The 102,402-nt window shown below is 28.6% G+C and overlaps 6 protein-coding genes across 6 annotated transcripts; 2 read left to right on the top strand and 4 right to left on the bottom strand.

The window, feature by feature from the left end:
• Positions 1-7,506: 7,506 nt before the first annotated feature.
• LOC100204769 (glutaryl-CoA dehydrogenase, mitochondrial) lies at positions 7,507-67,293 on the bottom strand. Its single transcript, XM_065818383.1, has 16 exons — positions 67,044-67,293; positions 49,575-49,613; positions 48,878-48,944; positions 48,730-48,797; positions 46,832-46,894; positions 43,517-43,577; positions 37,780-37,889; positions 29,197-29,326; positions 23,402-23,486; positions 21,830-21,961; positions 21,653-21,756; positions 21,021-21,090; positions 13,240-13,295; positions 13,062-13,150; positions 12,835-12,906; positions 7,507-7,813 (listed from the first exon to the last, which is right to left on the bottom strand). Exons 1-16 carry the CDS (start codon positions 67,126-67,128, stop codon positions 7,749-7,751), a joined length of 1,296 nt encoding a protein of 431 aa, XP_065674455.1. The 5' UTR covers positions 67,129-67,293; the 3' UTR covers positions 7,507-7,748.
• Positions 67,294-74,772: 7,479 nt separating this feature from the next.
• Positions 74,773-79,064, top strand: LOC136090630 (chitin deacetylase 8-like). The gene is made up of 9 exons (XM_065817434.1): positions 74,773-74,896; positions 75,509-75,862; positions 76,023-76,292; positions 76,403-76,669; positions 76,930-76,988; positions 77,201-77,323; positions 77,420-77,540; positions 77,636-77,869; positions 78,071-79,064. Exons 1-9 carry the CDS (start codon positions 74,824-74,826, stop codon positions 78,211-78,213), a joined length of 1,644 nt encoding a protein of 547 aa, XP_065673506.1. The 5' UTR covers positions 74,773-74,823; the 3' UTR covers positions 78,214-79,064.
• A 439-nt stretch (positions 79,065-79,503) lies between these two features.
• Positions 79,504-80,100, top strand: LOC136090948 (uncharacterized). The gene has a single exon (XM_065817926.1). The coding sequence runs from the start codon at positions 79,504-79,506 to the stop codon at positions 80,098-80,100; it is 597 nt and encodes a 198-aa protein (XP_065673998.1).
• A 5,572-nt stretch (positions 80,101-85,672) lies between these two features.
• On the bottom strand, positions 85,673-86,074 carry LOC136090947 (uncharacterized). Its single transcript, XM_065817925.1, has one exon. It carries the CDS (start codon positions 86,072-86,074, stop codon positions 85,673-85,675), a length of 402 nt encoding a protein of 133 aa, XP_065673997.1.
• Positions 86,075-88,503: 2,429 nt separating this feature from the next.
• On the bottom strand, positions 88,504-89,100 carry LOC136090946 (uncharacterized). Its single transcript, XM_065817924.1, has one exon. It carries the CDS (start codon positions 89,098-89,100, stop codon positions 88,504-88,506), a length of 597 nt encoding a protein of 198 aa, XP_065673996.1.
• A 417-nt stretch (positions 89,101-89,517) lies between these two features.
• Positions 89,518-93,831, bottom strand: LOC124806003 (chitin deacetylase 8). The gene is made up of 9 exons (XM_065818175.1): positions 93,708-93,831; positions 92,742-93,095; positions 92,312-92,581; positions 91,935-92,201; positions 91,616-91,674; positions 91,281-91,403; positions 91,064-91,184; positions 90,735-90,968; positions 89,518-90,533 (listed from the first exon to the last, which is right to left on the bottom strand). Exons 1-9 carry the CDS (start codon positions 93,778-93,780, stop codon positions 90,391-90,393), a joined length of 1,644 nt encoding a protein of 547 aa, XP_065674247.1. The 5' UTR covers positions 93,781-93,831; the 3' UTR covers positions 89,518-90,390.
• Positions 93,832-102,402: the final 8,571 nt, after the last annotated feature.

The raw sequence follows: 102,402 nt of genomic DNA, 5'->3' as shown, positions 1-102,402 counted from the left end.
ATAAAACTTGAAGAACTTTGTCTCTACATTTACATAGTTATTTCTCTAAATTGAAAAAATGCAGCACTTTTATATAAAGAAACTAAATTAGGATTATTTGGTTGCACTCGTTTTGTTCGATACTGTATATACATATATATAGACACACACAGGGTGGGACAATTATTTAGACGATTATTTAGTTGAAGTACGGTTTTACATTTTTGAAATATAAAAAAATTAACTTAAATATAAGAATTAGGATCTTACCTTTTCAGGAAAATTTGTAAAGAAATGATATCCTTACTTTGTTATTAAAATAGTAATAGAGAATTTAGCTTAAACGCGCGAAGATTTTATTACGCAAAACGTTATTTTAACTACATCCGTTATTTTAATTGCATTCCGTTAGTCTTCCCGGGAACCATTAAATCCTTACTGAAACAGAATTTAGTTATTATATTATCAGTCTTGTCGCTACGAAATATGCCTTTACAAAATGATGGAAATTTTTCTGTGTAACCATGAAGCATTCTACTGTATGCTGGTGTTTTCAATGCCTCCTAGTATTTGTACACTTGAAACATCTGCATTTTTCAATATTTCACTCCTGTTCAACATTTTCTGTTTGTCTATGTTGTCTGTGTATAGAGTTGTATTATCACTAGCTAGTTCTTCTGCTTCTTTTTATCACAAGATAGTTCTTCTGCTTCTTTTTATCACTAGGTAGTTCTTCTGTTTCTAGGTCATATTTATATGCTCTTCATGTACTTATAACATGAATGTACAGTCTGTGACTGTAGTGACATATTTGTTAAATTTAAGGTCATGAAAGTTGATTATATCACATGTTACTTCAGCTATTCGGCTGTGACTGATTGGATCTGACAAACAGCTTAATCTATATTGCATTTTTATCTTTATTGTCCTTAAATTGGGTTTAATTTATTGTTAGCTGTCGTCTTCAGACCTCTTTTTCTGAGATTTGGTAATCAAATAAGAGGTAAAAAAAAATTTGAGTTTAATCTGAGTATTAAATAAACTGTTTGTATCATTACTTTTAGTATAACTAAGGTATGAACACGATTACTTCTTATATAAAAAAGGTATGAACACGATTACTTCTAGTATAACCATGGTATGCATACGGTTAAATGCAACAAACTAAAGTGTCTGTATGTAATAAACTGCTGGTCGAATCAAAATAAAATTCACAAATATGTCCCATGGGTTTTAAAGAGAAAATACTTAAAGTTTAATATATTTTATTATTTAGAAATTAACAACTTAGTGTTTAGAATTAATTTATATTACATATTTTAAATTATGTAAAAGTTTCATTAAATTTCAAATTTTAATAATAAATTTACAGAGTTTTACTTCTTAGTTGTCGCATTTATTCTTATACTCATCTTAAAATATAAATCACTAATTAATAATAACGTTATTATCTTTTTCTTGAAATACTTTGACAACAAGCACATGAGCAACATAGATTAGATATATAATACCTGTATTATATATGTAATATAGAGCATATATATAACATATATTAGATATACAATACAAGTAATATATACCTAGTCTATGATTCTTATGTGAAGTATATCGGTTATTCCTGATAGAACCTTTTTTCAAAATAATTAAAAAATAAAGGCATTAAAGTTATGGCCGTGTAAAATTTACAAACCCCTCATTTTTAAAATGGTGGAAACATGGGTAGTCATAAATTTCAAACACAAATAGATTATAAGATGAAATTATCAGAAACCGCATTATGTATTGTGATAATATTTAAAAATATTTTTACTTTTTTATAAAACTTAAAAGAAAAGTTTTGTTGCTCTTTTTATTACATTTTAAAGCATTTTGTTACAATATTTAAAATATAAATATATAATAACAAATGTATAATAAAAAATATATATTAACAAATGTAATAACGACGCATGAAGATTTAGGGTTTTAACATAATTTCATGGGCTTGATGGGCTGTTTAGCAAGAGATTAAATTTAATAGCGGGTTGATGCCATCATTTCGCAGATATTTTCTTTTTCACCTAATTGGTGGCATTAATCCACTTTTTTTGAAACTTCTTTTTATTTTATTTTTGTTACTCCACCTGCCTTGCGAAGAACTCCTTTAACTATTACCCAAAAATCTTCAATCTTGCGCTCTTCAGGACAATTTGGAGGATTGGAGGATTCGCATCTTTAGGAACAATTTTCACATTATTATCTTTGCACCACTGTAGAACTTTTTTAGAATAGTGAGAAGCAGCAAGATCTGGTCAATAGAGACACCGGTATTTGTGTTTTTTCATAAATGGAAAAAGTCTTTTTGGAGGCGTCCTTTGATGTAGAGACGGTAGTCAAGGTCTTATTAGAGACAAAACAAAAGGACTGCGTACCACATTTACAAATTACTTGCCGCACAAGGAACTTAAATGCAAATTTTTCTCGTTGAATATATTTAAATTGATTATTGGTAGACTTATCTTTGTTCTCATAGTAAAATTGTTCACCAGGAAGTTGTGAAAAGTCCGCCTTGCATTATGCTTCGTCGTCTACAATTATGCATATACTTTTATCCGCTATTTTTTTAACCAACTTCTTTGCGCGTCAAGTTCCTTTAATTTCACCATTTAAGCTTCTCTTAAGTGTATTTTTCTTATGAAATGCTTTAATTCCAACATTTTTAAGTACTTTTTTGATATAAAAAGTCTTGAATTTTCTTGCTAAACATCACTGTAACTGGTTCAGATTTATTGCTATTGAACTGACCATGAAAATATGAAAATGTTTCTTTCATCCACTACCAGGTTTTCCAGCTTTGAGTAGTTATAAACTTATTTATAATATCTATGACTGAAGATTTTGGGACAATTGTACGTTTTGCAATCAAGCGATATGAAGTAGATGGATTTTTGCAAAAAAAATAACGCAATTTTTTTACGCACCTCAATTGGTTTTGCAATTTTTTGAAACATTTTGCAAATCATTGATTTGTAAACAAAAGTTTATCAACACAATTAAAGGTAATGAAGTAACTTTTAACTAAAAAATAAAAGAAATAAAAAGCATTTGTGGTTTTAGAGAAATCTCAATTTAAAGTTGACCGGATTTTTTCGTGTCCACACAATAAATTCTTCTGAGAGTTTTTGCGATATTTGTGGTAAACTTGTAATGAAAAAACAACAAAGTAATATTACTGATTTTGTTGAAAAAGTGTATTTTGCGTATTTTGTGTGAAGATTGGGAACCAGGACAAACTTTGGGCCCCGCATGGAGTTTGCTTAGAGTGTGTTGAAGGACTTAAAATATGGTCAAAAAGTAAATCATTTTGCTTTGGTGTTTCCATAATCTGGAGAGATCCCCGAACATTTTGAAAATGTAATGAACAATGTTGAGAGGTAAGCAAAGAATTCTTTAAAAGATGTAGTTACGCAGTTTTTAAAATCTGGGATGCTCAATGAGTTTTAAACTCTATTTTTTTAACTCCCATTTGGATTACTTTCCGGAAAATCTTTATGCAGTTAATGAAGAATTTACTTTTAGAAGAGTACTCTTTGCTAACTTCTTTTTAACCATAGATTGTTTGTTTATAAAATTTCGAGAATTATTAACAGAAATCGATTGGAACCTTTTAACTGAGTGCAATGATACTAATGATGCATACAACTTATTTTAACGGTTGTTTTCTAGACAATACGAAAGATTCTTTTCAAAAATTAAAAAACTACTAATTCCAAAAACTTTAATTACCCGTAGATGACAAGTGGTCTTAGAAAATCATCCAAAAAAAAACAAAGGTTGCATAAAAAATTAAAAAAATAAAACTTATAACAATGAAATTAAATACAAAAAGTATAAAAACTGTTTTGAAAGAAAAAGCAAATAAAAAAAAGTTATTATTCTAACCTCTTAGAACATTAAAGAGGAAATAGTGAAAAGACTTAGGAAGTAATTAAAGAAGTTACAGGAAAAAAAACAATTACAAAAAAAACGCGGCTATTCCATCTAGATTAAAAATAAACTTGACCCAAGAAATCTTTGATAAGAAAGTGCTGGAAACTTCTGTTGAAAAACAAATTTTTTATAAACATAGGAAAGAATTAAGCAGCAGATATAACTCCTGGAAATAAAACATTTCAGTCCTATTTAAAAAAAACTCACTAAGTAATGGATGAATCAGAACTGTCTGTAAATGAACTTCAGACATCTTTTAATGCGTCTAAAATAAATAAAAGTGCAGACTTTGACGATATTAATGTTAATGTTTTAAAAGCTGTTTTTGATGTTATTAAATTACCACTTTTGTTCATCTTCAATCTTTCAATAACAACAGTTTGAATTCCAAAAAGGGCATTCAATTTATCATGCAGTAACTGATTTAGCAAGTCAAATTATGGATTTCAAAGTCAAATTAGCTAAAAAAATTATACTCTCGGCTTGTTCATCGACTTGTCAAAAGCTTTTGAAAGAGTTGATCGTGAAATCCTCTTGCACAAATTAGAAACATATGGAATAATAAATGCAACTTAAAATAGCTACAAAGCTACCTTAAAAATTGAAAACAAGGAGTATCTAATAATTCAACGTGTGCAAAGTTAGAAACAAAAAGCTGTGGGGTTCCTTAAGGCTCTATTCTTGGAGCCTTACTGTTTCTGATTTATGTAAATGATATCCACTTTCCTTCAAACATGCTTAATTTTGTTCTTTTTGCTAATGGCACTAATCTCTCTTATACTCATTACAATATAAAAACAATTTTCTCTACAGTAAATCGTGAGCTGGAAAACCTTGATGATGAACCTTGATGGTTCAAATCAATCAAACTCTCTTTGAATAACAGTAAAACTAAATATACTTTATTTCATCACCAATCTAAATCTAATGACTTGCCTCTGCAACTTCCTCAGCTAATAATAAATAACAATGACGTAAACAGAGTTGCATCACCTAATATCTTAGAAATAATAATTGATGAACATCTTAATTAGAAAAATCATATTACGCTAATTGAAAATTTCTAAAACTAAATACGCTAAATGAAAACAAAATTTCTAAAACTATAGACATGAATAAAACAAAACATCTACTAATTAAAAAAATTTTAACAGAATTGTATTACTTTTTTATCCATAGCTACATAAGCTATAGTAATATTGCTTGGGCAAGTACTTGTCCTTCAGCATTGAAAAATATATATATTAAACAAAAACAATCCAGTAGAATTATATGTAATGTGCATAAATATGCCAACTCCAAACCGTTACTCCGGGAAATTAAAGCTCTTAATGTCTATGAGTTAAACCTGTTCCAAAACTTGCTCCTGTCGTTATTAATTTTTTTATTTAAATTCTATTAATGAAACTTGTAAAACAAGAACATTGTAAAATGTTTTTAAATGACAAATTAAATATTAATAAAAAAATAGAAATAAAAAAAGGTGAGGGGTTTCACCAAGATATCAAGGAAATGGAGAGAAGGTATTAAGGTCGAAGGGATATAAATATGATGGGCAGCTACTGCTGGATGCTGCAAAGGGAAAATATAACGTCCCACAAAAGAAAGAGCACAAAACGAAGCTTCGAAACTAAAAAAAAAACAAGTTTTATAAACATTTATAATTGTATATATTGTAAATAAAATATTTTATAACTTAAAACTAAATTTGTATAAATTTATTACTTTTTTCCTTTTGAGCATTTCGTACAGAATTAGTGTAAGGCGGGTTTTGCCTATATTTTAATTCCTAGTTTGAGGAAAATTTGAATATGATGGGTCAAAATGGATGGCATTCTCGAATTCAGCTTACAGAAATACATACAATTTACCTAATAACATTTAAAAAAAAATTAAAAAATTAAATTTGCAGACCTGTAATATCAAAACTGCTTTTATGTAACACAAAAAAACAAGTAGTGCGTCGTGCGCAGTGGTGATGAACATTTTACTTTAATAAAGTATAAATGCCATAAAACGCATTTTCACTATCAGCTACTTGCCCATCAACATCATACTCTTCTTCCACCGTAAAAGCAACATCTTTGATATAATTTGATTTTAAATCATCGCTTTCGAATAAACTCAACTGTGATTGAAATGACCATTGCAAATATAAGTAAACTTAGGGCTGCCAAAGTACTAAAATAGACACGCTTTATTTTTAGTATCAACTTGTTTTTTCAATAGTTTAACTTAATTAAATAAAGAGCTTATAGATTGTAGTTTACAAAATAATATTACTTACCGATAGACACATTGAACAATATACATTAAAACTTATCGACTTTTAAAACTAAAAAATTACTGTCATTAAAAAAACAAAACTCAACCCTTTGCAAGTCTTTAGATATCAAATTATATAATTTTTTGTCAAAACAAAGCTCTAGTAGCAGAGTTGTTAACAAGACCAAAAGTAGAAAGGCCAAGGCCACATGTTACAAGGTCAAGGCCAAGGCTACATGTTACAAGGCCAAGGCCAAGAATAAGAGTTTCAAGGTCAACGTCGACGCAAACATTTTTAAGACTAAAGACTTGAATTTTTGCCTTACGTTAATAAAGTAATTACGTAAAATGAAGAATGAAAACTTTTAATTCTTTAATTTTATATATTTTTTTATGAAGACCAAGGCCAAAACAATCAACGTTAAAGCAAAAAATTTCAAGGCTTAAGCCAAAAGTTTCAAGGCCAAGGACTTAATTTTTGGCTTTATGGCAAGACCAAGGCCAAGGACTAAGAACTCTGTCTAGTAGTAACTGTTTCACCATATGAAAGTGGTTGTTACAACTCTTAAAATGCCACAACTTCAATGTTTCATGGTGTCCACTCTTCCCTACCCAGCAAACATAGTTTTAGTGGATTTGCAATGGACCTATTTAGGCATTTTTGAGCGGTTTATTGGAGTTTTGCGCATTAGTGGACTATTAGCTGCAGCCGCTATGAATGGCCGGCCAATAACTTTCCGACACGTTATTACGTGTTACAATGGCAAGTCATCGGCTAGCCACTTTTTGCGGCTTCGACTAATGGTCCACTAACTAACCGATGAATAACCGCTCAGAACGCTTATATAGGTCCACTGAAATTCAGCAATAGAATGTTCGGTAGGTAGTGGCTTGTTTTAATATGGTCGGAACACTTTACCGTTAGAAAGATTTCCAGTAGTAAAATTAAACGCTCAGTAGCACAAGATTTTTTTACCTCCTGACGCGTCAGGAGGTAAAAAAATCTTGTGCTACTGAGCGACACATGAACCGTCATGACGGTTCATGTGTCGGCAACTGATTGGTTAGCTAAGAGGAAAAGTTTATCTAATCTCTGATAATCATTTGTTTGTATTGTTGTGAAATTATTGTCCTCTAGTTATTCGCATAGATGGATAGCCGATTTGTGGGTTAATCCAATAAATATTTTCTATTAAGTTTGAAGTTTAAATTGCGACTTTCATTTAGTGAGTTAAGATGAAGGTGTGCTTCACTGGATAAGTGAAAGTATTGTTCAAAATTTAAGAGGAAATATTCGGACAGTATAAAATTTAATACATTTCGTATAAAACTTAATACAATCATTAAATTTTAAAACATATATCAAATATAATTTTTAACAAATTGTACAAATTTCATATTTTATATTATCTAAAGTTTTGACATTTAAAAAAAATTTTACTTGCTAAATAAATGCAATTTCGCAACAATATTTGAGTATGTAAAATGATAAATATTTTAGATATATCACTTAAGTGCAACCAAATTTTAAAAAATTAGTTGAATGCTTGCAATCCAGTTATCTGTCTGCCGAGTATTAAAGCATGAATATCGTGAGTTCCTACAAAAAATTAGCGTTAAAAAAATTTCAATATCATAACACACACCAAAACCAGTTAAGATACCGGAACGGGCAACCTAACAACCTAACAGGAACATAATGTTACACAACCATAGTTTAAGGGTATCCAGAATTTTTTTTTATGTTTTATGAATACAAATTTGAATAAAAATTTTAAATAAAAGAACCAAGTTTTTCTAATATAATTTCTTATAAGCATGTACGCAAACCTCTAAAATGCTTGTACGCAGAATAATAAGCTCTACTTGTGCCACAAGAGAGAATTGAATAAATTTATTATCTAAAAGATCCAAACAAAATATTGATTTTTTGGTTTACATAAATAAAATTATATTGCGAATGACATCCCGGTACCCGGTTGTACATGCAAGTGTTAGACAAAGTTACCCGTGAATTTGACAGTTTGAAATACAAATAGTGCAGCAGATTAGCATAACAATTGTACAAGAGTGGATAAAAGCATGAAACTTTTTTTAGATGTAGAAAATAAGTATCCAATGCATTTAAGATATGGTGGCACGTCCAGTTTTACCAAAAAGGTATGGTAAATGAGCTGGAGAAAGATAAAGAATAATTACGTCACTTTTCACGGAATATTTTTTTTAGTAACAAAATTTTTTAATAAATTACCGTATAATTACCGCCTAGTATAAAGTTATCCAATCACATTGCACTTTTAAAAAAACGATTAAAAAACAAATCACATCACAAATAAAATATAAACGTTTTGAAAAATAGATAAACAATATTTATCAATTAAAAGTAAGTTTATAGTTATTTTTTATGTGTTGATATATATATACATATATATATATATATATATATATATACATATATATATATATATATATATACATATATATATATACATATATATATACATATATATATATGAATATATATATATATATATATATATATATTTATATATATATTCATATATATATATATATACATATATACATATATACATATATATATATATACATATATATATATACATATATATATATATACATATATATATACATATATATATACATATATATATACATATACATATATATATATATATATATATATATATATATATATATATATATATATATATATATATATATATATATATATTTAAATTAGTAAAAAACACTTATCTAACTTTTATCTTCTACTTTAAGTTTCACCATTGCTGGATCATCAAGAAGAGTCCTGAACTCTTCCTGATGATCCAGCGATGGTGAAATTCAAAGTAGAAGATAAAAGTTAGATAAGTGTTTTTTACTAATTTATTATTGATCTGTTCTTTAAGAACATTGAGCACTATTTGTAAAATACACTAACATAATTTACATATATATACATATATATATATATATATATATAATATATATATATATATATATATATATATATATATATATACATATATATATATATAAATATATATATATATATATATATATATATATATATATATACATATATATAAATATATATATATATATATATATATATATATATATATATATATATATATATGTATATATATATGTATGTATGTATGTATGTATGTATGTATGTATGTATGTATGTATGTATGTATGTATGTATGTATGTATGTATGTATTATTCCTAGGCCTCTATACATATATATTATGGCCAAACGATATATTGTTGCACATCCTATTTCTACGGAGAATGAGGTTTTCGACAGCCCTAATCCGATTGACTGGGCAACAACAGCTTGTGAAGCATTCCATGGCACAGCTATTTCATTAGCTCAGCAACCTGATAATTACAGTACTGGAGTTCCACGCAATGTTATGTTGCTTCTTAACTTGTGTGGTAGTAAGAAAATAAAAGCTCTACCAGAATCATACTCAGATGTTAGGTTTTAAAATGATCAACTAGCTATACTTATCAGCAGTGGTCCATTTACAGGTAGTGGTGCTGTGTGGGAACAAGAACTCAATAAAGAACATTTGTGGCTTGAAACTGTTAGACAGGTTAATGATGCCGATGGATCAAATAACAATTTGCAATCAGTGGAATGGCTTTCATGGTCGACATACCATGCCGACAATCCAGATATAAATTTATCCATAGTTTCATTGTTGACACAATTTCAAGATTCTTCCAATAGTGTTGCCATGATCCGACACTCAATGGATGTAATAAAAAATTCTATCCAACATCTTCATTCTGAACAGATCCCTGTTATTACGTTTGATCAACCGCTGTATGCTATTGCATATGGAGATTTGTATGGAGAAGATAAATTTGTAGTTATGATGAGTGACCTGCACATAGAAATGGCTTGTCTTAAAGCGCTTGGTAGCTTATTAAAGGGAAGCGGCTGGGTCGAGTCTGTTACTGCAGCTGGAATTGTAACATCAGGCACCGCTGAAGCTCTTTTATCTGCATCCCATGTAAAATGTTGTTGATATGTACATGAAATTTCTGTTTCTGCAAATCATATACTACAGTATCAAGCATGCGAGTCTTATTGTAGTTTGCTTGACGATGGCGTTCAACTGTTGCCTTTCACTAGCTGGAGTGTAAAGCAAATGGTTCATCCACAGTTTGCTTATTGGAGTACAGTCAAAAAAATCCAGCTTATTTTATTTACGTTTATTAGGTTTCTGCATACTTCAAATTTTGATCTATACTTAGATAGCTTAACAAAACTGGGACCATTGTTTTTTTTCACATGATCGAACTCATTATGTTCGATGGTTATCTGTGCACATTCGAGACATGGTTTGTCTTTTGCAGAATAGTCTATCAACTTTAGCTGCACTAAGCTCAACTTTAACTTGGGAAAATTTACAGTTAAAAAAACTGTACGAAAAATTTCAGCAATGGCTATTGATCAAAGCCATGAACAATGCAATGCTGCAATTATGGTGATGGTAGTGCTATTGGTTTAACACAAGACAAACATGCATTAGGTTGTTGGATGATTGCAGGACCGGAAGTATCTCGGCTCGTTGAAGAATTTCATTATGGAATGCGTAAATATAGACACCATGATCAGCAAGAAAATATTCAGACAGCTTTCAAACATGATGTAAATGCTCTAGTTGATACACTAGTTGATATGGGCAATCCATTTCAAGTTGACAGTGAAGATATTGTGGTATTACATAGCAAGTGTGTCGTGAGCTGTACTGCAGCCAATATTATATCAATTCGTGATGTAGGCTAATCTCAGAACAAAAATTTTGTTCAAGATCACTTTGTTAATAGAACTGCTAGCGTGTATGCATCGCTAAAACGCAATAATTTGTCCCCATTTACAACTCGGCAATCAGCAATCCTGTCTAATATTAGTAAACGCTTGAAATCCACGCAAAGTGACTGTTACTTATTTTCTAGATTGTACATTGGCTGCCAAACTAGAGGCGGCAGTTTGGAAACATTTTTTGAGCATAAAAATCAGTCATACCCTCCCTCCAAATCGTAGAGTGCCAAATCGTAGAGTTTGGCACTCTACGATTTGGAGCCAAGTCTGATTTGGTTCCATGCTTAGAAAAAATCACCCAAATCATTGACATTGATCCTTCCACGCCTTCATTTGATATGATGGCTCTTGATGGGCTGTTATTGTTCAGTTATTTAAGCCTGGTTAGGTGTACGACGTGAGGAGCTGGAGCTAAAGTACGTGTGGGATCTCAAGTACATGTCCCACATAAATGGCAGGAAATCCAAAGAGATGATCACAACAAAACAGAATTTTTTGAATTTTTATTTGAAAAAGCAGTTTCAATTCAATTACCTGAGTCAAAAGTTAAAATAGCCACCGTCGGGCAACATGTTCTGTCTTCAAGCTCTTGTACCTTTGATAATCTTGAACCATGCTCTCATGAAGAGGCTGATACTCGCCTCATTTTACATGCATATCATGCAGCAAGGGCTGGTTACAAGAATACTGCAATACGCACAGTAGATACAGATGTTCTTATCATAGCAATATCCTTTTGGCACAAAATTTTATGCAATCAGCTGTGGATTGCATTTGGCACTGGAAAGCATTTCCATTACATTGCAGTATATGAAATAGCTAACAGTCTTGGACCATTAAAATCGAAATCTTTATCAACTTTCCATGCTTTTACTGGTAGCGATACAACCTCAGTTTTTTGTGGTAAAGGTAAAAAAACAGCATGGTCTACTTGGTCTTCTTTCAATGATGTAACTGATGCATTTTTGGCACTTTCTGCAGCTCATGATCCAATGACAGATGAAACTTTGTTGTTACTTGAAAGATTTGTCATTTTATTGTATGACCAAACTGCTGAGCAAAAAAGTGTAAATTCTGCAAAGCAGTATTTCTTTACTCAAAAGTACTGGCAGATTGGCAACATTCCACCCATGCATAACGCGTAATGCAGCATGTCAAGAAGAGTGTACCAGAGATTGAAATGTAACAATGTATAGATTAATATTAACTAATATGCTTATTAAAAGTTGTTTTGGTTTCTTAGCTGCTTTAAACTTTTTATTGAGTAACAAGTTTTTTAGAAATATTTAATTAAATTTTAAAATTTTAAAAGGTTTTTATAAACCTAAGATGGCGGTAACTGCCATCATGGATTCAAGACAGTTCTGGTCATGCTATGCTTTGCCACCATATTTTAAAATGATGAGCATAATTTTCTGAGTTGTTGGTGAAAATTTCATGCTATTATCCACTTGTGCCCAGTTTTAGTAATTTTTAATGCTAATCTGCTGCACTAAAACAACACGTCTGTATTTCGTATCGTATCATATATATTACATCAACATATAAACAACATATTTGTATTTCAATCTGTATAGATAAAAGTAAAAATTAAAAAAAAAATCACCAATGACCAATTTTATAGCTAAAAAGATATTTAAAATTACCTTTAGATCTATAGATCAGCAGTCACACTTGATTATAAAAGCGTATATAAAATCTGTTTTCTATTATCAGGTCAAAATAGAGATTTTTTTTTAAATATGTTTTAACTAACCTTCATAAGTATTAACTGCTTCCAAATTCATACAATGCCTGATAACATGATATTCATCTGACACACCGTTACCTAATATCAAAAAACAACAATTTAACTTTCAAAAGGTTACCATTAAATTTTCTCAATGTTATTCTCGTAATTTTTACAATGCCATCAACAACTTTTGTGAATATTTTGATGTCTAACCTAATACATTCAGGTTTTTTTTAAGACCAAAACAATACCTCCTAACATGTCACGAGCTAATCTTGCAGCATCTAATGCCTTGCCACATGAATTTCTTTTAATTAAAGAGACCATCTCTGGAGCAACTCTGGAAAAAAAAAACAACCCAGAAAAACATTTTAACTTTAAAAAATTTAAAGGAGTCTAGGCACTTAGTTAAAGTATTCATAATTTTACTTTTTTTTATCCATAAGCCTACCAACTTGTAAACATGATTGGAGCCCAATAGCTACCTAAAAAAAATGGATATCTAAAACACAATGGTTATCTAAAACCAGAAAATAAATTTTTTTATACAAATCAAATTTTGTCAAAATTAAAATTATAATTCCTATTAGAAAAGTCATACGTGTCTTGTATATGCACCTATAGTAACATGCATTTATAGAACCAAGAAAAATGAATTACAAATTCCAGCAAAGAATACAATATGAAGGTGTTAAATATGATTTATACATTTGTACTAGTCCTAGGCTACTAAGGCTACTAGATCTTTGGCTATTAATTATAAATTAAAATTTTTTTTTTTAAAGATTACTTAAAAATAAAAAAGTCCCGTGTCGGGATAGGCCCCGATTTTCTAAATTCAGACTTTTCTGATGCAGGAACAATTGCAGCAAATTACTTGTATACAATGAAATTAAAGGTTTGCTTGAAAAAATTTAAATTCAATGGGGGAGAGGAAGGAAATTAGGTAGATGCAAGGTCCTAAGAATGATTAACCCACAAACCTCAAAACTTGTTCGGTTCTGCAAACATGGTTTAAAAAAGACATAAAAATGACTTTTGAAAAACAAAAATGTTTTTGTAGAAATTAGAAAGAGGTTTGCACAAGATTTTTCAACTTATTTCCAATCTGTATTTTGGGGTGGATGAGATTTTAATCTTGTCCACCCCAAAATATTTTTATGTCTATTTTAAACCATGTTTGCAGAACCAAACAAGTTTTGAGGTTTGTGGGTTAAGGATTCTTAGGACCTTGCATCTACCTAATTCTCTTCCTCTCCCCCATAGAATTTAAATTTTTTCAAGCAAGCCTTTAATTTCATTGTTCTTCTATAAAATATCTTAAAGTAGAAAAAATATCATTTTTAAGTTATATCACACTTGTTCTTTTCTAAAAAAATGGCTTTTAAAATGTTTACTCTAATAAAATTGCTTAGTGTTTTTTTGGCTATCTAGTTGGTTTGCTAAATTATAAATATTTTTTTAAATCTGAAAACTATATAAAATTTAGACAAAATCTTGATTGTCTCTTATTTTTAAAACCAGTGTTTTTTATTTTTTGATATCATATCTTTAACAGCTTTTTTGATATTTTCACTGGCAAATGTCCTTATAATAATAGCTGGATGGGGATTTTTATCGCACTCTGTATCAAAAATATCAACTACTTCATTTAACTTGCTGTTTTCTTGAGGAACTGAAAATAGTCAAACACAATTTCCTGATTTTCATAATTGTTGAAATTATCTTGAACATGAACCTCTTCACTATTTTTAATAGTTTTTGATGAACTTTGATTATCATTTTCAAATATTGAATGTGAAATTTCAAATATACCTGTTAGGCTTAAAATGTTTTTGAGATCATTTTCACCTATTCCTGATTGAATACGAATGAGAAACTCTATTGGAATATTTGTACCGAATCTAAATTTTAGTTTGATTGCAAAAAGAGCTTTATATGGCTCCATTTTTATTATTTCATGAAATGTAGTGCTCATATTCCATTGAATAAATTTTATTCTCCATACAGATGACTTATTATTGCTTGTCCAAGAAGAATCTTTTAGGGTAGCATTACTTCTTTCAACAGAGCCTTGTGACTGAGAATGCCTAGGTTCCATTAACCAAGATTAAATTAGGTCACAGTTTTCTTAACACAGAGTTCTTATATAATTCTAGCAGTAAGTTCTCTCTCATTAACAAATTGCAAGACATGTGGAGCGCCATATTCAAGGAAAATGAAATTTTAACTCTACTTTTTCAGTTTTTGAGGTCAAAGACCTAAGTAAATGAAATTATGTTCTTGATAATGTAATATATATTTATAAATATTATCAGGTAAACTTTTTTAAGTCCATACAATTCACTTGCCCCCATTGATTCAAATCATTTACTGTTATAGGTTTAATAACTACTCCATATGCAGTTTCTTTTCGCTTTAATTTCTCGTGACATCTTTAGTATTGCCTACGGTGACTAATGTATGCATTTGATCAATTGAAATCCATTCTGTAGGTCTTATGTCTGGCTCTGATGTGCTAGCCCATAAGCGCAAGGAGTGAGTGTGTTTAGCTTTCTATTCACCCGATTTGAAAGTGAACAAAAACATAACGAGACCAGACGAGACGACCAAACGGTACATACTAATGCACTACACCATCACACCTGTAGACATCAACAGTCTCTAAAATCAGTATATCAAATATTTTTTCTTTGTTGCATATGTTCAACACTCAGAGTGACTAAAGCGTTAGTTGTTCCTCCCCATACCCCCTTATCGTCTATTATTCGTTTTTCTACTTCACGAAAGTTTTGCCACATATTTTATATTTTCTTATGATTTTTATTTTTTATTCAATGACACCACCTACAATCTGTTTTTATTTTCACATCTCCCAGATCTACGTGACTGGACGGCTCCGTTGGTCACTTTTTGCGACCATTGTGTCGCATAAACAAACAAATTTATTCTTTGTGGCTGGTGAGCCTTGACTTCTTCCAATGTACACCACAACGACAAAACAGACATTAGGCTATCCAGCTGGATGTGGTTACGGCGCTCAATAACCTAATGGCTACGCTAACACTCACACACACGTTCATTCGGAAGCTCCACAATGCACATCGGATCAGCGCTCGCTGACTATGTGCTCGGATCTAAAATCTCACTCCATAGCACATCATTCCACACCAGCACGAGGCAGTAGCTCTTTTGACTAAGAGCGATGGCTTGTGGCCTACTGTGACTAATGTGTGCATTCGATCAATTGAAATCCATTCTGTAGTTCTTAAGTCTGGCTCTGATGTGCTAGCCCATAAGCGCAAGGAGTGAGTGTGTTTAGCTTTCTATTCACCCGATTTGAAAGTGAACGAAAACATAATGAGACCAGACCAGACGACCAAAGGATACATACTAATGCACTACACCATCACACCTGTAGACATCAACAGTCTCTAAAATCAGTATATCAAATATTTTTTCTTTGTTGCATATGTTCAACACTCAGAGTGACTAGAGCGTAAGTTGTTCCTCCCCATACCCCCTTATCGTCTATTATTCGTTTTTCTACTTCACGAAAGTTTTGCCACATATTTTATATTTTCTTATGATTTTTATTTTTTATTCAATGACACCACCTACAATCTGTTTTTATTTTCACATCTCCCAGATCTACGTGACTGGACGGCTCCGTTGGTCACTTTTTGCGACCATTGTGTCGCATAAACAAACAAATTTATTCTTTGTGGCTGGTGAGCCTTGACTTCTTCCAATGTACACCACAACGACAAAACAGACATTAGGCTATCCAGCTGGATGTGGTTACGGCGCTCAATAACCTAATGGCTACGCTAACACTCACACACACGTTCATTCGGAAGCTCCACAATGCACATCGGATCAGCGCTCGCTGACTATGTGCTCGGATCTAAAATCTCACTCCATAGCACATCATTCCACACCAGCACGAGGCAGTAGCTCTTTTGACTAAGAGCGATGGCTTGTGGCCTACTGTGACTAATGTGTGCATTCGATCAATTGAAATCCATTCTGTAGTTCTTAAGTCTGGCTCTGATGTGCTAGCCCATAAGCGCAAGGAGTGAGTGTGTTTAGCTTTCTATTCACCCGATTTGAAAGTGAACGAAAACATAATGAGACCAGACCAGACGACCAAAGGATACATACTAATGCACTACACCATCACACCTGTAGACATCAATAGTCTCTAAAATCAGTATATCAAATATTTGTTCTTTGTTGCATATGTTCAACACTCAGAGTGACTAGAGCGTAAGTTGTTCCTCCCCATACCCCCTTATCGTCTATTCTTCGTTTTTCTACTTCACAAAAGTCTTGCCACACATTTTATATTTTCTTATGATTTTTATTTTTTATTCAATGACACCACCTACAATCTGTTTTTATTTTCACATCTCCCAGGTCTACGCAACTGGACGGCTCTGTTGGTCACTTTTTGGGACCATTGTGTCGCATAAACAAACATATTCAAGGAAATAAAATTTTAACTCTACTTTTTCAGTTTTTGAGGTCAAAGACCTAAGTAAATGAAATTAGGTTCTTGATAATGTAATATATATTTATAAATATTATCAGGTAAACTTTTTTAAGTCCATACAATTCACTTGCCCCCATTGATTCAAATCATTTACTGTTATAGGTTTAATAACTACTCCATATGCAGTTTCTTTTCGCTTTAATTTCTCGTGACATCTTTAGTATTGCCTAATAAAGTCATTAACAAGTCCCTTGAAATACTTGATTTTCGTTTCTATTATTTGTTTGAGTTTTTTTTTTTGTGTCCAGTAGACAAATGTATATTTCAAATTATTTCAATAACATTTTTTTTGTTGCTATATATCCTTTTTTGTTAATACTTTTTGTGTACCACCTAAACTTGAAATTTTATAAACACTTTTAAGGTGGTTTTTTCTAGATCTTTTTATGCCTTTTATTTCCTCGCTCAAAATTTTTAAAACATACTGCTTGAATTTTGAACCCCAGAATGTTTTACATTCTAAAATCATGTTGAACAGAGCCTCATATGTGTTCCCTTTACTCATTTTGTATGCTAAATTTTTTATTTCAAATGCTAAAAACAAAACATTTTAACTTAAAATATAAACTAACAAAATACATATATTAATAACATCATTAAAATGATAGTTGCTTGTTACTGCAATTTACAAAATTGGTTTAGTGAACAATAAAGAAGTTTTTAGAGCTTTTTAAAAAAAGTTTTTAAAAACATTTGGTAGATAAGGAAATATTCAAATTATATACCATGGGTGAACAGAACTATTGAAATTATATACTACAGGTGAACAGAACTATTGAAATTATATACTATAGGTGAACAGAACTATTGAAATTATATACCATAGGTGAACAGAACTATTGAAATCATATACCATAGGTGAACAGAACTATTGAAATTATATACCATATGTGAACAGAACTATTGAAATTATATACCATAGGTGAACAGAACTATTGAAACCGTATACCATAGGTGAACAAAACTATCTTTGCACGATAATTTTATTTTGATATAAACCCACATAAACTTTAACAACAAACATTGTAATGTTTTGAAATGGTCTGTCAGGTCTTCCAATGACCTGACAGAATTTGTACAGAAATTTAGTACAGAATTTGGATAGAAATTGCAGGATATGATTTGCTGTGGTTAACCACCAGGAGTGTGATACAGCACCTGGATGATGCCTAGCCAAGTATTGAGAATAAAATTCTGTTATCACCGCTACACTAATGTCAAGGAAGTGCTATTGATCAGTTCCTGAAATGTCCTTGGTTGTTCACAAGTCAATAGTAGTTTCAATCTGGTGTTGATAAAGAATAGTTAGCAAGCATTCAGAACATGCTTTTCTACCCAATAAAATTTATATTAAAAGAACACTCATTCAAAAAAAAAAAAAAAAAAAATTATAAATAGAACCTAAAATATTAAAAAAAAAAAGAAAACTTTTTTGTATATTTTTATAATATATTTTTATATAACAATAATTTATTATTTATATTAATGCTCAATTATTGTAAAAATTTACAGTAAAATTTAATTTCTTAGATTACATCATACTTGCAATCGAGGCCAAAATTATACCTATGACATGAAAACTTGTGAAAGCTGGAGTCAGCCAAAGCAGTTCACTCTACTCTACTCCACTCAGGCTCTTCCTTTTCATACTCTCATCCTAAACATTTTACTGCTGAACTTCACAAATTTAATGATGACATCCTCATCAGAATTGTTAGAGACTTAGCTCAATTGACCCAACCTCAACTTCAATTGATCCAACCTCAAGATATTAGTTATAAAGTTAATAGCTGTGACATCAAAAATAATTACAATTTTCTCTTAAGCATCTGAATACGGGCAATTCCATATTCATTAATTCCATGGCGGAAAATGAAGAAGTAGTCAAATTTTATTCTCTTTTTTGTCAACTTTTAGCAAATGAGTATTGATGTAGACACATGAAAGTTTATTTAAAATATACTTTTAGTACTAAAATTAATTTATTTAAGTCATTTTTACGCTTTGGAAAGTTACAGTTTTTCTCATTGTTGCATGATAATAAAAGTATCGTTGTAAAATGTTATTTTAACCATGAATTTATTTATTTATTTATTTTTTTTTTGTTATTTCACCTCCCCAAGGCCCAGAAGGCCACTACAGATGAGGAGGCTACTTAATTATGATTATAACCCTCTCTCAACTCTATAACTCCGAAACACGAACCTTGACGAACAAGGCCGCTGCGCGGAGAAACAAGTTGAGCGCGGTACTACCAGGGACGTGGTGGGGGTCGAACTCGGAACCTCTCGCTTATTTATTTGTATAATTGTAATTTATTTAGCATGAAAATGGAGCTAACATGTTCAAATTGTTATTGGTCAGAAATTATACTTTATAAAAAATATATATTTAAAGAAAATAACGAATAAACTTTTGCAATTACCATGTAACATAAGTTAACAAAAACTTGAAAAAAAAAGTTTTTTCTGAAATTTAGTTAAAAAACTAAAGTTTTTTAATAATATATGCGAAAGAAAAATGTTACGCTTTTACATTAAAAATTTTGAATAAGGATGTTAAAGCACATTTTTATTTTAAATTTGTGTAATGTAAGTTAAAACTACATGCATAAAGTTTTGGAGCTTTTTTGTTAACAAAACGAATTATGTCATTAAAAAATTCTTATTTCGTCGCGTTGGTTTGACAAGGTTTTAAATGAAACTTTTTATATTAGGAGAATTTAGAAAAAAAATCTTTTTTTTTTTAACGTTAATTAAAATTATTTATATTATTGTTTTTTTATTTGTTTATGTATTCTTATTTTGGTTGACATAGATAAATAAAAATAAGAGTTATATAAATATTATTATTATTATTATCATAAATATTATTATTTAGATATTAAAAAAAAAAAAAAACATTTATTTGCTATTCTCCTAATATAAAAAAATCAGTTTAGAACATTTTTTATTTTTGTTTTAATAAAACAAAAATAAAAAATGTTCGACTTAAATTTAGAAATAAACACCAGTCAACAATCGGGTATATTAATCCTAAATTCTCTTCCGCTTAATACCTAATTAATAGAATCGAAAAACTAGACTTTCACAAAGAAATACTAGAAATAATAGAATATAATCTACTGAAGCATTGGACTAAGCCAATTGATCCATAGCATGATCACTGATCAATTTGTCAAAATTAAGCATAAAATACAGGAAATTCAGTTAAGAATATTAAAATCTAGTTTATCAGTAAAGATATTACCCTTAAAAAATACAAAATCAAACATACATAAGTGTACATAAACATTGATGAAAAAATCTTAAAACAAATTCTACATGACCCAAGCTACTTGCTACACATAAAAACCAAACACAAATTTAAAGCCTACAAAAATAGTTTTATCTAAAAAATTCTTGAAAGAGATGGCCAACATAACTTACACATTTGCTGACTGTAACAACTCTTTAATTTCACATTTATATGTGCAGTAATAAAAAATCCTGTAATTTCTAAATTATTTAGCCATTGAATTTAATGAAGATTTATAAAATTAAAGTTATAAATTTATGATTAAAAAAAATTTAAATTTTATAATTAAAATATTAAATTAAATAAAAATTAAAAAGATTTTATCAGAATAATAAAACTTATAATAAAAACTTTTTACCTCTGTTAATATATCAGCCAGCTTCTTTTGAATAAGTTGATTTTGAGCAAGAGGGCGACCAAATTGATGTCTAAGTAAAAAAACAAAAAAAACTGGTTTTTTTTTGTTTATACATGGTGAACAATTGAAGATCGTTATAGAAATATATTAAATAGAGGAGGAGAAAGTTGTAAAAAATTTCACTTTTGTTTCACAAAAATGACTATAACAGCAAACAGTTGTTGACTACAACAGCAAGTAAGAAAAAATATGACCAAACTATTTTTTTTTTAATTAATTAATTTTTTTTAACAAAAACTGAAATTATTAAGTTTTGGAATAAAAAAACTTTGTTCCAAAAATAATTTCAGTTTTTAATTCTAGAATATTTTCAGTTTTATTTAGTAATAAATATAAAAAAATCAAAAATCCAGCAGAAAAAAGAGATAAAATAAAAAAAAAAGTCTGCTTTAAAACCCATTTGCATTAACTAAGGTCATTTATGTTTACATGCTGATGATTCTTAAATTTTTTCTTAATTTTTCTTATTTACGCAAATCTGGGCAAGATATAGATGAAACTTTTATGATAAGTTTTTTGAAAAAATTAAAATTCTTATAAAATGTTTGCCAAAAAAATAATAAAAAATCTACCTTTCTAAAGTGTAATTTCTTGCCATATGAAGACAGAACTCTGCAGCACCTAAGACACCCCAGGCAATTCCGTACCTTGCATTAGTCAAACACCCAAATGGTCCCTAAATATCAAATCAAATTACTTATAAAGAATTTTAAAATTTAAGTAAAAAAAAAAAACCTGTAGAAATTAACCTTCAAACCAGTGACAAATGGAAGCAAATTTTGTTCAGGCACAACGACGTCCTCCATAAATATTGAACCTGTTTTTGATGCTCTTAAAGAAAACTTTCCTTCAATGTTTGGAGCCGTTAGACCTTTCATACCCTATAAAAAAAAGACCAGTGTTGTTTGTATTGCAAAAAAAAAGAACAGTGTTGTTTGTATTGTAAAAAAAAGACCAGTGTTGTTTGTGTGCTTTGTCTGTATTTTAATTATTATTCTTATTAATCTCTTTTTAGTCTTTATATTACATAAATAAATTTGAAAAATAATTCTCTTTAATCCAAGTGTTATTCATTTTGCACCCAAACATTCAATTTCAAGAAGCTACAAGTAAAGCACAAAGAATCTTTATGTTTAATAAGAAAAAGCTTTACTTATCTTAACACTGAAATGGTAAGGCAATTATACACATCGCTGGTTAGACCACACCTGGAATTCGCAGTTCTAGTTGGAGTAATAAAAAGGATATCAATGACCTAGAGAAAATTCAAAGACGAGCAACAAAGCTAGCACCTGAACTAAAACATCAGTTTTACTGAAAGATTGACAAAGTCTCACAACTTTGGAAACAAGACGTACAAGTGATAATCTTATTGAGTTTTTCAAAATAACAACTGAGATTGATAAGATATTGTGGTATAAAGAGCTTCATAAAGCTTCTTCCCAAATTCTAAGAGGTCATTCAATGAAATTTGAAAGAGAGTTTGCAAAAACAACCCGAGGAAACAATTTTTTTACGAACAGAGTGATACCTCATTGGAATGCTTTACCTGAAAAAGTGGTTTCTGCAATGACAGTAAATTCTTTCAAAGCTAGACTAGATAAACATTTGTTAACAGCTGTTAAAGTATAAATTTTAAACTTTATGCTCCGTGACAATAGTCGTTACAGCAGCTTGTATTATTACTACTATTACTATTTGCTCATGTGTGATCATTCAGAAAATTTTTATGACATGTTTTAAAATTTTATTTATATTTATTATAAATATTATTATTATCATATTATTATTTTATTTTATTTATTATAAATATATTAAATAAAAGTTTGCATTTTGATTTAAAATTTAATAAATAAAATATAAGTTATAATAGTTAAAATAAAATAAAATATATATAATTATAATAATTATATATAATTATAATAATTATATATAATTATAATAATTATATTAATATAAGTTATAATAGTTTATAAACAAGAACAAAACAAATAAACAACAGAACAAACAAACAACAGAACATAAAAAGAGAACCAAAAAAAACTACAATTCAACTAAAGGTATTATAATAGCAAATATTAAAAAAATTTTAAATGGTATGAGGTAGAGAGGTATGAGGTAGAAAGGTATGAAGTAGAGAGTAATAAAAGTTATGAGGTACAGGGTAATAATAAGGAATTTTTCTATTTAAAACAGTAGCAAGAGTTTGAAAAAATAAAAAAATAAAATTTTTACAAAAGTATAAAATTCCTAAACTAAAGAAGAAGCTTGAGAAGGCTTGAAGAAAGTAAAACTTTTTTTTTTGATTAAAACAAACATACTTTCTCTAAAATAAATCCTCTAATTTCTTTATCTTCACAGTTTGCCCAAATAATAAAAACATCAGCAATTGGAGAATTTGTAATCCTAAAGATAAAGATTAATATTAATTATTAGAGCAAAAAACTATTTTTGTGTTTTTATTTTTGTTTAACTTGTTTTGAAATAGTACTTGACTTAATAACTTTAATTTAACAATTTAAATACGCTAATACTTCAATTTAACAACTCTAATTTCAAAAATTAAAATAATAATATATTATTATAGTGCCAACATTAATCCCCAATTTGCAGATTATATTTTTAATTTAATGATTATATGATAAATTAATACTAATTATTTCACAAAAAAAAAAAAAAAAAAACTGTTTAACATTTTAATAAATAATTTTTCCACAACAATGAATTTGATGATGAAACCAATACTTCTTTGAATAACTTTAGACAAAGGCTAAAACATACTTTACATCTTTACTATTAACCTCTGATGGAAACCCTATATCCGATCCATTTCAGAGTTAGTATCTGCTAAAGTTTTCTCTCTTTGTCTTATTAATCTTTCTTTTATTAACAAATACAACCATGGTCGCATCACCTCTGTTATTACTCTACAAAACAAAACAAAGTCTTCTTTGACTTGCAATTTAGATAAGTCACATACTTTTACTGTAACCGCTTCTTCATGCTCAAAAAAGTTTTGTTTATCTATTTTCTTTTCACAAACATCAGTGCATTGAAATTCACTCCCATTTTTATATTTCTTGAATAATTCTATTTCAAGGATTATTCAAAAAATGTATAATTTACTATTAAATTTCTATTTCTTATCTTTTTTATTGTTTCAAATTGGTGACATTTTAAATTTTAAACTTGTATCAAAGTTGTTTTTTTTCAGAGTATATCATTATAAGAATATAAATATACCAATAAAAAGTTTACTGTCAAATTTAGCAGACTTTTGTAAGGAGTTAATAAAATTTTGTAAGAAGTTAATAAATTATTTTATTGACTTCTTACAAAAAATGTATTAAGAAATTAATACATTTTTTGTAAGAAGTAAATAAATTTTTTTTAAGAAATCAATAATTATTTTGTAAGAAGTCGATAAATATTTTGTAAGAACTCGATAAGTATTTTGTAAGAAGTCAATAATATTTTGTAAATATTCAAGTCAATAAAATTTTTAAAATTTATATTCATATGTATTACTGATTTTTAATTGTTGAATACTTTCATCACCTTTAATCTTTAACAAACTTTAGTGATTTTTATTTATTTGATATTAAATTTGTTAATATTGTTAAAGTTGATTTATTGTTAAATTTGTTAATATTGTTAAAATTGATTTATTTCATCATATGTACTATTGATATCATTTTATTGATATCTTTTTATAACCAAATTTTTTTATTAATGTTATCATATATTAGTTAATAATAATACTTGATTAATAATTTATTAATTGTAATTCTTATAAAACTCTAATAATATGTTACATTAGATGTAAGATTCATATAACTAAAAATTAAATTTTTTTTTGAAGAAACAAAAAAACTATTAACTGTTGTAAAATGTTATGGTTTCTAAACAAAAAAGAAGTAAAATTTGAATTTCTAACAATGGTACAAAGTACATGTTACATTTCAACAAAGTGAATTTCTAACAATGGTACAATTCAACAGAGTGAATTTCTAACAATGGTACAAAGTACATGGTACAATTCAACAAAGTGAATTTCTAACAATGGTACTTCTTAAAAATCATTAATAAAACTCAGAAAATATTCAAAACTATTTAATTGACCTTTATATATAGTTCCATAATAATTTTGCCTTGAAAAAAGTTTTCAAAACAAAATTATTATGGAATAATAACAGAAAGTTTGCATTTATAGTTTAAAGATGTCCAGGCTACAAAAACTGAAACAAACTTCAACACCAATCACTAGTATGAGTAAATTTACCTTACTGCTCATGTGATGCAACATTTTTCAGTTAAAAAAACTAGTAGACAATAATAATAAACTAGATTTCTCATCTCATTACCAGGGTGTAGAGCAAATAGTCAAACTAGTTTTAGAAGAACTGCATTATTATGTTATCTTTAGAAACCAACACAGTTGACCAAATTACAGAAAACTGTGTAAAGCATTTATGTTAAAATGACATTATTTGAATTCATAAAAATTTAAAGATTTTGTTTGAAAATCACTAATCAAAATCTTTGAAATAACCAAAATATTTTTTTATATATTTCTTTTTAAATTTTTCATTTGTTTTTATATTTCTTTTTAAATATTTCATTTGTTTTTATATTTCTTTTTAAACATTTCTTTTGCTTTTATATTTCTTTTTAAATATTTTATTTGTTTTTATATTTCTTTTTAAATATTTCATTTATTTTTATATTCTTTTAAAACATTTCTATTGTTTTTATATTTCTTATTAAAAATTTCATTTTTTTTTTTATTTATTATTAAATATTACAATTATTTTTATATTCTTTTTAAAAATATTTTTTAAGACTTAAATTGCTAATTATAATATTATTTTCTAAATTATTATTTACAAGATTTTTAATGAAAAGAAAAAAAATGAATAAAAGAAACTTTATGAAACTACTAGTTTATAATTAAAAAAATTTTCAAAATTTTCATTTTCCGTTTTAAAAACTTTTCATTTTTCTTTTCAAGAAAAATGCTTTTTGATTACAACAAATGTCAGTCAGGCAAAAAATAATGTGAAAAATAAAAAAAATAAAAAATGTTTCCGAGTGACAGCAACTAACCTTTTTAATGTATTCTTAACAGTTTTAATATATATGATTTTAGTAATTATTTTATTAGTAACTTTATGTTAGATGAACTAATCAAACCAAAATATTACAAAAAAACAAAAATTAATGAGTAATTTACTTTTTTATACAATGTAATTTATGTATTTTGTCATATGATTTGTTTTAATGTTTTTAATTAAAATATTTTTTAAATTGATTTAAATATTTAAAGATTTAAAAATTGTAAAGTTGAAAATTAAACTGCATAAGCCGCAATTATTAATTGAAACATTAATTTTCAGTTATTTTAAGACGCCATATTTTTCTTGTAAATGGTAAAGAAATAAACTTTATTTATTTTACAATTTTAAAAGTTCTCCAAAATAACATGGTCTTTTAGTTAACTGATTTATAAATGATTTTTACAACTACTGTAAATTAAAAATTGACTTTACAACTACTGTCAATTTTCTAATTTGTTGGTGATAGTGTTTTCCTGGCTTGAATTGTGTTTTAATTCTAAATGATAAAAATGAATAGAAATTTTGTAAGGAAAAAAAACTAAGATTTTTAAAAGCTCTAACTAAACAATTTCAAACAATTTAAATTTGGCTTCTAGGAGGAAAAGATGAAAAAGGGAAGAAAAAAAAACTTATTGCAGTGTATTTGGATCAAGAAAAGATATTCTTCATATTCAACAAAATGTTGTGGTTTGGATCAAGAAAAGATATCCTACATATTCAACAAAATGTTGTGGTTTGGATCAAGAAAAGATATTCTTCATATTCAACAAAATGTTGTGGTTTGGATCAAGAAAAGATATCCTACATATTCAACAAAATGTTGTGGTTTGGATCAAGAAAAGATATTCTTCATATTCAACAAAATGTTGTGGTTTGGATCAAGAAAAGATATCCTACATATTCAACAAAATGTTGTGGTTTGGATCAAGAAAAGATATCCTACATATTCAACAAAATGTTGTGGTTTGGATCAAGAAAAGATATCCTACATATTCAACAAAATGTTGTGGTTTGGATCAAGAAAAGATATCCTACATATTCAACAAAATGTTGTGGTTTGGATCAAGAAAAGATATTCTTCATATTCAACAAAATGTTGTGGTTTGGATCAAGAAAAGATATCCTACATATTCAACAAAATGTTGTGGTTTGGATCAAGAAAAGATATCCTACATATTCAACAAAATGTTGTGGTTTGGATCAAGAAAAGATATCCTACATATTCAACAAAATGTTGTGGTTTGGATCAAGAAAAGATATCCTACATATTCAACAAAATGTTGTGGTTTGGATCAAGAAAAGATATCCTACATATTCAACAAAATGTTGTGGTTTGGATCAAGAAAAGATATTCTTCATATTCAACAAAATGTTGTGGTTTGGATCAAGAAAAGATATCCTACATATTCAACAATATGTTGACTCATGTTTATTCATATATTAGTTAACTTTAAATTTTAATAAATTTAAATTTATTATTTAAAAATATATATTGTATAAAAATCACTAATTGTTACTCATTACATTACTACATATATACATGAAAAATTGAATTAATCCAAAAAACAGAGGTTTTTGTCAAAAGAAAACAACTTTGCATCTTAGATTTTATTTAAGATCAAAAAGACAAAGCTAACATTTTTTTTACAAGCTTTTTTAAATTAATTTTTAAGTAATTTAAGTGTTTATTCAAGGCTTATTAACCACTATTTTTCACTTCTTAACAACATCAAATTCAAAATATTTAAAAACAATTTTTATGATGAATAAAAGCTAAAACTAAACTAATAAAAAAGATTTTTATTTTTATCACAGCATAAAACCTGTCTCTTTGCTTCACAGAGTGGCTGACAGTCTCTTTGCTTCACAGAGTGGCTGACAGTCTCTTTGCTTCACAAAGTGGCTGACAGTCTCTCTGCTTCACAGAGTGGCTGACAGTCTCTCTGCTTCACAGAGTGGCTGACAGTCTCTCTGCTTCACAGAGTGTCTGACAGTCTCTCTGCTTCACAGAGTGTCTGACAGTCTCTCTGCTTCACAGAGTGTCTGACAGTCTCTCTGCTTCACAGAGCGGCTGACAGTCTCTCTGCTTCACAGAGTGGCTGACAGTCTCTCTGCTTCACAGAGTGGCTGACAGTCTCTCTGCTTCACAGAGTGGCTGACAGTCTCTCTGCTTCACAGAGTGACTGTCTCTTGCTTGTTTCAAAAAAAATCATAAAGTAGATTAGGATCTACTGATTTATTTCACACAAGAATTTTTGAAAGTTTTTTTTAATTTATGTACTTTTTATAACAGTTATTTTTATAACACTCAATCTTGTTGCTAAGATAAAATCTTGTTACTAAAATAGATATTGATCCTCCATTTTCAAACTTTGTTAAATTCATACCAACTTCAACAACTTCTCCTGCACTGGTAACTTAGCTCATAACTGTTTAAAATTTTTTTAATTGCAGGGGTTTGCATTAAATATTTCTTAACCAATTGGCTGTAAACAATGCTACGCATATTCGAACCCTTTTAAAAGAAAACTAAAAACACTCTTGTTCTGCGGAAAATTAAAAACACTCTTGTTCAAAACAAAATTTTAATTGTGAACCAAGAAAACTAATTTACATCAAAGTTTTGAAAAAATAAAAAAAAGAAAGAAATGATTTCTGGTATTTAAAAGTTTGTTAGAAACTGACAAAATATAAATAAAAATTTACAAATTACCACTCAACTACTTCTCTATTATAATCTGCTTCAATTTTTAAAATGTTGACATTAATCCAGACATTTTATAGACAAAAAAATTCAAATGTCAAAAAAGAATAAGAATTTTTTGGCCTTAATAAATATCTTTATATAATTTATATATAACGAACATCTTTTATATCTAAACACTTCCCGAACCCTTAGTTGATGACTTAGTTGAAGTCTAAGCATATGGCTTTCATTATGATATCATAAGTGCCTTTTTTTATTCTCATGTTGATTGCTTAAAAAAATAATTCCATACCATTGCTTACTGCCATTTAGTATAAAACATTTTTTTTCAGGAACATATTTTGCATTTGTGGCCATCCCAGCAGGATCGCTTCCAAAATTCGGCTCCGTTAAACCAAAACAACCAACCAACTCACCTTTTGCTAAGAACAATTTAAATATCTAAATTTTTTTTTATTATCTGAACTAATAAATAATATAACTACTATTTGACAGTATGATATTAATTGTAAGTGGCTAAGGGGTAAGTATGTTTTATTAATTGTAAGCGGCTAAGTAGTAAGTATGTTTTATTAATTGTAAGTGGCTAAGTAGTTAGTATGTTTTATTAATTGTAAGTGGCTAAGTAGTTAGTATGTTTTATTAATTGTAAGTGGCTAAGTAGTAAGTATGTTTTATTAATTGTAAGTGGCTAAGTAGTAAGTATGTTTTATTAATTGTAAGTGGCTAAGTAGTAAGTATGTTTTATTAATTGTAAGTGGCTAAGTAGTAAGTATGTTTTATTAATTGTAAGTGGCTAAGTAGGAAGTATGTTTTATTAATTGTAAGTGGCTAAGTAGTAAGTATGTTTTATTAATTGTAAGTGGCTAAGTAGTAAGTATGTTTTATTAATTGTAAGTGGCTAAGTAGTAAGTATGTTTTATTAATTGTAAGTGGCTAAGTAGTAAGTATGTTTTATTAATTGTAAGTGGCTAAGTAGTAAGTATGTTTTATTAATTGTAAGTGGCTAAGTAGTAAGTATATTTTATGCAGTCAACAATTATAGCAATTAATATTTTCATTAAAACCATTAAAAAAAAAATTCTTAAAACTTAAATCTTATTTTAAATTAAAATATTTTTTGTTTTACTCACAAGTATGCACATAAAAAATAGTGAACTTAATTATAAAAAGTTTGAATTAAGCAAACCGCATTCAGGTGCCATAACTTTTCTTTGCAATTTTTTATCTTTTTCTAGTTTTTTTTTTTTTTTACAAGATTCATAAAAAAATGTATGATTTTGTCTGAGATTTTAATTACAAAACTTTTAATTATAATTATGAAACACTAATTTAACACATATACTTAATGTACTCAAAAGATATTTGCAAAGGTTGGTAGTCACAATAAAACACTACTTCTAACTTTTGTTGTGGTTAACAACAGTTTTCCAACCAAAAATCATTTTAGCAACAAATTTCAAATTAAATAGCCAATTGAAAAACACAACTCAATTTTTCATATTTTCATTAATATATATATAGCAATTTCATATTTTAATTAATATATATAGCAATGTCAGATAAAAAATCTTTTTTAAATAGCAATCTATTTAAAAATAAAAAAATTTTATTTAATTTGATTGACATTTCTTATTTTAAAAAAGAAAGTCTAAAAGTACAACTTTTATTTAATGAAACAGCAGATAATTTTAATGTAGTTGGATTGAAAAAATGTATTACACTTTTGCAAAAGTTGACATTGCCCATATTTATAAACATCTGTTAGATGTAAACCTTGATGAAGAAATCATGAACCTAGGAGCTTATGCCAGTTTAGGTACATTACTTAAGGAAAGTTTGATGTTTTAACTGAATTGTCTGCTTTAATCATCAACTTGAACTCACTTTAAAAGATACATTTATTGTTTATTCAACACAATGATTGCAAATAGTGACCAATGGAGCCGTCCAGTTACGTAGACTTAGGAGATGTGAATATAGAAGTAGATTGTAGATAATGTGATTGGGTAAGAATCATGAATGAATATAAAGACTATTTTATAGGAGGAATAAAACTTTAAGACTACAAGGAGAGGGTGAACAATAACTCACGCTCTAGCCATCCTAAGCAAATGATAAAACAATGGTCTATGAGTATTAGAGTAATGCAAAATTTTTAGGTTCAAAACTTTAGTTGTCCTCAAGCTTGCCCTTGTTCTATATGACAATAGTAATTATTTTCCAAAATTTGAATCAAATCAAATGATATTTTCACATTTTGGAATGAGGTTAAAAAAATTTTAAAAAATTTATTTTTTTAATTATTTATTATCAATTACTTATTATTATGTGGTGAATTGTGGATGTTTAATGTTAAACAAACAATAATATAGTACTGTACTACTATGTAATTACACTAGGCAATAATAGATCAATCATTTTCATCATTCAACAGTCATCTTCATCAGGGTAGACTTTGATGCAACAAGAAATTCCTTCCGGTGAAGATCAACCAAATGAAGAAGAAACTGCTTTTGGTTTTCATCTTTTGTAATGCTGTTGTTGAAGGATGTTATAAGTGCTATGCCTCTTTCCGCGTAATCGTTGATGACCTTCATTTGACGAACCTTGTGCTTCATTTCAAGATATGTTGAATCCATTTCCCACTCTGAAGATTCTTTCATTAAAAATGATTCAGCTTTTTCTTTGCCATTCTTCAAAATTAGATCGAAAAGTTCTGCAGTGAGTTATGTAACGAAGGAAGACAATGTACTGTGACAATTGAATGTGGCAGCATCAAGTCTTTTAAGAGATTTCTGTTTTGGCTGTTGTTTCAGGTTGTTTGTTATGTCTCTTGGTGTTGTTGTCAACACGGGAATCAAAGAAAGCCAATCCTATTAGATGTTCAGAAAAATACCACAGATGGCGATGAAAAGCTTTTGCTGCATTAATTGCAATTGTAAGATTTGGATATTCTTGAATTCGTTGAAAAAGCTTGGCATCATTGAATGGTGCTCGTTCAGCTAACGGAGCTTCATTCCAAAACTGTTCGTATATAAATGCCACAAAAAGACTTATGTCTGTTATTCCTTTTTTATCCTTTGCAGTAATAATAAATTTATCCTGAAACAAATATATCTTCATACAATATATAGCTTTTGCCATCCAATGTACATTATGTGTTGCACCTGGTGCCCGAAACATTACATTCAACTCCAATGTTGCAGCTGATCCTCCAAGAAAAATAAGGCACAAATTCAAGAGTTCTAAGTAATCATCCCTGGGTTGTTGACCTTTAATTGTTTCACCATAATATACTACCATTTCTTCACAGAGTTTGAAAAAAAAATCACAGTTATACAATTCTTCATTCCCAATAGTGAACACCTCCTTGTTGATTGCTGGCCATTGCTTCTGAAAATGGTTAAAAATTCCAACTTCAGGTCCTCCACTGCTTCCAAATGCAGTCATGAAAATGGTGGAAAGCATGACTTCAAAGACATGGTGCCTGCATGCTATCCATATAAGATTATGGTCAAGATTCTGCTCTATTATTGTGCAGGCACCAATGTTAAACCCAGTGTTGGATGAAGTAGTGTCAAAAATCAGTCCCTGAACAAGTTCTTCCAATTTCCAATCTTTAAGAGCCTTCATGCAAGCATCAGCCTGTTGCTCACTTGTACCTCGATCAATCTTTGGAACGCCCAGCAATTTTTCCACCCCACCACCAGTCACATGGATGGCAATTCTATCCACTTTTTTTTGACCACCAGTGATATAGGTAAGAGCTTTCCATCCCAATGCAGAAAAAGTGGATCATCAGGAGAGAAATTAAACTTGTCAGCTGTAGTCAGCGCTTCACGAACTGATCGCCTTTCTCTGCGGATTGTGCTGTACGACAATGATAAATCTTTTAGAGAGTGATCAAGAGCCTGAGCAACTGTTCCAACCACAAAGAGTGCATGGCGATCAGAAATATTAACACGATCAAGAGACGATACAACATTATTTGTTATAACTTTCATCTTCTTTTTCATTGAATCACTTGTGTTTAATGTGCTGGAAGCGGAAGGAGTCTGATATTCATCGTCATCCGAGGAACTTGAGCTACTTTCACTCACAATGTCAACTGCTGATGAAGAAGAAATGAGTTATGTTTTTTCCATCAGTTCAACTTTACTGCTTTGACACCTCAATTCCATTTTAGTTTCTCAGACTTGTTTCCCTGCCTCCCTAGCTGTTAAATTCCGATCAATTTCTGCCATGCTACAACCTAATGGATCATCTTGCTGCTGATGTAAAAATGCTTTATCTTCATAGTTTTTCATAACTTCTGATGCATTTTTGGTCGATATATCAAAAAATTTGTCAAGGCCAGCATGGAAAAGTCCTTCTTTCATTTGACAGCTGTCCAATTTTGATCGTTGGTGTTTTTTCAGCAACAGATATTTATCATAAAGTTTTTTAACTTTCTTTCTTCATTTTCAATTCTTTGAGTTGGAATTCTTCCTCTCTCCCATATAACAAGAACTGCTTCAATTGTTGGCCGAATACTTTTTTTCACTTTCTGTTTCTCTTCCATATGATGGAAGAGCAACCTCCAAAGAACATCCCCTCTTGAAGGAAGTCTGGCAGTCGACAGAGTTTGTGTAGGTTTACCAACAAGCCACACCGCAGCAGAAGATCTAGTGGTTGCCATATTAATTTCTATTCAAAATATATTGTTATATATATATATATATATATATATATATATATATATATATATATATATATAAAATAAAAAAACAAATTTGCAAAATTTGAGAGAACCACAAAATTTTATCAATGGTTAATTCATCTTATAAAACATGGCAACCCCTAAAATTGCTTCTTTTAGTCTAATTTTTGGTACACATGATCCTAGGTGATAAAGGAACACAGGCAACCTTAAGGAGAATGCTTTTTTTGAACTTTTTTTTCTTTCTATTACAATCTGAATCACCCTAATGAGTATACAAGTATGTATAAATCCCTTGGTGTATTAATGGCTATTATGACTACAAACATCATACAATATAAAATGATAAAATAAAAAAAGTAAATAAAAAAATTGTAATAAATAATGGTTCGGGCAATATAAAAAGAAAAAACAAAATATACATGTTCTACAAGGTTCGAACTCTGAATCTGCAGATTATGATGCAGCACACTAACCACCATGCTATAGTGTCGATATGCAAGTGCAAAAAAAAGTGTTTATAAATGTGGTATAATTAATGTTCTAAACAGTAAAAAAATAGGAAACTAATAACTCCCTGTGTATCAGCAAAATATTTAAATATCATGAATAAAACAAATATATAATAAAAAGCTACCAAAGCGTAAAAATATATGGGTACAAAAGGTAAAAAAATGTTGGTGCCATGGTAACCAATCAGAATTAAGTCGTGGATTAATGGTGATTCCCCTCCTCAGGAATGCACTGCAATCACCAATGATGTTTCAGAGAGCCCGAGACCTGCCCTAACGCCACTCATCCTTGCAACAGATCTCACCGCCTGCACGCTACGTCATGCTAGTCAATATTGCAATATAAAAGGACTACACTATAAAAGCCAAAAAACCAATCCCTATCCCAGTTTTTAATACAGCTCTAACATTCTTAGAGATCTCATGAGGGTGGTGAGGGATGCGCGTGGTGTAGCTGTATATATGTATAAATACATGCACTCACAACATAAAAATATACACATATCCTTAGATATATACATACATACATACTATATATATATATATATATATATATATATATATATATATATATATATATATATATATATATATATATATATATATATATATATATATATATATGCGCACATACATAAATACATACAAACATACATACATACATACATACTTTATATACATACATACATACATACTTTATATACATACATACATACACATAAACATATATATATATATATATATATATATATATATATATATATATATATATATATATATATATATATATATATATATATATATATATATATATATATATATATATATATATATATATATAACATACATACATATATACAAAATAGTGACAATAAAGCATATAGAATAGTGACAATGACAACAAATTAAACAATAAGCAGCATAGCACATAGTACTTCAAAGTGACTAACCATTTTTATGATTATGATATGCCTAATAAATATCTATGTATACATAGTACATGGTAAAGGTATACAAACGTAGTGTCAAATTTAGTAAGACAAATAGTTCAGAGAATATAAATCTCACCTGATAGGTGGAGATAACTCCTAACTGAAAATAGTTTTAGATAATAACAAATTGATAGATTGATAACTCAAGATAGCCAGCTAATACACAATATAATTAGTGGATACATCAGAAATGAATAATAATTCAATATGTAGAATCCTATATGAGAATGGACCAACACAGGTCATAGGCACATAATCAATCAAAGGGTGTCTAGCGGACTGAAAAAATAGAGTTAAAAAAACAAAGTTTGTTTACATAATAACCATAAGAACGCTATTGAAGACTGCATAGTGCAAAACTAAAACAAACTGACTTATCAACGTCAGATAAAATTCCTTAGAATCAAAAAAACTAACAATATGGTAGTCGAATACAAAAAGTTCAAAAAAATTCATGATGTAAGCTTTTAGAGTGACAAAAAGGATTCACATGGACAAGGGTCCATGTTTAAATATCTCATAGAATTGAGATAGATGTCATAATAAAACCATCTATGTGAATGGTTCTCAATGTTTTTAACTAGCTACAGCAGTTGGTACATTCTTTTGTTACATTTTGCGTGGTTTTTTCTGAAGCCGAGAATTAGGAATTTGAATATTAAGTATGGAGAGCATCCATTACCAATGAAAAAAATTGTCAATATAAATGTTTCAGTGTTGGTAGTAGTTATGTTTCAGAATATTATCTGTATGGATAGTGGCCAGTAGTAAGCGACCGGGGCTATGGCCGGGGCTAGGTTTGATAACACATAGCCGCGACCGTGGCCAGGTTTATGACCAGGGCTGCATAAATATTGATAGAACCTATAAAAATGTTATTTTTAATTAAAATTTACAACATGAATTTTATTTAAAAACAATATTTTATAGGATTTATCAATTTTAATGCAGCCCCAGCCACGTTTATGACCGGGGCTGCATTAATATTAATAGATCCTATAAAAGTATTGTTTTTAATTATAACTCATATCATAAATTTTAATTAAAAAAAAACATTTTTATAGGATCTATCAATATTTATGCAGCCCTGGTCATAAACCTGGCCCCAGTTGCGGCTATATGTTATCAAACCTAGCCCCGGCCATAGCCCCGGTTGCTTACTAGTGGCCAGGTATTAATAGAGTGGAAGCATATTCCATTCATTTCTTTATAAATGATGTATTGTTCTCTATCAAGACTTGCTTTAGATGATGCATTCGCATCCTCTATGGCTTAGCAAAGGAATATCTCTCTAGTATGTTTATTCTAAAATAGCAGTTAAGTGTGTAAATCAAATGTCTATTATGTAGTTATGTCTAGACCTTTTTGTTTAAGGGGTATTTGTAAAAGACTTGTAGTATATTCTGGTGTATCTATCAGTGTCGAATGAGTAATAATATAGCAATTTGTACTTATTGAATTATCATATAATAAAGTAAAAAATATGCATAAATAAATAACGAAAGTTTTCATTTGAAAGTTTATAGACTATTGATGAGCTACTTTTACAACTGTATTACCGTTATTGTATTTTATCAAAGCTGTCATTATATGTCATTGAAGCCAAAAACTACAAGAGTTGAAAAAGTAGTTCACCAATCCCCCTTTCATCTAACCCCTTTTTATCAACCCCCTTTCATCAACCTCCTTAGGCAATTAAGTTTTCAGAATTCATGATCAAAAGCTGTAAAAATAGTTCAAGAATAGACAATGATCAAGCTCCAAATTCTCCTCAAGAGCTCTATTGACAATTTGGTTGATGACAAAATTGTCATGATCCACTATATAAACTGAATAAAGACTATTGATTCAAAACATCATGATCTAAATGTTAACTTCCCAATATGTAACATATGACTTTTTCCCAGATGTAATATAGACCCATACCCATGATCTTAAGCAGTACAAGGTAATTATTTCAAATATTATGGTAAGTATGGAAGGGAGTTCGATCCCACCACATCCCTGGTAGCACGGCACTCAACTTGTTTCTCCATGCAGCCTTGTTTTTCGAGTTTTGTGTTTTGGAGTTATAGAGTTGAGAGAGGGTTTTAACCACAATCAAGTAGCTGCGTCATCTGTAGTGGCCTTCTCAGCCTTAAGGAGGTAAATTTACATAAAAAAAAAAAAAGATTGCTTGGAATATCTACTTCAGATAAACGAAGAGAATGCAGAGATTGAAGCTGATACTACTATGGAAAAGTATTGAAGTTGAGACTACTATGGAAAAGTAAATAATAAAAAGATGCTTGTCAGCAAAGTTTCATCATCATCCTGAAAAACAAAAAAGGTGTCCAAAAAATTTAAAAAACTTTTTATTTTATTTAAAAAAGGTATTTTATTTTTATCTCCTTAAAAGTACTTTTTTTAAAAATATAGAAACAGTCTATTGCAATGCATCAAATAAAATTTTAACTCTGTTCTAAATACCTTTTATTCAAAAATAATTTAAGTATAACATCTAAAATTTATCACATCTCAAATTTTTGTGATTAAATCTTTTAACGTTAACTGGAGCCCTGAACTTTATAAAATGCAAAATCACGGAGCCATTTTTTAAAGAATAAACTAATTTAAAAAATTCTTTACCTCTATAAAAAAACTAATCCAAATAATAAATGATAACTTACCGAGTTTAGGAAGATACTTTTCTTTCTGTTCAGTTGTACCATAAGCATAAATAGGAAACATTACTAGAGAAGATTGCACACTCATAGCTGATCTATAACCACTATCAACTCTATAATATATATATATATATATATATATATATATATATATATATATATATATATATATATATATATATATATATATATATATATATATACATATATAGCTTATCTATAACCACTACCAACTCTATAATATATATATATATATATATATATATATATATATATATATATATATATATATATATATATATATATATATACATATATATGTATGTATATATATATATATATATATATATATATATATATATATATATATATATATATATATATATATATATATATATATATATATATATATATATACACATATATATATATAACTGATCTATAACCACTATCAACTCTAAACAATTTTAAATATAACCAAGTATCAGGGATGCGGAGTCCCAAAAGGACTCCGGCTTTATATCTCCATTTTTTTCAGGCCTGTAGTGTCGAGAAACTCTAAACATGTTTGTTGACTTATGATCTGCAATAAGAAAAAAATTCATGAGATTTAATGACTTGGAACTTATTATTTTTAAACCCGGAGTCCTGGAGTCTTTTCCACCATTATACCAAAGGACTGCGGATTAAAAAAATAATTGTTCCTCTTACCTAAAAGTCGTATTTTTTTTCCTATTAGTAGTCCATAAACTTTTTTATATTTTTAGAGCTCCTGGATACCAAAAACTAGGAAGAAGTAATCTTTTTGCGACTTTCAAATCTGGAGTCCTTTTTGGGACTTCGGATCACTGCCAAGTATATATCAAATAGCAGTAAAATACACAAAAGTAAAATACACAGAAAAAAAAACCCAAAAATTTGATGCATTTTTTAAAAACAATTTTCAAACTTATTGAATTCATAATTACACAGCCTCACTTTCTTCGTTGTTTTTTCATAAAGTGTAGTTTTCTTTCACTGAAAGTTTTATCAGTTACACTAATAAAAAAGTTAAATGAAGCAGACTACTTTAATTAAACATTGCAAATTGTAATTTTATCACATTGTAATTTGCAACATTAAAAGTAAGATCACTGTAGAGTTTCTTTGTTTTTTCTAAGCACCCCAAAGAAATCAATACACATTATGTATCAAAGTGAAAGAACTGTGAACCAAATTTTTGTAAACCTGGATGAGGCAGAAAAACAAAAGTTATAACTGCCAGGAGCATCAATCGTCTGAAAGGTCACTTGAATAACCAATGTGGGGAACTTCAGCAAGAGAAATTGCCTTCTCTCTCTTAAATATATATATATATATATATATATATATATATATATATATATATATATATATATATATAAATATATATATATGCATGTATATATATATAAATATATATATATATATGTGTGTATGTGTATATATATGTATATATATACATATGTATATATATATATATACATATGTATATACAGTGGTGGCACAAAGTCATGACCACACACATATTTTTATCTCTCTAATAGTGCACTTAGGCAATAATAACTAATTTTTGTAGCGATTTTTATTCGGAAACCTTACTAAATATCTAGTTACCGATGTGGCGCGTTATTAGCAACCAAATATCATTATTTTTGTTATTATAATTACTGTAATTTTTGTTAATTACTGTTCTGTGTTGATTTGATCAGAAATTGTTGATATCAGTTTGGTAAGTTTAAGATTATTCTAGCATTGTTTTAGTAGATATTTACTTGAAATTAATGTATTATCACTCGACTACATATCGTACCGAAACGTGGAGCTAATATTGAGAATAAATTAATTTGATTTAATTATAATTATAATTAGCAGTGCTAATTAGGATTAATTAATCTTAATTAGCTATAATTAACAATTTTTTGGAACTTTTTAAGTTTTATTGTGTTTCTAAACATTTGTTAAAAAAATAACACTTTATGAAAAAACAACATTGAAAGTGAGGCTGTGTGTTAAATAATGATTGAAATCATGTTTTCTTTCATTAAACAAACATTTTATTATTTTTGTATTATAATTTTGCAGAACATTGTGTATGCCATGTATCAGAAGCTAACAACTGAGCAACGACTGAAGATCATTGTTATGATTAAACAAGACATTTCTTACAGAGATATTGCTGAGCAAATGGAAATTGGACTGTCAACTGTTACCAGAACAGCCAGAAAAGAGAAAGACACCGGTACAATGGCAGACTTAGAGTGTGTTGGACGACCTCATAAAACTACTGCAAAGCAGGATCAGCTTTTGGTTCAATTTTGGCACATTATAAAATAAAACAGCACCAGATTTTCTTCATAACGTACCTGATATATACTAACAAATGAGCCAATTTAGTAATATCAATTATTTCATTCACTTGAATTGAAATTTTTGGGCTTTCTTTAATTCTTGTAATAAGTTACGCTAATTGGTCCTTGTTAATATCAGAAATTCTATTTGCGATAGTGTCGTTCAACAAAGGAATTTTTATAATTTCATCGCCATATTTACTTCCATGTAGTCCTTCTACCATTTTAATAGCAGCAGGTACTAAAAGATCTTCTCTGATGGTGAACGGCTTTTCATTTTTAGCAATACAGTATGAAACTTCATATGACGCTAGTAAATATTATTCCTTAACGGTTATAAATTTTTTAAAAGATTTTTTTTCTTTATTTAACTATTTATACAGTCTTTTAAAATATTCTTTTGGTTTATTGACATACAAAATATGCTTTGATTTAAGATGTCTTTTTATAATTTTGATGAATTCATACTCTCTGCAGCCAATACTTCATTGCAGATCATACAAAGTGGTTCTTCTTACAACTTTGAAATGTAAAGCCAAATTGAAGAAAAGACTCACCATATTTTCTTTTATGCACATTAATTGCCTGTATTTCAATACTTTGTCCTGAGGGGGTTTTGTAGCAATATCATCTGTGTCATTACCATTCTTGTTTAAGTTTTTTGTAAAACCTTGATGTTTTTGCGTAATGCATTAGTTTGCAAATATATAAAAAGGAAATAATTCTAAAAAAGTGAATAACCATTTTCCATTCTTTCAATTCAAATTTTAATTTTTTAAATCATATTTCTTGCAACCCCAGAATTTTGTTACATGACCCTATTTGAGGTCGCAACCCATAGTTTAAGAAGGCCTGATCTGAAGAAATAATCTTGATTTTTAATTTGTAGCGTTTAGCACAATATATCAAAAACACTCAAAATGTATTTACAAGATTCAGAAACAAAACAAAAAAACAGAATTTATTACTACAAACATAATAATTTAAATTTTGAATATAAATAAAGTTAATTTTAACTCAAATAAAAAATTGTTCTAAAATTTTATGAATGCATTGAATCAATAATATTTTTACACATTTTAAGAGCTAGACAAGCTATATAAGCTGAAAAATTCTGAGAACCAACAGTGTACACTTTTAGAAGAAGTTTTTTTTAATATCTTAAGTGTGTTGACAAACTTTCAAAATGCCAAATTTTGCAAAAAATCATGAAGATTTTTAGAAATTTGTTTGTGCCTGAAAAAGTGCTCTATGAGTTGACATTGTTGTATCAAATATTACCATACAAATCTTGATTGGAGTGATATGAGAGTACCAAAAAGAATTTGTTACTCATGTTAAACAACTCTTTAAAGGTGAAGGAAAAAATGTGCTACCTTTGTTTGTTTTCTCATCTATAAAAAAGCAACAAAAAATAAAGGCTGTAATTGTCTTATATGGGAAGTAGGACATTTAAAGCTGAATGAGAAGAATCTAGTAAACTATTCTAAACCTGAGGAAGACTGTACTACCCAATAATGTGGTGCTGGTTTGATTCTTGTTGGAAGAGGTCTGCCACATCAAAGTACTGCATTTACAATTAGCGAGAATCTCAAGCAGCTAGCTACAGCAGATCCAAATAAACTTAAGTCAATAAACTGGTCAATTATTCCAACTCACAAAATTGTAGATCATTCAGCTGGTCCTGTTCAAATTACCATAGATAGCAATGATCAACAGTTTTTTATCATTTTATTACAATAGAAAATTTGCAAATGTATAAGCTGTATGGTTGGATAATTCAGATTCTAAAAACTTAATACTTTGGTAGGTATTGAAATAAGAAAAAAAAACAGGAAAAACTGTAGATAATAAAGAGCCTAAAATTGTAGAAAGAAGGAGTTAATATAAATTTCAAAATGTTAATTAATTGATGAATATAATTCGAGCTGCAAATAACATGGATTTTCAAAGGGAGTTTAGATGTTTACACCTCAAAACAATAAATTCTTAGGACTAATAAAGTTGCTTACAAAGTTTGATCATTGCAAAACCATTAGGCACTTGCAATGAAAGGTAATATTTCAGATCATTACCTAGAAAAAATTCTTAAAATGAATTGATAAATAAAATGGATCTAGGATGATAAATTAAATGGATCAATATAATACAGTCTTGAAATGTATTTATTATTCAATTATTGCTGATGGCACACCTGACATTTCTAGAAAAAAACAATTTTCTCTTACCACTTTAAATCTGAGACAACTGGATTGAAATTAAAGAGTAATTCTCAAGATTTTTTTCTGTTTATGATTCTACTTGTTTAAGACTTAATGATGTTTTGCCCAAGTTGGTAACTAAGCATGGAATTAAATTCTATAATTGCAGAGATCAAGAGTATAATAATTGAAAAATATAAAAGGAAAGAATAAATTAATTTATATATCAATCTTACATTCATAGATAAATGAATTTAAATATCAATCTGTTAAGATTATATGTATTTTGTGGTCTTATATTTAGTAATAAGTGACTATGCATAGTATAATCTATAACTTTGTTTGTGATTCTTTAACGATTGCTCACTCAAACAACTTGCAGAAAAACTACCAGTAAAGCCTTTATGTATGTATGATGTTGAGATTTTGAAAAAAAAAAAATTATAAAACAGTTGAACTATTTTTTTCTTTAAATTTTTTTTATGTAAATTCATTAATTTTTTTTTATATAAACTCCTCAAGAAGAAAAGACCACTACAGTCCAGGAGGCTTCTTTAGTTGTGGTTACAACCCTCTCTCAACTCTGAACTTCAAAACAAGAATCTTGGCAAACAAGGCCGCTGCACAGAGAAACAAGTTGAACGTGGTACCAGGGATATAGCGGGGATCAAACTCAGAACTTTTTGCCTATTAAGCATGCACTCTACCACTACACCACTATCACAAAAAAGCAACAACAACATCATATACTGAAATTTGTACAAATAAAATAAGCATAAAATTATTTATCAAGTCTGTAGATTGCAGCGTATATTATGAAGACTCTGAGGACCAAAGTAAAATGAAGAATATAAGCTTCGCATACTTATTTTTATTTATATAAATTTATTATTTAGTTTAAAAAAAAAATTGAGCCTAAATGTTTAAAAAAAAATTTTTTTAACATAAACACAACTTATCACAGCACTTAGGGAGCCCCTTAAAACAAACAATAAATTAAAAAAGGAAAAAAATACAAATCATGAACCCTTGATTGTTAAATAAAATAAATACTATCAATTAGCATTGGCAACTTACTAGAATTCAATTAAAAACTTCTGTTTATACATATTACAGTTGATTTAAAATCAAAATTACATATAAATTCTATATTTACTTTCGAATACTAACCTCTCAATTTCTCTTGCAACTAAACCATAAGTTACATATGAAACACCTGCACAACCATAACCTGTCATTGCAAATCAAAATTAAAAAGATCTTTATCAAAATAAAATACACTGGATAAAAACAAAATACACTGTGGTGGATCAAAGAGACCAGGTTTTATGTTGTGGCACTCAAACCAAAACCTTTTTTTATATAAAAATTAAGTATTTATTATTGTATTAAAAATATTAAATAAAACTTTAAATTAGATTACCCCTATATAAACTATAAATAAACATTAAATATATATTTAAACATAAGAAAATGCAAATATTGTTTTTTTCTTAGCAAAAAAAATCCCTATATTTGACAATGTTTATACATATTTTCCCTACCACAAATAGAATATCTTCCTACCACAAATGATCGGTACTTTCACAAATGAGGGGTACTGCTGCCCAAATTATTTTTTAGAACAACCCCTGGTTAACAGTAATTAAATTCTGGAATACATGTTTTGCACCTGGCTATCCTCACAACTGTAAACAAACCAGTGCAGTGACATTATCATTGTCATAAAGGCATATCATCAAAATAGCATTTGTAAAAGGTTCTCTTCAAGTTGAGCATGTAAAAAATAGCATTTGGCTCTCTCCAAGTTGAGCATGTAAAAAAAAATAGCATTTGGTTCTCTCCAAGCAAAAAATATTTTTATGATAGTACATAAATTTTTAGTTTTAAAAATTAAAAAATTTATTAAAATTAAATACTAACTATTATAACTAAAAATTAAATTTAAGTGCAACTTCGAATATATAGACAGCAAGGATGCGGAGTCTCAAAAGGACGTCGACTTCATATCTTCATTTTTTTCAGGTCTGTATTGTCCAGAAGCACTAAACATGTTTGTTGACATATGATATGCTATAAAAAAAATTCATGAGATTTAATGACTTGGAACTTATTGTTTTTAAGCCCGGAGTCCTGGAGCTCCAGAGTTCTTGTCGCCATAATACTTAAGGACTGCGGGTTAAAAAAATTATTACTCCTCTTGCATATAAGTCTTTTTTTTCTTATAAGTAGTCCATAAACTTTTTTATATTTTTAGAGCTCCTGGATACCAAGTAATCTTTTTATGACTTTCAAATCTGGAGTCCAAAAAATCTGGAGAGAATTTTTTGGACTCCACTTCCCTGATAGGCAGCTTCTGGAATCATAAAAAAGCTAGAACCGTCAACCAAATTTTATTGCTACAAAATATTTAATTGATGATTTTAGCTTTTGTTTATTTACTTTTCATTTTATTTCATAATTTTTTTGAAAAATCCTCTCAAAATCACAATTAGCGCACAAGAAAATAAAGCAAAAAGAGCTTCTATTCTCCTAAGCTTAAAGATAATAAAGAAAGTTTCATGCAAATAAAGAAAGCTTCATGCAAAAAGATTTTTTATTCAGCTGTTTCTCTGGGAGAAAAAAAAAAAGCAACTACAGGTTGTTCTTGAGTTTTTAAATTAAAAAAAAAATCAAAAGGTTGCTACTCTATGCAAAGGTTTAGGAGCATTCTGTAGAGAATATTTTTGGTCACCTTTTTAAACTTGAAGATTATATTTCAAATTACAACAATGCATAGAAGCATGAGCTTTTTGTCAATAAAGGCAATGAAACTTTATTTTCTATATGTGTAAAATATTTTGTGCTAGACTTTTTATAATTATGTATTATGACACAACGTTTAAAGCGGAGGTTTATTTTTTAAAGTAATAATCAATGTCTTTAAATGTTCTAAGAAAAATGATTCAGATGAGTTCTCGAATTACAACATTCCCTATTTCTAGGAATTATTGAAAATATTCCTGTATCTAATTATAAGTTGAGCTAAATTATAAAAAAGATGAGTTTGCAAGATGTCAGTTTTTGTTAAATTGTGACTTACATAATATAACTTTGGGAAAAAAGCTTGTTTACAGTGTGAAGAAATCTACATTAGATTATATGAAATATCTACAGGGAACATTCAGATTCGGGAAAAAAACTTTTGGTTGTATTGGTTGATACAGTAAATATTAAGAAAATAAATCAGTAAAATCATCCACTTTATGAACTTCATCAATTCACTTTGTATCTTGAACTGGATCCAAATACTTTAATTGAGCAACTTGTTTCTCTGCCTGAACTTTAACTTAGCAACTTGTTTCTCCACCTAAACTTTAATTGAGCAATTTGTTTCACCACCTGATTGTTTAATTAGCTTTGTTTCTTAACTTGGAAATTTTTTATAAGATGTTTGGCCTTGATTTGATGACTGGTATAAGTCAAAAAATGTCATTCAATGAGGCTACCTAGGTAGAGGCTATGATGGAAACAATTCAAAAAAAATATTTGAGAACTTCGACTATTTTTAAATAAAATATTTCATTTATTTCATATATTATTGAGTCATTTACTTGTTTGATTCTGATTGTTTAGTGTTTGAGAGATTTTGTCATAAAAAAGATTGTTTTTTTATCTAGCAAGTTACAAACTAGTATCAATGAAGCAACAATCAAGTTAAAGATTTTTTTTAGCACAAGAGGTTGCATTAAATACAACAAAAATAAATGATGAATAAATGTGGATTAATTTTATTCTACTTTATCATATACAAATGTAGAACACCATAACAACCAAATGAAAAACACCATAACAACCAAATGTAGAACACCATAATAACCAAATGTAGAACACCATAACAACCAAATGTAGAACACCATAACAACCAAATGTAGAACACCATAACAACCAAATGTAGAATACCATAACAACCAAATGTAGAACACCATAACAGAAAGTATTCAAGCAAAATTTAAACCAACATGAAATAGATTTAAGAGACAAAAAAAGGATCGTGGTGACAGACTCCTATCATCAGTGGTCAATTTTAGTGCAAAAAGAATTCCATTTTGTTTACATATAACATCTCACAAAATATTTTATTAATAATTTCCAAGTTTATTCATCTAGCTCCTTGCGCATCAATGCTTTATAACTCTCTCCCATTTTCATGTTTTCTTGATATATATAGTTTATAGTCTTCTGTCAACCATTTTCTAGCTCTTTAACAATATATTTTTGTTTTCTGATAACTTTAATTTAAATAGTGGGTTGCTTACAGTTGTTGCAGATGGAAGTAAAAAAAAAAGTTCTTAAATAGGTCTAAGATTTCTAAAACATTTTTGCTCCATTTTTTTAATCTTTAACACATTGTATAGACATTTCTTAACCTACAGAACTTAATGCTCAAATGGTTTCCTGGCAGTCTCTTTGGTCCACAGTGAATAAACTAAAATAAGTTCAAACCATTTAATGTAGCACCCAACAAACCCATATCTCCCATTTCATACATTATGTTTCTGTCAAATTCTGAAAAAAAGAAGACAAAAATTAATTGAAGATATATGTAAAAATACAACATACTATTTATACAGTATAAATAAAATATTATACTGTCATAAAAAGCCAAAATGCGATAACTTGAAATTTTTTTAAATGTTTTAAACTTTGTAAACATAGTTTAATGCAAAAGCTACTGTCTTTTGGCTCAGTAATATTTCAAAAAATAGTACATACCTACCATACATAATTTATACCCTAGATTACATGAAACCATGAAGATTACATAAAACCATGGAATGATACATTTCAAAAAAATAAAATAAAAAAACATTCAAAACTTTTCAAGCATTTTCTGTATTTTAACTTTTCACGAAAAACTACAATCAGGTATATGTAGTAGCCTCAGTTATATATCAGCCTTACTACAATCAGGCATATATAGCAGGTCTTGTTTTAAAATGTTACGCGTAGAGTGATTTACGCACGCCTGAAGTGATTTTACATAAGCAGTAAGTGATTTTAGTTAAGTGAATTTTTATCATTTTTTAACTTTTAAATTATTCTATAAGCGGTAAGATAAAAGAAGTAATTTAAAAAAAAACCACATTAACTTTTAAATGACGTTTATTTAAAAATATTTGTTAAAAGTTATTTACAATAAAAAAAACTCAAATAAAATTAAAAATTTATTTTGATTTCGTTTTTATTTTATTGCAACGATTGATTTTTTCACTTGCAAAACACTAATACTTTAAGCTTGAAGCAAAGATCATAATAATAATATTCAATTCTGATAAAAAATATATGATTAAATTTAAAACTAATTTAATAAAAATATATAATTTTATTCTGATAAAAAAAATATATAATTTAATTTTATAATAATTTATAAATTTAAATTTAATTTTATAATTTAATTTATAAAAAATATATTTAAGTCTATTAAAATTAAAATTAATGCTTGGGTTTAGCTTAAAATTTATTTAAAAATATTACTTATTATTGCTCAATATTTAAATTAAAAAAAAAAAATTTGTTCATTTTTAACGCAATTGCTTTTTTGATTTTCCTTCCTAAATCTTTTCTTTTTTAACTCAAAATTAAATTTTAAATAAACGACTGCTTCAAAAATTTGCAAAATAAGTAAGTTAAACTTTTTTTTTTTAAACGCAAGCTAAATCGCAGCAATTATTTTCTAATAAAAGATAATACAGCGATATAATTTTAATAAATGATGTTTGGAAAAATAATCTTTGCTTTCACACCAAAATTGTTAATAAAATAATCAACTTTTAATAAATAAAGTAAATAAATTAACGTAATTTTTTTATTTGTTACTCACTAATTTTTTTTAAATAAAAAATCACTTGTAGTTGAAATTTAATAAATAAAAATTTAAAAGGTCAAAAATTTAACATTTTTTTATTCATTTATGCAAATGTCAAAAAAAGAAATAAATTTTTTAATATCAAGCATTTTTAAAAACTTAATATTAAATTTGATTATTTAATATTAAAAAAAAATAAAAGAAAATAAACATTCCCTTATAGTAATAATAAAAAAAAAGTTAAATAGTATTTAACTCATTTTGCGGTAATTAATATTATTGCAGTAATTTAAAAAAGTAAATGTCTTTAAAAAATAAAGAGAATTTTATGACGTCAAATTCACATTGGGCTATTGTGTTAAACATTTTTTTATTTAAAACAAGACCTGTAACCTGTACTAGCAACCTGGTACCTAGTAACCTGAACAATCAAATAAATATAAATCTAAATCTATATAGCTGCATAAAGAGATAATAAAAACATAAAACAAACATAAAAATAAAATAATAAAATAAAATATAAAACATAATATACCCTCATTTCGGTTAGCCAGTGTTATTCGAGGCATAAGATGTTCCTGTGCATATGTACGAACTTGGTCTCTATGCAATTTTGTTTTAAAAATTATGTTAAATCTTTTGTTTATCTTTTTAATTAAAAATAAAAATTTCCAACTGAATACCTGATCATGATTTCTTCATCTACTAAACAGTTTTGAAGATTTAAAGGATCTTCCCAATTAAATTTTGCTAAATGATAAAAAATAATTTAAAGAGATTTGGAGAGAGTGTGGTAAGTTTGGAGTGGTAAGACACGGAGTTGAAGAGAAGTTAGTGACATAACAGCAATGTATGAATGACATTATCAAAATAGACAATTAAGAAATGGTTTGAATTTAAAGTTAGAACACATTATGGCTCAGTGATGTTCATAATTGCTCCAAAAGTACATTGTTTTTTTTTTATAGGAGCTGTTATTTGCAAATAAAGTCATCAAATTGATCAAATCATCAAAACCCTTTAGCAATCAGACATTTTTTGTTTTGACAGACAAAATGGTTTACCCTCAATTAAGTGCTCAGGCAAGTCAAAAAAGACCAATACTTTATGTACTGATATAAATATTTCATGTACTGATACTAATAACAAAAATAGAAAACATAAAATAAACAGAAAGAAAAATAATAAAAATATAATACAAGATGTAAATATATTTATAACATATGCTATATGTTATATTTAACATATAGCATAATACTTTGAAAATAAAATATATAATATATAAAATGTTATATGTAAATACTTTTTAAAGTAAATTTCAAAATCACAACTAAAAATCTTCCCTAACCATTAAAATAAAAATATACACTAAACTCATACCATATTTGGTTTCATTGATAGAATTTCCTGAAGAACGTACTAAAGAAAAACATAATATATTATAATAGTTATTTATAATAATTATTATTATTATTATAATTAATATTTACAATTATCATTATTATTATTATTTATAATTATTGTTACTACAATCACAATGTGATTTAAAAAACTTCATAGTTATATAAACAAACTAAATCTTTATAAAAATATAAATTTTTATTTTTTGCAAAGCATAATGGAATTAACATAAATCTAATTAGGAGAGTTATTTATTTGTACTATTTACTATTTTGATTTTTTTATATCCTGTCAGAATGCATTACACACTTACAAGAAAACTCATTTAATTCAAAATCATATAATTCATAAAACTTTTTTAATAATTTCAATAAACACATTTTTTATCACAAAAATCAAATATATATTTAATTTTTTTTTATATTATATATGGGCAATTCCGCAAGAGTGGTGGTCGTAACATTTGACACTCTTTAAGCTATTGAAATCGAACTGAGAATGGAAATGACAAGAAACTTTACAGAAATGTGAAATACTATCATATAATTTAGTATGTAAAATTTAAAGCATTAAAGTCTTCAACTTTTTTCGAAAAACTTAATTCTACATAGCATGATGGTCGTAACGCTTACTTTTTACTTTTTCTGAACAAAACAACTTTGTCAGACTTAATGCAGCAAACAACATATTAAAAAAAAAAAATCATTTGATGTGTGTATTTAGCTGATATTGATGTTTTTATATGCTGAGTTTCATAGTTTTTACTTGAAGTTTTACAAGCATTTTTATATTTTTTTTGTTGTGACGGTCGTAACGAAAAATCCAATGTTTAAAAACAGCAAATAAAACAATGCAATGAATGATGTAAGAAAAAAGTATAAATGATTATTAACAACCATGTATATTATATTAAAAAAATGCAATATAACATTATCAAAGTTCTTAATTATGGATATACGATAGGATTTTTAATGCTACACAACAGGACTGTAAATAAGTAACACGTTTATACGACTCTTACAACTTGAAAAACATGCTATAGTATAATAAAATGATTTTTTTTATAACTTTTTTGCCTAAAAGTATTTTTAAATAGTTAAAAAAAAGAGTTTTAGAGTTTATTTTAGTATGTGTTTTCATAACTTTTTTGCTTTTTTTTCCCCTCTTTTTGGTGGAATTGCCCTTAGATATTTTTATATTATATATATAATATTGATTTGAGTTCTTTTTATCTTTGGCTATTCTAATAAATTAAATTAGAGTAAATTAACTTAAAATTCAGAGATTCTAATACTTCAATAATTCTTTTAAAGTTTTAAACCTTCTTTGAAATTATGGTCATGACACAATCAAACAGCAGCAAAAAAAAAACATAAACTTTCAAAGTACATTGTAAAAGAGTTCATAAATTTGCAATGAAATTCAATTACAAAATTTTTGTATTATCGAAGTGTAAAACTTTTTTACAGCTCGATGCTGTAAAATTGTTGCTGAGAGATTGAAAGGAAAGGTAAAAAATTTTTCGAAAATTTTAATTTGTATTTCAAGACAAAATAATGTCAGATAGACTAAAGGATTTACCATATTTATTTTAGACATGGCATAACCTTTAAGGAGGAAATATTACCAAGAGAATGATATTACCTGGAGGTAACAAGCATGCAACATTAGCTTGATACAGACAAAAGAATATTTTCAATGCAGATAAACTTAGTTTCTTCTACAAAGTATTGCCATTAAAATTTCATTCCGAGAAAAACAGTACAGTTGGAAAACACAGTAAACTAGTGCGGCTAACTAGAACAGCTGTGTTAAACATTGGTGAAAAGATCCAAATATTTGTGAATGAGACATTTGCCAATTTATAAAAAAAAGGTTAAATGGTATGCTGGCAGAGCATTGTACTCAAATGTTGTTTGTGGATTTTGATTTTGATTCTATAAGTTAAAAAGAAAAAAAAGTATTAAAAAAGAATGAGACAGTCTAAGACAAGGGTAGTTTAGGATAATGCGAAAAAATCAAAAAATTCAAACTCATCAACCAAGTTGAATATATTAATCATTTGGGAATACTTTCATGAGTAAATGTCACAGGATTTTTTTAACAAAGGCAGTAACTTTTCTACAAACCTTTTAATACTATTTATTCTTAAACTAAGGATTTACAAAGAAAGTTATTCCCTAAGAACTTTTTTTATACTTTTTGCAATATGGTTATGAAAATAAAAAAATTTAATGACAGAAAATAAATTTTCACAAAATCTTTGTGAAATATTTCAAATAAGGTCAGAGTTGAGGCAGCATTGATAACTTTTATGGGGCACATTAGGACAAAATATTGTGCACCTCATAATAAACTTATCTACATATTTAAGTATAAATTAAGTATAAAAATAGTGCACAAATATAAAAAGAAAAGTGAAAAATAAATATACAAAGATATATTAAAAGTGTATCAACCACAAAAAAACTTAATAACCTTAAGCTCTACTAGTATGTACTATAAAAGCAATTCTTGTTTGCAAAATGATATGCATACATAAAAGAATACTTAAGATAAATTCTAGGTACTCTGTATTTATTTATAAAACATCCAGACATATTTTTTACTCAAACTTCCTGTGACAGAGAGGTGACAACTTAAAGACCATGTCTGATATATTAAACACATAGACAGTTTTATCTTCTCTCGTAAATCTTTGTAAGTTCATGTCCTCTTTTAAAGACTAAATCTTAAAAAATGTGTCAGCAAGTTCTGGTACCTCTGCTACAAAGTGTTTCACAACATGCCTTGGATTTGTACCAATATAATAACTACAGGTTAGATTTTTTAAAAATCTAAATCTTCTAAAACATTAAAGTTGACTACTAACTAAGAAAGTCCAACTACATTTTCCTCTGAATCTAGCTCCAAGTCAAAGCTAAACCTTTTTCTTCAAAACAAATACTAATACTTTCTTATCAGTTTTGCTTTGCTTTTTGATGTCAAGTTGTTGTTGTTTTTTTTAAGTTTTTTCTTGGATAGCAGGAACTCATAATCTTTGAAAATGTCCTTATTCAGTAGATTAACGTCATTCACATGAAACTGTGTGTAATGTTACTTGTGTAAATGCTGACGAAAAACTTGACCAATAATTTCTGACACATCATAGATTGTTGCTGGTTTTCCACCAATGCTTGTTTTCAACATCCAATCCTTCATTATATTGATGTAATAAGTCCTAAATGGACCAAATATGCCTTCGTCTAAGGACTGTATTTTGTGACTTGTGTATGGATGAAATGTTATCATTGTAATACAATTATATTTTGCCAGCAAGATTGTTAGTATAGGTATATGGCTCTCATGATTGTCAAGTAGAAGAATGGATAAATTTTTCTAATTTGAACAAGTATGCTTTAAGTGTTTTTAAAATTCTTTTACATAAATTTCTTAAAGAAATACTTTCAAACAAATTTTACTCTTAATATTCATAAAATTAGGCGAGTGCGTACTTTGGTGGTAACACCAAGGTACACAACATTTGCTTCCTTCAAAAAGGTACACCACAAGCAAATGTTTTACAAAATGGCTACCATATATTCAGAGCCATATATTCAGAGACCAGTTTCAAGCATGTATAAATGTAGTTAAATAAATGCTTTAAAAATTATGAATATTATTTTAAAATGAAGTTTTTACTTATATTGTCTTGATATGGTGTCTCAATAAAAATACTCATCTTAGGCAGATATTAACTACATTTTTTTTTTTTTTTGTTATTCACCTCCTCAAGGCCGTGAAGGCCACTACAGATGAGGAGGCTACTCAATAGTGGTTATAACCCTCTCTCAACTCTATAACTCCGAAACACGAACCTCAACGAACAAGGCTGCTGCGCGGAGAAACAAGTTGAGCGCGGTACTACCAGGTACGTGGTGGGGATCGAACTCGGAACCTCTCGCTTCTGAAGCGAGAGCTTTACCACTACACCACTACCGCATATCCAGCTACTGTTTGTAAAATCCATCCAGCTACTGTTTTGTAAAAGGCCTCCTAGACAAAGACTATAGGGGTAAGCAGAATAATTCTGCTAACCAGTCTCAAACCCTTCCTTCATTTAATAAATTTGGCGCAGATATAAACCTGTTAGATTATTTTCTGCCAAGGATGATGATAGCTGGATCTTCTTGACTCCACTCATAGGATTTTGCTTATGCCTCCTTGATAGTGACTATGCAACACTTCCTGTTATCTCCTAATGAGGGTACAGCTCTAAAACTCAGTTTGATGGTTCAGAGAATGGCTGGTAGTAAGTTTCATGAACTCTGCTCAGAGAGGCTGATTCCATCAACAGCTGAAAAATATCAGAGTATTAACAGTGCCATATTGCGCATGGATAGTGTCCCTGTGAATGCTTTTGGTGCACATTGTCAAGACCACATAAGAAGCCCTATGTTACAACTAAGTTTAGCCTCATTCTACTCTGTGGTTTTCACCTTGATGTGCAGCTGCTATATCTAATGGTATTCATTTTTTTTTTATCTTTTTCAAAAGAACAACTCTCTTGAGAACAAACGGCTATTTATTATTGCAAGAAATCAATGTAAGAAAGTGCTGTCTGATGCTAAGCTACATTATTCTCACTAAATCTTGTATCTTATCTCAGAAGTTTTGCTTTAGAGACTTTTGGAAAATCTTCAACAGCATCATTACTACCTACCAAAGATAGGTCTAACATTCCATCTCTCATTCATGGTACTGATCTTATTAACTCTCCCAAGGATAAGGCCGAACTATTTGCAAAGAACTTTTCTTCTAATTCAACTCTTGAATCTTATGGCCATACTCTTCCATTCCAATTCAACAGGTTAACCCATTGTTAGACATTCAAATCACTCCAGCTTCTGTTGCTAAAGTCATATCTCGATTAAACTCTAGTATGGCTTGTGGTCGAGACAACATTCCTGTCACAGAAGACATTCCTGTCTTACAAAATTGTTCTCCAGAACTCTCTTCAATTTTCTCTAAACTATTAAATAAGTGCTTGACTGAGTCTTGTTTTCCTGCCAGTAGGAAAATAGCATCTGTTGTTCTAATTTTCAAAAACTCTAGTGAACATTCTGACCCCTCATATTATCGTCCAATCAGTCTTCTTTCTGTTATTAGCAAGGTCTTTGAGTCTTTGATAAGCAAATTTCTCACATCCCATCTCAAATCGAGTCAAATAACTTACTGTAAGACAATCAATACAGTTTTTGATCCTTTTGCTCTACAGCTGAGTTACTAATTCCAGTGACTGAAAAATTTTATTGTGCATCAGTTGGATGCATAGAGGCTAGGACTATTGCTCTTGACATATCTAAAGCTTTTGAAAAAGTTTGCCATGCTAGTTTTCTCCATAAGCTTGCTTCATATGGTGTATCTGGGAAAGTTTTTGAAACTATTAAATTATTTTTTTCTAACCACTTTAGTAAAGTCATCCTCGGAGGCCAACACTCTTTTTCATTTCAGTAACTTCTGGGGTACTTCAAGGTTCTACCCTTGGTCCTGTTCTACATTAATAGCCTTCCCAATAACCTTACATCTAAAGTAGCTCTTTTTCCTAATGAATTCCTATAATAACGAATGGCACCCTATCACTAAGTCTTTTTTTTTCGTTATCTTGGATTATCATTTACTACTGACCTTTCATGGAAACCATATATAAATTCAACTGCTAAGGTTGCTCCTCTTTATCATGCTTACCATTTTCTTATTCCTGATTCCATTTTCTACCTCTACAAATCTCTTATTTGTCCCTGTATGGAATACTGTTGTCATATTTTGGCTGGTTCTTCAAATGATGTTCTATCTTTTGTGAAGAGCCTATTTTCATGATTCTCTTGTGTATAAAACTTTCCATTATTCTACAGGGTACCAATATGAGAGAAACAGCCTGTAGTTCGAGCATTTTCTACAGTTTTCATCTTTAAATATAGAAGTCACGTTTGATAGCTTCCATAGGTTAGGGACTCTGCCTGTGAACTTTTGAATGTGTACATTATCATAGTTTTTTGACTTTGTCTCAATGAGCTTTTTTAGGTTTTGCTGACAGATTTAGTTATTATTTCTGCTACTCTCAAGACACATTCCATTTCTGTTTGTTTCTCAAAGGTTGGCATCTGATGCAATGGTTCAACAACAAATACAGATTGGAAATATACAATAAGTAAATAAGAAATTTTATTTTATTTTTTGTCTGTTGTAAGATTTCCATTGTTGTCTTCAGTGACCAACGTTTCATTCAATATTTACTTCTGTTTGACTTGGTTATGAAGGCATTTTGGATTGATTTTGAAACAGTTTGTAATTTCATTTTCGTACTTAACAACTGCTGAACAATTTTAACTAGCTCTTTGCAGGCTGCTTTATACTCTTCTCAAATCTCTATGTGAGTCTACCTATCAGATGCAAGATATTTGCGCCAAAAGTTTCTTTTCTTTTCCACTGCTTTTTCAACTTCTGGTGTATTCCATAGTTGTTTTTGTTGAGTTGAGTTGATTCACTTTTGTTTCATTTGCTGGGATACCATCTTTTATGCAGATTGCTACACCACCTCCTCTGCTTCCCCAGTTTTGTGATGGAGTTGGTAGCCAGAAAGTCAAGTGTCTGTGTTTGATAAAACCAGATCTCAGTGAAGAAAAGTAAATGTGGTTTCTTTTCTGCTACCTTATTATCAATTCTTGCAGTTAGTTAATCTCGTTTGGCTTCATTTAGCGAACAAGGATTATTTGCCCAGAAGTTAAGTTCTCTATGTGGATTAATAATTTTTTTTTAAATTTGTGGTGGTAGTGGTGTTGACAATGGTTTTGGTTAGGAGTAAAGGTTTGTTTTTATTGATTCTTGTTGCTGTTGTTTTAATTTGATCTGATTGTTCTTTGCTAAGTCAAACACACTTCTTTTTATTGGTAGATTGGGTTGTGTCAATGCAGCGCACAGATCGGGTCTGTCTATGGACTATCCATCGAAAGGGTTCATTCTGGTTAGCTTTCATAAGGTCTTCATTTTTTCATTTTGTTTTCATTATACAGCTTATTGAAAGCTTCTTGCTCTGCAGCTGTTCTGTCTTCTTGAGTTTATATTCCTCTGAACTTTCATGTTCAGAGGAGTATACACACAAATGTGATTGACCATTAGTATTCCAACAGCAAAACATTCACCCCAGTAATGATTCATTTTGGAACATTTTGTTTATAAGGAAAATTTGCTTTTTTTATTATGGGCGCATATGTATTAAAGCTAAAAAAAACTATAAATTAATTAGCGATTCCACTAAATTTAAATAACCAAACATAAATTAATGGCATACTTGTTTACCAAAACATCTTATTACATACATTCTTTTCTCACCTTTACTACTCCCTGATTTCATTAACACTCTACTTTGTCCAATCATATTTTTCAGATGTTCTGATTTTTCATAAAAGCTCTTTTTCTTCTTTTACATAATTGTGTTCTACAATAATGTAAAAGAGAAAAAAGAGCTGCTACGAAAAACCAGAACGTCTATATGACATTTTAAAATTCATAAGACATTGAATTATATATTTCCTGTGTTGATAGAAAGCGAATAGTGCTCATCTGTCTACTGAGTTTGAGTTAATGTAAACACATGTTCAACCGGCATATTATGCAGTAGAATGGCAAACAGGTATTGGCACATTTTCAATAGATTACCTTTTCTTTCTGTCTGTTCAGCCTTTATGAAATTGTGCAACCATCTATCATGCACGTCTTTTATTTTCTATTCTTCACATGGTTCTTTTTTAATAAAAGATTTTTTATACATAACTTCTTCATAAATAGAATCAATAAACAATATAACCTTTTCACTTAAATATGTAATGATTTTTTCAACATGTTTCTATTCTGATACTTTGTTGAGAAGCATCAACAAAAAAACATCATTCATAGGAACTGACCATTTTGCCAAATAAGGGATCGTCCATAAAGTACGTACACTTAGATGGGGAAGAGGGTGCGTGCAAACGGTGTATATGAGATGAGGGACAAATGGTCAATTATAAAAGTAAGGAGACACTAAATTAAACAATATATCAAAAAATGTTGAGTAGGTAGGTTAAAAGAGTACGTAATTTATAAACAACCCCTAATTAATTCCAACATTGAAAAATTTCATTACATTTTTAAATTCTTCTTTTAAGTTTGAAAGTAAATGACTTTTCATTTACTTTCAAACCAAAGAAACTGGAGTTACCAAAAAGTCCTTAATATGTGTGTGTGTGTGTGTGTGTGTGTGTGTGTGTGTGTGTGTGTGTGTGTGTGTGTGTGTGTGTGTGTGTGTGTATGTGTATAAAGGGTTAAAATAGAAATAGAAAACAGGTGGTATTAAAAAAATTAAAAGGTTTAAAGAAAGTAGCCCTTCCACTTTTCAAATTAGTTTTAAAGCAATTCTCTATCTGCAAACATATTTTTGTTCATACATAAATAAAAAATAGTTATGTTCAATATTAAATAAGTATTGAATACAAAAGTAGATATCAAAATATTTATTATTTATTTTAAATTAACTATTTTAAAACAAAAAGAACCAATGAATAGAACCAACCAACCATAACCATAATCAAACTCTTTTTTTTAATAGTTCAAAAATTATATGTTTAATCCATTTTTAATCAACCAAAAATTAAAAAATTACAAATTTTATTATAGTTTACAAAATTAGGTTAGGTATCACTCATACAGTTAAAAACTAGTCATTGGAGTGACATCTAAATAAAATAAACAAATATACAAAAAAATTAATAGCAATATTAGTAAATAAAAGGAAGCATAAATTAAATTATAGTAAAAAAAAAAAAAGATTAAATTATAATAAAGTAAATTATTATTAAAAACAACAGCAAACAATAATAAAAATAATTAGCAACAACACCACAAATAATAACAAACTTTATGCAAACGAAAAGGTGGTTTTTATTCCATGGTGGTTTTTATTCCAAATGATCTGAAGAAAATGTTCAAAAAAAAAGTTTTTTATGTAAAATTGATGCACTACTATGTATAACTGATGCAGATTTATTCTTCATATTTAGGTTAAATACTGAAAATTAATATAAGAACTAATCATTATTAAGGGGTCATGTCACTGGCTCTTTTAAACAATCTTTAACAGGTATACCGTTTTTGGTTATATACAAATTTGTTAATGTAAAATACATGTGATTTAAACAAAGAATATCTCTTGCCATATTTAATTTTAATCAAAATACTGTTTAGATTAAATTTTCAGAAACCAAGATGCTGAGATCGACAAGATTTAAAACATGGGCATGTTTTTTTGAAGAAGTGGATCTTAAAAAAAAACCTACCAGAAATAATTTTTTCAACAAATACAGACATTATTCTCCACTTTCAGTTTAAAAGATCTGGTGACAAAATAACTCTAACAAAAAAGCTGATTGCTTGTACCATTGGACATCAAACAGCAAAGTGTTCTGGTCTTGACAGCTGTCCTGAAATCTGCATTCTATTTGTAGTTAAGAAACCTTGGATAGACTGAGCATACAAGGGCGTAATACTCACTGCCCAAACAAAATTTAATTCATATTAAAGGGATAGGTTCCCATAAATACACTACAAAAACTTAGTATAATATAATATCTTATAAACCTTTTATATATATTATAACAGGAAGCATATCACTGATCTGATAAACAACTGGGAGAATTTAAAGAAAAGTAAGTGTAAGAACTCAAAAGAAGCAGAAAAAGCTAGATAAGATTTCAAAAAGAAAGTAAAGAAAGTTTTCTGGATTGGTAGATCAAATATCAAAGATATTCTAAAGACTAACTTTATTAAGGACTTGTATCATACAAATATGAAATTTTTGAAAGATCAAAAGGCCAGTTGCAAAATGACACTGAGTAAAAAAGACAAACTATATAATCAGAGAATTGAAAAAAGAGAACAAAGAAGATTGAAACATGTAAAGTTAGTACGTAGTGCTGAACAGTTTCGTCAGAGAAATGATTTAACCACAGAGCTTCAGTTTTCCTCAGAAACCAGCGAGATAAACACCAGCATAGACTCAGATTGTTCTTTTTATTTCGTCTAGCCAGGTCCAAATAATGTTACCACAGTTAGCCAAGGATTTTGTCAAAGATATTGCCACGATTTCAGTTTCCAAAAATATTTCCTCCAGAGATTTGCTGCATATGTGTACAGATTTGGTTGTTAGTTCAGGTGGAAATGTTGTCAACTTTTCACTTTCTCAATCAACTATTTGGCGAGCACAAAAAAACCATCCAGCAAAATGCTGCCAGCACAAAAGGGGGATTGAAAAAGCTGCTGAGAAAGCTCTTTTCCCTATAATAGCTCACTTTGATGGAAAAATAATGGAAGATATCACTAATGGGAAGAAAGAAAAAAAGAGACAGGCTAGCTGTTTCAGCTAATATTGATGGAAAAATTAAGCTTCTTGGAATTCCAGCTATGGAACATGGAACTGGAGCCGCTTAGTATGAAGCTTTGAATAATGTACTGGAAGACTATGGAATAAGTGATGATGTGAAGGGATTATGCTTTGACAAAACTGCCTCAAATACTGGAAGCCATTCATGAACCAATATTAGGTTCAGTCAAAGACAGGAATCTATTTTATTAGATCTTGCCTGCAAGAGGCATATATATAAGCTACATCTCAAACATTTCTGAGAGCAAATTAACTCAGGCAAAACAGCAGCTCCAGAAAATTTAATGTTTAACAGTTTCAGACAAACTGGAATGACATAAAGGAAACTGTTGATCTTTACAATTTGATAAGGTTTGGTACCAATTCCATCAGCAATACTTTCTTGGCAACCCAGATTGAGGAAACTATTCCATTTTGAAAAGATGCACTGAGCACTGACATATTTCCCAGAAGGGATTATAAGGAGTTATTGATTATTATTACTTACCCTGATGTATCTGTGTCCTAAAATTGTTTATCAAAATTCAAGCTCCAGGCTATGTTTCTCATGCTAGTTCATGTCAAAAGGCATTTACTATTTGAAGATTCAGATATTGAGAACACTGGTGCACTATGATTTGACTGCTGCCCAAAAGAAAGAGTTAAAGTCTATGGCAGAATTTATTTCGATTTTCTACTGTCTGGTTTCTGAGAACCTCATTGCCTTCAGCTGCACCATTAAAGGATGTAAAAGCCTATTACATCCTGGAATGGTACAATACAAACAATATGTGGAGAAACACAACTCTGATTCTAAGAGAGTTCTAAATAGAATTGAAAGAATAATAAAGTCAATGGAGAGACACACCTGGTACTTGTATGAAACCTTAGTTTCACTAGCTCTTCTAGACCCTGACCTTCCTGATGTGGAGAAAGAAAACATTGCAAAAACATTATTCTCCGAACCAGTTCCTGATTATTTTCAGCATTCAGAGAAGTAAAACATGATAAAATAGCTGAGCTTTACACAAGATGAGCCACCAGGACTTCATTAATTGGAGAGAACTCTTGGTTCATCTTTAGTTTACCTGAATAGAATGGAGGACAAACTTTGGTTAAACCGCCCTGCTACTATGCGGTGCTATGTTAAACAGTTCAAAAAATTTTCCAATTTTCTAAGTAAACTCAAAGTAGTAAACGATAATTCTGAAAGGACTGTAAAACTTGTATCAGAGTTTGTAAACAATGTTCACAAACTCTGATATAAGTTTTGAGGATGATCGCCTAGAACTTCTACTAGCTATGCAGCAAAAAAGAGATCAGCTCCGTGGGTCAGAATCCAAGGAACAGTTGCAGCTAGCCTTTGAAGCAATAAGAAAGCAGAGAAAAAAATAACATGACTAATATATTATATTTATGCATGACATTAAATTATATTATATTTACATATCATGATTTTAACATTTATATTGCCAAGTGATGTATTTTTTTTTTTTAACAGAAAAAAAAGTGATTTCAAATAGAATGATTTTTAATGAAATTTCCATCATTTTGGGGGCATTCCACCTCCAAAGAAGGAGGATGGGGTAATCCTGATTATCTGGTGAAGGGAGGGGGTAGCCATTGACATGCCCCATTTTAAATAAAGGTTAATAATGCTTAGTTCTAATATTAGTTTTAAGAATTTAGCCTAACTATGAAGAATAAACCAGCGTCAGTTATACATACTAATGCGTCATTTTATGTAAAATCTGTTTTTTTCATTACTTTCTCCAGATCATGTGGAATAAAAACCACTATGTTCTTTTTTGGTCCTACCCTACTATTAATAACTAGTCCAAAATATACCATATAGAAAAGTTGGCTTTCTGAGTTGACTTTGAAAGTCAGACATCTGAACTTTGATATGTTTTTATACACAAATTGGACCTTTAAAATCATCTGACATCAAAATTTTTGGGCTTTAAATTATTTTTATTTTGGTGGTCAACCATTCCAGGTAGGACTAACTTGATTTTCAAAAATTGGTAAAATATGAATCACCCTAATATATATATGCATTTATAAGCGAGAGGTTCCAAGTTCAATCCCCACTACGTCCCTGGTAGTACCGCGCTCAACTTGTTTTTCCGCGCAGCGACCTTGTTTGTCAAGGTTCGTGTTTTGGAGTTATAGAGTTGAGAGAGGGTTATAACCACTATTAAGTAGCCTCATCTGTAGTGGCCTTCTTGGCCTTGAGGAGGTGAATAACAAAATATATATATATATATATATATATACAGTGCTCGAAGTGGGAAAAAAAAGGTAGCGGGATGGTTTTTAATATTTTCTAATCACCATCCCACCTATCCTAAAATTATAGATTTCGTATTTTGTGTAGATTAAATAAAGGAATTATAAATCCCTAGAGTATCCCTATAGTAAAAAACCTATATTAAAAAATCAACTTGAGGTCCATTATATTCTTAAGAGACTGTCACTGTAAAATATTGAGTTGAGTTTCACATCAAACGTCATTAAGCAATCAAAAAACAATGGTATATTTAAACATTTTATTTTTAAACAAGTCTTATTTTTTTGTATTTACCAATTTTTAAATAGTTGAAAAAAATTTTGGTCAGAATATCTTCCAAAATGTTTCACTTTCATTTATAGACTTTAATGCCGGCGCTTCACAATTCCTAAACTTAGCATCGCGATGTTCTTTCCCAAACCACTTAATGACATAATCCTTTGGATCGAAATGCGTAATTGGTGGACCTACTAATGAAATGAACATTAAACTCGACACAGTTTTTATTAATAAAGTGTTTCGCAAGGAAGATAAGATTATATTCATAGTAGAAAAAGAACGCTCACATTCAGCTGTTAAAACAATCAAGGTATTTATAGCAGTTCTCAGAGGCTGAAGATCATTAGGGGTTTTATAACAGTCACCAGTGGAAATGTATTCAAGAAACCCTTGGACTGCCGTAATTTCACAAATATTTAAAGTTTTTGCTAATTGTCTAATATGGTTATCTCCAAAGCATGGATCTTGGTCTGCAAACCATTGTGGCTTATCAAAAATTTGTAAATTTTTTATTAAATTATCGTATTTTTCTTTGTTTGGATCATTTTTTTTGTCTTGTAAAGATTTATGCGCAGCTCTAGTTGTAAACATTCTAGAATCAAGATTTTCACTTAGTTTACTAAAAAATTCATTTTGATTAATTTTAGAAACTTTTCCGATCTGTAGTTTGACGCCTTTAAATTCAAACTTTTCTGCTGCAAGCTGCGTTTGCGAATAATATTCACCTGAATTATTTCTCATTGATTGAAATATATGGTATTTTAAAGTGATAAGCCGATGTGCATCAGGTAAAGAAGTTTGCCTATCTTGTAATTTTTTAGAAAGATGTTCTAGTTCTATTAAAGCATCTAGCATTAGTCCCATGTTGAGTATGAAATTGATATCACATAATTTATTTTTAAGAACTATTGGGCTCTATCTCCTCCATTACCCCTTAAATCCAATAAAGATTCATGAAAGTGTTGATACAATGCTGCATAATTATTCCAAACAGCCATCACAGATCGAGCGCTAGACGACACCCATCTAGTGCCTAGAATTCGTCCAATGGAATTTAGTTTCACACTTAAAGCCATAGCAACAGTTTCCAGTTCTTTTTTGTTTTTAGGAGATGCACTGTAAATGGAATATAATTTATCAAAAAAGCTTTTCATGTGACAAATTGGTAAGATATCGCGCACAACATCATTTACTGCTAACTCTAATCGGTGATTGCTACAATGCCATAAAATCAAATTAGGAAACTGATTCAAAAGTAACTGGGCCATGCCTGCCTTTTTGCCAAGCATATTAGAAGCACCATCACATGCAAAAGACACCCAATTACATAATAAAAAATTGCTGTCAAAACCAAAATTGTGTAAAGCACATATAAAAGAGTTTGCAATAGACGAGGCTTTTGTATTTGTTAATTCGATAAGATCAAAATAAATACTATTGACAATATTTATTTCTGGAATGTTCACTCTCAAGCAGATTGACAGAGCAGACTTTTTGCTCATCGTGGTAGATTCGTAAATAGTAGATCATAAACCCTACTTTATTATCATTATAAAAAATATATTTTACAAGCTTAGTGCGCATTTCATTTGAAATGTGATAAACAATATCAGCGCATGCAAGATCAGATTGTAAAATACGTCCCATGTCTAAACCATTTTCTACCTGTAATAATATTAGTTCTTTCAAATCAGAAAATGGACGATTCATTTTTGAAATGTGATAAACAGTGCGAAATATGCGGTAGGCAGTTTTGTGCTGATTGATCTGCACTTTTGAACTAAACATCTTTATGGTGTTTTTTTTGGACTGAGAAATAATTTTACAAGCCTTTTCGTGTGCAACTGATAGTTTATGGCTTGAAAGCTTTTTCCTCATTGATTGTTGTTTTTTTTCTTTTGTTTCGCCATACTCCTTAACGTTGCTAAGCGTCCACTCGCTAGCCAATTTTATTCCTTGAGATTTTTTGGCACCTAAATTATTTGCTGACTTACAAACAGAACAACCAAGACCTGTTAATGAAACAGTCAACCAGTCAAATGTTTTTAATATCTCCTTCTACTGTAAATCAGACCAGTAATCTGGAAAAATACCATCACATTAAGGAAAGGATTGGCAAGTTTCAATACTCAAAAAATCTGTCACTTCTTTATTTATTTCAGTGTCATTTTCCAAATTACTTTTAGAACTATCACTGCTTAACTTTCTTTTCCTTCCGCGTGCTAGCCATTTATCCATATTTATAATAAGTAAATTTCTTTTAAATCATAACATTTAATGTTGAGTAAATCTACTGTATACTATATTTTATTTCACCAAAAAAAACTCTAATGATAACAAAAAAAAAAAAAAGCCAATGTCGCTTTTTGTTGCTTGGTAACTTTTTATTTAAAATACAAAAGAAAAGACACAATGTTTTATAATTATTGATTTAGTTTTTGAACTTTCTAATGCAAATTTTTAAATAACAGCTGAGACTTTAGTTCATTTAAATTCGCATATTGCCGCAAACTTTAAAATTGTTTTTACAAGTTTATTTATAGGAGGAAAATAAAATAAAATTTCCATTAGTTTATTATGTACCGGGATGGCATCCCACCCCAAAATATGCATTAAAAAAGGAGTGGGATAGTTTTCAAAATTTAAAAAGGTAACGGGATGGTATCCCGCCCCATCCCACCTCACTTCGATATACATATATATATATATATATATATATATATATATATATATATATATATATATATATATATATATATATATATATACATATATATATATGTAATATATGTATATATATATATATATATATATATATATACCCTCAGATGGAGCAATACGACCATCATGGGGTAGTATGGACAGTTTAGCGTATTTATCAGTTCTTTGCTAAAGTTTTAAAGATGCAGTGTCTCACTTTTTATGCCCAATGTTAACCTGACCTGATTTTAATGTCTATTCGAAAAAATTAAAATAATAATACCCTTGTTGTTGAGTGTTTTCTTGCATGTCATTTTTTTTGTCTTTTCAGATTTTACAAATGTTTAAGGGACAATTTAGACAAAAGTTTAACCAGACCTCTATGAGCTACTTAGGTAAGTGAATTTTAAAGCTCAAAGCATTCACCTTAAGGTAGGTGAGGTGTATTTTTTTAATCAGTTGCAATATGCCATACACATACAAACCAAAGAAAGGTTACGCAGAGTAACCACCCCATAGAGCAAGTAAATGAGGCTATGAAGGCCTTTGCTGCTGGTAATCCAGTTAAAAGGGCTTCTGAGACCCACAAAGTTTTCAGATCAACTCTTAGAAATTATCTATGCGGTAAGACCAAAAATATGCAGACACCTTGTTGAACTTTTCCTTTTGAGTAATGACAAGCTCTTATTGAGTAATAACAAAGCCTACTGATAAAGTCATTAGGATGAAGAGCTTTGGGATCTGGCTGCATTAAAACACTTCATTAAAAGTATCCGTCACCAACAAAAGTGAACTTCACTGGGCAAGATTAGGCTTACAGTTTTTGAAAAGGCACCACAACCTAATCTTACAGAGAATTGTTCAGAACATTTTAAAGAGCCATGCAGCTGTAAGTGAAAAAGAGCTTGTTTATTTTTCAACCATCTGCACAACCTGATCAAGGACATTGTCCTTCTAATGTAATGAAATATGATAAGATTAATATCAGCAAAAATCCTGGCTCCAAGAAAAGGCCACACGAAATCCAGATACTATTATAAAGATTAACATGCCTTTGCAATTTGTTAGGAATTTTTGCATTTTATTGTATTCGTATTTTGAGCTTAGTTTTAAAAATCAAGTTTTAGAATTTGAAACATACTTCCTTTAATTTCATAAACATGTATTACAATGTTTTGTTTTTTAAATTAGGTTTTATTGTTAAGTGGCCTAATTACTCTATATTTTGATTTTTCAATATTGATTTTCATTTATAAATTTTAGGTAAAGTTTTAAACCCACATTGCTGATTTTCAAATATAATGTGCATCTTGAATGAGCAATTCTTTAACAAAGTTCACAAATTTATGGCTATTAGTAATTTTTTTGTATCTTATTTAATAATCTAATTTTGTGATTTGCAACTTTCATTAATTTCTTAAACATGTATTAAAATGTCTTGTTGTTTAAACTAGGTATTTTTGTTAAATAGCCATATCACCCCATTTTCGGATTTTTCAAATATGATTTTCATTAACAAGTTGTGTTAAAATTTTAAAGCTACATGGCTGATTTTTATATATAATGTGCATCTTCTAGGAGTAATTCTTAAACAAAACCTACAAGTTTATAGCTCTTGTATTTAGCAAATTATTGAAGAAGAAAAACGGTCAAAATGTGACCGTATTACCCCATCTGACGGTATATATAAATAAATATATTAATATTATTATTATTTTTATTAGTAAAAAAATCAAGAAACCTCTTTGAACTGCATCTGCTAATGCTGACAACTGTCTTTTGTTTCCAAGAAAATTTAAATTGTGTCGAATAAAACGCAAAGCCATATTTGAGAATAAGTTTGAACCTACTTTTTTATTATTATTTCTAAATACAAATTTAAGTATTTATTGGTTTATTTTCGTATTTTTTGTAAACAAATTTTATTTTGTATTGTAAGTTACGAAACAACTTTTGTGTTGTCTTTATATACACGGACTTATTTGGAAACCATAAAAGTATCGAAGACGCGCAGTGTCTGCAGGCTAGAACCTACGTAACTCAAAATTAGAAACATTTATATAAAGTCATATTAAAGATCTAATCGTACTTTTTAAAGAATTATTTCCGATATCGAAACTCATTCTTGGTCACACTAATAAACACTTAATTGTGCGCTATACAGTGGTGCAATTTGGATTTTTTGGTGTTGCTAGTTTGACACAATTCCAAACTTAAGTATATTTATGATTATGTCAAATGACAATATTTTTGCAAAAAAAAATTGAGGTGATTGGAGCCTAGGGAAAAAATGCTCAAATAAAATTGAACCATTACGCCAAACTCGTGGTCAATAAGTTAATGAAATAAATTATTTTATTATCTTACACTAAGTTTAAACTCATAGAGAGATTTCAAGTTTCATCTAATAATCTGATTTCGAAAGATATGACTATGTAAATATTACTCTCGCCCTAAAATAAGAAGGCTAAAAATTTGAATGGTCATAACTTTTCAACTCTAAAAAATTAGTCTATATAATTTTAAATCTGTCAATGAAAATAAAATTAGTATAAAAAGTAAAGAAAATTAATCGATTTACTCATTTCCATCACCTTTGGGGTAAAATTACCATTTGACTTGAGCATAAATATAGTAAATGTTGGATTTTGCACAACTTTTAAAAGTGTCAAGTCTGTAACACCAAAAAATTCAATTGTCGCCATTAGAGTTAAATAAATAGTAATAAAAAGTATTGCTGTTGACATTATAATGTTAAATCTAATTTTATTTTTTTATTTTTATCATTATTATTTGCCGTATATTAAAATTTACAATGGAATAAATCGTGTTAATAAATAAGAGAGCTGGAGCAAGCAGAAGACATAAATTGACTTACCATCGAGCCCCATTTACATGGAAAAAATCTTCAGTTTATATACAAAAATGAAAAGTAGCTAAGTGCATAATAAGAATTTTACACACGTTAGTTAAAATTTAAATATTAATATAATATAAATCTTAGTGTTGAAATATAACGCAATGTATCAAAGATTAACAACAATATAAAAGTATTAAAGTTTTTCAACAAAAAATTAAATAAAAATAAAACTGCAACAAAAGAGAAGTAGTGTCAATAACTATATTTTTAAATAATTTATATTATTTATGTATTTATTTTAAAAGAGATATTTTAAATCAAAGTCATTTTGTAATAAGAGACTCTAAGATTCTTTCCTGAACTGTTCCAAAGAGATGTTTTGAATATTATTTTTTTTTGTAATAAATTTTGAAAAGTGTTTCCATAGAAACGCTGCACAGTATTGGATTTGGTAAGAACTTAGTTTTAAATTAGTTTTTGGTACAATAAAGTTGTTAATTGAACATTTAGTAGGATACTTGTGCGAGATTTCACTAAAGTAAGATCAAAATACAATAGGAGAAAGCCCATGTTTTATTTTAAACATGAATTGTAGAACTTGGTGTATATTAATTTTATAGATACTTAGGGCACTAAGCTTCCTTAAAAGAAGTTCGCAAAGAAAAGTTTTGTGTGCACCAAATACAATCCTGCATGCGTGCTTTTGCTTACTAAAAAGTTTTTTTAATTTACTATAATTAGTACTACCCCATGCAATATTACAATAAGAGATAAAACTATGAATAAATGAAAAGTATATTTATTTCAAGGAAGCATTGTTAAGATATGGTGACATATCTTAACAATCTAAGACAGCCTTTAACAGTAATAATTTAACAGTTACTAATTTAGATAATAAATAGTAGTTGTATAATGTTTACTAAAGTTTAGTTACATGAAAACTCAGAAAAAGTATTCAATGTTGAATTTTTAATTTAGTTCTTGAAATTATTAACTGTTGATGCTCTGATGGCTAATTCTAGTAGACTATTCCATGCTTTTACTATTTGATTAGTTAAAATTAGAAATGGAAATTAAACCTTTTTTTTAAAGGTCATGATGATATTAGCGGAAACGTGGTTATTAACTCATACGATACCATAAAAAATGTTCTATATAAAGTATTTAAATGTTCAATTGATCAAGGAATATTTCCTGATCAGTTGAAAATAGAAAAAGTTACACCAATATTTAAAGGAATAGAGTTGTTGAATGTCAGTAATTACCGTCCTATCTCTGTTCTCTCTGTTTTTTATAAAATTTTAGAGAGAATTCTTTACATAATTTTCCAACATCTGTCTCAAAATAATGTATTATATAAAAATCAATATGGGTTTAAGAAAAATAACCCTACTCAGCACGCTATACTAAAAATAACTCAATATATTACAGATTTATTTGAAAAGTCCAAATTTACTTTAGGCATTTTTGTTGACTTATCAAAAGCGTTTGATATGATTGACTATAAAATCCTATTCAAAAAACTAAAATATTATGGAATCACAGGAAATTTTCTTAAGCTAATAAAAAGTTATTTTTACAATAGAAAACAATTTGTTCATTTCGACCAATCGTCGCGATCTTAATTATTAGAAATACTTGCGGAGTTCCTCAAGAATCTGTCCTAGGACCTCTTCTTTTTCTCATTTACATAAACGACCTCTATGAAGCATCCAATTTGATGACAGTTTTTTTTAATCTCATAGCGGCATAACGACACTATTTTCTTGTATGGACAATGAACTAATGAAAGTTTCTCAATGGTCTAAATCAAACAAACTTTCTCTGAATATTAAAAAAACAAAATGGTCTCTTTTTCATTCTAACTCAAAAAAACGCCTACTTCCAATCGAGCTTCCTCCTCTATTTATTGATGGCCTTCTAATTAAGAGAGCAACATGTACAAACTTTTAGGGGTTTTAATTGATGAAAATCTCACATGGAAAAAACATATCGAAAACATTATCTGCAAAATTTCGAAAAGTATAGGTATATTATATAAAGCAAGAAGCATTTTAAATAAACATATTTTAACTCAACTATACCACTCATCCATTCATTGCCACATAAACTATGCAAATGCCGCTTGTGGTAATGTTAATAAAGTAAATTAGAACCTCTTCATCGCCAACGGAAACATGCTGCACGTATTATTAATTTTAAAGACCGTTTTTTACATGCTAAGCCTTTTTTTATTGAAATGAATATTTTAAACATATTTCAACTAAATATTTTTAATGTACTATGTTTTATGTTTAAATGTAAAACTCATACAGCTTCGGTTTCTTTTCACAATTTATATTCCTTAAAAGAAAAAAATAAATATAAGTTACGAAATGATAATTTCCTTCTTCAACCAGTTTTCAGAACCAATTTAGGCAAGTTTTGTATTTCTTTTCGAGGGGCGTTACTATGGTACAATATAGTTTTGAAACAGTTTGATTTTCTCAAGACTGGAACTTTTTGGCATTTAAAAGGAAATTAAGAAATATCATTCTCTCAATTGAAAACATACTTATATATTTCATACTTATATACTTATATACTTATATAACTTATATACTTATATACTTATAACATACTTATATACTTATATATTAGTCTTTTAGATTTATTTATAATGTTTTTACGAATTCTTATATAAAAAATATTTATTTTAACTATATACTTGTATTTTTAAGTTTTGTTTTATTAATTTTATTTTTGTGAATCATGTTAATTTAATTCATACATTTTATACCTATCAAATCTTGTATTTTAAGTATTTATATAAAACGTTAATTTTTACTTTTAACTTTCGTTTTAAAAACTTTTATTTGACTGCTTTATTTATTTTATACACATTACAAAATTGTTTTAAACACGTAACGCTTGTAAGCGGTTCTTGAAGACAAGATCGTCTGATCATCTGCAAGTCTCCGCGTTCTTGTTTTATATGCAACAATTTGTAATTTCTTTTTTATTTATATGCATTTTAATTATTGTAATAGTGATTGTGAAGAAATAAAAGAACAAAAAAATAAAAATAAAAAGTAAAAAGTTTAAGTCCGGGTCGGTTCGGTTATATGTAATGTTCGAGTTCTATTCGGTTCGGTCTTAAGCGAGTTCGGGTTTGGTTCGGTTTGGTATCAACACAATTGTTTTTTTTATTAGTTTTATAAGCTACATTCACAATGATAAAACATAAATAAATTAAAGTAATATTAAGTATGTAAAGCATTGCAAATTTTTTAAAATAAGTTGCAATTCTTTAACTATCGCGACTTCAAGAGTTCAAAAAACAAAACGTTGTAGTTAAAGTACGCAAAACATAAAAGCAGTAACTTTCTGAACACAAATAAAGGTAGCTTGAGTAGCCTGCTGTCAGTGTTTTAATCAAGGCTGCATGTTATATTTGAGAAATATTAATAATTCTAATGTTTTTGGCTTTAAGCGAGCCATGCGATCACTCACCATCACCCCATAGACTGAAAAGACTCTTTCACTGGCAGTACTTGTAGCAGGAATAGCTAACAATATTCTAGGAATCAATGTCATTGTTGGAAGCTTATGTTCACGTCATTTTCTTTCCAGAATTGCAATGCATTACATGTTGTCACGAGCAGTGCCAAATATTTGTCAAATTCATGTTTTGTGTTATTACTGCCAGCTTTAGACAATAGAGTGGCAACTGTTTTAAAGTTTGCCAGCAAATCATACAATTCAGGGTCAGCTACACTCTTTTTTAAAGGAGGCAGTTGATCTGAATGAGTGCATTTACTAAAGCTGTCTATATTTATACTGCCTGAGTCCTTGCGTATCATCAAAGGTGTTGAAGAAGAAATAGTTTTGTCCACCATACAACGCATCTCTGAATAAACCTTGCCTTGTCTACCAACTTCCGCTTACACATTAAAAGCTAATATCTATTGTATTTTTAATCTAAAATCAAAATTAAATATCCTCAATTCATTTTAAAACTGCATATATTTAAAATTTTATATAATATTTAAACATATATTTTTAAATATATCTATACATATATTTAAAATGCAAATTAAAATTTTCATATATATTTAAAACATTTAATATGCTTTAAAATGGTGCTACTCTGACACAAAATAAAAAATACCAATTAAAAAACAATTATGCTAACATAAAACTGCATATTACGAGAATACGGAAAGACTATATAAAATACGTAATAAAATGATTTTTATATTTAAAAAATGCAAAAAAAGGTCGAATAAAAAGATAGGGTAGATTAGGGTAATATGAGCACCTTGGTAATATGAGCATACTTGAAGATTTCTTAGATGTAAGCAGTAAAGGTAAAGTTGCTTCGTATTTTTTGAATTGACTTTATGTGAGGATAACAGGAATCAGTACAACTAGCGTAAATTTATATGGAATAATCATCTAATTAAAACGCTGTTAAACTTTTTGAGTTGTTAAAATAAAATCATCAGGCATAGTATCTGTGGCGCATAATTTTGGCTCTATAATAATGAAATTAATTTTTTCATAAGGATTATATATGTTAGCTAAAAATTCTATCCATTTTTGTTTGAAAAACAATGCATAGAAACATTAAGTTTTGACTTTATTTAATGATGCCATTTTTGTGTAATATGAGCATGCTAAAATTACCCATTGATTTTCGTTGAAATGACCTAGTTTAAAGTCTTAAAATAGCAGTGGTTTTAATTACTTTTTAAATGAAACAAAACATAGTAAAAAACTTTAATACTTTAACAATACTAAATATTTTTCTGTAATTTAAATTCAAAAAATTTGAATTTTTATCGTTCAAAGGTTTGAGTTGATAAAATTGAAAAAACAACGAACTATTTTTTTTTTGTTGTTGTTGTTGCTAAAAACATAGTAATATTGTTTCAACAAAAAGTGCCTTATGACGAATCATTACATTCCAAAAAATAGTTCTAATTGTCAGGTTGGTATTTTTTTATTTAATTAATGTTTTTTTTTTTTTTGAGCTATTTTAAAATGCTCATATTACCAAGTGAGTAATATGAGCACTTTTTCTACTTTTTTAAAACGGCATAAAACGTTTTAAGGAAAAAATTTTGAATGCCCAAACATCTATGCGGATCGTAAGTAGGGATCCCCAAAAATTCTTTATTCGAAAAAATTTTTTGGATCCAGCATAATTATTTTTTTAAATATTCCGATTTTCGTTTAAGGTGCTTATATTACCATAATCTACCCTATATCTTCGTTTCATATTGTGTTCAAATTTAACATTAAAATTTAAAACAAAATTAGGGCTACCAGATGCAAGCTTTTATAAAAGATTAAAATCGAACAGTTTCCAACAATTTAGTGAATTGTTTGTTTCTATTTACGGGAAAACGCTCAGTAAGGGTACAAAAAATTATTTATGTATAAAAGCTCGTTTTTTTTTCTACCACAAATCTTTATAATTTCGTAAACCTTTATATAATTTTTGGCCGAATATACAGTTCTATTCGGAAATAATCCTTAGCGTTGGTAGCTATTTTAAGTTATATTATTTTTTGATTGTTTTTTGTGTTTTTTTTTTCAAGTAAAATAAGCGAAATAAAGTTTTCACAATTACATAAATCTTTTTCACAATTTGAGTTTTTATTAAATTTTTTAGTTTTAGAAATATTTATCTATTACTTGTTTAAAGCTCTAAAATAAGAAACAAATAATAAGAAAAAAAATTTCTAAAAAACTAGTCATTCTAATTAGGCCATTACCCAATCGCAATTACCCAATCGCAATTAACCAATCACAATTACCCAATCGCAATTCAATTACCCAATCGCAATTCAATTACCCAATCGCAATTCAATTATCCAATCGCAATTCAATTATCCAATCGTAATTCAATTTCACATTCTAAATTTGATAAAATTGGATACTTATATAATTTACGCAAAAAAATTTGAAAATAAAAATAGAATTAATAGCATTCGTAGAATCTAAGTAATTATTCTGTTATTCGACAACTAATAATGCGACAATTTGCGACACTATCCCTTTTATTTGTTTTCGACACTATTCATTAAATTCATTTGCGACATTATTCTGTTATTCGACAACCAATAATGCGACAATTCGCGACACTATTCCTTTTTTACATTTTCAACAATCAAATTTGCGACAATAAAAATTTTGCGACACTATTCCACCACACCTATATAAAAGTAGCGCAATCGAAGGCGAGTACGCATTTAAATAACATGTATTCATGTCAAAACGCTCACCCCCGGTTAATATGAATAAACCTTTAATTAAAATCGTCTTAATATATTTTGTAATTATACCTATTTTTAATTTTTTTGTTCGAAAAGTTCCAATCGTAATGGTCAGGATAACAAGTTATACTTGTTACTGCCACAATTTCCTAACTAACATCGTTTTCAACAAATCGAGGTAATAAGATGAAACTTCTCACATAATTGTCATTTTAATTGTTTTCGTAATTGTTATTTAAAAAAAAAAAATGTCTCTAACAATGAATAAATAGCAGAGACAAATCGAATATTGTATTAAAGCTTGTATTAAAATTGTATAATTTGCTGTAAAAGAAAGAAAGAAAAACGGAGAGTAGCTAACTGGTTTAAAACTAAATAAAAATATATCAAAGATTACAATGGAAATTTTATGGTACTTTTTTGTTTTGCTTTGTTCGGTACTGCCAAGTGAAACAATACCTCTACCGCAAGGTAAATATTTTTAAACAAAACTTTTGATTCTTTTTCTTATTGAATGGCCACCTTTTAGTAATTAGATAAACGATGGTTATCTAGAAATAGTCTGATATCATAACTATTTGTTCTTATTTTTGACAATAGAGGAGAGATAAAATAAAATAAAAAAAAAACACTTATTTTTTTAATATAGAAATTGTACAAATGCTACGAAATGTCATAGCAAAAAAGTTTTGAGAAATAAAAATTGCTGACGTTTTGAAATTTAACAGTCCGTGCGGTTACCGTGGGAACAAGATATTGTTTGTATTTAGTGTTCTCTAAATTAAAATAGAACGGCAAAACAAACTTTTAAGAAATATTTCAAAACATAATTTTTAACATCTTAAGGTATTCTTATTATCGAAGAAAAACAACAGTAACAAAAGTAAACAAACTCGAAATATAAGTTTCTTTTGATTTTAAATTAAAAATAAGGTACAAAATTCGAAAAATCTGATATAACATCTTTACGTTGTTTCAGAAGATTTTTGGAATTTTTTTTCAAGTCAAAATAAATTTATATTTTGATTTTTTTTAGTGTAGAACTTTCTTAGTTTTTGTGCTTTTCTAAATTTTTGTTTATAGCAGTTTCGAGTACATGCGAAGTTGGGAAGTTTTATCATGACACAGCGAATTGCAGCGTATATTTTACCTGCTCTAATGGACAAAAATTACCACTTTCTTGCCCTTTACCATTAGTGTGGGACAACGTTTTATTAACATGTTTTTGGAGCTCTAGCACATGTCAAATTCCTTCATCGCTTCCTATCCTGTCGTCGGAATCACTTCCTCTTACTGCAGAGTTGGTTACTCAAATTGTCACTACTCAAGAACAGCTTCCGTTTACAATTGAAACTCTCCAAGCATCTACCGCTATAAAAACAACAACCACATCCAAATTTACTATTACATTACCTCCAACTACTTCTATACCTAAAGGTATATTAGTATTTTTTATTTTTTTATTAATATTTTTTTTATTTGTTAATATTTAATATAGTTAATTAGTAATAAATATGGAAATAAATAATACTTTTTAATACTTTTAATACTCATAATTTTAATGAAAAAAAACTTTAATATAAAATACTTTTTTCAGTTGCAGAAACGTGTGAGAATGGTAAATACTATTCAGACCCCAATAATTGCAGCAGGTATTTTATTTGCAACAATGGTCAAAAAATTCAGCTTGCTTGTCCTGCATCATTAAAGTGGGATAACACTTTACTTTCATGTACATGGACTTCAAGCTGTCAAGCATCAGATGATATAGTTAAAACTTTAGAAAACGGTTTTTCAATTGCAACTTCTGTCCCAGCTACACTGACTACAAGGAGTAGCACTAGTGCCTCTAACCAAAAAAGTTATGGTGAGAAAATTAATGATTCTAAGTTTTAAACATTTTAAATTTTAAAAATTTATATTTAAATTACTAAATGGTAAATAATAAATAATTATCAAAAAATCAACATGTTTTAGTAAAAGCCATTTTATGTGAGCAAAGTAAATGTAAACTTCCAAACTGCCGATGTGCAAGTGAGGAGATTCCAGGAAACCTTCGCAAAGAAGATATCCCGCAAATTGTCATGTGGACAATGGATGATGCAGTCAATGCTATAAATTATAACTTTTACATGGAACTGTTCAATAATATGAAAAACCCCAACGGCTGTCCTGTTGGAACTACATACTATGTTTCTGGTGAATATACAGACTTCAATCTTGTTAAAAATTTATTTCAAAAAGGTGATATGTTTCATTAATCTAATGATTTAATATTTTTTAAACATTATTTTGAACATAATAATAAAGTTCACTTACTTGTGATACAATAGGAAAAAGATAAGGGCTATAACCTTAGTGGGAATATATTTAACATATATATTCTAACACTATAACCCATATAGCTTACATGGCGCGCTTTAAACAGACTTTCATCTACTTGTCATCAACTTTGTTATGATAACTGTTCTTTGTTTTTAATCATTGTTTTATATTAATTGCAGGTCATGAAATTGCTGATCATTCAATAACACATAGAAGTCCTAATCTTTGGTGGAAAGATGTACGGTTTTAAACTTAAATTTTATTTTATTTAAAAAAATAAAACATTTTTTATTTTTTGTTTGCATTTTTGTGTGTGTTTTTTTTGTTGTTTAAATTTTTTAACTTTATTTCTATTGCTTAGATTTTTTTCTAATTTTATTAGTTGTTATGTTAAAAGTTTGAATTTGTAATAGTTTTTTTTATTATTGTGTAGTTTAATTATTCTTTTAGAGCACATATAGTGAACTTGAGTTGGAAATTATTGGAGAAAAGAAAATGCTTGAAGAAAAGTCAGGGGCAACAATCACAGGATGGCGAACACCTTTTTTAAGACCTGGTGAAACTTTATACAGGGTAAAAGCATTTTACCTGTATAAAATTACCTTTTACTTGAAAAACCTTAGCAGGATAAAAAACTACTTTGTATTTTACATTTATTTATATTTTTAGGTTCTAGCTGACAACAATTTCTTGTATGATACTTCACTGTCTACTCATGCTGGAACTAAATGGTGGCCTTTCACATTAGACTACTTAATCCCTAAATGTGTTGATGAGCCATGTCCAGAGTGTAAGTCAAAAAATTCAAAGTATTTGAATATTACATATAAAATGCTTTTTACTGCAGTTGATATGAATTTGTTAATGTTTCAATTTTTTCATTAGTATCTTACCCAGGTTTGTGGGAAGTCCCTCTGAATCCTTTATATGATGGTGAAAACGGTCCTGAATGCTCCATGTTTGACAGTTGTGTTCGTAGTTTAAATGATTCAAGTGAAAATGTTTATAAAAACTTTATGGATAATTTTAATCGACATTACAAAGATAAAAAACAACCATTTTCAATATTTGGACATTCTGCATTCTTTTTGCACGAAAGTTTTGTTTACAGGCAACTAGGTGAATAAACTTTTACATGTACATGTTTACTTTATGCATTCCTGTATTTATAATGTATTTACCAGAAATTGTTTTAAAGATTAAATTAATTGTTTATCAGAAATTTTTTAAAGCTATAAAATTTTATTTCAAATAAAATTCAGTTTAATGAGATAATGTTATTGCATACATCATGTATAAAAATAAATGTTTTTCTATTAGGTTTCAAAAAGTTTTTATCCGAAATTTCTCGCCTGCCTGATGTGTACTTTGTGACTGTTGAGCAAGCTATTCGTTGGACACAGAACCCGACACCATTAAGTCAGTTAAATACTTTTGCTCCATGGTCATGCAAGAAAAAGTAAACATTGGCCTATGATAATACTGCATTACGACAATTTTTTTTTTGTAATAGTGTTCATGTTATACTATCGTAACAGTATGATTATAATTTTTATTTATCATTTTATATTTATTCATTTAACAGCAGGGATTGTGGTAGCACTTTTTGATGCTATAAAAAGATAACTTTCAGACACTTTGTGTCTGAAAGTTCAAGCATAAATAAGCATAAACATGCCCAAGAAGTTTAAAGCATAAACATGCCCAAGAAGTTTGAAAACTTCAAACCTCTTTGGCATGTTTATGCTTATAACAAATGATATTGCTTTGCAAAAAATTAAAAATCACAAACCCCTCAAAATAAGGGAATTAGAAACTTTACATGGTCATAACTTTACAAAAGAACATTTAAATATTATTGGATTAAATTTGAAGTCTATCGATGAATATAAGTTTAGTTTAAAATAGTAATGATGTAAAACTCAGTAAACTATTGCCCTCACAATTGGGGTTGGGGCACAGGTTTTAGGGTTTTTGTTGTTACACGGCTCCAATCACAGCAATTTTTTGCAAAGCGTTTTTATTTTATATAAGCCATAAACATACCCAAGAAGTTTGAAGTGTGCTCCGTGTCTGAAAGCTATCTTTTTGAAACCTTAAAAAAATCTGCTACAATCCCTGACTAGTCAATGTTAATGCTATTGAGAAATTGTATTTACATTGCAAAAAGTTGTATATTAATAAGATTGCATGTTGTCAATAATTTTATATCTCAAACACTTTTATTTGGTGTTTTTTAAATGTGCTTTAAAGGTGCTTTTTAATTTGAGATTTTTAAATGTGCATGTATGGTAAGATACAATTAACTTTTGTTTATTATGTGTTTTAAAGATTTTTTTTTAATTGGTGTTTTTAAATTTGCTTTTAATTGGTTTTAAATTCACTTTAATATTTTCAATATTAATAATTTGTGTTGTTATGTCGAACAATTTTTTTTATCTTTTTCAAAAAGTTTATATTTCAATAAATTAAAAGTGGTAGTTTCTTGTTTTTATTCCGTGTCAATTAAAAATATTTTTAAATATTAAAAGATATTTTTTGCGGACAGGAATTTAATAATAAAACTCAATCTAGAAAAATCTTATAAAACATATAGAAACTTACTTGTTACACTCACCCGTCGTAGTAAAAAGAACCATTACCCTAAGTTCTTCTCTGATAACGCCAAAAACTTGAAATCTACATGGAATGGTATTAGGAATCTTTTAAACATTAGTTCGAGAGTTAACTCATGCTTATCTTCTAAGAACGCCATGATATATGACCCCATTAAAATTTCGGAATCTTTTAATTCATTCTTTGTTTCAGTTCCGGGAGAATTACAGAAAAAGATTCACTCATTCAATAATGACTTTAATAAATATCTTAAAAATCCTAATCTTAAATCAATATTCATAAAACCTACAGACAAAAACGAAGTATTTTCTAATATTCATTCTCTTAATGACAGCAAGGCTTCGGGACCTAACAGCGTTCCAATACCTATTTTTAAAGCTCTTGCAAATGATATCTCTCCTGTACTTTTTGAACTATTTAATCTGTCATTCATCACCGGTGTATTCCCTGACATCTTAAAAACTGCTTCTGTTATCCCAATTCATAAAAAAGACTCAAAAATTGAATGTAATAGCTACAGACCAATTTCATTATTAAATGTCAGCAAACTTTTAGAAAAACTTATGTACTCTCGTATTTACAACTTTTTGAATAGTTCTCTTTGTTTTCATATTCGGCAGTTTGGGTTTTGCTCAAATCACTCCACTTCTCATGCTCTTATTAGCATTACTGAAATGATTCGTGGTGCAATTGACAGTGGTTCCTTTACTTGTGGTGTATTCATAGATCTTTAAAAAGCTTTTGATACGGTTGATCATAACATTCTAACAAAAAAGTTAAACTACTACGGAATATGTGATATTGCTAACCGTTGGTTTTTTTCATATATTAGGGATCGCACTCAGTTTGTTTCAATTAATGGATTTGAATCCACACATAAAGTTATTAAACATGGTGTTCCACAAGGTTCCGTTCTTGGACCGTTGTTGTTTCTATTATATATAGATGATTAATCTTGTTCATTAAAAAATTCTAAGGTACATCATTATGCTGATGATACCAATCTTTTATATATCAACAAATCACTTACGACTCTTTGTAAAAATGTTAATCAAGATCTTCATCGCTTATGTAACTGGTTAAATAGTAATCGTATTTCTTTGAATGTCAATAAAACTGAATACGTTATTTTTCATTCCCCTCAAAAAACTATTGATAATATTAAAATTAAAATAACCGGAAAAAACTTTTTCCGTCAAAATATATAAAATATCTTGGAGTATATCATGATGAAAACCTATCTTGGTATAATCAACTGTATCACTGTATCATCTTCAAAAAACTTACACGAGCTAACAGTATGCTTTCTCTAATTTGTTACTATGTAATATCGTTACCCATCCAAACTCTTGGAATGATTTATTCTTCTTCATTCTCTTCTCACCTTTGCTATTGTTGTATACTTGCTTGGGTATTTTATACATCATGGCTTTACTTAGATAATCTTAACCCAAGTATCAAGGTTTATAATAATCTCATACCTTTTATCAGATTATTATGAAATTTGGTATCAGGTGTACGTTGTATACCTGATACCAGGTACCAAGGTATCAAAAATACAAGGTATGTCTGATACCTTGTATCAGATGTTTATCAACTTTAAAAAAAAGAAAATTACAAAATGCTCTTGTTTTTGAACATACAAAATATAAATGGATATTAATGAATATAAATGATATACACACTGAAAAATTTCAGTTATTAACAGAAAACTTTAAATCGGTTTATTACTAATACAATTTAACAGTATATTTTAACAGCCTGTTTAAATATACTTATTATAATTACTAAAATACTGTTTAATTATTATTATAAAAATTATATTATTATTTTTATATTTATTTCATTTTTTTATATTTAATAACTTAGTTATTAATTAAATAATTAGTAATATAAAAAATATATAATATAACCAATCATTTTAATAAAACAACAATGTAAAAAACCTGTTATTCAATAAATTGTCATTTTATAAAAACTATCAGTTCCTTTACGTATATATATATATATATATATATATATATATATATATATATATATATATATATATATATATATATATATATATATATATATACATATATATATATTTATATATATGTATATAAATATATATATATATATATATATATATATATAAATCTCTCTCTCTCTCTCTCTCTCTCTCTCTCTATATATATATATATATATATATATATATATATATATATATATATATATATATATATATATATATATAAAATATATATATATATATATATGTATATATATATATAAATATATATATATATATATGTACATATATGTATATGTACATATATATATATATATATATATATATATCTATAAATATATATATATATATATATATATATATATATATATATAAAGAGAGAGAGAGAGAGAGATAAAATATGTGTGTGTGTGTATATATAATATATATACACACACACTTGATGGGAAATGCCAAAAATAATAAAAAAACCTAAGAACTCGCAATGAAAGCAAGAGGTATGCTGGTTTGCCATCAGAGTTTCCAATAAGCGATCTTCCAACCTACAGACAAGTGATTCAATATTCATATCTTATTTGTAAAAATATGTATGAAGTAACAAGTATTAGTTCTCCAAAGATAATTTCAAAAGTGACAAATGAGTTGATCAGCCTATTGAGTAGAGTAAATCCTAAGCTTCCTCTAATCCATGTGAAGTCGGTAGCCAAAAAAATTTCTAGACTTCTTAAGAGAGTTTTATCTGCTGAGGAAAATGCATAAATGCAAACAAAAACAAGGAATATCTTGATTACAATTTTGAGCATTTTTTTGATTTGTCTTCTTGTGGTTGTGGACTTCCAGTAGTAGCTTGCAATAATAGGTCAGGAAAATTGTTAATTTCATTTTTATATGCAATACTTATTTTTAGCTTGTGCTAAACTTCATACAAATAATTGTTTATAACTTGATATGATATTTTTTTATAAATTAAATGCTAAATTGAAAAGATTGTATTGGATAATTTTACATAATTTTATAATTTTGATGATATGTTTTCGTTTCCAGTTTTTCAGTAATGCTTTTTTATAAAAATGATATTAAAATTATTCTAATAGATTTTAAATATTTTTATAAAGCATGCAATTTTTTTATGCATAGATCTGTTAAGTGTAAGAATCTTTTGGATTGAAAAACAACACACTTTGCTTGTCTCTGTGAAAGCGGTAAAAAGGAAAATAATTTTAATTTTAAAAATTAGACTTTATTTAACTCTTTAACCTGTAGTAGTTCGGAGAGCTTTGAATCTGGTAGTAACAATCAAATACACGTCAGAGTGAAAAAATAGTGTACTTTTCTTCCATTTTGTCAGCAAAATACTTTATTTTGTTTTGTTATTAATAATAAAAAAACCTAAGAGATGGTTTAAACTGTGATTTTCTTAAGTGTTTAGGATATTGTAAAATATATTTGAGACTACTTTATTGTATTTATTCTATTCTAGAGTTACTTTAACAAGTTTATTATTGAACTGAGTAAACATTTTGTTAAAAAAGTTTAAAATTGTTTTAGGTACCACCATTGGATAGAGAATATTTAAAAGATCAAAAATCGAAAATTGGAATAACAGGAAGATTTCAAATTGGTACAGTAGATAAAAAAACAGCGGCCAGAGAAAAAAAAAAGCTAGAGAGAGAAACTAACGATCAGATAAAAAGATGTATTAAATGATTCCAATCTGGATACTGAGTTATTTGATAACAATAATAAGTTTGAATCTGATCTAGACTCTTCTATAATTGTGCCAGTTGAAAAAAATTATACTCATTTAACAAACTTGGCAAAAGCTGCTATACGGTTTGAAATAAGCGGTGCTGCAACAGCTGCATTGGCAACAGCTGTATATAGACAGCTGTAAATAGACTATTGTATTGTAAAAAATTTAATAAATCACAAATAATAAATGGAAAAAAGATTTTTGGAGAAAAAAAATGAATCAGCACTATCATAAGTTCTAAACACTTAGCTGATGTTAAAGAATTAAAGGTTATTGGAATTGATGGAAAAATTGACAAGTCTACATTAGTACATTCTGTCTGTTATAACACTGATGAAGATCTTATTATTATTGCTTCAACCAAAGAAGAACATCATCTTACATTTACAGCAGAACATGGGCCAACAGCACAAAATTATATGACTCATGTAGTTATACCTAATGGAACTGGCGCTCCATGGCAGATGCTACTACAAATGTTTTAACAGAATATAATAGTGTTCAGAGCTTAGTCGCTGTTATTGTAGATAACACAACTTCTAATACAGGTGCAGATAACAGTTTGGTTATAAAACTCGAAAAAAATTTTAAAAGAAGTTTGCACCTTTTAGGATGTTTACTCCATCAAGCTGAACTTCCACTGCGACACATTATATTTGAATTAGATGGAAGCACAAATGGTCCTAAGTCTTATAAGGGGCCAATCGGAGATGCTGCATCTCATCAAACTCTTCATGAACAGCTATTGGTTGAGTTTGCTCCCATATATTTTGAAATAGAGTTGTTTGTTAGCAGTGAGGTTATAAGCGATCTTAGTACAGGCCAACGAAAGCTTTATGAGTACTGCGTGGGTATCTCAAAAGGTTTTTTACCTAAAAAATTTCTTGCAAAAAAAACATGGACCAATTTTTCATGCTAGATGGCTAACTCTAGCCTTAAGAATAATGATGGTTTATGTAAGGACTGATAAACCATCTCCTGAGTTATTAGTAGTAACTAAATATATTGTTCAAGTCTATTGTGTAATGTGGTTTGCTATTAAGCGCTCCGGAAAATACAAAGACGCTTGTCAACTTCTGTACAAAACCATTCAATTAGTCAAGCTTCAAGACAGCAGGATTCAGAGCATTTTTTTTAAGAGCTTACTAGGAAATTCATATCGTCGTTTGCAAGAAAATTTCCTCTATTGCATGCTGCTGGATGAAAATCTGAATGTAAGAAATCACGCCCTCAACCAAATCCTTAAAATAAGAGTATTGAAAGAAGACATTACTTTTAAACCAAAACTTAAGCCGAAATCCATAATGAAAAGAAATTTTGATGCTGAGTCTTGGGATTATCTTGTTTCTGTTGATGATATTCAGGTTGAGCCCCCAACAACTCTTTGCATAACGTCAGAATATCTGAGAGAAACTATTAAATCAAACCTAAAACTTCGTGTAATAGATATACCGAACAATTCTCAATCTGTGGAGAGAGCAGTCAAATTAACCTCAGAGGCATCTAAAAAGGTTTATGGTTACGAAAAGAGACACAAATTCATTTTGACTAAAACCCAAAGTCGAAGAGAGAACAAAAGAAACATAAAAAAGTGTGACTCTTTTATAAAATGAATGTCTAGTATGTTAGTTATATTTGTGTCTCTAAAAGTTACTTTGTTATGCTGTCTTTGAAAGCATCGATTGATGGAGCGTTTACTGCTGCTTGGGAAAGCGCATTCCATGGGGTAAAAAACTCTACTTGTATATGTCGTTCTTTACAATTTTGTACAAGCTGGCGTTCTAGTTTTTGGTTATGCCCTCTCAAAATATCCTTGGCTTTACTGCTTGAAAGTTTTTGAGGGACAAAAAGACTGACAAGTTCAAGTTGAAGCGTGATTTTAAATTGCTCAATAAGGTCTGCAATTTTACGATGTTTTTTAAATGTTGTTAGACCAAGCTGTTGGAGTTGACTTTCATAGGACAGGTGTTCAATAGATGACATTGTTTTTGTTGCTTAATGTTACACTTGCTCGAGGATAGCTATGTTGGCGACCAGACATGTTCAGCAAACTCAAGGTGGGGGCGAAAGTAGATAGAAAGAGATAACGTGTGTGCCATAAACAAGAACTGCGAATGCAAAATGATCTTTTGAGTCGTCCTACCATTCTATTTGCTATTAATGCAGCTGATTCTACTTGTGTTCTGACATTAACGTCATTAGAGACCACCACACCAAGGTCTCGTTCGACTGCAGTCTTTTCGAGTGGATAACGCGTGCCGTCAACGTTGGTCATTGAATATTCGCGCGTCAACTTATTACATGCGCGACTAACATGCATTACTTTGCATTTCTCAATTTTGAAATGCATGAGCCAAATATGAGACCGTTTCACTGCTCTGTCAATGTCAGCTTGAAATGATGCTGTCCAATTCGTTTTTAATTATGCCGATAATTTTACTGTCGTCAGCATACTGTTTTATATATACATATGATGAGTGATGCTGTCTGGCAGGTCATTAATGAAGATTAAGAAGAGCAACGGGCTTAAGACCGAGCCTTAAGGCACGCCACTAGTGACCACTCGTTGACTTTGGTCGCTTAACCAAGCTGATATCCAGTCTAAGAGCGCGTCTTGAATACCATAGGCTCTTAACTTATGAAGAAGACGTCTATGCGGCACTTTGTTAAACGCCTTCGCAAAGTCTGTGTATATGACGTCTACTGCGTGGCTGCGATGAATTGATGACGTCATGATGTCTCGAGTTTCTAGCATGCTTGAGATGCAACCCTTGCGATGAACAAATTCATGCTGCTTTGGAGTATTTAAGCCATTAGGAACATAGTGTTCCGTTATACTTGTTTGAAAAACACTTTCCATCATTCTGCATGGAGTAGGTGTGAGCAAAATAGGTCGGTAGTTTGATGTATTTAGTTTACTTCTTTTCGTGAAAATAAGCATTACATTTGATTTTCTCCACAAGTTGGGAACTACACCAGTTGCAAACGATCAATTGTAGATAAGCAAAAAAGGTTTGACAAAGGCAGCTGCACATTTACTAAGGACTCGTGTATGTAAGCCGTCGTAGCCGGTTGACTTTCTTTCATCAAGATGGTTGAGCATTAATGAAAATTGAATAAATAAAAAACCTTTTCTTTTAAATGTCAATTTTTAATTATTATTATAAACTGCTGGCTTTACGATTAAAATCAACCTGACTTTAATCACAAACGTTCATATTTAATCTTATTGCTGTCTTACAACCATTGGACAAGATATACATACAATAATTCATAAAATTCTAATTGAATAAGAATTATATGAATTATTGAATCTTAATGAATTAAGTCTTTTAAAATGGTATATTTTAATATAGAATAAGTTATTCTATATTAAACTATAGCATTTTAAAAGACAAAAAATAAAAACTGTATCACTGCAAGCCATACATTAATTCTCCATTATATAATTAGTCCTAATTATTCATTTGTATCTAACTAATCACTTGTATCAGTTATCAGTACCACTGTCATCGACCAATCATTTGTGGGAACAGAGCAGGAGCTATAAACAAGAGAAGATGTATCATGCGAATTATACTTTTTTGATGAACCTATCTTTTTCAATAAATCTTTGTTTGATAACATATACTTAGGGAACTCATGATAGGATTATGAATTAAAATTACTTTTTATACATAAAATACTTTTAACGGGCTCTAATGGTAATTTATTTATTAATGCTTTACGCGTGAAATTTAAGAAATTAACAAGGAAAAAGTGAATTGGTTTAAAACTCCCATATGGTTCAAAAGTTCAAAAAATAAAAATACTGTATACAGCTCAGAATTTTAACAAGGTGTTACACTAGAGACATTTAAAACGTGATAAAATTGACAGGCTTGCATTACAAAAAAATTTCTTTAACTTATTTAGCTTTTATATTATTATTTTTATATTTATTTTATTTTTTTATATTTAATAATTTAGTTATTAATTAAATAATTAGTAATGTAAAAAATATATAATGTAATCAATCTTTTTAATAAAACAACAATGTAAAAAACCTGTTATTCAATAAACTGCCATTTTATAAAAAAAGATTATTTCTTGAATATAAAGTTTAAAAACGTAAAGGAACTGATCGTTTTTATAAAATGACAATTTATTGAATAACAGGTTTTTTACATTGTTGTTTTATTAAAATGATTGGTTATATTATATATTTTTTATATTACTAATTATTTAATTAATAACTAAGTTATTAAATATAAAAAAATGAAATAAATATAAAAATAATAATATAATTTTTATAATAATAATTAAACAGTATTTTAGTAATTATAATAAGTATATTTAAACAGGCTGTTAAAATATACTGTTAAATTGTATTAGTAATAAACCGATTTAAAGTTTTCTGTTAATAACTGAAATTTTTCAGTGTGTATATCATTTATATTCATTAATATCCATTTATATTTTGTATGTTCAAAAACAAGAGCATTTTGTAATTTTCTTTTTTTTAAAGTTGATAAACATCTGATACAAGGTATCAGACATACCTTGTATTTTTGATACCTTGGTACCTGGTATCAGGTATACAACGTACACCTGATACCAAATTTCATAATAATCTGATAAAAGGTATGAGATTATTATAAACCTTGATACTTGGGTTAAGATTATCTAAGTAAAGCCATGATGTATAAAATACCCAAGCAAGTATACAACAATAGCAAAGGTGAGAAGAGAATGAAGAAGAATAAATCATTCCAAGAGTTTGGATGGGTAACGATATTACATAGTAACAAATTAGAGAAAGCATACTGTTAGCTCGTGTAAGTTTTTTGAAGATGATACAGTGATACAGTTGATTATACCAAGATAGGTTTTCATCATGATATACTCCAAGATATTTTATATATTTTGACGGAAAAAGTTTTTTCCGGTTATTTTAATTTTAATATTATCAATAGTTTTTTGAGGGGAATGAAAAATAACGTATTCAGTTTTATTGACATTCAAAGAAATACGATTACTATTTAACCAGTTACATAAGCGATGAAGATCTTGATTAACATTTTTACAAAGAGTCGTAAGTGATTTGTTGATATATAAAAGATTGGTATCATCAGCATAATGATGTACCTTAGAATTTTTTAATGAACAAGATTAATCATCTATATATAATAGAAACAACAACGGTCCAAGAACGGAACCTTGTGGAACACCATGTTTAATAACTTTATGTGTGGATTCAAATCCATTAATTGAAACAAACTGAGTGCGATCCCTAATATATGAAAAAAACCAACGGTTAGCAATATCACATATTCCGTAGTAGTTTAACTTTTTTGTTAGAATGTTATGATCAACCGTATCAAAAGCTTTTTAAAGATCTATGAATACACCACAAGTAAAGGAACCACTGTCAATTGCACCACGAATCATTTCAGTAATGCTAATAAGAGCATGAGAAGTGGAGTGATTTGAGCAAAACCCAAACTGCCGAATATGAAAACAAAGAGAACTATTCAAAAAGTTGTAAATACGAGAGTACATAAGTTTTTCTAAAAGTTTGCTGACATTTAATAATGAAATTGGTCTGTAGCTATTACATTCAATTTTTGAGTCTTTTTTATGAATTGGGATAACAGAAGCAGTTTTTAAGATGTCAGGGAATACACCGGTGATGAATGACAGATTAAATAGTTCAAAAAGTACAGGAGAGATATCATTTGCAAGAGCTTTAAAAATAGGTATTGGAACGCTGTTAGGTCCCGAAGCCTTGCTGTCATTAAGAGAATGAATATTAGAAAATACTTCGTTTTTGTCTGTAGGTTTTATGAATATTGATTTAAGATTAGGATTTTTAAGATATTTATTAAAGTCATTATTGAATGAGTGAATCTTTTTCTGTAATTCTCCCGGAACTGAAACAAAGAATGAATTAAAAGATTCCGAAATTTTAATGGGGTCATATATCATGGCGTTCTTAGAAGATAAGCATGAGTTAACTCTCGAACTAATGTTTAAAAGATTCCTAATACCATTCCATGTAGATTTCAAGTTTTTGGCGTTATCAGAGAAGAACTTAGGGTAATGGTTCTTTTTACTACGACGGGTGAGTGTAACAAGTAAGTTTCTATATGTTTTATAAGATTTTTCTAGATTGAGTTTTATTATTAAATTCCTGTCCGCAAAAAATATCTTTTAATATTTAAAAATATTTTTAATTGACACGGAATAAAAACAAGAAACTACCACTTTTAATTTATTGAAATATAAACTTTTTGAAAAAGATAAAAAAAATTGTTCGACATAACAACACAAATTATTAATATTGAAAATATTAAAGTGAATTTAAAACCAATTAAAAGCAAATTTAAAAACACCAATTAAAAAAAAATCTTTAAAACACATAATAAACAAAAGTTAATTGTATCTTACCATACATGCACATTTAAAAATCTCAAATTAAAAAGCACCTTTAAAGCACATTTAAAAAACACCAAATAAAAGTGTTTGAGATATAAAATTATTGACAACATGCAATCTTATTAATATACAACTTTTTGCAATGTAAATACAATTTCTCAATAGCATTAACATTGACTAGTCAGGGATTGTAGCAGATTTTTTTAAGGTTTCAAAAAGATAGCTTTCAGACACGGAGCACACTTCAAACTTCTTGGGTATGTTTATGGCTTATATAAAATAAAAACGCTTTGCAAAAAATTGCTGTGATTGGAGCCGTGTAACAACAAAAACCCTAAAACCTGTGCCCCAACCCCAATTGTGAGGGCAATAGTTTACTGAGTTTTACATCATTACTATTTTAAACTAAACTTATATTCATCGATAGACTTCAAATTTAATCCAATAATATTTAAATGTTCTTTTGTAAAGTTATGACCATGTAAAGTTTCTAATTCCCTTATTTTGAGGGGTTTGTGATTTTTAATTTTTTGCAAAGCAATATCATTTGTTATAAGCATAAACATGCCAAAGAGGTTTGAAGTTTTCAAACTTCTTGGGCATGTTTATGCTTTAAACTTCTTGGGCATGTTTATGCTTATTTATGCTTGAACTTTCAGACACAAAGTGTCTGAAAGTTATCTTTTTATAGCATCAAAAAGTGCTACCACAATCCCTGCTGTTAAATGAATAAATATAAAATGATAAATAAAAATTATAATCATACTGTTACGATAGTATAACATGAACACTATTACAAAAAAAAAATTGTCGTAATGCAGTATTATCATAGGCCAATGTTTACTTTTTCTTGCATGACCATGGAGCAAAAGTATTTAACTGACTTAATGGTGTCGGGTTCTGTGTCCAACGAATAGCTTGCTCAACAGTCACAAAGTACACATCAGGCAGGCGAGAAATTTCGGATAAAAACTTTTTGAAACCTAATAGAAAAACATTTATTTTTATACATGATGTATGCAATAACATTATCTCATTAAACTGAATTTTATTTGAAATAAAATTTTATAGCTTTAAAAAATTTCTGATAAACAATTAATTTAATCTTTAAAACAATTTCTGGTAAATACATTATAAATACAGGAATGCATAAAGTAAACATGTACATGTAAAAGTTTATTCACCTAGTTGCCTGTAAACAAAACTTTCGTGCAAAAAGAATGCAGAATGTCCAAATATTGAAAATGGTTGTTTTTTATCTTTGTAATGTCGATTAAAATTATCCATAAAGTTTTTATAAACATTTTCACTTGAATCATTTAAACTACGAACACAACTGTCAAACATGGAGCATTCAGGACCGTTTTCACCATCATATAAAGGATTCAGAGGGACTTCCCACAAACCTGGGTAAGATACTAATGAAAAAATTGAAACATTAACAAATTCATATCAACTGCAGTAAAAAGCATTTTATATGTAATATTCAAATACTTTGAATTTTTTGACTTACACTCTGGACATGGCTCATCAACACATTTAGGGATTAAGTAGTCTAATGTGAAAGGCCACCATTTAGTTCCAGCATGAGTAGACAGTGAAGTATCATACAAGAAATTGTTGTCAGCTAGAACCTAAAAATATAAATAAATGTAAAATACAAAGTAGTTTTTTATCCTGCTAAGGTTTTTCAAGTAAAAGGTAATTTTATACAGGTAAAATGCTTTTACCCTGTATAAAGTTTCACCAGGTCTTAAAAAAGGTGTTCGCCATCCTGTGATTGTTGCCCCTGACTTTTCTTCAAGCATTTTCTTTTCTCCAATAATTTCCAACTCAAGTTCACTATATGTGCTCTAAAAGAATAATTAAACTACACAATAATAAAAAAAACTATTACAAATTCAAACTTTTAACATAACAACTAATAAAATTAGAAAAAAATCTAAGCAATAGAAATAAAGTTAAAAAATTTAAACAACAAAAAAAACACACACAAAAATGCAAACAAAAAATAAAAAATGTTTTATTTTTTTAAATAAAATAAAATTTAAGTTTAAAACCGTACATCTTTCCACCAAAGATTAGGACTTCTATGTGTTATTGAATGATCAGCAATTTCATGACCTGCAATTAATATAAAACAATGATTAAAAACAAAGAACAGTTATCATAACAAAGTTGATGACAAGTAGATGAAAGTCTGTTTAAAGCGCGCCATGTAAGCTATATGGGTTATAGTGTTAGAATATATATGTTAAATATATTCCCACTAAGGTTATAGCCCTTATCTTTTTCCTATTGTATCACAAGTAAGTGAACTTTATTATTATGTTCAAAATAATGTTTAAAAAATATTAAATCATTAGATTAATGAAACATATCACCTTTTTGAAATAAATTTTTAACAAGATTGAAGTCTGTATATTCACCAGAAACATAGTATGTAGTTCCAACAGGACAGCCGTTGGGGTTTTTCATATTATTGAACAGTTCCATGTAAAAGTTATAATTTATAGCATTGACTGCATCATCCATTGTCCACATGACAATTTGCGGGATATCTTCTTTGCGAAGGTTTCCTGGAATCTCCTCACTTGCACATCGGCAGTTTGGAAGTTTACATTTACTTTGCTCACATAAAATGGCTTTTACTAAAACATGTTGATTTTTTGATAATTATTTATTATTTACCATTTAGTAATTTAAATATAAATTTTTAAAATTTAAAATGTTTAAAACTTAGAATCATTAATTTTCTCACCATAACTTTTTTGGTTAGAGGCACTAGTGCTACTCCTTGTAGTCAGTGTAGCTGGGACAGAAGTTGCAATTGAAAAACCGTTTTCTAAAGTTTTAACTATATCATCTGATGCTTGACAGCTTGAAGTCCATGTACATGAAAGTAAAGTGTTATCCCACTTTAATGATGCAGGACAAGCAAGCTGAATTTTTTGACCATTGTTGCAAATAAAATACCTGCTGCAATTATTGGGGTCTGAATAGTATTTACCATTCTCACACGTTTCTGCAACTGAAAAAAGTATTTTATATTAAAGTTTTTTTTCATTAAAATTATGAGTATTAAAAGTATTAAAAAGTATTATTTATTTCCATATTTATTACTAATTAACTATATTAAATATTAACAAATAAAAAAAATATTAATAAAAAAATAAAAAATACTAATATACCTTTAGGTATAGAAGTAGTTGGAGGTAATGTAATAGTAAATTTGGATGTGGTTGTTGTTTTTATAGCGGTAGATGCTTGGAGAGTTTCAATTGTAAACGGAAGCTGTTCTTGAGTAGTGACAATTTGAGTAACCAACTCTGCAGTAAGAGGAAGTGATTCCGACGACAGGATAGGAAGCGATGAAGGAATTTGACATGTGCTAGAGCTCCAAAAACATGTTAATAAAACGTTGTCCCACACTAATGGTAAAGGGCAAGAAAGTGGTAATTTTTGTCCATTAGAGCAGGTAAAATATACGCTGCAATTCGCTGTGTCATGATAAAACTTCCCAACTTCGCATGTACTCGAAACTGCTATAAACAAAAATTTAGAAAAGCACAAAAACTAAGAAAGTTCTACACTAAAAAAAATCAAAATATAAATTTATTTTGACTTGAAAAAAAATTCCAAAAATCTTCTGAAACAACGTAAAGATGTTATATCAGATTTTTCGAATTTTGTACCTTATTTTTAATTTAAAATCAAAAGAAACTTATATTTCGAGTTTGTTTACTTTTGTTACTGTTGTTTTTCTTCGATAATAAGAATACCTTAAGATGTTAAAAATTATGTTTTGAAATATTTCTTAAAAGTTTGTTTTGCCGTTCTATTTTAATTTAGAGAACACTAAATACAAACAATATCTTGTTCCCACGGTAACCGCACGGACTGTTAAATTTCAAAACGTCAGCAATTTTTATTTCTCAAAACTTTTTTGCTATGACATTTCGTAGCATTTGTACAATTTCTATATTAAAAAAATAAGTGTTTTTTTTTTATTTTATTTTATCTCTCCTCTATTGTCAAAAATAAGAACAAATAGTTATGATATCAGACTATTTCTAGATAACCATCGTTTATCTAATTACTAAAAGGTGGCCATTCAATAAGAAAAAGAATCAAAAGTTTTGTTTAAAAATATTTACCTTGCGGTAGAGGTATTGTTTCACTTGGCAGTACCGAACAAAGCAAAACAAAAAAGTACCATAAAATTTCCATTGTAATCTTTGATATATTTTTATTTAGTTTTAAACCAGTTAGCTACTCTCCGTTTTTCTTTCTTTCTTTTACAGCAAATTATACAATTTTAATACAAGCTTTAATACAATATTCGATTTGTCTCTGCTATTTATTCATTGTTAGAGACATTTTTTTTTTTTAAATAACAATTACGAAAACAATTAAAATGACAATTATGTGAGAAGTTTCATCTTATTACCTCGATTTGTTGAAAACGATGTTAGTTAGGAAATTGTGGCAGTAACAAGTATAACTTGTTATCCTGACCATTACGATTGGAACTTTTCGAACAAAAAAATTAAAAATAGGTATAATTACAAAATATATTAAGACGATTTTAATTAAAGGTTTATTCATATTAACCGGGGGTGAGCGTTTTGACATGAATACATGTTATTTAAATGCGTACTCGCCTTCGATTGCGCTACTTTTATATAGGTGTGGTGGAATAGTGTCGCAAAATTTTTATTGTCGCAAATTTGATTGTTGAAAATGTAAAAAAGGAATAGTGTCGCGAATTGTCGCATTATTGGTTGTCGAATAACAGAATAATGTCGCAAATGAATTTAATGAATAGTGTCGAAAACAAATAAAAGGGATAGTGTCGCAAATTGTCGCATTATTAGTTGTCGAATAACAGAATAAGGAATAATGTCGCAAGTGTCGAAAATAGAAAAAAGAAGGAATAATGTCCTAAAGGAGTTTATTGATTATTAACAAAAATAAAAAAATAATAATAACTATAAACGTGTGATTAAATAGCATGTTTGATGTCGTACTGAAAGTACATACACTAACTATCTTATTAGCCTGCTGCCGCAAACGAGTGCCGCTATATCGGCTGAGGGTTTGGGTTTGGTAGTCTTTTCTTTTATTATTCTTTGTTTTTTTATTTGTTTTTCTCTTTGTTTTTTTTTCTGTAAAAGCCCTATGCTATAAAGATAAGCAAAACGAGTTAGCAATTGCTAAAATTAACTATTTGCGACACTATTCCTTTTTTTTGTTTTGTTTTCGAAACTGTTTATTAAATTCATTTGCGACACTATTCCTTTGTATTGTTTTTGACACCATTCATTAAATTCGTTTGCGACAATATTCCTTTTTCTTGCGATATTAGGTCTTTTTAATATATTCGACACTATTATGAAGTTCATTTTTCGTCACTATTGACAGGTTTAGTGTCGAATAGATAATCGATAGATTTGCCCATATCGTCGAGGATAGTGCGTAACTAGCATTGGATAATACCGCGTATCTACATTACATTTTTTTTACTGGAAAAGTTCAAAACTTTAAATTGTTTTTATTTCAACAGATTTTGGGTTCATTTTAGTATAAAAAGTATTATTCATGTTTTTTGTAATGTCAACAATAGATATTTAGTGTTAAAATTATTAATATCCAAATATAGTAGCCAATGCTAGTTACGCGGATTTGCACTATCCCCGACGATATGCTTTTAAAACCCATGCTTTTGAATGCATACATTCTATTTCATGCATACGTTCTATTTTAACAAATTAACTATCATACATTCAATTTTCAGATATCTAAATTATTATAGGTACTCGAAAATGGTTGACTGTACCAACATTTATATGCTCACGCGACATTATAAGGATAATCTTGCGTAAGCATATAAATAGTGTTTTTTAGTTTATTTTTTACTATCTTTATTATTATTTTTTTATAGGTCGTATTACATGATGTCTACTATATAAAACTTGACAAAACCCCCCCAAAAAAATTAATTAGATTCTACGAATGCTATTAATTCTATTTTTATTTTCAAATTTTTTCGCGTAAATTATATCAGTAGCCAATTTTATCAAATTTAGAATGTGAAATTGAATTACGATTGGATAATTGAATTGCGGTTGGATAATTGAATTGCAATTGGGTAATTGAATTGCGATTGGGTAATTGCGATTGGGTAATGGCCTAATTAGAATAACTAGTTTTTTAGAAAGTTTCTTTCTTATTATTTGTTTCTTATTTTAGAACTTTCAACAAGTAAATATTTCTAAAACTATAAATATTAATAAAAACTCAAAACGAAAACAAAAATTAATTCAAAGCATTTTGTTTCAAAATTTAATTCAAATTCAACTTAAGAATTTATGTAATTGTGAAAAATTTATGAAACTTAAGAAATTATGTAATTGTGAAAAAGATTTATATAATTGTGAAAAATTTATTTTGCTTATTTTACTTGAAAAAAAACAACAAATAAGGATTATTTCCGAATAGAACTGTATATTCGGCACAATGCGCAACCTAAATTCCAGTTGTTTTGATCTCTGGTTGAAAGACAATAATAAAATAAGATTTTGAACAGGATTTTACATTTTTTTTAATGAATAATAAAAATCACTTAGATATTTTTAAAACAATGTATACTAAAGATTACTCAAAAACTTTGTCACATCTGTTACAAACCATTTTATAAAGCAATCGACGTTTATGAAGTTTACTTTATAAACCTTGCCATATAAACAAGGTTGTTTAAGTGGCAACGTAATATACTTAATTAAATTCAAGCGAAATTTTGCTTATATTAGGTGAATATACAAATTTAATGTTAATTGAGATTGAGCCCGATAATGGTTTAATTAATTTATCAATCCCTATTACATTTATTACATAAACTAGAACTTCTGGTTGTAAGTATTTTAAAACTACTCAAATCTACATTTGATATTACTTGTTTAAAATGGATGTGCAGTCATCAGGGTAAAAGAATGACCACAGATAACTTAGGGTTGTTTTTTCGTGAAGTCTATTTAAAATTTGCAGTGTCTGCAATTGCAAAAATGCAAGTATTTTACCTCCAAATGTCAATGTCCTTTCTAAGGTCAAACTTATTACGAGCAAAAATGTTGCATTTAAAAGTGCAACTTTTGCATTTCCTAATATTGTTCTTTACGATGACAGCTGATTTCCTAGACGCAATGTTACAGAAATTGATAATATAGGTCGTATCGTCTCTCTTAATAATATTGCTTTCATAACCAAGTTATAACCAACAAAAAGAAACAGTAAAGAGTTTGAAAACGTTACAAGTTCTCCTACTAAGGTAAGAATCGAAGTATTTATTAAGGTAAATTTTTTCAGTTTAAGCTTCGTTCTGGTTTGTAGTTGCTTCACGTCTTTTGCTTGCCAATTGCCCTAATACACTTTGGTTTTCAAAATAGCCTAAAAGTCCTCGAGATTTTATCAGTCGCAAAGAATCCCTCTTGGGGTCCTATAGTAAATTGTTGAAAGTGCTCATTAAGACTTTTATAAACATTGGTCAAGGTATAAACGAAACAATAATCATCCAGAGGATAAAGAAAGTTTGTTATGCTGCTTCACTAATATAAACAGCTCAAAGAATGTTTAATGAACTGCTACCATAATTCGATTTATTGGATTAGGCAGCAGAAAATCATTGGTTACGGTTTTTAATGAACATTTTATCCATTTTAATCTTTAACTGCTGTTAGTAATTATGAATTTTAATGTTTCATATAAAAATACTGAAGAGTTTTTGACTAAATAAAGTATATCAAACTATTTTGAATAAATTTCTTTCGGAGAAATTCGAAGACCATTGACCAGTAGCTAAAACGTACTAATGTCTGCCATACACCAGCCTACTTATAAATTTCCTCATCAAGTAAGTTTATTTGAATTTTATTATAATTTTTTGCTCTTAATAATTTTCAAAATAATTACTAATTAAATTATGCTCTTTATTAAACATAAATTTAATAGAATTTGTATATTCGTTTGACTGAAACGAAATTGTATTAGTTTATATTTAATGTTAGATTTTATTTACTTCTAAATTTAACTCTTGCCGTGTCTAAAATTGTATCCATATGAGATTTGTAAGTCGCACCGGTACGGATTAGGAAATTATTCTTTTTTTCTTTCTTATTTTTAGGTCATAATTATGTCATTGTATAATAAGTGGAACTAATAAAGTATAGAAGATGCGTTAACCACATTATTAGGTGGAGTTAATGGGTTCAATGTAGCTTGTAGAAAGATAATATCCCCAAACAAATGTTAAGGCGTATTTTTAAAAGTATAAATAAGACCTAACGAATGATGAAAACCTAACGAATGATGAAGAACAATATTACTGAAAATATGGAAAAGACTTAGTTGCGCATATTCTCAATTTACAATTGATTTTTTTGTTTGACTTACTACAACTGATCTAAGAGAACTTGCTTATTAATTGGTAGAAAAATATAAACTACCCCATCGCTTTCAACAGAGAAAACGAGAAAAAGTGGTAAGATAAATTTATAAGGTTAATCTTTGTTCATCTTAACGTATGTCAGAGGTAACCGAAATGATTAGGACCAGGCTTTCAATAAAGATAAAATTTATCAATTTGATAAATATGAATCCATATTAGATGAACACAAGTTTAATATTTACCAGGCATATAACGTTGAAAAAAAGGATTGTCTATTGTTCAAAAACCACCTAAAATAATTACTTAAAAAGGTAAACATCAAGTTGGTGCACTTACAAATGATGAATAAAATTTAACAGGTGTTTCTTTTATGAATCCTGTAGGTGAGTTTATATATCCCATGGTAATATTTAAACGGGTGAGAACGAACGAGTTTTTAAAGAAAGGAGTATTAGTGGGTACCGTATTTGGGTACTCCAAAAATGGATGGGTAATGTCTGAACTTTTTGATGAGTGGTTTCATCATTTTATCAAGTAGAGAAGAGTAAGAATATGCAAAGACTTTTAATTTTGAATAAAAAAAATTTTTCTGCTCATACAAACCACCGCTTCTAAAATTTAGACTGATCATTTTATAAATTAATTATAAAAGTAATTACAACAACACAGTTAAAAAAACGACTGTTTCGGAACTGTGAGACATTGCATATTCAAAACCAGTTTGCATGGACATTGCTTTAAATGGTTTTAAGTTTGTCGTTATTTAGCCATGTAATAGATATGAATTTAATAATGGTTTTTGCGCTCCTACACTTGTGTTTAAAGACTCTTTATACATTCTTCTTCGCTGGGCATAAAAAATCAAGAAGATCTTTCTGCAGTGATTATTCAAAAAATTGGAGAAATCTCTATGTGTCTATAATCCAAACAAAACTGAAATTAATGTTATTTTTTAATCTTATAATAAACCAAAGAAAAAAGTTCTATATAAGTTGCTCCACCTTGCCAACCAAAACAACGTCGACGCAGAAAAAAAACAACATAGAACATGCAGCTAATAAAAGAAACAAAGTAACTAATATTATGGTATTGGCAACAAAAATTGAAAAGACGAAGGATGATTTTTTTTTGTGTGTGTGTGTGAAGAAGATCGTGAGGAAAATATGATTCAATGCTTGAAATGGAAATCATGGGTGCATGATGAATATATTGGAATTATTAAAAAAATAAAAAATATGCGAAACATGCACTAGCTGAACATTTATGTATTATGGTAATAAATTAATAAAAATTACGTTTTAAATATTATTGATCTTAATTTGAATTTTAAGGTTCGACTTAGGTAGAAGTAGTACGACTTAGGTAGAAGTAGTACGACTTGAAAACCAGATTCTTTAGTAGGAAAGTTTTTTAAAATTTAAAATGCTACAAAAAAAATGTTACAAAAAATTTAAAATGTTACAAAAATGTTAAAATGTTAAAATTTAAAAATTTAAAAATGTTAAAATGTTAAAATGTTAAAATTTAAAATGTTACAAAAATGAAATTTCTCTAATTTCGTTTTTAAAAAATAACGACAATTATAATAGATGATTTAAATAATACATTTAACTTTTATTTATTAAAAAAAAGTTTTACCCTGCTTTTTTTTTAATGGGTGCGGTTTTCTTAAGAAACTCTACCCTACTTAAACCCCATCGAAAGTTCCCAAAGTAGGGTAGAGCGGGGCTAGTTGAGCAGTTTTTACTAAATCTAACAGATCTCATGAATGGTGCGTCAGATTTACATAATTTTTTCAATATTTGAAAGTTAATTTGACCTGCTAAAAATTTGTGAAGAAAAAAGTATAGTTTTTGATTATTTTGAGAAGATATTGCCTAATGTTTGCGAAGTTGCTCAACCTGCTCCAGCGGGATAAGTAAAGCAATAGTGTGTGGTAAGTTGAGCTACCAACAAATAAATGAGTATGCATGGTACGAAACTAAGATGAATCATCAATAAAACTTTCACTAACACTAAGCGTGTGTACAATTTATAAACTTTAATGAAGTAAGTAAGACAAGAGAAAAAATTAAATATTAAGAAAGCGTCATAAAATATAGAAATATTATTTTATACAATTATCTTGATCTTTAAAGCCCGATTTAAAAATAATTAATTATATATATATATATATATATATATATATATATATATATATATATATATATATATATATATATATATATATATATATATATATATATATATATATATATATATATAATCTACCGCTAAATTATTTCTTATCCAAGTAGTAATTTATGTTCGGTACTTCAGTTTTATTTATTTTTTTCAAAGCCGCTCAACTTACCCCTACTACACAAGGTGTCATATTAACTAGGTTTTAAATAGAACAGTTATTTTGCAGTTTTTAGTAACTTATGCTATTAAGTGGTTATAAGCAAGTTCAATTCGAATTAAAGCAAGTTTAATTCAAATACATTAAAATAATTTTTTTTCTCAAAGAAACCTTTTTATCTTTAGATTTTTATATCTTGCTTACAATTATTTTTTTAAGGAAATTAATGTTTGTTGCAATTGTGTTAATTCAAAAAAATATGATTTAGAGATGCTTTCTCAATTTTTTTCACAAATGGTTTTCTAGTGTGAATAAAAAGGAATCAGATTTTATGTAGCCAAGTTTACATTTAAAGAATAGCTTTTACTTTCTTTATTGTAAAAAAAACACTAAATACTAAATATAAATTGTGTATATACTAAGTTTATTTATAAAAGTACAATTTCCATTGAAAAAATCAAAATATTGATGTATAAAAAATCCTAATTTACATTCGCCAATTTTTTTTTTAAAGATGAAGTTGGCATAGCGACATATTTATTGCGGCTCTTCGGCCACGTCATTATTATTCGGCTCTCGCGTCTAAAATTCTGGCCAGCGCTGATATAGGCTATACTATTCTAAGTTTTGCAAAGTAAGCAAAGCTACTGGCAATAGCTAAAATAAGTATATGCATAAATAATATACAATTAAATATACTATACTATAGTAAGTATGTAAAGTAAATCAGTTTGATTTTTAATGTTTATTTGGTTTACAACAAATAAACTTTTAGTTTTAATGTACATTATTTAGTTTTAATGTACCTTAGAAAACTAGTGTATTAATTCACTAGCTATCTAATGTACATTAAAACTAACATAATTATTCTTATAAAACTTATCTAATATATTAAACAAACTTATCTAATATTTTAATATATAAGCAGTGTATCAGGTGAGATAAGATTACTAATGTAGAAAAGATAACTAGTACTATCTTTTTTATTTTCTTTTTAATGGCTTTAGTTTGCAAAAATATGTTTGAAGTAAAACACTTTATTGTATGATAAACGTTTATTAAGTATTATAAAACTTTATTTTATGATAAATGCTTTATTCAATTTTAGTTCTGTCAAGTTGTTTTTGTTTTTTTGTTGATGCGACCATTCAAGTCGGCATCAACAAAAAGACAAAAGTTAGCGACTAGATCTAGTAGGGATATTTATTATGTTTTTTCTTTAGAATTGTTAGAATATGGAAATAATGTAATAGTTTGTGTATAAATTCTTTTATATTTACTTTATTATTTTATATAAGTTACTACATTATAAGCCGACAGGTTTGACTGGCGATATAAATAATGTTGTTAATCATTTATATCGTTTATAACATTGTCAGTTATTATATGCATTTAATATTTTTAAAAATAGTTTAAAAGCTGTCTAAATAAAATGATGAATTGAGTTGGAATTAACTAGAAAAGATATAAACATAATCTTTGAGATTCAACTTGTAAGGATGTTCCAAGAACAACTTAGTTGGAGAAGGAAAACTGTGGTAATATTTTATTGTGGTAATACATTATTTTTATTGTGGTAATATATTATTTTGTGGTAATATTATATTTTTATTGTGGTAATATTTTAAAAACATCAGAAAGGGAAGTTAATGCACAAGATTTTACTTCATAGTTAAATACTAGCTGGATTACCCGGCGCTTCGCGCGGGTTTTTGTCACACTTAAACTAGACCAAATTTATCTTTTTCAAATTTCATTGTGTTTAATGCGAGTTAAGTTGTTTAAATACTTTCTTTGAATGTCTAGGAAACTTTCTTTGAATGTCTGGGAATACTTTTCTTGAATGTTTGGGAAAACATTAGGGCCGGAGGGGCCGCTATGACCTAAACCCGGCAAAAACCACCGCTCAGGCCTACTTAGTGCCTGTGCCAAGTTTGGTATTGATTGGTCCAGAGGTGTTGACGCCTATAGCTAACATCAAACATACAAACATTGCCTTTTATATATAGAGAGATAAGCATTTTAAAGCAATGTTTATAAATAATACACTATTATTTATTATATACTA

Source organism: Hydra vulgaris, chromosome 14 (genome assembly GCF_038396675.1).
Source record: "Hydra vulgaris chromosome 14, alternate assembly HydraT2T_AEP".
NCBI lineage: Eukaryota > Metazoa > Cnidaria > Hydrozoa > Anthoathecata > Hydridae > Hydra > Hydra vulgaris.
Note: the sequence above shows the minus strand (reverse complement) of the source record. Positions and strands in the feature narration are given on the sequence as shown.

Bases quoted from the DNA above. Each gene is read 5' to 3' on its own strand.
- LOC100204769 (XM_065818383.1), bottom strand. From the start codon at position 67,128: ATGGCTTTGCGTTTTATTCGACACAATTTAAATTTTCTTGGAAACAAA. The intron at 37,890-43,516 runs GTTAGTATTCGA...TATATATTATAG, and splicing joins GTTGCAAGAGAAATTGAGAG to AGTTGATAGTGGTTATAGAT. The intron at 21,757-21,829 runs GTTAATTTCTAC...TTTGATATTTAG, and splicing joins CATTTGTCACTGGTTTGAAG to GGACCATTTGGGTGTTTGAC.
- LOC136090630 (XM_065817434.1), top strand. From the start codon at position 74,824: ATGGAAATTTTATGGTACTTTTTTGTTTTGCTTTGTTCGGTACTGCCA. The intron at 76,989-77,200 runs GTACGGTTTTAA...TTATTCTTTTAG, and splicing joins CTAATCTTTGGTGGAAAGAT to AGCACATATAGTGAACTTGA. The intron at 77,541-77,635 runs GTAAGTCAAAAA...TTTTTTCATTAG, and splicing joins TGATGAGCCATGTCCAGAGT to TATCTTACCCAGGTTTGTGG.
- LOC136090948 (XM_065817926.1), top strand. From the start codon at position 79,504: ATGATATATGACCCCATTAAAATTTCGGAATCTTTTAATTCATTCTTT.
- LOC136090947 (XM_065817925.1), bottom strand. From the start codon at position 86,074: ATGCTTATTTTCACGAAAAGAAGTAAACTAAATACATCAAACTACCGA.
- LOC136090946 (XM_065817924.1), bottom strand. From the start codon at position 89,100: ATGATATATGACCCCATTAAAATTTCGGAATCTTTTAATTCATTCTTT.
- LOC124806003 (XM_065818175.1), bottom strand. From the start codon at position 93,780: ATGGAAATTTTATGGTACTTTTTTGTTTTGCTTTGTTCGGTACTGCCA. The intron at 93,096-93,707 runs GTAAATATTTTT...TTTTGTTTATAG, and splicing joins AACAATACCTCTACCGCAAG to CAGTTTCGAGTACATGCGAA. The intron at 91,185-91,280 runs GTAAAAGCATTT...TTATATTTTTAG, and splicing joins CTGGTGAAACTTTATACAGG to GTTCTAGCTGACAACAATTT.